This window comes from Mesoplodon bidens, assembly GCF_964165515.1.
Source record: "Mesoplodon bidens genome assembly, contig: HAP1_SCAFFOLD_289, whole genome shotgun sequence".
NCBI lineage: Eukaryota > Metazoa > Chordata > Mammalia > Artiodactyla > Ziphiidae > Mesoplodon > Mesoplodon bidens.
The window spans coordinates 272,607-416,785 of record NW_027672374.1 but is presented as its reverse complement, the minus strand read 5'-3'; the positions used below and the strand labels follow the sequence as shown (position 1 = coordinate 416,785).

The window sequence follows — 144,179 nt, the reverse complement described above, 5'->3', positions numbered from 1 at the left end:
GGAAAAAGATGCATACATAACCTACCCCACAAGGAAGCTGTTCTCAATTCCCTTAGTGGTTGTGGTGTTTATCAGAGAGTGCCTTGGGGGAAGATGAATACAATAGCAGTATGATGCTTTTCTTTTCATTTTTAGCTCATTGTTGCCACGTACACTTGGTGATCTTGGTGCCTGTGGTTTAATCCCAGGAGGTTAGACATGTGGAACAGCACATTAACCCTTTTTAGTATTTTCTCCCAAGACAAATCATCTTTATAGGTTGTCTCCATGGTCTTCTAGTTGCTTATCAAAATTAAGCATCAAGTCTTCTAAGTGAGCAATACCCCAGTCAGTGTGAGGAAATCAGCTTGGTTCTTATTGGGGCACAAATTCTTGGTCTTGGCACAAAGTGAGTTCACATAGGGAGTTAGAAGGAGGAGAATGGGGCATGCGAAAGGGGAGTTCTCTGTTCTCATTTACCTATGCATGTTGAAACTCCACTAACAGTTTTATTTCCATTAGCAATTTGTGATAAAAACTTAGGGTAAAGGGAATAATGAAGCTGTCCCATTATATGGCAGGACAAAACATAGTAGTGACATCAAAATCAGGGCCTATCCATCTCATTTGCAGTTATATACTCAGTGTTTAGCATAGCATTTGACCCCCCATCAGTATTCAATAAGAAGATGCGTGTTGAATGACTTAGGGATGAATTAATGAATGAAAAAAGTTAATATGGTAGAAAATGTGTTTTATCCTTGTATTTTCGTGTGTTGACTTCTGTATTTCAAGACCCAGCACTGTAACTGACACATAGAATATAAGCAGTAAAATTTGCTGAAAGAATGAATGAGTCCCCACAATTCTAAGAATAATTTTAAGACCAACACAGACCCCATATGTGCCAAGGTCTATGACAGAAGTATCCAGAGAAGAAAGCCTGATCTCAGCTAGTGGTAGAGCTGACAGAATTTATCTAGTTTTAATAATTTACAGCTCATCCCATTACATCTAGGCATAGTACCTTCGTGAGCCATACTGTTAAATGTTGACTGAAAAAAAATGCACAACCTAAAAGTTGAGAATTATGTTTTATTTGGAGGACATACTGAGGACTTAAATCAGGAGACAGCCTCTCAGATAGCTCTGAGGGACTGTTCTGAAGAGGTAAGGGAGGGCACAGGATATTTAGGGGTTCTTGCAAAAAAAAACCCAGGTAGTTGGAACATCAAAAGATTACTGTTAATTAAAGAAACTAGACATCTTAAGTTAATAAATTTAGCACTTTTCTATATATGGTGAGATGCAAGAATCTGGTCTCATGGAAATCATTCCCTTGATATGCACTTTAATTATCTAGGGCCAGTATCCTGTTTTCTCCATCCTGAATCCCCTCAGGGTGCAGCATTGGGGGTGGCTTCAGTGGCTGATGGCTTGATGGCTATAACATCCTTTGTTACTGATACCACAGGCTACATTCTTTGTCCACGTAAATGACTTGAATATGGATAGTAAATCTGTGGATTTGCAAAAGGTAATTCTTGGAGCATTTTTAGAGGGACAAAGTTAAGGGCAATTTCAGAATCACTAGCAGCTAAAATTGCTATTTATACTTTTCCACCGGTAGGTAGTAATCTGCTGTTGCTATCTTCAGTATTCCCAAGGGATAACAAAAGCCATTTAATTCAAGAAAGAAATGTAAACTTTAGCACAATGCAACTTCCACAAAACCAAACACACAGACACACACCCAACTCTCGCAGATATGAAGTAATAATCTAAAATAGAATCCTGGAACTAATTGCAAAAAAAGAGCAAATGTACTCATATTGGATTTTATTCTTTTATTAATGTTTGATACATATATATGTATTTATTAATAAAATTCAGAGTTGCTATATGGAGAAATAGCTTTGTACGAATATTGTCTTTGTATGTGTTTATCAATAATGTATGAGATTGCCTCCTATGCTCCTTTTCCTTTATTCTCTTGCAGGCAGTAGATGTAGTTATCAGTTGTTTTTAAAATTTCTAGGCAGCCAAAGGACTAGTATCACTTAAATAAAGAAGGCAAATTGTCCCAAAGTAGGAACAATTTTCCTTCATTATGGAACATAAAGTCCTCATATGAAGGAGGAAGAATTTCATAGCTAAAAGCTTTCAACTACAGAAGATTTATGAGTAACTATGTATGTTGTTTCAAAGTGGACTCTCTATAATTAATGTCTAGGGGTTATCTTTGGTATATAATGGATTTTGATTTTTTTTATATTATTAGATAATATACAGAAGAATATATTTAATTGTATGTAAGTTATGAGAAATAATAAAAACTCCTGCAAACACACCACCAAAACTAAGAACTAGAATCAAAACTGCTGCGTCTTCTCTCTGTTCTCTACCCTGATCCCACCTTCCTGCTTTCACCAAAGAAATCACTCTGATCTTGGCTTTATGTTCAACATCCACATAATTTTGCTTATTATTGAGATTTATAAAATTGATATCATACTTTAGTCTTCTGTGCTTGCTTTTTTACTCAACATTATGTTTCTAAGGTTCATCCACTTTGCTTTAACTAGTGTTCATTCATTTGTACTACTGTGTAATATTTTATTGTATAAATACAAGAAAATGTGTTTATTATTCTATTAATGATATTTGGGTTGTTTTGGGCCTATTACGGACAGTACTTCCATGAACATTTATTTTAATGTTTCCTGGTACACATGTGCAAGATTTAACATAAGTAAAAGAGTAGACATACTAAGAGTAGAATTGCTGACTTGTAGGGAATTCAAATATTCAACTTTAAAAAATAATGCCAAAATGTTTTCCAAGTTATGGAATCAATTTTCAGCCATTTTGCTCTATAGCTTCACCAGTTAGAATGGCCATTCTAGTCTTTTGTTCCTTGTATTAGTCTGCTCAGGTTGTCCTAGCAAAATACCTCAGATTCAGTGGCTTAAAAAACAAGAGATTTATCTTCTCACAGTTCTGGAGGCTGGAAGTCCAGGATCAAGATATTGGCAGTTTTGGGTCCTCCTGAGGCCTCTTTCCTTGACTTGCAGATGACCACTGCTTTCTAGCTATGTCCGCACATGGCCTTTTCTCTGTGTGTATACATCCCTCTTATCTCTTCCTCTTCTTACAAGGACACCAGTCATATCAGTAAGGGCCCCACCATTATGACCTCATTTAACCATAATTATGTTTTTAAAGTCCCTGTCTCCAAACAGCCACATTGGGAGATGGGGCATCAACATACAAATTTTAGGGAACACAATTCAGTCCATAACAGTTTTAATTTGTATTTCCCTAATTACTGACAGGCTGAGAATCCTTTCATTTGTTTAATAGTTGCCTCTGTTTCCTATTCTGTGAAGTCCAGAGAATATCTTTTGTCCATTTTTCTACTGTTTATCTTTTTCTTACTTATTTCTATGGTTCTTTAAATACAAGCAAATAATCCTTGGTCAGCTATATATGACACAAATAAGTTATTTCATTCCTTCTCACTTTCTTAATGTTGTCTTTTGATAAATAGGGGCTCTCAATTTTAATGAAATCAAATGTATCTTTTAGCTTAGTGTCTTTTTGTTCTACTTAAAATGTCCTTCCCTAGTTTAATGCTACCCAGATATAGTATATTTTCTTCTGAAAGTTCTAGTGTATCTTTGTTTTATATTCAAGCCATTAATGCACTTACAATCGACTTGTCTGTATTATCCAATTTCTTTGTTTTCTTATGAATAATTAAGTTTTCCAGGACCATTTTGGAATGAATGGATTTTTTAGGTGTGTCTCAGCTGTTCTTGCACATTCACATAAATTTCTGAATTGGCAATCCTGTAAAACCTCTATTAAGTATTTTTATTGTAATTGTATTGACTATATAAATTAAGTTGGGGGAAACTTACACCATTATGATGAGTCTTTTCTATCCATAAACAAGATGTACCTCTCCATTTATTTAAGACTTCTTTAATATCTTTCAGTAAGGTTTTATTTTCTCCATAAATCTCTTGCACATTTTTATTTAGATTTATTCCTAGGTAGTCTTTTTTTTTCCATTTTAGATAATTTTTAAGCTCTCTCTTTGTTCCTGGATTATAGAAATCCAATAGATATTTGCATCTTGAGCTTATATCTAGCCATCTTGCTAATATTGTTTTTTAGTAAGAGAGGATTTTCTTAGCAAAGAGGAATAAATGTAAAATTAAATAAAAAGGTTATGGGTCAGCTCTGGTCAATAGAACTTTCCATGATAATGGAAATGTTCTTAGTGCTGTCAAAAACTACAGCCATTAGTCACATGTGTTTTTAAATTTTTAAATGTAAATTCAATAAAATTAAAATTTCAGTTCCTAAGTCAAACTTGCCCACATTTCAAGTATTTAATAGCCACTTGTGACTAATGGACGCTATACTGGACATTGTATCTCTAGACTATTAGACTGTGAAGCCATGGCGTCCCGGGATTTTATCTTTGTCAATGGCATAGTGAGATCTTTCATGTGACAGTTATTCTGTTATTAAAAAGAGAAGTTACTTAACCTAGTCATCCCTAACTTTTTGAAATAATCCAACATAGCTTTCACCATCCATGAATTTCTTGAATCATATTTATGTTTCTAAACTATTTCTTGTGTCAAGTGTTCACTTTGTAGCAAGTTCACTGTCCTAAAATGGCACATACCAAAGTATCAAGAGGTTCCCTTATTCCTGATAAGCTGTGATTGGATGAAGAAGACCTTGTTACCCTGCCTATCTGATTTTTGTTATAATCAGATGTTAACCTGTATCAGTCTCCATATTCAAAATTCACCTTCAAAATTATATGTTATTCACATGATGGTTGTCTTTATTTCATTTAGCTAGTATCATGACCTTATAAATGCAGTTTTGGTCATTTTCTACTAAAACCTCATATTTATCTGTGTGGAAATACATCTCCTACTTGTTTGCCCTCTTATAAACTCTTCCTGTAATTTAATCCTCATGAGCTTTATTTCCTGTAGTTTTAATTACTTAATATTTTGTAAAACATTTAAGAGATCACTGGTATGCTCTTTTTTTCAGTCATCTACACATTTAAACAGTGTGTTGCAATAAGAAATAGTACTGGTAATCAGAAGACCAGAGTCCTAGTTTTACCCATAAAAATGAACTATATGTGCATTTAAATAAGTTTTATATAAGGTTATATAAGGTTTATTCTGATTCTAAAATTGTTATGATTATTTAGAAAATTATGTTTGAAATATGACATTATTCAAAACCAATAGAGGTTTGAAATCTATTAAAAATCTACAAAGAATTCAACTATTTCACCTTTTTCCCTGATTTGATATTAAACTGTAATCCTTCATCTTTCACTTACAGCATGCTGTAGCTGCTGTTGACACAAAGACAAAATATAATGTCTAAATATTGTGTACTTGTTTTTTAAATGAATACTTTTGTTTAAAATTGTCTTTTACATAGATTCTTGATTCCCTTTTCACAACTTTTCCATTCCCCATGCTACTGCAATCAATCACTCATGATAGAAAATTATTCTCTTTTCTGTTTGCTAAAGCTCTTTTTAAAATACCAAGTTTCAAATAATCATCAATTCAAGAAACTTTGGGAAATGAACCTCATAATTTCCAGAACGAATATTTTGTTTCACTGGCTACCAGGACACCATCCTCTCCTAGATTTCTCCCCTCTCACTCACCATTCCTTGGCATTCTCCCTTGGTGATGCCTCCCATCCCTCAACATCTGTTAGAAGGCCCTAAGGCTCATTCCTGGCCCCCTTCACTCTCCATCTACCTTAACTACTCATAGTTTTAATCTAGTCCCATTACTTTAATGGGAAGATGACTTATGACTCCCCAATTCATACTTCTAGCCAAGTACTCAACTAACCTCCAGACTCCTAATTCCAATTTCCCACTAAATATCTCCAATCTATGCATAATAGACATCTCAAACTTAGCAAATAAAACTAAATATTTTGCTTTGATCCATCCACTGCACTCCAGTTTTTCCTGGCTCCATAACTCATCCAGTTGCTCAGGCCAAAAATGTTAGATTCATCCTTAAACTCTCACTTTCCCACAATTCCTATGTCCAGTCCATCAGAAATTCTTGCCAGTCTAACTTGAAAATACATCCTGAATCCACCTACCTCTCACCTTACTCTTGCCGTCTTTACTTACTCCAAGCCATCATTGCTTGCCTCATCTAATGCAATAGGCAGCCTCTTCCACAACCTCCTTGCTTCCTCCCCTCTTGCCCCAATCCTTATAGTCTATAACCAATACAATAGCCAGAATAATAAAAAAACCCCATAAATCATATCACATGATTTCGCAAAACCCGTTCCCATCACTTTAGAATAAAAATTAAACTTTTTACCTGTCCTACATGCTTTATTCAGTATTTCTTCTGCCCTACTCTCCAAGCTCGTTTACTACTACTATTCTCTCACACACACATCCAGATTTTCTTTCTGCAGTGGCCTTCCCAACATCAGGGCCTTTGCACTTGCTATTCCCTAAAACCTGGAAGAGTTTAAAAATCTGTAAGATTTCTCCAAGAAGATCTTAGAAGGCATTTACATTTCATTTTGTAGAGACATTTGGTAGAAGACATTTTTGCAAAAGATAGATACATTTTACTTTGGCGGCTATTCACACATCTAGCAATTTCCAAGTTGGTTAAATAACAAATGTGAATTGATGAAGCTAAAATAAAAGAACTGTAGTTGGTGAGACCTATGTGTTTTAAACCGTGAACTTTGAGGAATTGTAGACATGCAAACTACACCATGGTTTCAGTGTTAATGTGTGAGAGTTAGCTAAGGTATTTTTCAAATACTCATTACTCTCTAAAGAGCTTCTGAGCAGGAAATCAGGACAGGGCCTGTGGACCTGAATTTTATCCAGTACCTCAGTTGATTCTGTTGCAAATGGTTTTCAGTCAGCCCTTTGAGAGACACCAAGCTGGGGTATTTGCCCAGATATAATTGCCAGTGGTCATACAAGACACCAATGAGATACAATCGAGAATCAACAAATGACTGAAAAGAGTGACAAAAGAAGAAGAGGATCCAGTCAGGACCAGTAGAGACGCTATCCCAAGCACTCTTGGCTAGGAGTTTTACAAATCCATTCATATACATGGACTGATAGTTAACAGCCAAATGGCACTGCATATTTTTGTAAGTTGCTGAGTATTAAAGTGTATGGCTAAGCATCATAAGTTTTGTTAAATTATATTTTGGTTGCTATAAAATTAGATGTACATTGTGTGTCATAGATGTAGGGATACAGATGTGTAAATATATGTCGTTGTTTCAGTTCTTCAGCTGGCACTTCATAATGTCTTTGCAACTTCTAAATGAAGGACCTCTTCAAATATTGTTTAGAAAAACAAGAACCTGTTCATCCCTGTCCACCTCCTTGTTTTCATCCCCTTCCTTGTCCCTTCCCTTCTTTTTTTAAATATCTTTATTGGAGTATAACTGCTTTATAGTGTTGTGATCCCTTCCCTTCTTGAACAAATTAGTCCATTAAGTGAGGTAAAATAACCCTTTGTCAGCATGGGGGAGGTGGGCATTCGAGGAACCACATGACTTGGCATTGGGTCTCAGAGTCTGAGAAAGGGGAGAGGATGTCTGCATAAGGGAGCCTGGAGTTGATTGCTGAAGTCTGATTCGTGTGAAAGGGCATCCACATGAGGAAGTGGCCTTGGCAACCACTCTGTACAGATAGTCATAACCCGTGCCAGGTGGAGAAAATGGGTGGGATGGGAAAGTGGCAGCTACAAGAATTTACTTAAATACAGGAAGACTGATCAAATAAATAAGGATATTAAGGATATGGTAATCAGTGTTATTTTAATATCTGTGGAGGGAGTTAAAATATGAAAAGGGCAAAAACTAAAATGAAAGGGCGTTGAAAGGGAATGGAGGATGTTAATGTGAACACATGATTTTTAATATAGAGACATTATAGAAATAAACATAGACAATATGTTTGCATGTGTTTATGAATGTATTTGTGAATATGTGTAAATGGTTATGAATATGTTTTCATATGTGTATATGTATATATGTACCTAAATCCCCTAGCTCTGCCTATTGAGAGTACCTGGGACCACTACTTCCCAAGAGCAATGAATACACCTAGTGTCCAGATCTTGGTTTCTAAATACAGCTCTCCAACTGAAGGAACTAAAGCTCTTTGGAGAAATGGCTAATTCTAGAACCACTACATGGAAAATATAAGATGACCCTAGAACATATTATAGTTTCAAGCACTAAGGGATCAGCCATAAAAAGAAATGAAATTGAGTTATTTGTAGTGAGGTGGATGGACCTAGAGTCTGTCATACAGAGTGAAGTAAGTCAGAAAGAGAAAGACAAATACCGTATGCTAACACATATATATGGAATCTAAAAAAAAAAAAAATGTCATGAAGAACCTAGGGTTAAGACAGGAATAAAGACACAGACCTACTAGAGAATGGACTTAAGGATATGGGGAGGGGGAAGGATAAGCTGTGACAAAGTGAGAGAGTGGCATGGACATATATACACTAGCAAACGTAAAATAGATAGCTAGTGGGAAGCAGCCGCATAGCACAGGGAGATCAGTCCGGTGCTTTGTGACCTAGAGAGGTGGGATTGGGAGGGTGGGAAGGAGAGCGATGCAAGAGGGAAGAGATATGAGGATACATGTATAACTGATTCACTTTTTTATAAAGCAGAAACTAACACACCATTGTAAAGCAATTATACTCCAATAAAGATGTTAAAAAAAAAGAAGGGAGATATCAAAGAATAGTTGGGAAACATCAAAGGATATAGAAGCCAAACTGAAGGGGTTTCCACTGGACAAATCTTGAACAATCTAAGCCTCAAAATAAATAATGGTAGAAATGTATTATAGTCAATTGAATAAAATAGGAGTCTATGAGTTCATACTGATTTTAATAATTAAATTGAGTAAATTATGTTTGATGAGGAACAGGATATTTACATAATTACAAAGTGCCTTACCACAAAAATTATTAATAATGAAGGAGAAAAAAATAACGTTACAATGGAGAAGACTGGGTGATACACCTTAATGAAATGAGTAACATGATATTCCAGTAAGGCTACAAGTTAAAAGTTTGCCGAAATTGTTTGATAGGAAGCAGTGAGAAGAACAAAGCTTCACCACTGTGTTATTCCTGCCAACTACACATATCCTGAATAATCATGAGACAAATACAAACAGCTAAATCCTACAAAATAACTGATCCATATTCTTTAAAATTTTCTAGTTCATGAAATTCAAGGGAAGCCTGAGAAAATTTTCCAGATTAAAAAACTAAAGAGACAGGACAGCTAAATGCAACATGTGACACTGGGCTGATCCTTTTATTATGAAGGACATGATGGGGATAATTGACAAAACTTGAAAGGGGTCTGAGGATTAGGAGCTCTGTGGTCATGTGTCAGTGTTAATTTCCTGATTTTCATGATTATATTTGGATATGTTTGTAGGAAATACTAGAGGATTTGGGGGAGACATTGCATTGTGTTGGCAACTACTCTCAAATGGTTTGGGAAATAAATTATTTGTATTGTCTTTCAATCTTTGTTTAATTTTCGAGATTGTTAAAAGAAGGCAAAGAAAGAGGAGAAGACCCCTGAGTCAGGTAACCCTCCTTTTCCTGGCGACTGCCATAGTTAAAAGCTCAGTTAACAATGGTGGTCAGTTTTTCAGTCTATTTGTGCTAATTTCTGTTACTAACAACATAGCATCTTATTTTCTATTTGAGGTTTTTGGATTTTTCCTAATTATGCTTTTGCTTTTTATTCTATCAAATGTCTATGAATTTGATAAAGTCCTCGGTATTAAAACAAAATCAGTAAGATTCATAAAAATAAAAATAAGTTCTTGGAGAAATTTATAAATTTCTACCTACATACAAATTGGAGTAAGTTGGCAAGAAATGTATAAGGGGAAAATACTATAAGGAGCACTCCCATTCAGAAACTCAAAATGGTTGCACGTGTTTCTCCTGTAAGAGGTCTGTGATGAAACAGCAGGATGAAGGCTATATGTCCAAACTTAAATGCAATCTTTTAAATCACCTTTCATGTCAGGCCGTGTAAGAACTGGGCAATTCAAGAAGTAAATTAGAACAATCCTTATTTTCAATAATTTCTTAGGTCAACACTTAGAATAATGAAAAACTTATCTTTAACTCCAAGAAATCTGGACAGTTATTAAAGCAAATGTGTTGTCCTACTGGCCTACACCTGGTTATAAACAGCAGTACGACTTCAGAAAACCCTTGACGCTGAGTGGACTTTCTAAATATATATTTTTCTTTCTATAAAGGTGCTTTACAAGCATGCTATCTTTTGTGAAAATGTGGCCTTTATAAAGGGTACACTAAGGTCTGTGACTTTTAGACCTAGAAAAGATTTGAAATATTTTCTTAGCCTGGGAATCCACATTTTAGAGGCATAGAAAGAGAAACCCAATGAAATTAGATATTTTGCCCACCATCAAATGGCAAACAAGTAATAACGACAGCACTCAAGCCTCTGTCTTCTGAATCCATTGAATGCAGCATAAATAGATTGCAATAACTGCTTATTTTCATTGTCCTCAACACTACATTTCTTCTGTGCCTTATCCCTCTTCTTTTAAGACGGATGACAACATTATCTGCAAACTTTATCTATAACTATTTTTTTTTTAATTTTGCTGTTTTATAACTCATTTTTGAAAAATTCTGTTTCTATGTTGAAAACGTGTAAGGACATTTACCTTCTTTCTTGAAACACCTTTGCCTGCATTTATCACATTTTATTGTTGAACTATTGTGTAGCAATAAGTACAAAAGCACATCTAGTAGAGGAGATAATGTCAGAGGCAACAAGGTGTGTGTATGGGGGGGTGGGGTTAGAGTTGACATGCCTTAAGGGAGATGAGTAGAGAGGGAAGAGAATAGAAATTTTATTTATTTGAAAAAAATATGATGGCAAGTTAGAGAATTTTGGCTAAACTTAATACAATATAGCTTTCCTTAACTTAAATTCTGGGTTAACTTCCACTGTCTACATTGCCACAGACTAGGGAATAAACAAAGCAAAAAGATTTTTGGTAACACCATTTTGTGTTAATTTCGTAAAGATCTCTACAAGACTTTTTAAAAATAAATTGAAAAACGAAAGTCTTGTCTTTAGCTTATTTTCCCTGCATGCTTGCACTTTAGTAAGTTGATAAATGACATTTAAACTCAATAGTTATGATTAATTCTGTCCCACATTTTTTAAAAGCACTGGGGATTGTGTGCGCGTGCATGCACGCACCTTTACAACCAGTAAAATAAAGTTCTTGATCAAAAAATTATTATCATTTAGACTATTGAATAAAATCAGATATGATAGAGGGGCCAGCTGTTGGTAGGTTTAAAAGTCACCGTAGGTGATTAATTCATGCAGCAGTGCTGCAGGTCTCTCTTTAGATGAAGCGCTTAGAAGTATAACCAAGCATGGCTCTAATTTCATATCTGAGACCTGTTTTTTTTTTTGCGGTACGCGGGCCTCTCACTGTTGTGGCCTCTCCCGTTGTGGAGCACAGGCTCCGGACACGCAGGCTCAGCGGCCATGGCTCACGGGCCCAGCCGCTCCGCGGCATGTGGGATCTTCCCAGACCGGGGCACGAACCCGTTTCCCCTGCATCGGCAGGCGGACTCTCAACCACTGCGCCACCAGGGAAGCCCCTGAGACCTGTTTTATTTAGAGTTCTTTGGCAAGTGCTTGCTCTATATGTTTTTATAGTCTTTGGTTGTGCTATAAAAACATCAAAATTATGAATTAACAGATATGCAAAAGTGAAATCCTAGAAGATAGGATAAACATGAAGCCCTCTAATTATCACTCAAATAAGTTTGGTTGACACAGAACTGGGAATCAGATAAAGACATTAATAATTCATAATGCTGAAATTAAAATCTTCTAGTTAGTACAAAAGAAATCCTAATTTGTACCACAAGGTAATGAATTCAGTACTTTTCATTTGTTAAATATTTGCTTATTACCCTGCACCGTGCATATAACACTGTTCCCAAATTTGGAGGGCAAACAGGAAAAACAGACACTCTCTACGCTCAAGTTGTTTATACTGCAGTCAGTGAAATTTCTCTACTTTGAGATCTTTTAATTCCTCAGTTCATTGTAACATCTTCCTCAGATGAATTGTTTTTTATTTGTTAAAACCAATGTTTAGCACTTGAAATAGTTTCTTCAATGTTCCTGATAGTGAAATAGAGTCATAATGCTAATTTCCAATACTAATTATAGAGTTGATAGGAGAAATGCTCAAGATTGATAGTAAAGTGATTTCGATAATCTACAAAATGTCTTGAGGTTTCCCAGATAACAACTTGTCTCCCAGACAAAAATGCACTTATTATTTATATTCCAAGCTTATAAAAATTTTTTATTTTAATCATATAGAGATTTTACAACATCTTTTAATTCACATTTTAAGATATTTTGTTCAGTAGATTATCTCATTTTGAAACTATTGATTTAGATATTCATACTATGTAAATATTAGTATATATTTCTCAACGGCTAGATTAGTGCTTTCTTAACTACTTAAATTTGTTTAATTCATATTGTTGTTCTTAAGCATTTTTGTTACTCACTGGAGCCTATCCTACTGACTTCAAAAAGCCTGAATTTTCATTGTATGGAAAATCTTTAAAATAACATATAATAATGGTAGAGAAGAAGAGTATTTAACATTGTGCTGAGATCATTCCATTAATAAAGAGATTAATCAATAATTCTAACATTCAGACATATAATAAAAATGAAAAACAATCATAATACTGAGCAATGACATTTTCACTAAAGGGAGATATTAAATATTGTATAGGAAACTAGTATCTGCAAAGCAGATAAGTTGGCAATGATTATACGTATATTTAAAATATGTTGAAACAGTCATAGACAGTTTTTCTTTTTGGCTGAAAACAGGCATATTGAAGTGTTTAAGCACTACTTCAACTGGAATAGATATTTAGACACTATACAGAAAACACATGATTGCAGAAGAGCAGATATTAGCAGGTGTGTGAATGTGTATGTCTTTAATTAATGCATTTTCATTCATTCAAAAAGGAGAAGAACGCCAAATTTACTTTAAAGGTGGCATTGTGATACGTTAAATTCCATTCTTAGACTTCTGCTGCTGTTGCTGTTCCTTCAGTATTCACCAAAGAGTACCGTCCTGTCATTTATCCAAGTTAGAAATCTAGAAGCTATCCTAGGATTCTCATTGTAGGGTCCCCTACCTTCATGCTCCCCACTCAATAAGTAACAAATTCTTGGCTCTCCTGTAGAGGAAAGCTCTCTCCAGTGTACGCCTGCTCTGTCGCTCTCCGGGTCCAGCATCTCTGCCTCAGCCTCCCATTGAAGTCACTTCTAGTTCATTCTGTGCCATTTTTAAACCTTCCTCAGTCCTAGGCAATTGCCCTTTTAGAAGCTTTACCCTAAATGTTATCAAATGCATTAAAATGTGCCCAAGTCACATATCCAATATAATTTATAGATAACTATATATGAAAGTTGAGTAACATTGCTGTTGTAGTAATATTAGTTGGAAATATTAATTACACAAGTTTTGATCTCAATTTTGCAGTTTTTTTTCATACTCTGGGGCCATTTTTTTCAGGTGTCAAACAATTTTCTAAGTCTTTCGCAAACTCCTAGTCCCTAGTGAGTGTGCTTTTACTGTCACAGGGTTGAACAGCCCAGACAACAAGATGTCTGACGATGAAGACCATCACATGGATGAGTAAATCAGATACGTGGAAGTTGGAATGCAAAGTGTTTGTAGGAAAAAATTACAAATCAAGGAAGAAATTGCAGTGTCAATTAATATGATGTATATCAGATGATAGTATTAAAAAGCCAGGTGAAAATAAAATAACTTAATAATGTACATATTTGTCAGATTGTTCACTAGTGATATACTGCTCAGTGTAAGGTGAGAACCACAGATATTATCTTCTGGAAAAAAACCCTTTAAGCCCTAACAGATTCAGTTTATAAATTTCCTCTCTAATAAATGAGGAATAAAATAATTTACAATAAATTAATTATTTCTTCTTCTGAAGGTACTAATACCACAAATTCAGTCAGAAGATGGATCAAGTTTTTCGTACATTTCTCTCATTTCACATTTTTTAAATAAATGAGAGTATATTTGGTCTAATGACTACCAGAACAACTATCTGGAAATTGTGACTTCATTATATGTGAGACAGTATTTTAGGAGATATAGATGTATATTTAGAGGGAGATATAAATACATAGCATATATACACAATATTTAAGAAGACACAGGAAATGTGGGATAGCTCCAGAGTGCTACACCCTATGTTCTGAGCTGCTCCGAAAGGCAGTTCCTTTTTTTTATTTAACATCTTTATTGGAGTATAATTGCTTTACAATGGTGTGTTAGTTTCTGCTTTATAACAAAGTGAATCAGTTATACATATACACATGTTCCCATATCACTTCCCTCTTGCGTCTCCCTCCCTCCCACCCTCCCTATCCCACCCCTCTAGGTGGTCACAAAGCACCCAGCTGATCTCCCTGTGCTATGTGGCTGCTTCCCACTAGGTATCTGTTCTAATGGGAGTTCTCTGGGCACAAAGGGCATTATTTTCTGTAATGAGATTAGAAGAAAGCATTTGCTAATAATTGCTTCTATAGCAACTAAAAATCTTGGAATCCCTCCTTACAGCGTTTTGAAAATCCTAAAGGGGATGTTGTCAGTAACAAAAAAATTGAAGACTGATAATGTATTTAAATTAATCATTCTTCAAATTCATCTGCCCTTTCGCCTTTTAAATTGATTCATGCTTCTCAGAAAATAAAATATGCTAATCCGCATATCATTTTTTCCACTGCGTAGAGCAACTATATCTAAAAACAAAAATACTATAATTTTAGTTTCCTTTACTATATTCCTCCACAACTTGTGTTGTACTTTCATATTTTCTTTTCATTCTGCTAGTGAGATATATATACATATATGTATATATACACATAATATTTAGATTTTAGATATTTGCATTATGCAGGGCAATCCATAAAATGGATAGATGCTGAATTTTAATACCATTGAATACAATTTTCATAATTTTATACTTTAATTATTTTTGGAAGTACAAACCAGAAAGAGTAAAGCAAATTTGAAATGGAAAAAGATGATCAAGCTGGCATTTTTCATTTCAGACTTTATATTTGGACTACTCAGTGGGACAGATTATATTATAATAACAGAATTTTTGCTTTTGCAGGGAGGTCAATCTTTGCTTCTGCATTGCCTCATCTCTTTTAATCCCATCCAGTTTATTTTTCATCTCAGAAACTATAGTTTTCATCTCTAGGAACTCAATTTGGGTTATTTTTATATCCTCTGTATGTCTATTTAAGATGTTGATGCTTTCCTTTTTGAACCTATGAAAATTAGTTATAATAACTGTTTGAATGTCTTTGTTACCTGATTGTACCATTTTTCAGTCTGTTTTTATTAATTAATTTTTCTCCTTGTTATGGGTTATATTTTCCTTTGTCTTTGCATCCCTGGTAATTCTAGATTGCATGTCAGATATTGTGAATTTTACTTTGCTGGTTGCAGGGCATTTTTGTATTTTTTTTAATATTTGTAACTTTGCTCAAAGAGGTAGTTAAGAAATAGTTTGATCATTTTGAGGCTTCCTTGTAAGCCTTATTAGGCTGCAACTGAAACAATTTAGTCTAGAGCTAATTTGGTCCCACTACTAAGGCTATACCCATTGAATAGTCTGTGTATTTAATACTCTAGTTGATGCTGCATGTATTAAATTATATCAAAACATATTTGTATAATCTTAAAGCAATAAATGCAACACATAAAAATATTAAAAAATTTTAAAAATTAACTTTTATTAAATAAAACAAAAATGTTTTCTTCTAGTAATTTTAGTATTTTAACATATTTAAATACTGCATCCCTATGAAATTCATTTCGTTAATAAATATGAAAAGAGAATCCACCTTTATTTTTTACAGGTGACCAGGGACTTGTTCAATCACCAACATTTAACTGTATTACACAAAACATTATGCCACTGGTTTTTATGGGTTATCATTATAATTAACAGCTTTATACAACCGTTCTCTTGTGCTGTTTGTTGTTCAATGTGTAAAATTATTGTTTAATATATATATATTTTTTACTTTTAGCAGTTTAAGCCAGGAGAGTAAATCCAGTTCCTATTACTCCATCCTGTCCAGAAGCACAGGTCTTAAGTGAAATTTAATACCGGAGAAACAGTTCCAAATTTTACAACGGATCTATCACTGGTTGTTAGCATATCTTCCCACACCCAAGACACCAAGATAACTTCTACTCACTGTTAAAGCTTTATGATGAGCAAAACTTCCACCACTGTGCTTCCTTCGCATGTGAGTATATTTTTAATTTACTGGCTATATATATTCTCTAATTATCCATTATTTTGTCCTTCTTTTTGATTAGATATTGATATCCACATTTTCTTTTCTAATAGCTCACAGAAATTTCTCTCATTAACAACACCAATAGAAATAACAATAAAAATCACCTTGGGGGACCAAATTAATTATCACATTACCAAGTTTTTATTTTGCTCCCATAAAACTTCTGCAAAATACAACCACTATCTATCATCAGTATTATTAGAACAAAAACAAGGCATTCTAATCTCAAAAGCAAAATATTTTATTTAACTTAATAAATTTCACATTATATAAATTTTCTCATAGCATCATCCTTAATTCCTCAGTATTCACTAATTTGGGGGGATTTTTCTTTCAGTTATTTAAGACTAAGGATGATTTTATTCATCTCTACAGCCTGGTACATATATGTACAATGTTTGTCAAAAGGTGGATATTCAAAAAAATTCTTGACTAAATTATGGTAATTCATGTGATCAGTTCTGCAGTTCTTAAAACTTTAAATTACTTATTAATTCTAAGAGAAAGTCAGGTAATTTTTAGAAGGATTTCCAAACCATGCTAAAGTGTCAGCCTTCATTTCCTTGTCTGAGGGAAACAGGATAGAAATAGATGGTTTTAAAGTTCTCCAAGCTTCTGTGTCCTTTATACATCCACAGTTTTAATCCTTATCATTTTCAAGATTTGCTAAATTATTTGAGGTGATCCAGTCTCTTATTAAAGTTACATACTTTATGTCACATACTGAGCATATTAACAAATAACTTACTGATAAATGACAATGCCCATAACATCAGGTTAATCTGATTTCCATGAAATGAGCTATAACTTCAAAAATGTTAATTCATCTAATAAGGGTGATGATTTACATAATGTTGCCTAAAATATTTCTCTTGATTATTTAAGAGAGTTTTCCTAGGGGTAAATAGCTGGGAAGTCAATAGAAAAAAAATACAACCATGATTAATTTAATTCCAGTCTAAAGGACACCATATATAATGTATTTGAGAAAACCAAGTCACTCTTATAGATTCAGATAAATGGCTGTATATATGAGATATTTTTAATGTAACCCAAATTATAAGAAATAGTCTTTTGGTATAGAAGCAACCCCTCTTTTACCTAAAGGAAAATATAAAATCTGAGTTCATTGAAAATTTGCCTCATTGCCCTCTGTTAGTTTGTGCCTGCCCCATCCATAGGGGCCCCGTTAAGAACTATTCTATCATCCATACATCAGAAGAGAATGTCTGTGTTCTATGTTGATAGTCAGTCTAAACAAATATTTATACAGTTGAGATCAGAGGTATAAAATGTCAGTTCCAAATCCACCCATGATGGCACATATACCAGAGAGATGACAAAGGTTATACAGGCCTGTGAGATACTTGAATCATATTTTGCAACCCTTGAAAGAATTCAAGTTCGAGATTAGCAGAAACCAGGCTCAGTTCTGTCCATAATCCCCTTTATCTGTCTTCTAGCCAACAAAATGAAAACCTGAAGCCAACTGACAAATAGAGTGTGAAGGGCCTTCTACTGGGTTTAAGAAAAAACTGAGACTTGCTATAGGTAGCAATTATCTTTTCTATTACTATTATTGTTGATGTTGTTGTTATTCATAGAAATAATTTTAAAAACCCTAAATAACATTATTCTGCTGGATTCTTTACTATATGTAACACAATAAATTAACTCGCTTCGTATTACACTGGGCATATAACATGAAAACATGTGCAGAGAACAGAAATCAGTATCTGTAAAGACAAATGCCCCTGTGATACAAATATCTATTATTTTAAGTCCAGAAAATTAGATCTATTAAGGTGTAAGAGTATTTCAGTACAGTCCTGCTAAAAGTAAAGCTTAAAAGTAAATCAAAAGAAAAAGGAAAACTGATGCCAGTTAGATACAAAATATAAGATTATGCTATGTATATGGATAGAACTCTGAATGAGGTCACATGTAGGAAAAGCAATAATAGTGACAAATCAACTGATGTCCTTATTGAGCATAGACATTCCAAGAAGGGTGAAGAGTACTGTATATTAGATGTAAGACTCATAATATTCAAGTTAGTTGTAAAAGAAACAAGGTAAATGCTTTCAGTCAATAGGATAGGCTGAACTGATATTGAGAATCCTTTCTTCCAATCTGAACACACAGTTTGTTATACTTGTGTTTTCTTTTATATGTTGCTTTTACATGTAGCAACACATAAAAAGCAAATCAACAAGCAATAAATGAACAAGCTTACAAAAAGGGGGGATCCACAGTCTCAGGATTTAAGGGGAAGAAACAAATTCAACATTAGAGTAGTGAGGAGGAGTTGAAACCAAGAAATTCAAGGGGGCCCTGGAAATAATAAGCCTTGTTTTTGAGGGCTGGCTTTAAATATCCGTTGTCTTATCAGAAAACAGGTAGATGCTGTTGCCTTATCAGAAAACAGGTAGATGCTGGAAAACAATAGAATAATATCTTCAAGGTACTGAGGACGTATAGCTATCCACATTAAAATTCTATACCTCATTTTAAAAAACTACTCAAGAACAAGAAGTAAAGAAATTTTCATTCATAGACAAAGAGGAATTACCACCCACAAACTGTAACAACAACAAAAAATGACTAAAGCAGTAGCAGCAGCTATTAGAATTGTCTGAAGGCATTAAAAAATATTCTGATGCCTGAAGCCAATATTTGGAGATTCTTTTTTTTTTAACCAAAGTGATCTAGGCGGTGTTTCAATAATGGGAGCTTTAAAAACTTCTCACATAATTCTCATGTATTTTAGGCAAGATTGGAGACCATTGTACAAAGAATGCTCTTCAGTAAGAAAGAAAATAAGCATAAAAAGAAGTAGGAGGGTGCACTGAGCAGTGACCAGCAAAGAAATTTGTAATGTTGGAATGAACCTGAATAACGGTTGAGTGTAAAAAATAATAGCCAATGGGGGTATGTACAAAGTAATACTAAAACACTAGATAATATACTGAAATACTGGAGATCAGATTTAAAATTTGAGGGGTCCATGAACCGCTTAGGAGGAAGATGAGATAATTAGTTTTCGACTTTTTAAAGTTAGAAATATATGTCGAATTTTTCAGAAAACACTAAAAATGAATACTTCATATATGATTCATAAAAAGGTAGACCATAAAAAGAGAATGAAAAATGTGTTTAAATGAAGTTAGTACCGGGAGGGATAAAACATGGAAAAATAAAGGAGAAATAGATCAATAATCACAATACATTTGATCACAGAGACAATAAAAATAAATTTAAAAATTGCAGTTTATGCTGCTTACAAAAGACATATATAAACTATTTTTAAGATGCAGTACCATACTTCACTGAAAATAATTAATTATATACATGATAAATGATTTTCAAGATTACATATTTGGCATGATGACATGTATACAAATTTTTAAAACTCAAAGCAATCATGTATTTTTCATGGATTCATTTGCATATAGTAAAAAATTCAAGCATGGATTCAAAGTATTTATATTCAATTCATGATACCAGTTATCTAAGAAAAGGAAAAATGGGACTGAAATGAGAATAGAGAGGAGAGAAAAGAAATGTGTGTGTATCTGTGTGTGTGTGTGTGTGTGTGTGAACACATGTACAACAGTCAAATATGTGCTTCTTTCACAGCATGATTCACTGTATTCCATCACAATATTAATAAGATTTCATACAATATGGGCATCTCTGCAGAAATTAAAATTGTCACCTGCTTATGTGTATTGGGCAATGAGCTCACCTTACTATTTCCATCCATTCTTCAATTAAAATCTAGAAATGTGAATGGGCTGTTAGAATTTAGTTAATGAGCCAATTATCTTTACAGAACATGCTAGTTATGCACAGCCTTTCCTTGGCTTAATTATGTTTTAAAATAGCAGGCATTCATTTTACGTCTTTAATTGATGGCTATCACACACAATTAGTTTGAATATTCTTATCAATATGCTTGAAATATATTTGGTTGAATCATTGGAGTAATCTTTTTTGAACTTACCCAAAAGTATGTATTTAGCCTTCCTAAACGCAGTGGCACATTTCCAAATACAAAGTAGTTGCATTAGAATTATTCCTAATATGAAGACGTTCAATATTTGTGGAAACAAATTTTCTCTTGAAAACTTAGCTTCCAGACGGAAGAAAAATAAGGGTAGAAATGTATTTAAAGGCAAATTTGAAGATGAGAAATCAAAATTCACATTCCATAGTGAAAGAAAAAGGGTTAGTAATTATATAGAGAAAGGCAAATACAATGCAAAAATTATTGGAACATATTTTGCTCAACTACAAACAAACTTACGTGGTAAGTTGTAGCTTCCATTATTGCACCAATTTTTAGCATATTTTAATATTTTCATTTTGAAATGAAAAATTTAAAAAGTCATCTATTGTTTTTTTAGAAAGTAGAGTGGTTGAAGTGAAATAACTTCCAGAAAATGTGTTAAAATGGGGCTACAAAAGACTTAGGAGGACATAAGCTTGGTTCTTATTATTGACAGTTTGCAAATCAGCCATGGGAATACACATTATTTCCAATTTAAAATGAATGATGATTCTATATACATATATATGCATCTTATCATATTGATTATAAACCAAGTAAAATCTCATGAAATCTAAGTATGTTTGAAAAACTTAAACCTATTTTTATGTTTTTCCAAACACTAGAAAATGAAAGCAATTACTGTTGTTTGTCATTTTCTTTTGGACTCTCTTGGCTTCCTGAAAATGATTATGTCAAGAAATTGGAGAAATATTCATAGGAAGCAACAGAGGCCATGACAATAGAGACCTACACTGCTTCTTCTTTAGAAAAAATAAAATAAAAATTCCTGTCTATCCATTTCAAATTACACTCAGGGATGCTTATAATATAGAATTTGAAAATTGAATACATACTAGTTGTCAAGTAGTCAGCCCGTTTGATTACTCATGCATTCCATCCTCAGTATGCTGTTCTTAGAATTCAGAGGGGTCCTTTAATCACACCCCCCATCTTGACCACTCACATCTCCAGATTTTCCTACTTCATGGCATATTGGTGTTTAACTTATTAAACAAATATTTGTTGAACAATTACTATGCATGCTAAGCAATGGGGATCAAAGATGAATGAATATTCATTTGTCTTTAAGGAGACACGGTCTACTGGAGAGAGGCAGAACTGTGAACAGATGACTGCATAAAGAGGCAAAGTCAAGTCTTATTTATTCAGAGGAAGAAGTCCCCGTGATCAAGCAACAAGTAAAATCAATTCATTGTGCAAGACATGGATTTGTGATTGAAAATGCACAAGCATATTTCTCTTATTATCCATCATAGATGATCACCTATTATAATCAGAGAGATTTCTTAATGGCACAGCATCTAGAGGAGGACGTCATGCACGAACCTGTCACATTCAGAAAGTAAGGAAGTGGCACAGTGGGAACAATTCAGGAGAGTAAATAAACATGACAGTAGATTTAAAATCGACTTTAATTGTTGTTACTATTATTAATCTATTTGGGCAAGTAGTAGTTTTCATTGATGTGAGCATTTTTTCATCCACGACTTGAAATCAGACATTAAATATTAATATTATAAAAATATTACAAATTGAATTCATTCACAAATTTATAAAAAGAGATCAGCACCAGAGACCTATTTATTGGAAACAAAGTAGGTAGAACAATCAAACTCATTTATAGTTCCTCCTCAACCAAAGTGGACAGAAGTTTTATATGTAGAGGTCAATCCTGGGCCAGAGGCTATTTAATATTTTCATCAAGACTAGGATGATAGAAAAGCATGTGGATTTAGTAATTTACAGTTCTCTTTAGTTGATAAGACTGATTAATATTTTCTCAAGATCAAAATTCAACATGACCATAATATGACCTTGACAAATTGGAGAAGTGGTTTAAAACAATGCAATTTAATAAGTCTAAGGGTCAGATATGGGCTTTAAAGGGATTGGAAAGGAAATGGAAATTATAATAATGTAGGTGATACCATGCCAGTGAGAATGCATTTGTGTGTGTAATATAATATGTAACAAATAATATTGAGTATGACTTGAGTCAAGAATATAGCAATAGCTTTCATTTTTTTCTCTCTTACCATGGCATAGTGCTTACTCACTCACGAATATTTCTAATACATTTCATCAAAATTTAGTCATTAATGGGGCTTCCCTGGTGGCGCAGTGGTTGAGAGTCCACCTGCCGATGCAGGGGATGCGGGTTCGTGCCCCGGTCTGGGAAGATCCCACATGCCGCGGAGCGGCCGGGCCCGTTAGCCATGGCCGCTGGGCCTGTGCGTCCGGAGTCTGTGCTCCGCAACCGGAGAGGCCACAACAGTGAGAGGCCCGCACACAGCAAAAAAAAAAAAAAAATTTAGTCACTAAATCCTGTATCCCTGCTGATAAAAGTAATTCTAAGATATATAAATGAAGAGAAGGGTATAAAGGTACAAATAAGTGGGTGAATATTAATGAAATTACTTTGTATTGTGCTTTACAAATACGACTTATGCATTTATCTTGTTACTAACACATTCATTCATTCATTCATTCATCAATCATTACATATTTATAGAACTTCTACTATGTCCCAGGCACTGCATTAGGTACTGGTAATACAAGGTGGGGAAAAGCAAGCATTGTCCATACTTCTTAGAGCCTGCAGTCTAAAGAATAATTACTAATTGTAGTAAATATAGACAAGATACTATGAGCCATGGAACAGGGAGCCTTTCTCACCTGGAAGGATGAGGAAAGGCATCCCTTGTGAAATGTCTTCTTAATTGATGTATGTGGTAGGTAGCCTAAGGGGACAAGGGAGTAAAGGAGTAAGTATTTCTTGCAAAGGGGAAAGCAAATATTAAGAATTTGAGCTTCAAAAAAGGAATGCTTCACGTTGATATTACAGTCTCAACAAATACAATTAAATTGCTGGCTGTTAATACATTGCATAAAAGTGGAGGAGTGGATTTCTGCCAAAATTAGGACATATACTTAGGATTAAAAATGTGCTCTGTGATATCAGTGAGATTGCTGTGAGACTGGGAGAAAAAACGTACAAAGAGGTTATCCTCTGGACCCAATGGCACTGCTGTACATCAAGGCTTTTGCTGAAGTAGAAAACCTGCTATTGATATTGAGATGCTCTTGAATGAAACAATGACTTCAAATAAGAGTTCCAAACTGAAACTCAGAAAGACCACCAATCTGACATGACTTAAATTTGAACTGCTTCTCAGATAGGCAATTTATACTTTGGGGTAAATGGAAACTGGGCTTGGTTTCACTAATGATAAAAATGACATTTTGCTATTAAATTTGGTTTAATATTTTCATTTTACAAATCCCTAACTTCAAAAACTCTCTAAGGGAAAGTAAGGGGAAAAGGATAGGACTCACTTGTTTAGTTACATTACCCTGAATTTTAATTTAAATTGAGCTGCGCTATCTCCACCAATGCTTGACTAGAAGCCTGCACAGTGAGTAGTTGTAATGGAGGAGATTGGCTCATTTTAATGGCCACATCTGATGGATCTCAAAGAAATTCAGGTAAAACAACTCTTTGCATAGTTCATAGTCAATTATTTATACTTACAGAAAAATGCCAAAGCATAGAAAACTTTAAATGGTGGATAATCAGCAACATTCACATTTTTCCTTGAGGTTTGCCAGGATTGTACAAACACATTTAGGCTTTGAAAGACATGTTTTGGAACTTTATTGGAGGTATTCTAAGAAATACCTTCATGTTAAAACAATTTCCAAATATTTTAGGAATAACTAGAATCTCTCTGTAAATAATTCATGCCTTAATTACTTATTATAATTATGAGAAATTAATACTGAAGTATTTCAGAAAAATGACATATTAAGAATGTGACACTGCTTCCATGTCATATAAGAGCATGAGGATATCTCTATTATGAAACTTACTGCATTTTGCTACAACATTTTTGTCTATCTTCTCTTCCAGATTACAAGCTTCTTAAAAAATAGACTGTGCACAGATCTAACTTTCTGGCCTACATTTGCAGCACTGGAGACTACTATTGAAATATTAATTCAAAGGATATTTTAGAAAACATTATAGACAGAACTCTACCATAAAAGAGCATATATAAATATAGCATATTTTCTGATGTTATTGAATCATCTTAAATATTGGTTAATGCAAATTTCAATCTCTAAGGCACTTCTACAACACACCTGAAAAATGATCGTCATCTTGTACTTGAATGTCCTCACTGAGAAAGAAATTGCCAACTCAAAATAAGTTTATTTCATTTTTAGGAAGCTCTAATTGTTAGAAAACTCACTCTTAAAATGAGTTAAATTCTCTATTCCTCAACTTGTATGCATTTTTTTGGTTTTTAAATTAGGGGCAACTTGATCTTTTTTTGATTTTACAGCTCTAACATAGCTAAAGCTGGCTTTCAGGTCCTTTGCCCCCTTACCTACTCTTCATAATTTTTTTTATTAAAAGAAATATATTGTGGTATAATCTAAAAATATACTGACTTGAATGTACACTTTAATGAATTTTGACAAATGTAAATATTTTGTAACTTCTGTTTCCATCAAGGTAGACAATTTTCCTATTACCCCCTTTGCAGTTTTCCCTTTCCTCTTTGCAGTCACTCTCTACTCCATATATGATACAGGCAACTGCTGATATGTTTTCTGTCGCCAGAGATTCATTTTTCCTTTTCTAGAAAGTCATATAAACAGAAACATAAAGTATATACTCTTGTGTGTCTAGCTTTTTTCTCACCATAATGTTTCTGACATTCATCCTTGTTGCATTCCTCATAATTCTATCCTTCTGCTGTATGATATGACATTGTATGGATATACCACAACTGGTTCACCCATATAAATCTTGTTGGAGATTTTCTGATGATGGCCATTCTGACCGGTGTGAGGTGATACCTCAATGTAGTTTGTTTGTTTGTTTGTTTGTTTTGCGGTATGTGGGCCTCCCAGCGCTGTGGCCTCCCCCGTTGCGGAGCACAGGCTCCGGGCGCGCAGGCTCAGTGGCCATGGCCCACGGGCCCAGCCGCTCCGCGGCATGTGGGATCCTCCCGGACCGGGACAGGAACCCGTGCTCCCCGCATCGGCAGGCGGACTCCCAACCACTGCGCCACCAGGGAAGCCCTCAATGTAGTTTTGATTTGCATTTCTCTAATGATTGGTGATGTTGAGCATCCTTTCATGTGTTTGTTGGCAATCTGTTTCTCTTCTTTGGAGAAATGTCTATTTAGGTCTTCTGCCCATTTTTGGATTGGGTTGTTTGTTTCTTTGATATTGAGCTGCATGAGCTGCTTCTAAATTTGGGAGATGAATCCTTTGTCAGTTGCTTCATTTGCAAAGATTTTCTCCCATTCTGAGGGTTGTCTTTTGGTCTTGTTTATGGTTTCCTTTGCTGTGCAAAAGCTTTGAAGTTTCATTAGGTCCCATTTGTTTATTTTTGGTTTTATTTCCTTTTCTCTAGGAAGTGGGTCAAAAAGGATCTTGCTGTGATTTATGTCATAGAGTGTTCTGCCTATGTTTTCCTCTAGGAGTTTGATAGTGTCTGGCTTTACATTTAGGTCTTTAATCCATTTCGAGTTTATTTTTGTGTATGGTGTTAGGGAGTGTTCTAATTTCATACTTTTACATGTACCTGTGCAGTTTTCCCTGCACCACTTATTGAAGAGGCTGTCTTTTCTCCACTGTATATTCTTGCCTCCTTTATCAAAGATAAGTTGACCATATGTGCGTGGGTTTATCTCTGGGCTTTCTCTCCTGTTCCATTGATCTATATTTCTGTTTCTGTGCCAGTACCATACAATAAATGCTGGAGAGGGTGTGGAGAAAAGGGAACCCTATTGCACTGTTGGTGGGAATGTAAATTGATACAGCCACTGTGGAGAACAGTATGGAGGTTCCTTGAAAAACTAAAAATAGAACTACCATATGACCCAGCAATCCCACTACTGGGCCTATAGCCTGAGAAAACCATAATTCAAAAGGAGTCATGTACCAAAATGTTCATTGCAGCTCTATTTACAATAGCCAGGACATGGAAGCAACCTAAGTGTCCATCATCGGATGAATGGATAAAGATGTGGCACATATATACAATGGAATATTACTCAGCCATAAAAAGAAACGAAACTGAGATATTTGTAGTGAGGTGGATCGACTAAGAGTCTGTCATACAGAATGAAGTAAGTCTGAAAGAGAAAGACAAATACCGTATGCTAACACATATATATGGAATCTAAGAAAAAAAATGTCATGAAGAACCCAGGGGTAAGATGGGAATAAAGACACAGACCTACTAGAGAATGGACTAGAGGATATTGGGAGGGGGAAGGGTTAGCTGTGACAAAGTGAGAGAGTGGCATGGACATATATACACTAGCAAACGTAAAATAGATAGCTAGTGGGAAGCAGCCGCATAGCACAGGGAAATCAGCTCCGTGCTTTGTGACCACCTAGAGGGGTGGGATAGGGAGGGTGGGAGGGAGGGCGACGCAAGAAGGAAGAGATATGGGAGCATATGTATATGTATAACTGATTCACTTTGTTATAAAGCAGAAACTAACACACCACTGTAAAGCAATTATACTCCAATAAAGACGTTAAAAAAATCTTGTTGGATATTTTGGTCATATCCAGTTTTACCTATTATGAATAATGGTGTTACACATTTTTTGAACAAATTTGTGTGACATGAGACTTCATATCTCTTGGATAAGTATGAACTATTAGGTAATTGCTTGGTCATCTGTAAATGTATATTTAACTTTAAAGCTTTCTTGCTACAAGCCCATTAACAATGTATTCATGTTTCTCTAGGTCCACACCAAAAGTTGATATTAACAGTTTTCTAAATTTTAGACATTATAGTGGTATGTAGTGGTATCTCATTATAATTGTAATCTGTACGTCTTTGATGGAGCAATCTCTAAATCTATACAAATTATATATACTTAATATATATGTTATATACAATATATGTCAATATTTTAATTAATTTTTTATTGGAGTATAGTTGATTTACAATGTGTTAGTTTCTGCTGTACAGCAAATTGAGTCTGTTATACATATACATACATCCACTCTTTTTTACATTCTATTCCCATATAGGTCATTACAGAGTACTGAATAGAGTTCCCTGTGCTATACAGTAGGTTCTTATTAGTTATCTATTTTATATATAATAGTGTGTATTTATATAAAAAATATAATTAGGCACTTAAAAATAAAAGGAAGATATGCAAATAGCCAATAGGCATATATTCATAGATACATATACTTTACATTTATATATATAACATATCCATAGATATATTTTTTCCATTTTCTCCCATTGGATTGTCTTTTTATTTTTGAAGTGTAAAAGTTCTTTAATCTGTATATAAGTTCTTTGCCAGATATCGATATTGCAAACCTTTTCCAAGTTTGATCTTTTCTGTTGATTTTCTTAATTTTGATTTTTATACAATAGAAATTTTTTAAAATTTTGATACATACTAAATTGTCAATATTTTATTTTATATTTCATAATTTTTGTATTATCTAAAAATTGTTTTCTTGTCTTTAGACCATGTGTTTCCCTTTGTTTTCTTCTAGATGTGTTATAATTTGGGTATTATGCTTAGATCTATGAGTTAATTAGAGTTATTTTTATGATTATTTCATATAAAGGTCATGGTTACTTTTGTCTGTATAGATATCCAATTGTTCTGTTATTCCTCAAAAGCAGTGCTATCCAACAGAAATATAATATGAGGAACATATAATTTTTTATCTCATAGTAGCCACATTGAAACTGTAAGAATAAAGACATAAAAATAATGTTACCATATAATTTATATTACCTCATATATACAAAATAGTATTATTTCAATACATAATCAATATAAAAATATTAGTGAAATGAAGAATAAAGTTCAATGAAAAACAAACTACAGTGTCTATAAAAGGTATACCACAAAGTAAAAGTGTAAATTGTCTGTTAAATCTGAGAGTGAGCAACTAAGAGAGAAGCAAAAAGGCAAAGTTACATATAAGATGTGGGATCTAAACCACTGGAGGATAACAATGATTTTAGAAAAAGAAAAAGAAAATAGTATAAAATACAGTGATAAACTTTATGAATAGGAGCATATCGACCAGAACAAGGGAGGTGGCAACCTACACAGGATTACACAGCATGTAGAATGATGTCTTTGCTGTCGGGCTTGATACGTTGCAAAGATGTGTGCAAATTCTGCTTCCCTTCTCTTAGGGATCACAGTCCTTAGATGCCTGTTGTAAATTTCTACAAACATATGATTAATGTATTTTGCAGTTTTCTAGTTGCTAAAGAAGGGCAGAAGTCTCTTATCCTTAATGGACAGGATCGGATTGTGGCATCCAAGGTTGGGAGTTTCTTTCTGGTACTTTAAAAATGCCATTTTATATTATTTTGGCTTACAAATCTTCTGACAGGTCTGCATGACTCATACCTGTATTTTCACATACATAACGTGTCATTTTTTCTCTGGTTGCTCCTAAGATATACTCTTTATGGCTGTTTTCAACAATTTAATTATGATGGTAGTGGTGTTTCATGAGATTCATTGGCATTTATCTATTGTTAAATAGTTTTCATCAAATTTGACCTTTTTTCTCACCATAGAAGATCTACAGGTGACAAGTTAGCATATGAAAAGATATTCAACATTATATGTCATTAAGGAACTGCAACTTAAAATAACAATGAGATACCACTACACATCTATCAGAATGACCAGAATCTAGAACACTTACAACACCAGATGCTGATGAGAATGTGAAGCAACAGGAACTCTTTTTTTTTTTACTGAAGTATAATTGATGTACAATATAGTGATTCACGATTTTTAAAGGTTATACTGCATTTATAGTTATAAAATATTGTCTCTATTCCCTGTGCAGTACAATATATCACTGTAGCTTATTTTATACATAATACTTTGTATCTCTTAATCCCCTATTATACTGCCTCCACGTTTCCCTCTCCCCACTGACAATCACTAGTTTATTCTCTATATCTGTGAGTCTGCTTCTTTTTGTTATATTCTCTAATGTGTTGTATTTTTTAGATTCCACATATAAGGGAATTCTTATTCCTTGCTAGTGGCAATACCGAAAGGTACAGTCACTTTGGAAGACAGTTTGACATTTTCTTACAAAACTAAACATACTATTTCCAAATGATCCAGCAATCATGTCTTTGGTGTTTACCCAAATGAATTGAGAACATATGTCCACACAAAAACCTGCACACTGTTTACAACAGCTTTTTTGATAATTAGCAAAACTTGGAAACAATCAAGATGCCCTTTGGTAGGTGAGTGGGTAAATAAAGTGTGGTACATCCAGACTGTGGAATATTATTCAATGCTATTAAGAAATGAACTATCAAGCCATGAAGACCCATGGATGAACTTTAAGTGCATCTTACTAAGAGAAAGAAACCAATCTAAAAGGCTACCAACTGTATGATTCCAACTAAATGACATTCTGGAAAAAGCAGAACTGTGGAGATAGTAAAAAGATTAGTGGTTGCCAAGGAGGAGAAAGAAATAGATGAGCAGGCAGAGCACAGAGGATTTGAGGACAGTAAAACTGCTCTGTAAGACACTACAATGGAGGACACATATCATTAAACATTTGTCAAAATCCATAGAATGTACAACAGCAAGCATGAATGTAAACTATGAACTTTGGGGGATGATGATGTATCAGTGTAGGTTCATGGATTGTAACAAATGTACCATCTAGTCTGGGATATTAATAGTGGAGGAGGTTGTGGAAACTGGGAGTATATGGGAACTCTCATTCTTTTCACTCAATTTTGCCATGAATATAAAACTTCTCTAAAAAAAAGTTCATTATTTTAAAAGTTTGACTTTTATTTTTCAAATACCTGCATGATTTACCTCTTGATATTATCCCATAAGTAAGTGAATCTCAGTTTACTGTTAGACTTTGTTTTCTCTTTATTTCAAAGATTTGGTATAAAAAAGAAATGTAAAAATGTAAAAAATTTTATTAATAATTTTTAGGAATCAGTAATTACAATGATTCTTCCAGTAGAGCAGCTTATACACCTTCGTATAGTTGCATTTAAATAGTAACTGTAAAGAAGGAAAATATTTTGTATATGCTTCTTACTCAGTCTTGCTCATTATGAAAACCAGAATCTTGACTAGAATTGTAAGTTGGAAATCCTAATTATTTTTTTCTTTTTTTAAAAAATTAGTTTCTGCTTTATAACAAAGTGAATCAGTCGGAAATCTTTATATTTGAAAGGAATTTTTAAAACACAGGACTTGATGGAAAATATAAAAATATCCATGAAGATTAACTTAATATAAAAAGTAACACTAGGGGGCTTCCCTGGTGGCGCAGTGGTTACGAGTCCGCCTGCCAATGCAGGGGACACGGGTTCGTGCCCTGGTCCGGGAAGATCCCACATGCCACGGAGCAGCTGGGCCCGTGAGCCATGGCCGCTGAGCCTGTGCGTCCGGAGCCTGTGCTCCACAACGGGAGAGGCCACAACAGTGAGAGGCCCGCATACCACAAAAAAAAAAAAAAAAAGTAACACTATAGGGCCTCCCTGGTGGCGCAGTGGTTGAGAGTCCGCCTGCCGATGCAGGGGACACGGGTTCGTGCCCTGGTCCGGGAAGATCCCACATGCTGCGGAGCAGCTGGGCCCATGAGCCATGGCCGCTGAGCCTGAGCATCTGGAGCCTGTGCTCCGTAACGGGAGAGGCCACAACAGTGAGAGGCCCGCATAATGCAGAAAAAAAAAAAAAAAGTAACACTATATTCTATATTATCATAACAGCTTTTTCTGTGTGACAGGTATATACAATATATGTAGCATTTGATAATAATTACTAATAATTCATGTAGAAGAACTAGAGCTGCATCCTTGCCATATTCATCATCTCTCTAATAGTCAACTATTTTTTTTTGCAGTACACGGGCCTCTCACTGCTGTGGCCTCTCCCGTTGCGGAGCACCGGCTCCGGACGCGCAGGCTGAGCGGCCATGGCTCACGGGCCCAGCCGCTCCGCGGCATGTGGGATCTTCCCGGACCGGGGCACGAACTTGTGTCCCCTGCATCGGCAGGTGGACTCTCAACCACTGCGCCACCAGGGAAGCCCTCTAATAGTCAACTCTTGAATTTTCTCTTCTTTATTCCCTTCCCAGATCTTTGTTAGGTTTATTCTTTGTTTCAATGGAAAAGCGAGATGTGTCTACTTTATATGTTTAAAAAAAGTTAACATCATAAATGAGAGTTCCCATAAACTGATTTCTAGAGTGTTGGTATTTTCTTCAATAACTTCACAGTGTCTACTAATATCTCCCCATTGACCTAGTTTTTGTTTGTTTGTTTTTTGCGGTACGCGGGCCTCTCATTGTTGTGGCCTCTCGCGTTGCGGAGCACAGGCTCCAGGCGCACAGGCTCAGAGGCCATGGCTCACGGGCGCAGCCGCTCCGCCGCATGTGGGATCTTCTTGTACCCGGGCACGAACACGCGTCCCCTGCACCAGCAGGCGGACTCTCAACCACTGCGCCACCAGGGAAGCCCCCTAGGTTCTTTTATTAACTTAACCTTTTTCTACCTCTCATTGAAATCTTGCTAACCACTGTTTATTAATATTCTTTCCATGTGCTTTTATTTTCACTATGATCATCCCTGAGTACTTCTGGGAAAATAGAATTTTGATGGCCCACAGATTTTTTTCAGAAAAAGCAACTTTTAGATTCTTTGCAAGCTGTAAATGGAAATATGAATACCACTCTTCTTATATGAGAGCTTTAACATTTAAATCATTGTGTGCAATATTTGTGGAGACTGTAACAGTGTAAAGTTATTCTTCCGCCAAATGCTGCCTGATAGATTCTTGAAAAAGCATTGCTGTTAATAAATAACTTCTTATCTTGATAAAACTTCAACATTTCTGTTCCCAAATGTGGGAATAATATATAGAAATACTTAAGTGACATCAAGATAAAATGCCATATATATATGTATATATATATGTGTGTGTATATATATATATATATATATATCTCATTACTGATGTAGAATCTTTGTTTAAAGACAATAACTTCAATAGCAGAGGGAACTTTACCATTGCAGGCTTCAGGTAACCTCTATATTTCTCAGATTTCATGCTAAATCATAAAATGTGCCATATTGTGTCTGAAGCTATTTTTTCAATAGTCCATTTTCTTAAATGAACTAGCAAAGCAGTAAATACTGAGGAACATTTTGGCTCCCAAATCCTAAAGCCATTCTGATTATGCCTGGATGATCATGGGGACATCACTGGAACTACCAGAGGACTGGCTGAAATACCAGTGTTCTGGCCAGCTTATAAATTAGAAATTATACAGAATCCAATTTTATTTTTTTGTTAAGTCGTTCCTATGAGGCTTTTGGGATATCAGTGTAAAGTCCTTTGATGTGTAATCTTTATCCATTAGATAGGGAACAATGCCAATCCCCGTCATAAATACTTTCACAATCTGACACTGAAAATCCAATGTAGGGCATAGGACCTGCAAATAGGATATGAATCACACACATCCATCCACTCATTCAGACAATCCACAAATATTCATTTTTAAGTCTACTATATGCCAATAATGTACCGGGCTCGAAGGTGCTAAACCATGCTAAATGCTGAAACAGACATACTCAGTTCTGGCCCTCCTGGAACTTATGACCTACAGAAGTGCCTTCATTGTAAATGGTCAGGTCTCAGCCAATGCTATTATCATCAGCAGGTGACCAGATGATAGAGCTTGCTTTCTAAACAAGCTCCACACTCTTTGCTTTCAACATTTTTGCTTTCCTTCAAGGCACAGAATCCAGTGGTCAGTTTCTCCCAGTTAGTGAGGTTTGGGGAAAATGTACCCAGTGAACAATTCCTTGCGGCCTCACTCTTTCCTCACACTCCCCTCTGTGCTCTTGAGCTAAAGAGACCCGGATTCAAGTCACTTGCTCTAACCTTATTAATTTAAAATAGGGCTGCTCCTGCTTTGAGGATTTCCACTGGACCAACACAGTAGCAAAGCAGCACTGAATCAGAAGCAGGTAAATTTCAAAATGACAGCTCTAAAAATATCCACTCTCCTTTTGTTCTCCTCCTATCCCTTTGCTCTGAACACCTCTGCCCTGAGGCTTTGCCTTTACCCTCCTCTGATTACTGCTCCAAAAGGGTTTCCAAGAGCGGGGAGTATTTATGGCTTCATTTGCTCCCAAGTCCTTGGTGGAAAAGGATGCTTGCTTCCTGATTCTTACCAATTCCACATTCACATCGTTAACACAAAAATCATCATTTAAAAGAAAAATTTCCTCAGCTTCATATATCTTCTGGGCCAACACTGAAAGAATATTTTCAAAGAAACAATATCCTTCTTTGCTTTTCTGAGTTTCACGTTCTTACCTCCAGTCTCATTTTCAACCCTTATTACGGGATGCCTCACAAAAATAGAAGAAAGTTCTTTGTGCTTTTCCTGTACCAGCCAATTACTCTAATTTCTTCAATCTCTAACGAACAGAATGCAAAATCAACACAAAGCCTGATTATGCGACCTCTTCCAAGGGAAAGATCTGAGACTTGTCTATTTACTAATGAAGCTCAGTGTGTATTAAGGGTTGACTGAAGCAATCATCAGGAATTTTCATCCCTTAAATTAGTGTTTTCCACCAGATGCACATCTTTCATTTCGGATAATATAACTTTTAAGCTCAGGAAACAACTGGACAAAAGAAAAGAAAAAAAGGTAACCAACAACATTTGCAGTAATAACACACTAACAGCTATCATCCTTCCCTCAGGAATTCAGCCTACTTTATGGACACAATTTCGTACAAACTCATTAGAAAGCTAACAAAACCCAAAACCACGTCACAATAGCGTAGAGAGGTAAAGGTCAAAACATTACTGCCAGGCCCAGCAGACCATGGCACCTACCGGAAAGAGCACAGGACAGGAAAACCTGGAAGCCTGTATTCCAGTTTCGGTTACTCCTGTAAGCATTAGTAGGATCTGAGTGAACTCAGCCTGCCCTGCTTTTTCCTTTTATAAAAGCCTACATCACCCTCTCAGTAGAGTGAAACGCCACATCTGAAAAGTTGCAGATCTCTTTAGGAAAGAAACAAAACTCACGCTTTCCAACCAACATGGAATAATTCAGTCAATGGAGACTTAATAAAAATCTGCCATAAAGCAACTGTTTACTTGAAATCTATCTTTTGTGGTATAATTTATTGGGGTAAGGAGTGTAAGGAAATCATAATTAGAGTTACCAATTATTCCAGAAATCAAGGTCATTGAGTTCAGATTCCAACTTTGACCTTGACCCAGGCTTACAGAGACGTAACATGTCCCAATACCTCATATCCACCATACATGGGAGAAACAAGGTATGCAGACAGATCCCCTTATGTAGTGGTTTTAATACAGGGTCTCAGATTCGTTGCCATTCTTCGCATCCAGATGGGGCCATTTTCCCTTGAATTTAGGCAGGCTTTCCATGGCTTCAAACAATAGAGCAGGGGTCAGTAAATTATGGCTGGCGGGCCAACTCTAGCCCTCTACCCGCTTTTACAAATGAAGCCTTATTGGAACACAGCCATGTTCCTCAGTATATGTATTGTTTCTCTCTGTTTTCACATCACAGCAGCGGAGCTAAGTCGTTGCAAAAGAGACAGTATGGCTTGTAAAGCCTAAAATATTGAGGGTCTGACACTTTATGGAAAAAGGTCCCCAATGCCTGCAATAGTATATAATGATAGTGATGCTTTGTAGCATCTAGGACTAGATCATAAAAGGTCATGCAGCTTTGGCATGATTCTCGTGGAATGCTTTGACTCTGGACACTCATTCTTGGGCTACTCTATCTTGAATCCTAACTACCACGTTATGAGAAGTCCAAGCCACATGGGCAGCCATCTATAGGCACTCCAGGCAACAGTCCTTGTTGGGCCCAGTCTTCAAGTCATCCCATCTCAAGAGTCAGACATGGGAATTAAAATTATCTAGATGATTCCAGCCCCAGCCATTTCAATCCTCATGAGCTGAGGTTTCAGATATCAGTCATGGAGTAGAGACAAGCCATCTCCTCTGTGTACTCTTTGAACTGCTGACCCACAGAATCTGAGCACATGTTAAAATGTTTGTTTGTTTCACCACTAAGTTTGGACTTCTTTATTATGTAGCAATAGACAACTAGAGCACTGTGTACACAGGAGATCTACATTTCACAGAGCACATACTTTTAGATGTGAATGTTGACTGCTCAATTTCTAAGAAGAACGTACACACACACATAGGTACAAAATGTTTATGTATATGTAAATATTAGACCTATATAAACTAATCTATATTATCCATAAAATGAGGGGCCCTTGATAATGGCTAACATTTCTTTTTGGTATTTATTGTGTTCCAAGAACTGATAAATTCTTGCATTGTATGAATTTTCTCTTTTAACCCTCATAACAACTCGCTGAGAGAAGTAATGTTATCTCTATTTTATAGATGAGAAAACTGAGGCAAAAACAGATAACATGTTCAAGAGAACTCAACAAGTAAATTTTAGAGTCAAGATTTGAACCCGAGTTCTCAAGTTTTAGATCACTTACTCATGGTCACCAAGCTATATACTGAGGAAGGGGATGAATGCTGAAGCCATCACCTCATGCTCAAGTAGTTAGACAGAAACTTAGCAGGTATGGTTGAAAGAAGACAGGACTTGGAGTCGTAAGTCCAGAGCCTGAGTGATGAAATGAATTCTCCTCTCATCTAGATACAGGTTTGTTTTTAGAAAATGAAGAAGATCACTGCATATTTTGATTATTAATTTCTGTACTTAATGATGACCAAAGAGTGGAAGTTTACCAGGGAGCTATTTTGCAATGACATAAATTATTGATTCAAAATCAAACTTTTATTATAAATTATTGAGTCAAAATCAAACCTTTATTAAGTCTCCCTTGCATCAGAAATCTTTCCCACTCTTCATTTCTTTTTTTTTTTTTTTTTGGTACGCAGGCCTCTCACTGCTGTGGCCTCTCCTGTTGCGGAGCACAGGCTCCGGACATGCAGGCTCAGTCGCCTTGGCTCACGGGCCCAGCCGCTCCGCGGCATGTGGGATCTTCCCGGACCGGGGCACGAACCCGTGTCCCCTGCATCGGCAGGCAGACTCTCAACCACTGCACCACCAGGGAAGCCCTCTTCATTTCTTTTTAAACCCTTTCCTGTCTACTCTTGGCCAAAGCTTGAAGGCTACCTTAACATTTGGAAATAAAATAATGAAATAGTCGTAACACAGCAATTCCAATGCCTATTGAAACAGAAGCTCTAAGTAATTTTTCAGATAATTTAGGAAATTAAAAATATTTACATCATAGATGCAAAGACAGAAGTTATTTGTGTACTAAATGGTGAGACAAAAAGTTTCTGGTCAAGTAGATTTGTTTAAATATGAACACTAATCTGAGTTCTAACCCTGTGCTAAAATCCAGTGACAGGTTGCATACAGCTTCTAAAAGGATAGTTCAGTGCATTGGGTCAAATTCATGCCCTAAAATGTGGTATTATTAATAGTAATAGAAGACAGAGTGTGACTGTCTTCTGTGGGACATAGATGAAGACCCCAAGATAGACAATATCAAGGACAAGTTATGTAGAATAAGGTATTATCTCAGTCCTTGGAACATGTCATCCAGGATAGAATAAGAAGTAGATTTATTATCAAGTACATGAAGCCAGAGACAGTAAGCAATGAGTGGTAGTTGGTTAAAATAGACAGGTTTTAGAAGTAGAGGCACGGATGTAGAAAACAAACTTAGGGTTACCAGGGGATTGTGGAGGGGAGGCTAAACTGGAAGATTGGGACTGAAATATACACACTACTCTACATAAAATGGATAACTAATAAGAACCTGCTCTTCTTATTAGCACAGGAAACTCCACTCAGTACTCTGTAATGGGCTATTTGGAAACGACTCTAAAAAAAAATAAAAGTGGGGCTTCCCTGGTGACGCAGTGGTTGAGAGTCCGCCTGCCGAGGCAGGGGACACGGGTTTGTGCCACAGTCCGGGAAGATTCCACATGCCTCGGAGCGGCTGGGCCCGTGAGCCAAGGCCACTGAGCCTCTGCGTCCGAAGAGTGTGCTCCACAACGGGAGAGGCCACAACAGTGAGAGGCCCACGTGATGCAAAAAAAAAAAAAAAAAAAAAAAAAGTGGGTATATGTACATGTATAACTGATTCACTTTGCTGTACACCTGAAACTAACAACACTGTAAATCAACTATACTCCAATAAAAATTTTCTAAAAAATAGGTTTTAAGAACCATAGTCAGGGAGCAGTGTGGATTGGAAAGACCTGGCAAGAAATATTTCTGCATCCTCAGACAGTGCTCCCCAAGCTGGCTATTGCAAGGGTGAGCACTTGAGAGATCTTTGACCTAAGGAGGACATGAGATTAACAATCGATCACAATGTGCATGAATTATTCTCCTCAGTGCTATCAGAAAACAGATGGCATCCTAGAGCAAGGGTCAGCAGATCTTTTCTGTAAAGGGTCAGATAGGAAATATTTTGGATTTTGTGTACCATACATCTCCGGTGCAACTGCCCATCTGCTGCTGTAGCACAGAAACCGCCATGCACAATACGTTAATGAATGGGTGCGGCTGTGTTCAAGCAAAACATTATGTACAAAACCAGGAGTCAAGCGAGATCTGATCAGTGGGCCAGAGTTTGTGGACCCCAGTTCTGGGTCAGTGTTCACAGCTGAATGAGTCATGAGGCCTTAAGTTCCAGTTCTCATTGTACTACTTTCTACCTGGGTGAACTTGGGTTCATCCTTTTATTTATATGGGAAACTATATTCATCAAGCTTCTCCAGAAAAACAGAACCAACAGCAGGTGTATACAATGTGCCCATATATATTGATAGATGTAGATCTAGATATCGATATTGATACCTATATCTATATCCATATCTATATAAAGATAGAGAAAGAGAGAGAGATTTTAAACAACTGGTTCACACAATAATAGAGGCTTGGTAAATTCAAAATCTGCAGGTTGGGCTGTCTAGAGACTCTAGGAAGAGTTGCAGTTCAATTTCTGTAAGTCTTCTGGCAGAATTCCTTTTTGCAACAGGGAAGTCAGTCTTTGTTTTATTAAGAGCTTTAACTGATTGGATGAGGCCCACCCATATTATGGAGGATAATCTGCTTTACTCAAAGTCCACCACCAATTTAAATATGAATTTCATCCAAAAACACCATCACAGGGACTACCCTGGTGGAACAGTGGTTAAGGATCCACCTGCCAAAGCAGGGGACACGGGTTTGAGCCCTGGTCTGGGAAGATCCCACATGCCGTGGAGCAAATAAGCCCATGCACCACAGCTACTGAGCCCATGCACCTAGAGCCTATGCTCTGCAACAAGAGAAGACATTGCGATGAGAAGCCCGTGTACCACAACGAAGAGTGGCCCTCGCTTGCTACAAATACAGAAAACCCACGTGCAGCAACGAAGACCCAACACAGCCAAAAATATAAATAAATAAATAATAAAAAATTTAAAAAACACAAAAACGTCATCACAGAAATATCCAGAATAATATTTGACCAAATAACTGGGCATGGTGGTCCAGACAAATTGACATGGAAAATTTACCACCTAAGCCATAGTTTTGTCATCTTTTACTGAGAAATTTGACTTATCTGAACTATTTTCATACCTAGAAGATACTTTCTACAGTATCTGTAGAAACATGATTTGGCTCCAAAAACCATAAGCTAGAGCATTTCATTCCAGGTCCCTCCTCAAATATCCATGATAGGTAGAAATTTGACATCAGTAGTTCTTGAAATCTCCCCAGGTGATTATAATGTGCAACCAGGGCTGAGAAGCTGGAGATGTAGAGAGAATTTAAATTGAACTTTAGTTAAACAGTAAAACAAGCTCTGACTCTACTGGCTGGAGCTAGACAAGGGATATGCATTTAGTGGGATGAGAAGATAAAAAACACTAGGGTGTAAATCAAATGCTTTACACCTGTGCTTAGCTAATTGTTACTCAGGTAATTCAGACAATCTTACAGCACCTGAACCCTGAAATTCCTTAGTTCTCTTTAAAAAAATGTAACTCTTCAAGTAACTGAACTCTGAGAATCATGTAAATCATAAAGAAAAAGAAGAAATCTTATTTTCTGAGTTAGTTGATTTCATATACACTGTTTCACTGTCATGATATTAACTAGTTATCTTTCTTTCCATTTTATGTTTGAGGAAAGTAAGGCTTTAAAAATCTCAGTCATTTTCTCAAGGTCACTTGTTAAGTGTGTGGTAGGCAGCATAATGGCTCCTAAAAATGCCCTCACCCTCATCCCTGGAACCTATTAATATGTTACCTTACATGGTGAAGAGGACTTTGCAGATATGACTGAAGTTATAGACCTTGAGATAGAAAGATTATCCTGAATTAATTCATGGAACAAATCTAATTGCATGAGTCCTTAAAAGCAGAAAACCATTCCCAACTTTAGAAAGCGAAAGAGAGAGATGTCCTAATAGAACCAGAATCAGAGTGATGCAACATTTTGGGTTTTGTAGGTGGAGAAAGGGGACTCTGAGTTCAGGACTACAAGTGACCGCTGGAAGCAGATAAAGTCCAGGGAACAGAAACACCCCTAAGAGCCTCCAGAAAAGAATGTAGCTCTGCCAACACTTTTTTTTCCTTTTTTAAACATCTATATTGGAGTATAATTGGTTTACAATGGTGTGTTAGTTTCTGCTTCATAACAAAATGAATCAGCTATACATATACATATATCCCCACATCCTCTCCCTCTTGCGTCTCCCTCCCACCCTCCCTTCCCTATCCCAACCCTCTAGGTGGACACAAAGCACAGAGCTGATCTCCCTGTGCTTTGTGGCTACTTCCCACTAGCTATCTATTTTACATTTGGTAGTGTATATATGTCCATGCCACTCTCTCACTTCATCACAGATTACCCTTCCCCTTCCCTGTGTCCTCAAGTCCACTCTCTATGGCTGCATCTTTATTCCTGCCCTGCCCCTAGGTTCTTCATAACCATTTTTTTTTATATTCCATATATATGTGTTAGCATATGGTATTTGTTTTTCCCTTTCTGACTTACTTCACTCTGTGTGACACTCTCTAGGTCAACCCACCTCACTACAAATAACTCAATTTCATTTCTTTTTATGGCTGAGTAATATTCCATTGTATATATGGGCCACACTTTTTTTTTTCAGTACGTGGGCTTCTCACTGTTGCGGCCTCTCCCGTTGTGGAGCACAGGCTCCGGACGTGCCGGCTCAGCAGCCATGGATTATGGGCCCAGCCACTCCGCAGCATGTGGGATCTTCCTGGAGCGGGGCAGGACCCGTGTCCCCTGCATTAGCAGTCAGACTCCCAACCACTGTGCCACCAGGGAATCCCTGTGCCACATCTTTATCCATTCGTCTGTCGATCCTGGCAACACTTTTACTTTATTCAATTGAGACCAATGTCAGACTTGTAAGGTAATAAATTTACCTTGTTTTGAGTCACTAAATTTTGGGTAATTTGTGTGAAAGCAATAAAAAACAAATACAGAGGTTCTACAAGAGCCAGGCTATATATTTATACTTAAGTATTTCTGAAATGAATTTAACATTGTGATTGACAGCAACAGCAGCAGCTTCCAAGGGATCCCACCACACACCTGAGGCAAAAGCAGCCTAATACAAAGCAGTGACGGCAGCAGGTCACTGCCCCACACTTGGAGTAGAGGGGGACTTGACCTACTGTAGCAGCAGCATAGCCTGAATGGGAACCCATCCTCCTGTGGCCCTAGTCCCATCAACATTAGTCTAGTCTGCTAGCATCTGCTGAGCCAACAGGCCCCACATATACAAACCCTCCAACTCAGCAGCATTAAGTGAGCCAGGCTCAGGGTTTCCTGAAACTCATATCCAATGGCACTGCAAAGACCAGATATCACCTACAGTTATGAAAACATAAAAAAAGCAAAAACAGAACACTGGGAACTTCAGAAAGAAAAGGGGAACAATGGAATGGGTGAAAACAAATGGGGTAAATATAAGAGACTATCATTAGTCTCATGAATTTCTTAAATACTATATGATGGTCAAAGCAAAAATTATGACATCATGTGATGTGGTTCTCAATGTAGAGAAAGGAAATACTACAGAAAATCATACTTTAAAACTGGGGAATATTAAGAGACCTAAATGGAAGTAAATTTTTTTTTTTTTTTTTTTTTTTTTTTTTTTTTTGCGGTACGCGGGCCTCTCACTGTTGTGGCCTCTCCCGTTGCGGAGCACAGGCTCTGGACGCGCAGGCTCAGCGGCCATGGCTCACGGGCCCAGCCGCTCCGCGGCATGTGGGATCTTCCCGGACTAGGGCACGAACCCGTGTCCCCTGCATCGGCAGGCGGACTCTTAACCACTGCGCCACCAGGGAAGCCTGGAAGTAAAATTTTGAAACTTCACTTGAAGTAATAAAACACTGATTGCAGTAGGCTATGATAAGTTACATATGTATACTGTAATGCCAAAAGCAACCACTAAGAAAACTATATAAATAGTATACACAAATGATTATAAATAAATTAAATTAAAATGGGCTTATTAAAAAATGTTTAAGTAACCCACAAGAAGGCAAAATAAGAGAAACACAAGATTGAGAAACTAAGGTAAAAGACAAAACAAAAAATAAAACGGTTGACCTAATCTTTAACATAGCAATAATTACATTAACTGTAAATGATCTAAATAACCAAGTCAAAGACTGAGATTGGAAGAGTAGATTAAAATATCACAAGCATGATCCAACTATATACTGTCTATAAGAAGCTTACTTTAAACATCATGATATAGGTAGTTCAGAGTAAAAGGATGAAAATGATATATCATGTGAACGTTAATCAGAAAAAGCAGGAATGGCTAAATTAATATCAGATGAAGTAGATTTCAGAGCAAAGGAAATTATTAGGGGCAAAGAGGGTCATTACGTAAAGATAACAGGAATAATCCACCTAGATGACCTAGTGATACTAAATGTGTGTGCACCAAACAACAGAACTTCAAAATACATGAAGCAAACACTGAAAAAGGTAGTAAAAGGAGAAAATTTTAAATCCACAATTATTATTTGAGACTTCAACACAGCAATTTATAGAACTACCAGACAGAAAAATCAGCAAGGATATGGAAGAACTGAAAACATCATCAATCAACAGGACATAACTGACATTTAAAGAACACACTCAATAAGAGCGGAATACATATTCAAGTGTCTGTGGAACATTCACTCATATACCATATACTGGGCGATAAAAAAACATTAGCAGATTAAAAAGAATTAAAATCATACAGAGTATGTTCTCTAGCCATGAAGGAATCAGACTAGAAATCAATAAGAGAAAGAGAACAGGAGAATCTTCAATCACATGAAAACTAAACATCACAATTCCAAATAACTCATGGGTAAAAAAGTCGGCATCAAGGAAAAATTTTTTAATGCACAGAATAAAAGAAAATGGAGATATAACAGATCAAAGTTTGTGGAATGAAGTGAAAGTTATGCTAAAAGGGAAGTTTATAGAACTAAATTGGGAAAGAAAATATTTCAAAGCAATAATCTAATGTTCTATATTACAATAGTAAAAAAGGAAGAGGAAAAAACACTAAACAAGCAGAAAGAAGGAAATAATAAAGATGAAACAGAAGTCCATGAAACTGAAAACAGGAAAATGGGGTGGGGAATCAATGAAACGAAAGGCTGGTTCTTGGAAATAAACAATTTAATCAATAAAGATCTAGCAAGACTGATAAAGGTAAAAAGAGAGATGGCACAAATCACAGCTATCAGAAATGCAACCAGGGATACCATGACATATCCTGCAGGTTAATAAGGGACAAGTTATTATGAACAAGTCTACACTATAAATTCAAAAATGTAGATGAAATGGGCCAATGCTTCTACACCCAAAACTACCAAAACTCAGCCAAGATGAAATAGATAATCTCAATTTTCCTGTAACCATTAGAAACACTGATTTTTCATTTAAAAACTCCCAAAAGAAATATTCAGGCTTAGATGTTTCACTTTTACCCAAGACTTAAAGAGTTAAAACCAATTTTACATGATTTGATAAGAAATAGAAGTAGAGGGAACAGTTCCTAATTAATTTTATGAAGCCAGTATTACCTTGATACCAAAACCACACAGGAATAGTATAGAGAGAAGAAAACTACAGACCAATATGTTTTATGAAATTGCCTGTAAAAATCCTCAGCCAGATATTAGCAAATTAAATCCAGAAATATAGAAAAAGAATAATATACCATGATAGGTGGTATTTATTCCAGTTATGCAAAGTTGATTAAATATTTGAAAATCAAACAGTGTAATCTACCATATCCAATAGATTAAGGGGGAAAAGTCATGTGATCCTATCCATTAATGCAGAGAAAGCATTTGACAAAATCCAATCCCATTCATGATTTGACACATATTACAATGAAATATTACTCAGCCATAAAAAGAAACGAAATTGAGCTATTTGTAATGAGGTGGATAGACCTAGAGTCTGTCACACAGAGTGAAGTAAGTCAGAAAGAGAAAGACAAATACCGTATGCTAACACATATATATGGAATTTAAGAAAAAACAAATGTCATGAAGAACCTAGGGGTAAAACAGGAATAAAGACACAGACCTACTTGTGAATGGACTTGAGGATATGGGGAGGGGAAAGGGTAAGCTGTGACAAAGCGAGAGAGAGGCATGGACATATATACACTACCAAACATAAGGTAGATAGCTAGTGGGAAGCAGCCACATAGCACAGGGAGATCAGATCGGTGCTTTGTGACCGCTGGAGGGATAGGAGAGGGAGGGTGGGAGGGAGGGAGACTCAAGAGGGAAGGGATATGGGAACAGATGTATATGTATAAATGATTCACTTTGTTATAAAGCAGAAACTAACACAGCATTGTGAAGCAATTATACTCCAATAAAGTTGTAAAAAAAAAATAATAAAAAATTTTAAAAAAGAAGAAAAAAAAACTCCAAGCAAACTAGGAATAGAAAAGGAACATACTGAAACTCATAAAGAGGATCTACAAACAACCTATACCGACATTATATTTCACTGTGAAAGACTGAATGCTTTCTCTGTAACATCAGAAACAAGGCACCGATATCTGCTCTCACCACTTTTATTAAATATATTAAAGGAGGTTCTACTAAGAAAATAAAGCAAAAATAAATAAATACATAAATTTAAAAGTTAAATTTTTAAAACGTTTATTTAAAAGATAAAAGGACTATTCCTACTACATTGAACAGGAAGGAATATAGCCTACTGAATGTTGAATAGTAATATATCCTATTATATTGCCTAAGGAAAAGTAAAACTGTCTGTATCTGAAGATGAGATGATAATCTAAATGGAGAAAATACCAAGGAATCCACAAAAAGCTTGAGAAATCATATTAGTTTGTAAATGTTTTAGAGTACAAGATCAACACAATTTTATCAAATTATATATTAATAACAAATGTTTAGAAGCTTAAATAAAAATATGCCATTTACAACGGACCTAAATAAATACTTAAATATAAGCCCAATAAGACATTTATAGGACCTCTATACTGAAAATTACAAAATGCTGATGAAGAAAAATTTAAAAGTCCCCAAAAAATAGGGAGACATACCTTGTTCATGGATTAGAAAACACAACATAATAAAGATGTCAATTCTCCCCAAGTTAAGAGGCTTAACATATTACTCTTAAAATGCCCTCAAGGTTTTTGTGGATATAGACAAGCTTATTCTAAGATTTATATGGTAAGAAGAGGCTGAAGAATAGCTAAAACAATTTGTAAAGGAAGATTAAAACGGGAGGAATTAATCTACCCAATTTCAAGATTTTGCAGTCATGATGGAGGGTAGATACACAGATCAATGGAAAGGAATAGAGAACCCAGAAATAGACTGACATAAATACATTTAACTTGTTTTTGACAGCAGTGCGAAAGCTATCAAGGAAGAATAGACTTTTCAAAAAATGGTACTGAAACAGTTGGACATCCCTCGACAAAAACAAACAAACAAAAAATGAACTTTAACCTAAACCTCCACACCTTACACAAAAATTAAATCAAAGTGGATCATAATCTTAAATGTAAAAGCAGGATATTTTTAGAAAAAATAATAGGAGAAAATCTTTGGCATCTAGAACTAGGTGAATAATTCTTAGACTTGAGCCGAAAGTATGATCAATAAAAGCAAAAACTGATAAATTGGATCTCATCAAAATGAGTTAAAAATGCTTCATAGAAGATCATTTTAAGTGGATGAAAACTCAAATTACACAGTGGGAAAACATATTTGAAAATCCCATATGAGACAAATGACTTGTATCTATAATATACAAAGAACTCTCCCAAAAACTTTAAAACATCCAACTAGAAAATAGGCAGAAGACAGGAACAGACACTTCATGGAGGAGAATATACACATGGCAAAGAAGCACATGAAAAGATGCTCAACATGATTAGCCATTGGGGAAATGCAAATTACAACCATAATGAGATATCAGAGAATAACTAAAATTAAAGTACAGTGACAACATCAAATGCTGGCGAGTACATAGAAAAATGATATCCCATCACTGGTGGGAAAATAAAATGGTTTAGCCACTCGGAGAAACAGCTTGACAGTCTCTTGGAATCCTCAAAGTAGATTCACCCTACAACGCAGTCATTGTACTCTTGAGCATTTATCCAAAAGAAACAAAAACTTAATTAAGTTCCCACAGAAACTTACACGTCAATGTTCATAGCAGTTTTATTTATAACAGCCAAAAACTGGCAACTACCCAAATGTCTTTCAATGGATGAATGTTGAAACAAATTGTGATAAAATCTTATGACTGAATACTACCGAGCAACAAAAGGAACAAATTATTAATATATGCAAAAATTGAAATGAACTTCAAGGGAATGATGCCGAGGGAAAAATTTTTTAAAACCAATCTCCGAAGATTAAGTAATTCATGATGATGTTTACACATTATTCTTAAAATAACAAAACTGTGGAGATGGAGAAGAGATTAGAAGTTGCCAAGGGTTAGAGATGGGGGTAGATGGTACAGCGGGGGAACGTTGTGAGGTTTGTGTGGTCCCAGTACAAATAATACAGCAATCTTGGTTTTAATCCCTAAAGATGTTTGAAAGTAATTCCTAATAAGAGGTGTCCAGATATTTAGCAATGGCAGCAGATTAGAGGTATAGCTCCCCAACATGACAACTTCAAAACAGATGGTACTAATTCAATGCATATGTCAATTTTTAAAAGACCAGTCACAATACTTAAATGGTATATATCTTAACGATACTAGTCTAAGGATCCAGCTATACCAGATGGACTAGCAGGATTTTCTGTACATCCAATCTTATTTAAGACAGTAAATCTTATAATAAGACAGTTAAAAAAAGAAAAAGAAAAAAAAAACCAACTACAGATATTCTCATAGGAAGATGAGGTGAAAATATGTAGCAGTGGTTCAAAAGCTTAAGCAGTGGCACCTAAATTTGCCTGCACATTAGAATCATCTGAAGCACTTTTTAAAACCCCTCACACCAACATTTGGGCATCCTAAACCAATAAAATCATTTTAAATCTCCTCAGACGATGCCAATGTCTAGCCAGAACTGAGAACCAGCGGACTAAGCAGAAGGGGATGTTTCTACAAAGATTTCTTAACAATAAGTCCTTTCACCCAATCAGATTTACACCCCCCCCCTCGCCGCCGCAACTGTGTAAAGAAGGCTAGATGTTGTCCATACTTGCCTAGCTTTAATTAGCACTTGTGACTTGCCCAAAACCTAGATCATGTTTCCCCTAAATTTCATGTTATTCCCTAAGTTTTTCAAATCCAGGGCTAAGGGGTTTGCCAGGATGAGATTTTAAGTGCTCACACAGGGGAAGTCCCTGGCAAACCAGGACAGAGGTCACTCTACAGTGAAATGTAAAGCATCCTAAATAACCCTGCCACTACTCCCAGATACTAGTCTGTGCCAACCAGTGGAGAAAAGGCATTCTCCATTACTACCACGGCAAATGCTGCTGTACTTGACTTGGCTACTCCCTAACTTTTCCAGGCGTCACTCCCCTTAACCTGCTGGTGGACGCTTTGGCCAGCTGACAATGCAGATATTTTCAAACTTTAAGGTGAATAAAAATCATCTGGAGGGCCTGTTATAACAGAGATCACTGAGCCCCACCAGAGTTGCTGATTCCATAGGGCTGGGACAGGGCCCTAAAACTTGAATATATGACATATTATCAGGGGAAGCTGGTAAAGCTGGTCAGGTTGTTACCGAATGCAGGTTCGTGTGTCTAAAGCACAGTGAGGTCAAACAAACCTAAAGGTTGGAGTCTGGAGCAGAGAAAGGTTTATTGCAGGATCGAGCAAGGAGAGGGGTGGCCCGTGTTCCAAAACACCCTGAAATCTCCAAAGGATTTCAGCAAAGCATTTTTAAAGGCCACGTGAGGGAGGGACGTCCCAGGGAATGTGATCATCTCATGCACAATCCTCTGATTGGTTGATGTTGAGGCCACAGGACAGGTAACATTATCCATCCTTAGGTGCCAGAAGGTCTGGGGGCTACGTGCTCATGATCATCAAGGAGTTCATTTCTTCCATTGGGTGGTGGTTTTCAGCATCTGAAAACTCAAGAAATATGCCTGAGATACTATTATCTGAGTACTTCAGAGAGGAACTACAGCAGAGGCTATGGGGGATGGGTCTGTCCTAGGAAGGCCCCATAGGGTACTGCTTGGTTACAAGGTGACCATACTTTGAGAACCACTGCTCTAGTGGCTTGGAATGTTAAGAAAGTAATGGAAGAATCCCTACCCAGATCTAGATTCTAGAATCGCCAGCTATTTTGGTGGGGGGAAGGGTACGTTTTGTCCTTGCTTGGACTTCTTGTTCACTTATATCAAAGCCTATTTGAGGCCGTGTGCTCGGCAGTCCTGCAGATCTGCCTTTTGCTTCAACGGTGTTTGGAATGAACAGACCCAGGGACGCTCCTTGCTCCAGCCCCCGACAACCGTCCAGCCTTTCTTCCTGTCGCAACCTTTGGAATCAGCCACTCAGCTATCCTCAGCCTCCAGGACAGGCCAACACCGTTTTTTTTTTTTTTTTTTTTTTTTTTTTTTTTTTTTTTTTTTTTTTTTTTTTTTTTTTTGCTGTACGCAGGCCTCTCACTGCTGTGGCCTCTCCCGCTGCGGAGCACAGGCTCCGGACACACAGGCTCCGCGGCCATGGCTCGCGGGCCCAGCCGCTCCGCGGCATGTGGGATCCTCCGGGATAGGGGCACGAACCCGTGTCCCCTGCATCGGCAGGCGGACTCCCAACCACTGCGCCACCAGGGAAGCCCTAACACCGTTTTTTGAGTTTAGCTCCTTATCACTGATCAACCACGAGTTCCCAGGTTCGTCAGAATTATTCCATCGAGGTGGCGGCCGCCGTCCACCGGCTGTTCAACATGCATCTGTGGACACTTACCTCTCTCTGAGCTTCTATTTCGACAGCAACAATGGGACTCTGGACAGTGGGGGCCACATTTTTCGCCACCTGGCTGAGGAGAAGTGTGAGGGCGCCCAACATCTCTTGAAAATGCAAAACCAGTGCTGCGGCCGCGCCCTCTTCCAGGATGCGCGGAAGCCTTCTCAAGATGAGTGGGGTAGAACCCAGGACACTGTGGAAGCCGCCATTCTTAGGGAGAAGAACCTGAACCAGGCACTATCGGATGTGCGAGCCCTGGGTCCTGCCCGCACACACTCCCACCTCTGTGACTTCCTGGAGAGCCGCTTCCTGGAGGAGCAGCTGAAACTCATCAAGAAGATGGGCGACCACCTGACCAACCTTCGCAGGCTGGCTGGTCCGCAGGCTGTGCTGGGCGAGTATCTCTTCAAAAGGCTCACCCTCGAGCCAAACAGGAGTCTCTGAAGTCCACGGCCACTGAGGAGCCACTCTGGCGTCAAAGCTTCTGCCTGAAGCACCGCTATGCAGCCACTAGGCAGCTTTGTAACCGCCCTGGAGCCCTCTCCCAAGCCTTGGACCAAATGGAAACAATAATGCTTTTTGCAGAAGAAAAATAAAAAGCCTATTTGAAACACAAACAGAATAAAGAGAAAAAAAGAAATATAATGTGTATATATATATATATATATATATATATATATATACATGTTCTTTTAACATATGAATTGCCCCACTTTATCTGTGTGAAATAAGTTTGTTCCCGTTATTGGGCTAGTCCTCAAGTTTTGCTGCTCGTATTAATTACCTAAAGAGCTTTGAAGAAGAACATTGGTGTCTGGGTCCCAGCCCCAGAGATTTTGATTCAGTAGGTCAAGGGAGGAGCCTGGGCACGTGGAGGTCTCAGAGTTCCCCAGGTGATTCTAATGTGCAGCAAATTTGTGAACCACCTCTTGGCTTCAATCCAGCTAGTGATCAGATATTAAATCTAAGACACATGGGCTAGTGCGTGAGCTCTGTTGCTAGGTGTATTCCATTTTCTTCCTCCTGGAAGATTCGTGGCAGGGAAAATGATTGATAGTTGTGTTACTTCTCTGAAGTGGATAGAAATTTCCAATTACCGTGAACAGGGGAGGGTGAATGGGTGAATGCAATAAGGTGTATCATTTACGTATGGCCCTATGTGTATGGCTAGAAGCTTTTGCAACTGACGTCTGCCCTACTTTTCATGCTAATGGTAATGCTTGTCCTCCTAATGCAGCTGTAAACTTTATAAGCCCATAGGTAGACAGCATCACAAAATATTTACCCCTCCCCACTGGCCCACGCTCAAGCTTCACGCCCCTTCCCCAATACACAAATGTACATCAATGCACTTGAGACCAATATCAACATACTGACCTTCAATTCTTCTACTTTGCAGCTTCCCTCTTATCAGGAGATGTCAGCATTTAGTGCAAGGACAAATGCTTGCCTCTTGGTGAGTAATGTAGACAATGCCTCCAAGAGACAAATAGCCCTTACGGAGGGGGAAAAAGTCTTTCAAAATGGTTGATGCCCAGAGGAGGCATTTCCAGTCATCTCAGCTTAGAGGTCAAATATCCAATATTAAAAATGTTAAAAAGAAGAAGAAGAAAGCAAGGAAGAAAAGAATGAAACAATTTTCTTATCTCATAGTAATAAGGCAGTTTTCCATAAAAAAAAAGACTTAAGCCTTAAATTCTCTTTCCTAATCAAAATGTGCTTTTCCATCTTTAGACTATTCCTCTTATATCCTGTATTATTAATGATGTTTAATTCTTGAAATAGCACATGGATGAAAACAGAAGCTAACCTCTTGTCCACTATGAATGAAATCTTCTTTTCCTAGGACCCGTCTACAATGTACAATTTGGGGTTTGCCAACATAATTATTTTCTCTGAAATAAGGTACAGCATTTTGCCTTTTCAATATACAGTTATACAATACATTGTTAACACAACATAGTTAATATAGTCAACATAGTCAACACAACTAGAACACACATGATATGATGCCACTTTGGTGATTTTCTTCATCCATGTAATTCTGAAATTTGACAGTATAGTTTTCATATTCTAATGAGCTGCGTATTACCTTTGCAAGGATAGAAAAATAAAATAAATTCATAATATTCTTGTGTGGTTTGCCCTTGGGGTGGATTACCATAATGGGGGGATATTTGAGCCTTTCCCCAAGTCATTATAAATCCTCCAGCGAACAGCCCCTTGTCCTCTCCAGGGAGTGGGGCGAAAGGATCTTTAATCATAAAAATCCTGGGGGGACAAATATCGGAAATAAGACATCTGCTTCTGTGCCTTGTTGTTTTGCAGAATAGCAATGATTGCCTTAGCAGCTTCTATTGCCATATGTGTACAATAAGTAAATGAACATAAAATTGAATGAACGCATAAAAGAAGGATAAACCCACCAGCTTAAACCCACTCTCTCACCTGCTGTGCCCCGAAACATGAAAGAAAGAATCACGGGATCATAAGGATTAATAAAATAACAGTCTCTGTTAACAATATTGACAGGAGGTATAAGGATAATTTGTCTGATGTGGGACCAACAGCTTAATTGCTTAATTCTTTTTTTTTAAGGGCAATTCTTTCATTTATTGTTTAAAGATTGCAAGACAACATCTATATTTTTTTAGCATAATTTAAATGTTTTACTTTTTTGATAAAGCAGAGTATAATAGCAAAAACAATTAGTTTCCAGTAATATCTATATCTCTATTCAGAATTAAGTCTTCCACAGACATGTAACCTGGAAACAAAAGCCTGTTACAATAAGCAAAGCTTCAACGGAGTGGCTACTTTTCGGGCCAGGGAAAGGTTCATCCCTAAAGGAGGATGATGTGTTATGTAAAATGGCTGCAAGGTCACAGCCTTGAGGGCGTTGGAAGTCTATTTTCCTATTCCACATTAAGTAGTTTGGTGAACTTCAAACGTCCGTTCATCTGCAACCAAGCTGGCAACCTTTAACTGATATTTCAAGCAGGTAAGAAATAAATTAAAAGAAATCCCTACATTGATGTTCCTTGATTTACACTGTTAAATGTTTCATTAACATGTAATACTGGCTAAGAATTACATTTGAGACTCCTTGCTCAGATTTTGGTTAACAGTACTAATCTTTAGAAATTCAAGTTCTTATTAATCAATAATTTGTCAGCTAGGATACGTTCAGGCATCAGCTGCAACTACAGAGTAGGTGCACTGCCTCAGCGCTTTGGAAAGACATAATCTACAACACTACTAGCAGACACAACTTCTGTTACTAGACAGCATATGTGCAGTACAGCAAGACAAAAACATATATTCATATGTGCTGCGGACCAGCCGGAGAAAGAGGATTTCACCGCCCAGGGTCAGAAGGGACGGGGTAAGGAACAGAAGTAGCACCGACGAATGGGGTCAGAAGGACCAAGACAACTGATGGTTGCAAGGCAAGTTTTACTATGCTACGGTTGCAGATTATATAGACTAGAAATGGAAGGTTGCCAGACGGTGGTTTACATTATCTATAGACTGTCTCGGCTCAAGGTTAACTTCCCTGAGAGAAAACCCATAAGCCCAGAATCATCCAAAATAACCTGCATGTGCAGGGAGGGGCGAGACAGCTTTGCTTGTCTCATTTTACATTCTTTCTGATTTCTGGGCCCTGGTGATTTATCTCCCATGGAATGGAACAAGGAGGGGAACAAGTAGGGACAGTCCCTTCGAGCAGCGGCGGCATGCCTGGCATGTCCGTAGCCTGACCTCAAGGCTGACTGTTTCCCTCAGTTCCCCCTTTTTTATTTTTTAATTTTTGCTGCAAAATAATTCCATGAAGCGTAGTGCCGAGAGTAGTATATTGTTGCATGAGGATACGAAACAGACATGAGAAGATTATTATCAATAATAGGCAAATTATGGCCAGGGTAATAAATCCTGACAACCCTCCAGTAATCCACGACTGAGGGTTTAACCACTTTAAATGGTCCAGTAAAGTTTTAATTACATCTTCTTGCGAAATATCATCAAGATGTGCATTTTGTATACCCTGAATTTCAGCATTTAATTTTTTAAGATCAAGACTAATATTATTATCTGACCAAACACTCAGCAGATGCATTTTTACTTTTTCCCATTCCCAAATACAGTCATTGTACTTGTAAGGAGTAACACAAATCCATGTATACTTTTCATGACAAGCTAAACGCATCCTCAATTTTAATGCTGCCATCTGATCTCCAATCCCCCAAATTGCGTTTTTAAATTCATCTAACTTGTTATTCATCTGTAAATCTATGTGACTTTGTAAAGATAAAGCAAGACTGGTATTTTGAGATAACTGATTAGCAAAGTGAGCATGATTAATACTCTGTGAAAGAGCAAGACCGGCAGTAGCCGCGATAGCAGACAGAGCAGCCAAGGCAAGTAAACTTACTGTTAGCCACCCAGTAAAGCGTCTCCTTCTCTGCAAGGCTTTAGAGAGTTCCACCCATGCCTGTACTCCAGTATCTTCATACCAAGGTTCTCTCAGATGTACAGGCACCATAACATATATAGGTTGCCTTAGTATAAGCACAGATTGTGTTCCTGCAGGAGGGAACATACAACTGTAAAAATACAATGAACAGAGCTAATATTCTATCCTCCTTTGGAAGAATTACCAATGTTAATAGAACCAATCAAAAGTGTATATGGAGGAGCAACGCAAGTTATAACAGGTGTATTGGAATAAGTTAGAGCTAGTTTCCATATATCCCAGTTCTTTTGAAATGCGATAAACCTATCTATGACGGGAATAGAAGAGATAAGAATTTACCCCTTGGTATAATCTATAGTACACCATATTTGGTTATTATTCCAAGATGCATTGCAACATTCAAAATTGGATCCAGGAAAGTTAATGGTCATAAAAGGAGGAAATTGAGTTTTTGATTTTCTCTTAAGAATAGTAACCATATGTCCAGGCATAAGTATCCCTTGTCCTCCAAGTAAACGCTTCATACACAAATAATTTCCTGAATCTTCACCTGTAACCTTGGCTATAGTAATAGCGGAATCCCTAAGTGGTGAGGCGTATGAGATTCGACCTCTAATATTAATAGGTTGCCCATTTTTATAGCAAATGATGGTATCCTTAAGATCCTCTCGTCGGCTGGTAGCCGGGCATGTAAGAGTAATGTTGGTTCCTGTAAAACGAAGGATGCCTGGAGAGCCTGACAAACTAATTGATTGATCCGTTCCCTCATCAACATCTGTATGCTCATAACTAATAGCCTTTTCACATCCAGTTTCCAGATTCAATGGGCTAAGACAGACAGGATATGTACTAAACCAGTTAGTATAATTTACACACATATTGATTTGTTTTATATTCCCAATAAGAGGCCCATAAACAGTATCATTGTAAAATACAGGAAACTCTGCTTCAGACCAAGATATGGGTTGTAACAGTGGAGGATCAGGTACATAGGCCCAGTAAGTTGCTGCATTAACAGAGGGAACACATGAAATGGTTGCCAACATAGCCAAAAATAAAGTCACAGGTGTAACAGGATTATTCTGTTGTTTCACTAACTCTTGAGCTCGTGAAACCAATTGTTTAATTTGTCCCCAAGTTGGAACATCACTCCTTTGAGTCGTCCTGGCAAGTGGTCTCCTCTTCTTCTTCTTTTTCTCAATAAATACTGTCAAATTTTCGGGAGAGATACAGAGCTTCTTCATCTTCTGAACTAGGTGTGAGCTGTGGCGAGCCATCTATTTGCCTGACTAAGTGCTCAGAAAGCCAGAGAGGTCCAGGAGCTGATCTGGGAAATATACACACGTGACTACGTCCCCAAATCAACACAGGATCAGGACCACACCAAGTGCTGGTTAGCGGATCTTTCCAGAGGACCTCCAGAGATTCAGAGGCCAATCTTGGCTCAGCCACCAACCTTTCCCCTGTCAACAGTGAGAAAATTTAAAATAAACAGAGCATGATTTATAAGGTTATGTAGTGTTGTTCTATATAATTCCCCCTTTTTTTATTTTTAATAGTTAGCTTTAAAGATCTATTTGCACATTCTATAATACCTTGTCCTTGAGGGTTATATGGAATGCCTGTAATATGGGTAATTTGTAATGAATCACAAAATGTTGCAAAAGCAACACTAGTTAAGTGGGCCCATTATCTGTTTTAATAATTTTGGGAAGGTTCATGAAAGCAAAACAGTGTAATAAATGAGTGATAACATGTTTAGTAGCTTCTCGGGTCTGTGCTGTAGCACAGAGGAAACCACAATAAGTATCAATAGTGACATGAACAAACAGTAATTTCCCAAAAGACGGGATATGAGTAACATCCATTTGCCATAAATGACTAGGTAATAATCCACGAGGATTAACACCATAATGTGGAACAGGAAGGTGAGGTAAGCATTGTGGGCATTGCTTAACAATTTGTCGGGCGGCTTCACGAGTAAGGGAAAATTGTTTGTGTAATGTAGCCGCCGACTGATGGTGTAAAGCATGCGATTGTTGTGCTGCTTGTGAAGCAGTTTGATCATAACTTACCATAATATGAGGGTGTCCAGGACATGGACCATGAGTATCAACAGTATGAAGATAATGAATGCCATACCTTAGCCATTCTTGACAGCATGACGAACGGAAAGGAGGAGGACGGTAAATTGGGATATGTCCTGCTTTAGGGAAAAGAGATTGAGGAGGAAGAGTAACTTGAACTTTATTTTTGGGAGGAAAATGCACAGGATAAATATCACGTTTAGATCGAGTTAAAGCATCTGCAGTCGCATTCATTTTAGACAATGGACCAGACAAGTTAGAATGAGCACGGATATGCAGAGCTGCAACAGGACCATCGTGGGAACGAATAAGCTGTTGAAGCAAACGAAAAGAGGATGATAATTCAGGGTCATTAGTATATCCTCTGGTCGCAGTCTCCAGAAGAAATAATAAGCGAATAAGATATTTACTATCAGAAAGCAAATTAAAAGATATAGAAGGCAAATGTATAAAAGCCATAATGACAGCATACAGTTCAACACGTTGAGCTGAAGTCAAGGAAGTTTGTTTAATGAGTTTTGTTCCGTCGTCAGTGATTACAGTAGCCACTCCTGAAGAAGAACCGTCTGTAAAAACCAAAGGTACATGAGGAATAGGCTGTTGCCTAATTATAGAAGGAAAGATATAAGAGTTAAGTTTGCTGAATTGGATCGATTTATCAGCAGGCTAATGGCATTCCAAGGTACCTGAAAATCCTGCAAGAACAAGACCCCATTCATTACTATGTTGAAAAAGCCAATTTTGTTGACTAACTGAATAAGGGATAATAATTTGAGAAGGTTCTATACCTATAAGTTGTAAGCATCTAGTTCTACCTTGTATTATTAACTTACTAATAAGTTCATAATAAGGGTTAATAACTTTAGAGGATGTAGTTTTCATATGAATCCATTCAATAATTCCAACAGCTTGCCATAAGATGGCAGTAGGCACATGAGGTGTTGGACAAACAACTAAAGAAATTGGCAGGTGAGTAGGTATTCAAGTTAATTGTGCAGAGCTGTTAGCTCTAGTAACTATTTGTAAAGCTTGAAATCCTCTGGAGTCATAGATCGTGAAGTAGAAGGATCTGAGTCACCTTTAAGAATATCAAATAAAGGCTCTAACTGAGCAGTAGGAAGTTCTAAGGGAGGCCTTAGCCAATTAATATCACCAAGTAATTTTTGAAAATCATTTAATGTTTTTAAATTATCAACTCGAATTTGCAGTTTTTGAGGCCTAATGGTAGAGTTATCAATATATTTTCCCAAATAGAAAAATGGAGATTGTCTTTGAATTTTTTCTGAGGCAATGACCAAGCCAAATGATTGTAAGGATTGTTGTAAAAATTGAGACGCAGTCTCTAATCAAGAAATATTATCAGTGGCTAAAAGTATATCATCCATATAATGTATGAGATATAACGTTGGAAACCTTTTCCTCACAGGAGTTAAGGCCTGAGCCACATATATTTGGCATAATGTAGGACTATTTGCCATGCCCTGAGGCAATACTTTCCATTGAAATCTCCTCATGGGTTCCTTAAAATTTAAGGAAGGCAAGCTAAAAGCAAAATGTTTTCTATCTTCAGGAAACAAAGGAATAGTGAAAAAACAATCTTTAAATCTATAACTAAAAGATGATAATTGTGTGGTATGGCTGTTGGAGAGGGTAGGCCTAGTTGAAGAGTTCCCATTATTAGCATAGTTTTATTAACAGCTCTTAGACCCTCTAATAACCTCTATTTTCCAGAGTTTTTTCTTGATAATAAAAATAGGAGTATTCCAAGGACTATTGGAAATTTCTAAATGCCCTAATTGTTCCAGTACTAGTTGTTCTGCAGCTTCTAATTTCTCCTTTGTGAGGGGCCATTGGTCCACCCATACAGGGTCATCACTCAGCCAAGTAATTGGATCCGCAGTGAGTGGAGGAGAATCCAAGGCCCCTAAGAAAAACCCAAACCTTGTCTATCACTTTTTATTTTCACATCAATAGGATAGACAGTTCCTTTTTGATTTGTTCCCAGCCCTTCTGTGGGAAGAAATCCTTGATCCAACACCATATTAGAGACTTGAGAATTTGGACTATAAAGTAATACTCCCATTTCTTTTAATATATCTTGGCCCAAGAGGTTTAAAGGCAGCCCAGGCAAAACATAAGGCTGGAAGTATCCTCAATGGCCCTCACTATCTTGCCATAATAATAACTGACTACTTTGCATAGGAGAAGAACTCTGTCCTATTCCTTGAAGTTCTGTAATAATAGGACTAACGGGCCAATGTTTAGGCCAGTGCATCTGCGTCATAGCAGAGACATCAGCTCCAGTGTCTAACAAACCTGAAAAAACCTTTCCATGAATGGTTCATTTCATTTCTGGACGTTCTTCCCCTATCTTCTGAATCCAGTAGGCAGCACTAGATGATCCAAAAGCCTTTGTTTCTCTCTTTTGATGTTGTAAAATTTGCCCATGAGGCACAAAGGGCAAAAGTAGCAATTGTGCAATTTTATCACCAGGAGAAATCGTTATTATATTTTTAATAGTTTGTGCCATGATTTTTATTTATCCTTCGTAGTCAGAATCTATGAGTCCTGGCATAATAGTTAAACCCTTCATGGCAACACTACTTCTTTCCAATAATAGTCCAATCAAACCCTTGGGTAAAGGTTCATAGATGCCCATAGAGAGGGCCTGAGGACCCATTTCAGGAGTTAATACATATCGGGCGGAGGTACTGAGGTCCAGTCCTGTGCTTCCTGCTGTTGCTCTGGAGAGCGAAGATATTGTATGTTTTTGTTTTTGGTCAATGTCTGATTGTTAGTTTGAGGATGATACACAGACGTTGCCCCTATTATTCGTTAGGGCCGGGGAAGGCCCCGGGAGGAGTTTCCCCACAGTGGTGACCCATCCCTGTGGGCCACTGAGCGACAATCTCGTGCCCAACGTTTTCCCCTATTGCATTTAGGGCAAAAACCAGGGATTTTCTGACCATGTGGAGGTTTTTGAGTAGGGAAGGAAGGAGCAGGGTTACAATGAAAAGATCCACATTCTCCAGCAAAATGACCTGCCTTTCCGCATTCAAAACTACTCTTTGTTCTCTTTTGATTGTTTTAAACCCCACTTTAGTTAATGCTGCAGCCATAGCAGCACCCTGTATATAAGCAGGCCCAATGTCTGCACAAAGGCGAATATAATCCTCCAGTGTTCCCCGTTTTCTCCAAGGTCGAATCGCAGCCTGACATGCATTATTAGCATTTTCAAAAGCAAGTTGCTTAACTACAATTGTACCAGTGAGTCCATCCACAATGAGTCTCCCCACCGCCTGTAACAATCTGTCTACAAAATCAGCATATGGTTCATCAGGTCCCTGTCTCATTTTTGAAAGATCCTCAGTTTTGTGTGTAGAAGGTAATTTCCTCCAGGCTTGTAATGCCAAATGATTTATTTGAGGATAAGCAACAAAGGTATAAGTTAATTGATCTTGTAAAGAAATATATGGTCCTTCCCCAATCAGCATATGATAATCAACTGGAATATCATGGGTAGCATTCTTTTCTGCTTGTTCAGCAGCCCATTCATAAAAATCAAACTTCCATATTAAATAATCTCCACCATTTAAACAAGCTCGTGCAATAGACTTCCAATCAGCGGGGGAAAGAGCTTCTCCTGCAATAGTGTCAACCATAGCAGTAGTAAAAGGAGCAGTGGGCCCATATTGAGCACAAGCAGATTTTAAATCTTTCAAAACTTTAAAAGGAAGAGCCTGATGCTCCCTAATACCCTGTTGAGGATTATTAGGATCAGGTCTTTCTAGGACAGGACAACAGAAAATAGGATCTTCTCCTCGTTTTATTGCTGCTTGTACAGCACGTTGCAAGAGACTGAGCATTTTTACAGATGTAGACTTTTGAGGAAGACAGTCCTTACTAATGTGCAGCTTTTTCACTGACTTATCTATCATAGCCATTAGAAAATCATCCTCAGGATGATTCTCTCTTTTATGTTTTTTTTTCTCTCTCTTTTATGTTTAAAAGCCTCATCGGTTAAGTCAAAATGTTCCTCTTCATCTGAAATATTTAAATTAATTAGCTCTTTCGGTTTAGGAAGTGGCGACACAGTAGCTGATAATACAGACTTTTCTTCTGTCAGAGGCTTATGTTTTTCTGACTTTACATTCAAATCAACACTATCATGAGAAGAACCTAAACATATTTTTATCAGATTCCACAAACTAAATGTAACAACGGCAGTATGAGTAGGCAGGCCCTCGAGACTCATAATAATTTTTTAAATCTTCTCCAACTTTCTGCCAGATTTCTATGTCACAGAGCCGCCATCAGGAAACCAGGGAGATACATCATGGATATGCTGCAAAAATTCAGTCAACTGTGAGGTAGAAACTTTATTACCCCGAGCTTTAAGCATCGAAAGTAAAACCGGAGCAAATAATTCACGCTCCTTTGAGCCCTTTTGCCCCATCTTATTTTACTTCTGACTGTTGCCTTATGCCTCTATTAGTCTCACTTTTACTCGTGTCCACACATATTTTGCATAAGGGTTCTCTTACCTGCACTTTCTTTTTCTTTTAATTGCCTTCACACTTCAGGTCCCTGTTCGGGCGCCACTTGCCGCGGACCAGCCTCAGAAAGAGGATTTCACCGCCCAGGGTCAGAAGGGACGGGGTAAGGAACTGAAGTAGCACCGACGAATGGGGTCAGAAGGACCAAGACAACTGATGGTTGCAAGGCTACAGTTGCAGATTATATAGACTAGAAAAGGGAAGGTTGCCAGACGGTGGTTTACATTATCTAATGACTGTCTCCACTCAAGGTTAACTTCCCTGGGAGAAAACCCATAAACCCAGAATCATCCAAAATAACCTGCACGTGCAGGGGGGAGACAGCTTTGCTTGTCTCATTTTACATTCTTTCTGATTTCTGGGCCCTGGTGATTTATCTCCCGTGGACTGGAACAAGGAGGGGAACAAGTAGGGACAGTCCCTTCGAGCAGCGGCGGCATGCCTGGCATGTCCGTAGCCTGCTCTCAAGGCTGACTGCTTCCCACACATATGTTGGCTTGTTTAAGCCTCAAGCCCTCGATCCTTTGTTGAAATACAATAATTTCATTCCTATGGTTTTCAATACCAAAAACTCAACCTCCAGGAGGGCTAAAGTCTAATTTGTACTCCAAACCAAGTAGCAGTGCAGTTCGCTACTACTGAGGCTGAATCCATAAAGACTTCAAGACCACGACCAGAAGACAAGTTATTATATATAATACCCTAGAAGGCCTGAAACATAATTATCATATACATAGCTGGTCCTTCAGAGCTTTTTACCTATAACATGTTTTTTGATGAAAGTTATTTAATGTACTGGAGATAACTGTGAATTACTGATCAAATATTTGAATACTTATACTTACCTGGAATTTCATTTCTGCTGAAAGAAAAAGGAAGAACAGGACTCACCTAAAAAAATACAAACTTGAGGAATGAAAGTAAACATCTTATCACACACTATCACTTTTGGAAGCAGCATAGAGGGGCAGTCAACAGTAAAACACTGGTGAAATAGGACAAAACTCTAGGCCAAAAATCCATTATTATTATCATCAGTGACAGTACCACAACTGTGCCCTTCATAATTAATAAGCACTCCTAAGAATCTTCATTTGGCACCAGATGATGTGTTTAAGAGAAACACTCTGGGAGGTTTTGAATCAGACTTGGTTTTGTGTTAGCCAAGTTACAGGAGAATTTTTAAAGTGGGGGGAAGAGAAGAAGGAAACGGAGCAGAAAAAGAACTGAAGCCATCATCTACAAACCAAGAAAGCACCGAGAGTTCCAAACGTTATGTCAGACACTAAAGTGACTGATACAGGCTCAAGTGGTTTATAAAACCTATAAAAAGACTACAGCAGCAAAGTCCCCATTTATCTGTAGAGTTCAGAAACTAAAACAAGGAATATTTCAGCTTAACATCTTATCTCAAGAGAATCATACACACTTCACATGTATAAAAATACCTGAAACCAAACATTTTTAAAAGCTCCAATACCCAAAATATAAAGAAAAATATTAATTCAGAAGACTCAATCAATCCATGATAATCACAAAACGGCTGGGCAATCTCTATCTCCCTCCCACACTAACCATCCATTCCCTGGAAGACCAAGGGAGATCAGACCTTCCAGACTTACCTTCCAGACCTTCCAGACACCTGGCTGTGCCAAAATTCGATGGAATCTCCTTGTGGAACAGCAGTTTCCCATCTCTTGTGTCTCTCCCTGTCATGATCATGCAGGAAGCAAGTCTGGCTGTGCTATTTCTTATCATTGTGTGTCACCCATCTGCAACATGCTATTGAAAAAGTAGTTCCCTTTCCTCCAGAAGGTTGAGGCTCAGCTACAGGGGTAATTCTCCTGGGCACACAGTCATGATTTAGGCCAACTCAGTGACTTCAACAGGCTTAATCATGTGATCGGGTTGGTTTCCAGCTGCATAATGCTCCCACATCTGTAGATAGAGCTGCTCTAGTTCCATCGTGTACTGTTTGGTGTTGAACAGAGGGCTAGATGTTCTCTGCTTCCAGACTTTGCCACGAATTTTCTTCAGGTATTCGAGATCAGTTCCCAGTTTCACAGCTATCTCTTCATATTCTTGTCTATTTTGAGCAATCAGCTCAAGACAGCCTAAACAAGTGAGCTGGGAAGCTGCAACTCGGGAAGCAAGAGTCTCTCCTGGCATAGTCACCATGGGGGTCCCTGCCCAAAGGACGTCCATCCCTGTGGTGTGTCCATTACAGAGTGGAGTGTCCAAGCAGACATCAGCCAGCTGGCCTCTCCGAACATGTTCCTCTTTAGGAGCAACAGGGGAAAAAATGATACGGTTCGGGGGAAGGCCCATATTCTGTGTGTACTGTTGAATATTAGCTTCTCCTGCTGCTGGAAAACACAACAGCCACAGTACACTATTGGGAACACGCTTCAGAATATTTGCCCACATCTGTAAAGTAGATGGGTCAATTTTGTATAACTGATTAAAGTTACAGTACACAATGGCATCTTCCGGTAACCCATACTGAGAACGTGTGGTTACAATAATGGTACGGGGAACCTCCTCTCCAGTGGCAGCCTTATTGTTGATCAGGGTAGTTGCCAGTCCATTGCTAATACTGAATCCATTAATTGTAATCTGAATTTGTCCTCTGTTAATCATTTCAATAACTGCTTCTGCAACAGTATTCATAGGAATGACAGGCATATTAAGAGCTGTATTACTGCTGTCTGCGTTGTCTTCTCCATCAGGACATTTCATCTTGACTATTTGCACATCTGATAGACTATCAAGAAATGCTTGGAGGTCGATGCCATTCAGCACAATCCGATTGTCATAAATGTGCCCATTGGACTTAACATCGATGACGGCTTTTTTCTTCAGGTGAGGGAACATATTAGCATGATCACCAATAAAGAAAGTATGGGGCATATAAGCCAGTTTCTCAGAATACTGCTCAGCAACTTCAGCAGGTGAAGTTTCCTGATCAGTGATGATATAATCCATGAAAAGCACGCCACTAGTCCCAGGGTACCCCAGCCACATTGCCTGAATAGGAGCTGGCCTGAGAGCAAAGAGTTCATTTCGAGCACCCCTGGTATAACCGTTCATGTTTACAAGGATGTGTATACCATCTTGATGGATGCGATCAGCTGCTTTCCCATTGCATGGAATCTGAGAAAGATCAATGAAATGATTGGCTTCTGCCATCACCTTCGCTCGGAAGTTTGTGCCATCATGTGGGCTCAGGGCATAACAGAATATCTCAAATTTATCAGGATTGTGCATGCCTGGAATAGACTGCATAAGATGAGAAGTAGGATGATCCCCAAAGTCAGAACTCACGTATCCTACACGCAGTCGACCATCACTGAGCTTCAAGTCTTTTGGATGTTCATACGGCGGTTTATGAAGGACACTTATGTTAGCCAAGCAGAGGTTCCCATGCCTCTCAGCAATAGCCTTCCTGAAGCCATGAGAAAGAGGATAGAGCATACTATGATGAGGCTGCACAGAAGGCAACCTATTCTTCTCCAACTGGTCAGCCACAATGCTGGCCAACTTCTTCATTCGCTCATCATAGTCTGTCCAGTCACAGACAACCTGCAGGCAATAAGCCAAATTACAGTAAGCGTCAGGAAAATCAGGTTGAAGCTTCAGAACAGTGCGATAAGAAGCAATTGCTTCTGGAATATTCCCTGAATCCTGGTGAATGGAAGCCAGATTGCTGTGGGCATCCGCAAATGCAGGGTTGATCTGAATGGCACGAGTATAACACTGCAAGGCTCCCTGAACATCCTGCATCTCCCATAGAGTGTTTCCCATATTACAGTAGGCCTCAGCAAAGGTAGGACTGATTCGAATAGCCTCCTTGTAGTGCATCAGAGCTTCGTGCAGTTTTCCCTGCTGCTTCAATACACTTGCTAAATTTGAATGGGCATCAGCACAGTCTGGGCAGAGCTCTAATGCTTTACGATACAAGCGAACTGCCTCTTCACTGTTTCCCTGTTCTCCTTTGATGTTGGCTAGGTTATTCAGAGAGTCTGCATGGGTGGGACACAGCCGGAGAGCTGTATGATAACAATCTTCTGCTTCGGCAACACTGCCCTTCTCTTTGAGAGTGTTGCCTAGGTTGCAGTAAGCATCAGGGAAATGTGGTTGCAGTTCAATAGCTCGCCTGTAGGCGTCTATTGCCAGATCCATCAGGCCTTGCTCATAGTATACACAAGCCAGGTTGCCATGTACCACTGCATGATTCGGACTCAAGCTAAGGGCACGAAGGTAAGCTGCCACAGCTCTGTCAAAAATCCGTGCCTCATTGAAGACATTTCCTAAATTGATATGAGCATCCAGGAAATTGGGGTCAAGGGTGACAGCCTTTTCAAAGTGATGAATTGCAAGCCAAATCTCCCCTTGTGCATTGAAAACACAGCCAAGATTACTCCAAGCTACTGCAAAGTTCGGTTGCGTCTCAATTGCTTTCAAATAACATGCCTTGGCTTCTTCTAAGCCACCCAGGGCTTTGAGCAGGTTCCCCAGGTCACTGCGAACACAGTACAAATCAGGATTGTACTGAAGAGCAGAGACGTAAGCTTGTGCTGCCCCTTCCATGTCGCCTGCTGCTACCAAAGCGGCTGCCAGGTTAATAGAACCATCGATGAAATCTGGTTTGAGACGCAACGCATGCCGGTAATGCTCAGTTGCTTCCTGCAACTGCCCTCTTTCCTTGTACACATTCCCCAAATTCGAATAGGCTTCTGCCAGAAGAGGGTTCTGTTTAATTGCCAGAGTACTAAAGTGGGCAGATCTGTCCAGCCTTCGACACTGGAAGTGTATAGATGAAAGTAATAAAAGTACACCAGTATTGCCTGGCTCTTGTCTCCAGAGCTGCATGCAGTGTCTCTCAGCTGCCTCAAAATCTCCTGCCTGATATTCTCGATGTGCCAACTCAGCTAACCCTTGGAAGGAAAGCATACGTTTCATTGCTTCTGTGCTGTCGGCCATGTTGCCCACGGAAGATGCCATCTGGAGCTTCTGGAGAGAGTGAAAAAAGGGGGTAATTGAGTCCCGCTGCCGCCACTACTGGCAAGAATGTTTCTAGTGGTAGCAAACACGAGCGCAGCAGCCGTACCACTGCTTTGGCAGGCTTAAGCGGCGGCAACAGTTACAGGCACCGAACCTTAGGAACTCTGGTTGGCCATCTACCTCTCATGCTCTTGAAATCTTAATTCTTAACCCTGCCCTCTTTCACCATTTTTCTCCTAACCAGGGAAGAAAAATTACCTATCCATGTGCCTTAGAAGAAATCAAAAGTCAGTAGGCCAAACACTTTTTAAAATATTGTTTTCTGTCCAGTTGGAAATGAAATACATGATTGACTTTTCCTCATCATTCATATAGTCAACGTGGAAAACATTAGGGCCATGAATTTCAATACAGTAAGATGAGAAAATTTTTACTTGGCCTTCCCAAACCACTAATAAGTATCCGATGTTGTATATAATGCTAAAATCTTAGAGACTGAGTTTGATATTTTAAAAGTTCTGAAAACATTAGCTAATTTCTCTTCATCAAATTTCTCATGACTCAAACCTGAGTATTACTTTTTAAAAGATAAATTTATTTATTTTTATTTATTTATTTTTATTTTGGCTGCGTTGGGTCTTCAGTGCTGCGTGCAGGCTTTCTCTAGTTGAGGCGAGCGGGGGCTACTCTTTGTTGTGGTGCCGGGGCTTCTCATCACAGTAGCTTCTATTGTTGTTCCACAACTCTATGGGTTCCTTTTTAGGTCCTACGAAGAACCCTAGAAATTAGTTCATGTAATTATAGGTTTTTGCAAAATTGTCAAAAGTGAGATATTTTAATTTCCATCAGGTAAGACCAGCGTCTATTTCTTTGCCAATTTTCCTTCTATCATATTCTGCTATGTTGGATCATATTGGATTGGTCACAGGCTTTTTGGAAATCTGGCTAAGGAGATATTTTATGTGAGGCTATTATGTGATTTTCAGACACCACCATATGTAATTGACTATATAATATCCCATTACAGGAGTAACTTCCAGTACTCTTACTGACTACTCTAATGACTTAACTAGCACAAGACACAGAAGCGTAAGGACAAAAACCACCTTACAATATAGCCATGTCTTGCACTTCACAGCTCTCAAAGCATGTGCATTTGAAGAAGAAAAAAAGAACTGAAAAGTATAAAACCAGAAGTTATTCTGTGGAAAATAATTTCAATCATCAGGCATGTGAAAGATAAGTCAAATATTCAGTTTTCTTCAATGCTTAGTCAAAATGGAAATTTCCTTCTGTCAAGAATATACTCCAGGGCTTCCCTGGTGGTGCAGTGGTTGAGAGTCTGCCTGCTGATGCAGGGGACACGGGTTCGTGCCCCGGTCCGGGAAGATCCCAAATGCCACGTAGCGGCTAGGCCCGTGAGCCATGGCCACTGATCCTGCATGTCGAGAGCCTGTGCCCCGCAACGGGGAGAGGCCACAACAGTGAGAGGCCAGCATACCGCAAAAACAACAACAACAACAATATACTCCAGGGGCTTCCCTGATGGCACAATGGTTAGGAAGCCACCTGCCAATGCAGGGGACACGGGTTCGAGCCCTGGTCTGGGAAGATCCCACATGCCGCAGAGCAACTAAGACCATGTGCCACAACTATGGAGCCTACGCTCTAGAGCACATGAGCCACAACTACTGAGCCTGTGAGCCACAACTACTGAAGCTTGTGTGCCTAGAGCCCGTGCTCTGCAACAAGAGAAGCCTCCGCAATAAGAATCCTGCACACTGCAACAAAAAGTATCCCCCAGTCGCTGCAACTAGAGAAAGCCTGCGCACAGCAACGAAGAGACAACACAGTCAAAAATAAATAAAGAAGTAAGTAAGTAAATAAATAAATAAAAGAATATACCCCATCAATAATGTGTGTAATGGAATGGTGTGAATGAGTATTTTATCAGAAATCCTGTAATGCACAATCCTATAGCAGTACTGAAATCAGTAATGCATGTATAATAGTAAATATTTATGAGGAAGTGATCCATAGACGTTTTCTCAAAGTTAACAATGAAAATTAATGTGACATTATCAATAATAAACTGTGACACTGAAATAAACATTTCTAAACTATTAATAACTAAAAGCAAACTCTAATCAACCATGTTAAAAGAAATCTGTCTATAAACTACAAAGTTTATTTCTTAAAATTTTATTTCTAAAACACATAAACTGTCATATGAGGAGGCAGTTAAAGAATATATAGCTACAAGAGTGGGGAAAAAGTTTTATAGAGACACATCTGGCAGGAGTTAATTTTCAAATGTCATTTTTCTAGATTTTGTGACACCTATAGTATTGATATTTGAAAGCATTTAAAAAATTGTAATTTGAAGATTTGCTACTTCCAGGTAGAGTAAAATATTTTGAAGCAAAACAACATTTCCACTGAGAAAAATTTAAAAAGCCAAATAAACTAGTCAACATTCAATCAAAAAGTTCTAAACATACCAAGAGATAGAGTCATATGACTAAAATTCTAAGAAAGGAACAGATAATACAAAAATATTTATATAAGATATTGTGTATCTTTATCAGGAAAAGTCTTTATCAAGAAAAGACTTTAAATCATCAGAATTAATATTAAATTTTATTTATTTGTACATTTTATTTATATATAAATATTTATATATTTATATAAAGGACTTAAAGATAAAGCCCTAGTTAAGGCAGTGACAAAAGCAGTAGCAGTGGGAGTGAAAAGAAATGGTTATATGCAAGGATATTTTGTCAGTAAAAGTCCAAGATCAAATGTTTGACTGCATACATGGGATGGATAGACGGAGTGGGAAAAATCAAAGTTAACTATAGAGGTTCTAGTGAAGATGGGGTTGCCATCACCCAACCCAAGGGGCTGCGATCATCCCCAAGGTCTAGGAGACTCAACGGGAAGGTCATGGTCGAGGAAAAGTTAATTGCTGGGAAAATAAGACTCCCAGTCTCTCCATCTCCTTATACTAGTTTTTTTTTTAATCTTTATTGGAGTATAATTGCTTTACAATGGTGTGTTAGTTCTTGCTTTATAACAAAGTAAATCAGTTATACATATACATATGTCCCCATATCTCTTCCCTCTTGCATCTCCCTCCCTTCTACCCTCCTTATCTCACCCCTCTAGGTGGTCACAAAGTACAGAGCTGATCTCCCTGTGCTATGCGGCTGCTTCCCACTAGCTATCTATTCCTTATACCAGTTTTGTTTTTCTGCTCATATATGTAGCAGCATTTCATTCAAGGGGAAAGTCATTGATCTGACTGGTCAAATTAAACACCATAGTTGAAGGCACATTTACAGTGGTTTCTTCCTCCACAATTTAGAAAGTAACGTTCACAATTTCCCTCTTCCTACACCGCAGAACACATTGGTCATTCCTCCAAAGTTTCCACTCCATAGAGTGGACCAGAGATGACGTTAGCCCAGAACTGAGAGCTTGGCATGAGATGGTGTCAACCCCACCTAGAGCTCTGGCATAAGTTATGACCCAACCCAGCTCTACAGAGAGCTCTGCATGGAATCTTGTCTCAGCCATAATAATGTGATTCCGGTTTTCATTTGGTTTTCTTCTTTGCTTAACTTTCCCTGGCCACTCTGACAAACAAAATTTCAGGCAATCCTGGGCCACTCACTAACTTTATTCCATCTAATGTTATCCAGATTCCCAAGAAAATTACTAACAATAAAGGGGGAAATTTGGAACATGGTGAGTTTTAGGTGCCTGAAATATACAGGTAACTGAATCCAGTTAAGTAGCAAATTATTTGGATCTCAAATATGCCAGGAGAAGAGCAGACTAAGCTCAATTTAATGTACTCTTACTGGAGACACATGTAAATTCTGGGTCAATTTTGAAAAAGTTAAAGGCACATAGCTGAGATTAAAAGAAAGAAAGGAACACCTGCATGTTTCAGAAAGTAACAGAGAAATTAAATCCAGAGAAATAAGAGCAGACTGATGTCTATGGGCTCCGTTCCTTAGTATAGGCCTTATGTAAATAGGGGGTGGAGCTAGAAATCTAACATTACCTTGAGGCCAGGAATTTAGACTCAGGATGGAACAATATTGAGAAGTTAGTACAGATATCCTACAGAAAATTCATGAGGAACTGCTTAGTCCATTAAGAGGGCCAAGGGAGGTGGTGAGGAAGATTGATATCTCTTGAAAACCTTCAGGTTCAGAAAACATCAACACCTCTGAAAAGTAGGCCTGTCCTTCCCAGAGTTGTGATGGCCAGGTTGTCACTAACCTCTAAGGCCCTGTAGGAAGCAGAAACTGCAAGGAGAGTAATTCAAAGAAAAACAGATGCAGGATGGGTGTGGCAATAAATCCTAGGACCCTACCAGAAACAAAATTAAAACCACTCTAGAGGGAAATTTTAACAAACCAGGGCAGAGAGTATCCTAACCAGAAGAGAATAATAATTCTGAGGAAGTTACTTTACTTATTTAAGTAATATTCAATGCATTTCCATGGCCAGGCCCTTTTGAAGAATTCTAAAACATATACAAACAATTCATTTACATCTTATATATCCCACCATCCAGAGCCAAATTCACTTAAGAACTGTACTGGTGGAAATTGGGCAGCACTATGGAGAAAATAAAATGTGTTTACCATCAAAAAACATGAAGGTAAGAAAGTTAATGTCTAATATTTTAATTATCCTGTGGTTTCTTGAAATATTTTGAAACCCAAAATAGAGAAACCTAGGAGGAAATGAAGATTTAAATATTTAGAGATTTATCAACTCATCTATAAAAGCTTTATTAATCTCTTCTTTTAATAACATTCCTGAGAGGTATAAATGTGTCCAGTGATAGGGTTGAATAAGCCTGAGAGAATTTCAATTGTTTACTATTCTTGGTCAGCTCTTAAGACGTTTCAGGAGCATCTTGATTTTCATGGCCTCATCCAACAAAAGCAGGATATTTTACAGAAAGTCCTGGGCCACTTTTTGGCTTGCTTTTGTGTTTATGTTTTTGGTTTTTTCACATCGGGCGGTACATTAGGCTACCTATTGCATACTCCCTCATTCATGCATGCATTCATTCAAACAATATTGACTGAGTTGAGACATTTAATTAACACTCAATAAATGACGTTTAGATGAATGAATGCGCTTTCTATCAAAGTAAGTGTAAGTACTGAGAAAAATTACAGAATGTATGATCCCAGCCCCACAAAAGCTTATAACTGTGTTGAGGATATAACATATGCTGATTAAATAACTAATATATCATACTGGACAGTTTCTAAGTTCAAAGATGAGTTTTTATAAATAATCAGAGCCTAAGGAGGACAAAGAAGGGACAGTTCATTATGGGGTGAATCTATCAATAAATGTACATTTCAGATGAGATTTGAGATTGACCTCAAACAAGAGGACTTAGATATGTGAACAGAGAACAAAAAAGGCATGGTGATAGCATGTGCATAGATAGTGTGGCCAATATTTATGTTCTTCATTAAAGATAGTCAGAGATAACCCAAATGTAACTGTTTCCATGGGTCCATTCTCAGTATCCAAAGAAAACGGCAAATCCTAACTCAGTAAAACTAATGAAAAACACAATCTTTCACAAAGAGATTGTGAAGGAAAGGGGGAGAGAAAGGCTTGCATCCCACACCACACAACAAAACTTATTGAATTAGTTGTTTAATTTTCTCCCTCTGAAAATTTCCTCTCCTTCTCTCTGTACGTGTCTCTTCTCCCACATCTGGCCACACTCTACCAGCCATCTTTCCAGATCTTTCCAGAACTCTCCATCCTAGTTTCATTAGGCCACAATTTAAACATCTCACAGGTCTCCAGGATGCATCCCCATCACTTATTCCACAAAGACAAACAAAGGACACTTCTCAGGATCACGTTTCTTTGAAGGAAGAGGTCATGAGGGTGATTATAAATAATATAAGGTGGAGAGCAGTGACTTAAAATACCATTTTTCAGTTTAGAATGTGAATACAGGGAACTTTGGGAAACTAGAAAATCTAGAAAGGATTCATTGATTATTATTTATGTTCAATGAATAAAATAAAATGTAATAATACGGCTAAACTCTGACAGATTAACTTTTTCAAAAGTTGCTTTCACACACCTTCACTATTGGGATGTTTGATAAACACACCTTTCCTTCTTTACTTTCTTCTTTCTTTGCAGATACTGGCACCAAACTTTCAAACAATAAGAACCTTCCCATAAGTCCCTTGTCAGGCAAGATTAAGGTATAACAATCCAAACAAAGTTTTGAAGAAGATAACTGGTTGAAAGCACAGGAAAACCACTGGGTTTCTCTTATTTGACAGTCACATAATGAGTAATGTGCGAATTGGTTTAAAAAGTCTCTCTGCATGAGGGGCTAAGGTTAAGATTAGAACTTCTGAGGCCAGAAGAGCAAAATGACTATAACAATCCACATATTTTCAAGAGCTGCCCTTTGGATGTGAGGGATTGATTTTTCCCACTATTTTTTCAGCAACCCAACTGGTGTCTTTATTAGACGACATAAGAGAATACAGTGTGGCCAAGAAGGCTTAGATTTCCTTAGCCCCAAGTCAGATATTCTCCAGTGACTGTCCACTCAAATGAAAAAGAGAGATTTACAAGAGGAAACTGGATACAACTGAGTGTACTTTAATTTTACCTGAATTATTTGTTTTGTTTTCAATTCTCCGCTGAAGTGCCTACATTAATATATTTTGAAGAACATTTCCTTAAGTGGAAGTATTCATTCAGTATATTTATTTACTATAATTTAGAAAAGCCAAATGATTTAGGCAAATTCATTTCTATATTGCCACAGCAGTGTATTGTGAACTAAATGACACCTGGCAGTTCATTACTCAGATACTAACTCAATTAGAAGGCAGAACAAGGATACCTACCCATTCAGGGAGGGAAAGGTCACTTAGCCTCTGAAGCTGTCTTAGGTCTCTTATCATCACAGTAACAAATTGAAGACTAAAAACCATATGATCATCTCAATAGATGAAGAAAAAGCTTTTGAAAAAAATTCAATATCCATTCATGGTAAAAACTCTCCAGAAAGTGGGCATAGAGGGAACATACCTCAACATAATAAAGGCCATATATGACAAGCTCATAGCTAACATACTCAATGGTGAAAAGCTGAAAGCATTTCCCCTAAGATCAGGAAAAAGACAAGGATGCCCACTCTCACCACTTTTATTGAAGGTAGTTTTGGAAGTCCTAGCCACAGCAATCAGACAAGAAAAGTAAATAAATAAAAGGACTCCAAAATGGAAAGGAAAAAGTAAAACTGTCACTGTTTGCAGATGGCATGATACATAGAAAATCTGAAAGACACCATCAAAAAATTATTAGAGCTCAAAAATGAACTTGGTAAATTTGCAGGATACAAAATTTATATATAGAAATCTATTGTATTTCTATACACTAACAGTGAACTATCAGAAAGAGAAATTAAGGAAACAATCCCATTTACAATCACGTAAAAAAGAATAAAATACATTAGAATAAATCTGCCTAAGGAGGTAAAAGTCCCGTACCCAGCGAACTATACAACACTGATACAAGAAATTAAAGATGACACAAACAGCTGGAAAGATATACCATGGTCACGGATTAGACGAATTAATATTGTTAAAATGACCATCATACCCAAGGAAATCTACGGATTCAATGCAGTCTGTATTAACATATCAAGGGCATTTTCCACAGATCTAGAACAAATAATTTTAAAGTTTGTATGGAAACACAAAAGATCCTGAATAGTTAAAACAGTCTTGAGAAAGAAGACCACAACTGGAGGAATCATGCTCCCTGGCTTCAGACTGTGCTACAAACCTACAGTAATCAAAACAGTATGGTACTGGCACAAAAACATCGATCACTGGAACAGAATAGAGAGCCCAGAAAGAAATCCATGCACTTATGGTCAATGAATCTATGACAAAGGAGGCAAGAATATGCAGTGGAGAAATGTCTGGGCTCCTTAGGGATGGTTTCATCAATTAATTTGTTTTCTTAAATGGACCATACTTTTCCATGTCTTTGTATACCTTGTGATTTTTTTGGTTGAAAATTTGTCTTTCAAATATTATAATGTGGTATCTATGGAAATCAGATTCTCCCACTTTCCCAGGGTTTCCTGGGCTTTTGATTGTTGAAGGCTGTAGTAGTCTGTTTAGGGACTTTTCCAAATTATTTTTGCAATGACTGTTTTCCTTATCGTATGTATGCACTGAAGTCTCTGTTCCTTTAGTTCATGTTTAGCTAATGTTTTGACAGAGATTTCCTTGAATTCCTGCACCTAAAACAAACAAAAACAAATATACACAAGAACATCCACATGCATAACCAGAACCACACACCTCTGCCCATTGTGCAGATTGCTGGATCACTCCTTCAACATTTAGCTGATGTGCATTGAGTTCAGGGCTCAGCCCATGGTAAAAGCTTAGAGACTCCTCTGGTGTTTTCAGAACATGCATCTTATCTTGAGTATGTATGTGGCTTTCTTAATTTCTCTGGACACATGTGTAGTTTCTGTAGGTTCTAATTTCCCAAAGAATCTCCCCCAACTTTGGCTCCTGCCTCTCATGGGGTCTATTGTATTTCAGTGCACAGTCTTCTGCCCCAGCCATCTGTGCTTTGTTAGTTCACCTGGCTCTTCTTTTGAGCAATGACCGCTGCTTTTCCAGACTGTGTTCCAAGTTAGCTAAGACAGAGATAAGCATCTTGTGTCAGTCCTTCAGGGAGCTCCCAGACAGGTTAGAACAGATACACAGAATAATCTGACAGTACGGTCTCTTCTGCTCCCTCCTGAAGCAGGATTGAGGGTCCCATACTAGGAATGGTCTGCTGCTACTTTAAGACTATCACTGCATTAAGACTCCACCACTTTAAGACCATCACTACACTAATAGTGGATGGGGCAAGGGCAAGTAAAAATGCCACAAAGCTTTCCTGCCATTTTCAAATTGCCTCTTCCCTGGTCCAGTATGTGTTTCGTTGCTATAAATCTTTGGCTGATTTCAGGACTAAGAGAAACTCAAAGAACCCCACAGCAAGAAACAGTACAATCAAACTCTCAGAAGACAAAAGACACAGAAAGAATCTTTTCTCACAAAGGAGAAAGAAAAAAGAAATTTGTTACAAAGCAGGGATCCTCAGAAAGATTAGAGCTAATTTCCTATATGAAACCACAGAAGCAAGAGGCCAGACATATTTAAGGTGCTGAAAGAAAAAAATTGTCCACCCAAAATTCTATATTTGGCCAAACTGGTTTCAAAACTTAGGGAGAAATTAACGCATTCCCAGATGAACAAAGGCTGAGGGCGTTTGTTTTACAACTTCCTACCACTGCCCTATGAAAAATGCTAAATTGAACTTTCAGGTTGAAATCAAAGGACACTAGACAGCAACTTGAAGCTGTAGAAAGAAATAGAAATCTCCAGTAAAGATAAATACATGGGCAAATACTAAAGCCAGTATTGTGTTATTGGCTTGTAACACTACTTTTTATTTCTTACATGATTGAAAAAACAAATGCATAAAATAATCATAAATCCATGTTATTGGGCTCACAAAGTATAAAGGTCTAATTTGTGACAACAATAATGTAAAGAGGAGGAACGGAACTGTAGAGGAACAGAGTTTCTGTGTGCTACTGATGTTGATTTCAATTGAAATTATATTGTTTTAACTTTAGAATGGTAAATGTAACCTTCTTGATAACCACAAAGAAAATATCAATAGACTATATGCAAAAAGAAATGAAAAGGGAATCAAGAGTTCACCACAAGAAAATCGGCTAAGCACAGAAGTCACTAATGGAGTAAATGAGGGGCAAAAAATGCATAAGACATACAGAAAACAAGCAGGAAACAGACAGAATTAAGTTCTTCCTCATCAGTAATTTTTGAAAAAGTAAGTGGATTAAGCTCTCCAATAAAAAGATGAACATTGGCAGAAGGGACTTTAAAAACAACCATAATCCAAGTATATGCTGTCTGCAAAAAACTCACTTGATTTCAAAAGACACAAGTTGCTTGAAAGCTAAAGCACAGAATAAAATATCCCAAGCAAATAGTAACAAAAAAGAAAGAGAGAGAGAAAAAGAAAGGAAGGAAAGAGGGAAGGAAGGAAGGAAGGAAGAAAGGAAGGAAGGAAGGAAGGAAGGAAGATAGATCTGGAATGGCTATGTTAATATCACACAAAATAAACTTTAAATCAAAAACTATCACAAGAGGAAAAGGAGGCCACTATATGTTGATAACAAGTTCAATCTATCAAGAAGATACAACAACTATAAACATATATGTACCAAACAACGCCCCAATATGTGAAGCAAACATTGACAGAATTGAAGGAAGAAATAGATAGTTTTAAAATAATAGTTGGAGATCAATATCTTGCTTTCAATAATGGAAAACACATCTAGACAGAAGATCAGTCGAGAGGCACGGGGACTGAATAACACATTTAACCAACTAAACCTAACAGCCATATATAGATCACTCCACTCAACAACAGCAGAATACACATTTTTCTCAAGTACACATGGAACATTCTCAGGGAAAGACCATATGTTAGGCCACAATACAAGTACCAATACATTTTTAAGAAATTGAAATCATACAAAGTATCTTCTTTAGCCACAGTGAAATGAAGGTAGAAATCAATAACAGAACCATTGATAGCCATTTCCCATCATGCCTGCCACACATGATATAAAGCAATGAAGGGAAAAACATAATTTACCATTTAGGAAAGTGGGAAAGAGGACATACCATTGACACAGGGTGTGTGCTGTTTCCCGTTGTCAGGGATAGAAATAAATTACCATCATTTATTCATTAGTGTGTTAATTTCTTGGTCAATCATTGGGCAGCCAGTGTTTCTGCCTGATGGGAAGAGTTCCTATACTCAGTGTTGAGTGGAGCCAACCTTGAAAGGGACATTTTAAAGGATTATACTGTGATGGGCTTCGCAGTACCCTTCCTCCTATGCCAGTATTTAGGCTGGGGTATTTCCATGGAGTGTGTACAATTGTAGGCCCCAGTTCACCAGAATTTAGTTTGACTCGTTTTGTTAATACATTCCCTCAAGTTCTAAGGGGGAAGTTTATAGCAATACAATCCCACCTTAAGAAACAGGAAACATTTCGAGTAAACAACCTGACCCTGCACCTAAAGCAATTAGAGAAAGAAGAACAAAAAACCCCCAAAGTTAGCAGAAGGAAAGAAATCATAAAGATCAGATCAGAAATAAATGAAAAAGAAATGAAGGAAACGATAGCAAAGATCAACCAAACTAAAAGCTGGTTCTTTGAGAAGATAAACAAAATTGACAAACCACTGGCCAGACTCATCAAGAAAAGAAGGGAGAAGACTCAAATCAATAGAATTAGAAATGAAAAAGGAGAAGTAACAACTGACACTGCAGAAATACAAAAGATTATGAGAGATTACTATAAGCAACTCTATGCCAATAAAATGGACAACCTGGAAGAAATGGACAGATTCTTAGAAATGCACAATCTGCCAAGACTGACTCAGGAAGAAATAGAAAATATGAATAGACCAATCACAAGCACTGAAATTGAAACTGTGATTAAAAATCTTCCATCAAACAAAAGCCCAGGACCAGATGGCTTCACAGGTGAATTCTATCAAACATTTAGAGAAGAGCTAACACCCATCCTTCTCAAACTCTTCCAAACAATATCAGAGGAAGGAACACCCCCAAACTCATTCTACGAGGCCACCATCACCTTGATACCAAAACCAGGCAAGGATGTCACAAAGAAAGAAAACTACAGGCCAATATCACTGATGAACATAGATGCAAAAATCCTCAACAAAATACTAGCAAACAGAATCCAACAGCACATTAAAAGGATCATACACCATGATCAAGTGGGGTTTATTCCAGGAATGCAAGGATTCTTCAATATACGCAAATCAATCAATGTGATACACCATATTAACAAGTTGAAGGAGAAAAACCATATGATCATCTCAATAGATGCAGAGAAAGCTTTCGACAAAATTCAACACCCATTTATGATAAAAACCCTGAAGAAAGTAGGCATAGAGGGAACTTTCCTCAACATAATAAAGGCCATATATGAGAAACCCACAGCCAACATTGTCCTTAATGGTGAAAAACTGAAACCATTTCCACTAAGATCAGGAACAAGACAAGGCTGCCCACTCTCACCACTCTTATTCAACCTAGTTTTGGAAGTTTTAGCCACAGCAATCAGAGAAGAAAAGGAAATAAAAGGAATCCAAATTGGAAAAGAAGAAGTAAAGCTGTCACTGTTTGCAGATGACATGATACTATACATAGAAAATCCTAAAGATGCTACCGAAAAACTACTAGAGCTAATCAATGAATTTGGTAAAGTAGCAGGATACAAAATTAATGCACAGAAATCTCTGGCATTCCTATACACTAATGATGAAAAATCTGAAAATGAAATCAAGAAAACACTCCCATTTACCATTGCAACAAAAAGAATAAAATATCTAGGAATAAACCTACCTAAGGAGACAAAAGACCTGTATGCAGAAAATTATAAGACACTGATGAAAGAAATTAAAGATGATACAAATAGATGGAGAGATATACCATGCTCCTGGATTGGAAGAATCAATATTGTGAAAATGACTCTACTACCCAAAGCAATCTACAGATTCAATGCAATCCCTATCAAACGACCACTGGCATTTTTCACAGAACTAGAACAAAAAATTTCAAAATTTGTTTGGAAAAACAAAAGACCCAGAATAGCCAAAGCAATCTTGAGGACGAAAAACGGAGCTGGAGGAATCAGGCTCCCTGACTTCAGACTATACTACAAAGCTACAGTAATTAAGACAGTCTGGTACTGGCATAAAAACAGAAAGATAGATCAGTGGATCAGGATAGAAAGCCCAGAGATAAACCCACGCACATATGGCCAACTTATCTTTGATAAAGGAGTTAGGAATGTACAGTGGAGAAAGGACAGCCTCTTCAATAAGTGGTGCTGGGAAAACTGGACAGGGACATGTAAAAGTTTGAGATTAGATCATTCCCTAACACCATACACAAAAATAAGCTCAAAATGGATTAAAGACTTAAATGTAAGACCAGAAACTATCAAACTCTTAGAGGAAAACATAGGTAGAACACTCTATGACATAAATCACAGCAAGATCCTTTTGGACCCACCTCCTAGAGAAATGGAAATAAAAACAAAGATAAACACATGGGACCTAATGAAACTTCAAAGCTTTTGCACAGCAAAGGAAACCATAAACAAGACCAAAAGACAACCCTCAGAATGGGAGAAAATATTTGCAAATGAAGCAACTGACAAAGGATTAATCTCCAAAATTTATAAAGAGCTCATGCAGCTCAATAGCAAAAAAACAAACAACCCAATCCAAAAATGGGCAGAAGACTTAAATAGGCATTTCTCCAAAGAAGATATACAGACTGCCAACAAACACATGAAAGAATGCTCAACATCATTAATCATTAGAGAAATGCAAATCAAAACTACAATGAGATATCATCTCACACCAGTCAGAATGGCCATCATCAAGAAATCTAAAAGCAATAAATGCTGGAGAGGGTGTGGAGAAAAGGGAACACTCTTGCACTGCTGGTGGGAATGTGAATTGGTACAGCCACTATGGAGAACAATATGGAGGTTTCTTAAAAAACTAAAAATAGAACTACCATATGACCCAGCAATCCCACTACTAGGCATATACCCTGAGAAAACCATAATTCAAAAAGAGGCATGTACCAAAATGTTCATTGAAGCTCTATTCACAATAGCCTGGAGATGGAAACAACCTAAGTGTCCATCACCGGATGAATGGATAAAGAAGATGTGGCACATATATACAATGGAATATTACTCAGCCATAAAAAGAAACGAAACTGAGCTATTTGTAATGAGGTGGATAGACCTAGAGTCTGTCATACAGAGTGAAGTAAGTCAGAAAGAGAAAGACAAATACCGTTTGCTAACATATATATACGGAATTTAAAAACAAAATGTCATGAAGAACCTAGGGGTAAAACGGGAATAAAGACACAGACCTACTTGAGAATGGACTTGAGGATATGGGGAGGGGGAAGGGTAAGCTGTGACAAAGCGAAAGAGAGGCATGGACATATATACACTACCAAACGTAAGGTAGATAGATAGTGGGAAGCAGCCGCAGGGCACAGGGAGATCAGCTCGGTGCTTTGTGACCGCCTGGAGGGGTGGGATGGGGAGGGTAGGAGGGAGGGAGATGCATGAGGGAAGGGATGTGGGAACAGATGTATATGTATGACTGATTCACTTTGTTATAAAGCAGAAACTAATTAAAAAATTAAAAAAAATAAAAATAATAAAATCTGAGGGCAAAAACTTCTCTGAGTGAAGACATCAATGAGCAAACCAAGAAACTAGGAATGATTTCATTTCTCCTGAGAATTGGGACAACTGACCTTGAAGAATTAATAACTGAATCCTTTCTTTGACAACTCTGCATGAGGCATCAATTGTGATGATGTACCTGCCTAAAGGATATTTTTGCCATAATTTTTTATCACATCTATATCTCTAATTGGACTCGAGTAAAAAGAATTTAGAAGTAGAATTTCCTAAGAACGTCTTCTATCTATTAAGAGAAATAGAAACCCATCATTATAGGCAATGCTTGCTCTTTCCAGGACATTTACAAAACAACGGAATTTGTAAGAAAGAAAAATATGAGATGAGGCTAATTTTATAAACTGCTATTTTGTGCTGTGATCATGTGTTTTATGTTTTAGCATGCTTTGCTCTGTGTGTACTTGATTTTTGCTTCAAACAAAACAAAACATTATGGAAAAGCATGAATACTCTATCTGACCAGAACTGTTCTTGGGAATTACAATGTTCTAAAGTTCTAAAATAAAGGCAAGTCTGATGTGGCCACTTGTTCTATTCATTTTTACTTAACTGTAGTCCAACTCAGACCCATTAGAACAGCAATACAGGAGTAAGCATATTTGGAAAAAATACATAAAATGTAAAATAAGCCAATAGTGAGTTGGTTTTAAAAATTATTCAGTTTGGTTAAGGCAACAAGTAATTACCAAGTCAATGAATATATGTTGTATATTTTTTTAAGTGACTGTGTTAAGGGGGTAATACTAAAGGATTTTTCTATAATTCTCCTTAACATTACTCTTGTGTTTGAATGTTTTTAAAATAATCCAATCAACTAATTCTAGGTTGTCAAAATTTTTACAGTAGCCATTTATTGCTCTCTGGGAAGTTCTAAAGCAAACTCTACTCATTTAATAAAGTTTTGTTTTACCCTAAAAAAAATACATTCCCTCAGTACTTTGTCTTTTGTATCCTTTTGCATTTACTTCATTCTTTTTTTTATATAAAGAAGTCAAGTATCTGATACTTTTTTATTTTTTTTTTAATTTATTTTTGCTGTGTTGGGTCTTCGTTTCTGTGCGAGGGCTTTCTCTAGCTGTGGCAAGCGGGGGCCACTCTTCATCGCAGTGCGCGGGCCAACCACTATCGCGGCCTCTCTCGTTGCGGAGCACAGGCTCCAGACGCGCAGGCTCAATAGTTGTGGCTCACGGGCCCAGTTGCTCCACGGCATGTGGGATCCTCCCAGCCCAGGGCTCGAACCCATGTCCCCTCCATTAGCAGGCAGACTCTCAACCACTGCGCCACCAGGGAAGCCCTACTTCATTCTTTATTATCACTGCGAAACAACTTTGTTTCCTGTTCAGATGCCAAAAAGTGGATATCAATACCTCCTGAGTTTTACTCATCACAGATCAGTTTTGGATATCAGGGACAGAGACAACAGCTATTTCCAATGACTTTGAGACATACTTTGAACATGTGATTAACATGTTGAGTGTTGAAATGTGTGTCGAGCTCATTATACTTGCTCTACAAGGTTTCAAACTGCAAAGATTTAAAAATCTTTATCTTTGAATAGTTTTCCTGTGCTGTCCCTTTGTGTCAGACTGTTAATGTGCAGTCTGGCACCTTCAACTAATGTGGCTTTGTAACCAATTATTTACATGTTGTTTTATCCACAGAGAATCTTTTTTTAAAATAACTTTACTTATTATTTATATTTGGCTATGTTGGGTCTTTGTTGCTGCATACGGACTTTTTCTAGTTGGGGCGAGCAGGGGCTACTCTTCGTTGTGGTGTGCGGGCTCCTCATTGCTGTGGCTTCTCTTGTTGTGGAGCACGCGCGCTAGGCACTGGGGCTTCAGTAGTTGTGGCATGCGGGCTTCAGTAGTTGTGGCTCATGGGCCCTAGAGCACAGGCTCAGTAGTTGTGGCGCACGGGCTTAGTTGCTCGGTGGCATGTGGGATCTTCCTGGACCAGGGCTCGAACCCATGTCCCCTGCACTGGCAGGCGGATTCCCAACCACTGTGCCACCAGGGAAGTCCGCACACAGAGAATCTTAAGGTCAAAACATACAACCTGATTAACTACACTTCCTCCTGTTCACATTTCCCTCATCTTTTCTTCATCTTCTGTCTATGTATCCTTGGCCCTGTTTATATTAAGTGCTTTTACCATTTTATTGGATTGTCTGTATTCCGGTGAGTTACCACAATGCTTTATGAGACACGCTAGGATATAAATGCATTTAAGTAATATATATATATATATATATGTACTCTGCTTGAGTGCAGTGAATTCATTATCATGGGTCGGGATAAAATTTAGCATAGGTCGATATGTAATTTGTAAACTAATAAAGTCTTAAAAGTGAGGAAATAAGTCTTTTAAATTTAATTATTTATTGTAAAGAGCAGAATAGCATACATAAACACGTGCCTAATGAAAACTTGTATTTTAATTTGGAACTCTCATGAACACCTATTTTTTTGTTCTTCTAATGGTATGATAGTAGGCCATTTGATTATTTTTCTTTTTATGGCTTTAACTTTAGAACAATGAAATATTCATAAATTTTAAAAGGTATTTTTCTTTATTTGATGGGGGTGGGATACTGGAGAAATGAAAGGTCAAACACATACTTGTCTATATAGTGTGTACTTTTATTTCAATAACTGATTTAAAATTCCTAAAAGGATGCTATAATAAGTTATTATGCCATTTTACAGACTGAATTAAGTGAATTTCAGGGAGGTTTGAAACTTGTCTAAGGCTATCCAGCTGCTAAGTGGTAGAAGTGAGAATTAAATCCAGGTACACCTATCGCCAAAGTTTCTGCTCATCTCTTTACATCATCCACTTTTAATAGCCAATGCTTTTCTGCTTACAAATATGACTGAGGTTTCCAGACAGTCAACATTGCTTTTCAATCAGATAGAAAAATTACTGTTGCTTCCCTATAGACAGATTCCTTTTCCATTAAGTGACTTTAGTCGTTCAGATAATACTTCCAGACAATAGTCATCATACAGTTGGAGACTAAGAACAGAACTCAGGGATGTGTCTAGCAGTCAGTAAAGACCAACTGGGCTCACTGATGATCCTTACGGTCATTTCCTCTAGACTAACATAATGTTATTAAGAAGACCCTAATAATTCACAGTACTGCCCTTGCCTGATTGTTTGTTCTTCTCCCTCTTTCACTCTCTCTTTCCCCATATTATTATTATTATTCTTGACAATTTTTGGTGAATTAAATTCAGGGATTAGTATTCAGGAGCACTAGTCACAAAAGCAGAGAATTTTAGCTCACACCAAAGGAAGAAAATAGAGAAAAAGTATAAATTATATGAATACACACATATATCACACATGTACCAACTATATGTTGCACTTCTCCAAAATCTATTCGGTATCTGCACATTTATTGTATGTTAGCAGTAAGACTAGAAATGAGCATAACGCTCTGTTTACAAGATACAGAAAACAGACCCAAATATGAAAATTACTAGCAATGAGAATGGCGAAGAAAGACTACAACAAGGAATGTAGATGATATTTTTGTTTCTTAGCTATGATGCCAAATATTGAACTTTCAACTTGAGACAAGGAGGCCATAAAAAGTTGTATTAGTTTCCTAGAGCTGCCATGACAAAGTACCAGAGACTGAGGAGGTTAAACAACAGAAATTTACTCACTCACGGGTGTAGAGGCTAGAAATCTGAGATAAGGTGTCAACAGGATTGATTTCTTCTGAGGTATCTCTTCTTGGTCTGTAGATGCCATGTTCCCCTTTTGTCTTCACATGGTCTTCTCTCTGTGCATGTCTGTGTCCTAATATTTCCTTTTTATAAGGACACCAGTCATATTGAATTACAGCCCACCCATTTGACCTCATTTGACCACAGTTACCTATTTCAGGGCCTTATCTCCAACACAGTCATATTACGAGGTATTGGGGGTGAAGACTTCCACGTATTAACTTGAGCAGGACACAGTTCAGGTGATAATAGAAGATAAGAGTAATTTAAGCAAGTAAGTAACTATTGTTTACAGTGAGTTGCTTAAGGATATGAATTTACTCAAGAAAAACAAGAAGAAATTACATAACACTGTGTGTTATACAAAGATATTAAATTAATCATCATAACATCCTGTGAGATGGGCATTAAATTAGACTAAGCAAGAGTAAGCAACTTATCCAGAATTGTATAGTTGGTACTTTCCAGAATTTAAACCAGGTATTTCCCAGTTCCATTCTACGTTATATATTCATTTCATTATTTGAAATGCACTTTGAGTCTTCATTTTGCTTAGTTTCTGAAGTTATATGGGGATAGAATGGAGTTGGATATTTTCAGTGACATTCACACATGGGGAAGGAAATTGAGTCCAGAAGCTTCAGCAATGTTTCCATGGAGAACGCTAACAACAGAACCAGAAACACCGTTATCCTTCTGGTTCAGAATCAATTTTAAGAAGCCCAATGTTTTCCAAACTTTCACTAATGGGCTCTGTAGGGTCCTCTAACAATTTCTAAGAGACTAACTAGCTTCACATTCCAAGCCACTTAAGACAAGGAGGTCTGGTTGTTCTCTGTGAGGAAATCAAGTGACAATCATAGCTGGTAATTTAGGGTAATTTCTTCAGGGCCCAGGAAAAACCTAATACACAAGTAATAATCATTGTTCAGTGCATCTTTGACAAGGATTCATCAAGTATCAAAGAGGTCTATAAATTGGGAGAAATTATGATCAAAGACAAACATAGACCACAGATATTTAATTAATGCTCAATTATTTACGAGTTTAACTTTGGTTAACCTCGTTTTCCTTCTTCTAGACAATTTCCAATTCATCTCCACAAAGAGACCAGAATACTTACCTTCCAAAACAAGATTTATTGTGTTCCTTTAATTCAAAGCAGACAGTGACTTCTACATTCACTCCACCAAGTTTTGCTAGGAGAGAAAAGGAGACATTATATTTTGTCTTGAATTACATAAGCCACCATACTTGACTTAGCCCATCCTACTGGAAGCACTTTGACGTAGATTCTACAGTCTTGTCTTACACCTTCTATGGAATCAAGCCAAGGGAATCACACATAGTTACAGCTGGAAAAACGTTTGTTCTGGGTTGATACTTTTAGCCTTTACCACCAAGACTTTATCACCAAGATCTATCTTTACAGTCTCTAAACAGGAAACCTTCTTGCCTTCCATTTTCATATTGACAAGGAACGTAACGGGAAGAACTGAGAAGTACCCAAAGTCAGCTAGCAGCCAGCACAGATAAATCATCTGTCGACATATTGTTTCTTTCAAATGATATAAACATAAGAGGAAGTCCTAGTGTTTGAAACAATTGTGCATGATAAAATTCCATGAAAACCTAGAAATCCAGATGCAGATCAGTAACATATTGGCTAAATAAGCTGTTATGTTCATGCAATGGACAAGTGTACAGACATTAAGAAGAACGAGATACTCTTTTCTATGAGATTCTCTTTTCACTGAACTCATCAGTGCTGCAAAAACAATGTTACATAATACTTTTTCTTTAACATTATATCAGGCATCCTCATCTTGTCCTGCATATTGCCAGTGTTACTAAAGTTTATCATTTACCTCTTTCTCTTTTAGACATATAATTTCTTCTTATTTTGGAAGCATTCATCAATCCCTATTTTACTGTCTCTTTTAAATTACAAATGAATATTGAATTTTATAAACTATCTTTTGCGGGATATTTCAAGTGATTGTATAGTTTTGCTCTCCTTGGACCTTGTTACATGGTAAATTATATTTTGTTATTTTATATATTCTATTTATTATATATTGTATTACATTTACTAATTACATTTATTACATTATAATTACATTATAATTAAGGTAGCATTTTGTTTTAGATAGACAGAACAACCAGAGGAATAGGAAGCATCTTAAAATTAAATGCAAGAGCATAAGGGAATTGAGATTAAAATAAAATTCACATATTGGATCAGTAGCAAAAATTATTCAACAAAAGTGGGAAAATATGGCTATCATTACTAAATTCTAGATACAGCAACTAGTTAAAAGTTAAAAAATAAGGAAACTGTAAAGGCATCAGAAACCTGGGAGACATGAAATAAAGTATTCATGAGGAATACCTTTCTAAGATACAAAGAAAAAAGGATACATTTAATTATATAAGAATTAAAATTTGCCTCATGGCAAAATGCACTACAAAGGTCAGAAAACAAGCAAAAGAAATTGGGAAATATATTAAGAAATGGATATGCTCTCTTTACAACTCTTGAGAGAAGCACTTGTTTCTTTTTCCTTTAACCTGTTATGGGGGTATTAATCTATAATGTAAGTGCATGGTTCCTTTCCTTTAACCTCTAATGTGAGATTTAATCTATATGGTAAGTGCATGGTTCCTTTCCTTTCATCTGTAATGTGAGTGTCAACATGCGGCACTGTTCCCAAGCACAGACTTTGGATGTTCCTGTACTGGTCCCATCACTGACCATCCACAAAAACTTACAAATGTTGCTTCACTTTCCTGGGGGTTAGAGTCCTGGCTACGAAATGGAAGCAAAATAGAACTTTCCCGCAGGGATGATAGAAGGTTTAAAGGAGTAAATATGTAAGTGACTTAGCACAGTGCCTAGTACAAGAGAGATCAATAGAAGTACTTATCAATTTTTAAAGAGACAGATGAAAGAAATCAAATGTGGTGATTTCAATCTATTGATATATATTCTTGACTTTAAACTACCTTTTCATTCATTGGATGACCTAACTTGCTCATGCTTTTTCTTACTCTGGTGAACTTGGGTAGCTAACATCATAGTTTAAAATTTTTGCTTTTATATTTACAAGTAAATTTGACCTGTAAATTTCTTTTTCCTTATAGTCCTCATCTATTTTCAATATTAGGATTATATAGACTTCATAAGATGAATAAAGGAGCATTCTTACTTTGCTACTCTCTAGGAGTTTTTCTTTGTTAATATTGATGTTATCTGTTTAATAGAAGTTCGATAGAATTCACCTCCCAAATGATCTGGCTGGGCCTGGTATTTTCTTGGTGAAAGATTGTAAACTATTGACAGAATTCCTTTACTGGTGAAAGAACTCCAGCTATAAATTTCCTCTTGTGTCAGTTTTGGTAAACTTTAGGAGCTAGGAAATTGTCCACTTTACAGAAATGTTCAAATTTACTGGCATTTCATATATTCTCTGTTTGTACTCTCTGCTGTAACATTGTCCTGATTCTTTCTGTATATTATTTACTTGTGTTTTTGTTTTGCTTAATCAAAGTGTGTTTTTTAAATCTTTTCAAAGAATATTCTTTTGACTTACTGCATCACCTCAATTTTATACTTTTTTCTGTTTTATTAAGTTCGGCTCATATCTTTATTATCTATTTTTCTATGTTCTCAGGGTTTATTGTTTTACTCTTCTGATGTCAATTAAAACACTTGGTTATTAATTTTAAGAAATCTTTTTAGTTATAAATAGTTGAACTTTTTGAAGATTCCAGCTTAGTTGTAAGTATCTAAGGGTCAGCTCGTCCACATTGTTGCTAGCCTAAGGCTTAGTTCACCCTATCGCAATGTATATATTGACATTTTTTCCCCTCGACTTTCTGTGTTTTGCTACTTCTCACTTTTCTTTGGAGAGAAGCCCTTTGAAATACCCTTAACTTATTTTACAGCCAACAAGTCTTTAAAATAATGTGTATTTTTAAAAGATAAATCTACTTATATAATTAGGCAGAAAATCTGATCTGCCATATTTTTAAAAACAGCATAAATTCACTCTTCTCCATGATTAATCTGCTGTATTACATGACCTTCGAGTTTTTAGCTTTATCAATGACATGTACTTGAAAAATGTTTTAAAGATCCTGCCCAGTCTTTTAGAACATCCTTGTTCCTTGTTTCAGTTCTAGTTTTATGTATATTTTCTGCCTTGCACCTGATTCTTCCAACATCTGATGGATGGCCTTGGGAATCTAATTGTGGTATTGATTGTTTTTTGCTGATTCTCTCCACTTCTAGCTGATTTCTTCATTATTGTGTAAATTTAGATCATGAGCTCATGTTTAGCTAAACTTTATCTGTGGGAATGCTATAGGCCTGTGTTGAAGGTCTACCTCTCCAGAAAGGGTTTAGTTTTGTGTTTGGAATACCACCGATTTGGGAGCATTTTAAGTTAATTTCTTAGCTTCTGTTTGCAAGACCGCACATAAATTTGCAACCCAAACACTGTGAACACAGATATGAGGTTCAGAATTCTCAAGATTTCCTGTTTCCTACCCAGAGCAGAGGCCAAGAGAATTTGGTCTTAGTCTCCCTTTGCCAGCAGATATTTTTCCTCCTGGCACACCCTTTCATTGAAGGTGAAGCTAGGGATAGATAGGTTTAGTTCTAACTTCCCATCTAGTAGGGATGGAGTCTTACCTCCTGCCTCTCATGTGGTCATGGCCATTTAAAAACAAGTCTCTATGTCAGGTGTGTCATTAAACTAAGGCATCCAGACAGATGCCTATTTTTATGGCCTATGAGCTATGAATAATTTTCACATTTTAACTGGTAACATTTTAAATGGTTACCTAAGTACCTAAATAATATCCTCAATTTTGCCACTTTGGTCTACAAAGCCTAGAATATTTGCCACTTGGCTCCATAAAAACAGCATTTCCAGCTTCTGTTCTAAGCTATCAAGATCTTCAATCCACTCCTAATATAGCTATAACTCTCACACATGTACCACCCTTCTTTCATGGGTCCTGGAAATTTCTACTGCATACTTCAAAAATCAACCACGCACTGAAAAATAAGTTGTGTACATTTAACCTAGCATACCTAACCCTTTTCCTTTAGGAGAGTTTTTCAAGTAATCTTGCCCACCGTATTCTTTAGAGCTTCATTAATAATGGCAAAAAATTAAAACAACTTAACATTCAACAAATGGGAATTGTTCATAACAATTATAGAAGCACATACAGTAGAAAACTATAAACTGTTATTGAAACAGTGAGACATAACTAGTTTTATTCTTAGAGAACTATGTTTATTTAGGTCCCTTTTGTTTAAATAAGTATATTTGTGTGAATGTATGTATATAGTCATGTATTTATATACACATACATTATTTGTATGATATAGTTATGTAAACATATGAAATACATACCTATACACATACCTTTGATTTATATTTGTATACATACACAGGAATATAATTATAGATATTATATAGTTATATACATTGAACTGAAAACTGGTAGTATACATATATATCGTATATAAATGTGTGTCTATGTGCATGTGTAGAACAGCAGGTTGAGAGATATGGAAGCATGAGTTAGACAGGGTTCACGATTGTAAAAGTAGTTATGTGTAGGTAGTGAGGTTAAGGCCCATTTGAATGAAAATATTGCATATTTTTACATCAACTGTTATGATGAACAGATTCCTATGTAAATAAAATTATAAATAGCTATACATACTTGTATGTGTAATGTAGAATTAACATATATATAGTTTTATAGATGTATTATATTTATATTATATAATATAATTGTCATACTAATGCATTATGTATTGTGTTATATAGAATATATTAACTATAGTGTATTATATCAGATAATAATAATTATATATTTATAATATATATATAAATACATATATTTATAATTTATATATTATGATATAATTGTTTTATAATCAATATTACAGGATATATCATATTAATATTATGAACATATTAACCATATAAATACATTTCATTACTCATATATTTTGTATATAATATATGCTAGGCAAAAATATATATTAATATAATACATAATTGTTATACATTAATATAAATATTAGTATATTACATTTATATATCAATATAATATCTAATACTGGTATATTTATATTATATTTAATATGTACATAGCTAATGCTCTTTAAACCCATCTGCTACAAGTAGAAGAAGACCAGGAGTATGGGCAAAGCAAATTCTAAAAGTATTAGATTACTCATATTCATTTATATGTCATTTTCCTGGAATCTGCATCTGGCTATTAGAGAGGACACACAGCAAAATCAACACGAAGTGCCCAGGAGGACGTAGGATCCTTTACTTATCGGAACCTCAAAGGAAACACAGTGCTATCCGGTTCCCCATCAAAGAGCCAAGAGCAAACCTTGAAGCACCCAGTAAAAGCCCATCAAACAAAAAAGCTTTCCCACTTAAACTGGAAAAACTTAAGTTCCCAAGAGACCCCCTACATCAACCACCGAAGCTCATTTGGCAGTAAAAACTATAACGTTCACCGAACAACAAGAAACCCAAAACAATAGTTGTTTTAGCACAAACAAAAAAAAGCAGCTAATGAGTGTCTCTCCTGTTTGAAAGAAGGGGGTGGGAAGTGGGCAGAAGACTTGATAGGAAAGATAAAAAGAAAAGGAAAAGGAAAATAAAAGTTTCCAGTTTGACACTCAAGCTGTCTTCTGCATCCATTTCATCAAGACCACCAAGTCAATGTGGAGGCTTTTTCCTCCTTCCCTTTTCTTTTCATGACACTGATCACAACCAGCACTGCAGATTCCATCGAATTAAGGAATGCTGTTACCTACATGTGTGAACGAGCTGTGAGTAAAGTACTCAAGTAGAGGAAACCTAAAGTGAAACGTCCTCATGAATGTCCATGTGGCTGAGCAGGAAGTTAGCCTCTCATAGATGTGCTAAAGAAGAAGAGTTGGCTTTTATTTTATTTACTTTTTCCCGGACTGTGTTGAATGACTATCATCTACAAGTTCAGGCTACTTTTTGCTGAGGATTAATGCACTGGGAGAGCTGAGAGAAAACTGAAGAGTAGAGCTGTCTTTTTCTTGACCAGTTCACCTTACTTTCCCAAACTCTAAGTCTTTCCCTAATGCTTTCTCCTTTTTATTGTAGTAAAATGAACAGAACACAAAGTTCACCATTTTGATCATTTTACAATTCACTGTACCATTCAGTGGAATTTAGTTCGGTCACAATGTCGTGCAACTATCACCACTGTCCAGCGGCAAAACATTTGCATCACCCCAAGAGGAAACCTACACCCATTTGAAGGAGCCATTCCCTATTTCCCTCTGTTCCAAACCCCTGGCCACCACTAATGTATAATATTTGCCATGTGTATGGATATGCCACTGCTGGACGTTTCATATAAATGGAACCATACCATATGTAGCCTTTCGTGCCTGACGATAAGTTGTGCAGTGGTAGGAACAACTAAAATGCGATGTACTGTATGATGTATGTTTTACTGAAGTGGCTTGGTCAGATTATAATGATTTATGATAGAAATCACGTAAAGCAAGCATCACAATTCTCCAGGAATATTCTGTAGAATGCTAATGTTAATTACGAATATGTGAATCCCCAATCTTTCATTTGCATTGACCTTATCTCCTTAATTCTTCTCCCAACACTGCCATAATTAGAGTTGAGTTCTAAAACGTACCTTCCTCTTTCCCCATAGAAATTGTCCCACAATTTCAAAAAGTTCTCAAAGGTGAAAAAGTGCACACGACGTTTATCACGTTTCCAAATGCCGATGGAAAGGCTAAGCTAACACTGTCCAAAATGCAATCTTCTTCTGTGAGAGCACCCAGCTTTAAACAAATACACATATTCTAAATAGAGCTTAGATCTGTGACATGTTTTGGCCACTGAAGTATGAGCAGACATGATGGCCTTAAATGAGCAGAAGAGGCCTTAAATGGGCTTGTGCGGTTGGGCTCACCTCTTATGTTTCCGTGAACTTTTAGAGAAGACAGGGCCTGGGGGCTGCGGCCTCACAGTTGGGCTCCAGACGAAGAGGTGTGTGACAGACCTCAAACTGACCCAAAACACGGAACAAAACTAGCCATCTAGAGGTCTAAAAGAGAGCCACTGCAGCTGGCCCAGAGGTCCAAGAAAAATAAATTCTTGTTTATGTAACTGACTTTGGTGTGATTTGTTCCAAAGCATTATCACAGCAAGAGCTGACGAACACAACATCCTCCAAATCATTGTGATGTACATGGATGCCACCATGCCTACATTTAAGGCAACTGTGTACTCAAATTGTGAGAATTCTTGAACTCTTGGTGCCTCTCCAACACAGTGTACATGGCTAAATTTCCACAAATAAGTTCACTCATATGCCACAAAGATCTCCCTCAACTTTTATTAAATGTAAAGCAAAGTTCTTTCTTTTCATTTTCTGCTTCTACATAGTTAAAATGCTGTTTATCAATGTAAAACGGTTCTTGCCGTTTGGCTTCTGTCGTTAGAGTCCTTTGAACTCTTTGGCTTTTCAGCTCCTAGGCTGTAAGATTTGAATCAGCAAATGCCCCAAGGAGAAAAGCTGCGCCCAATGTCAAGCTTGCGTCTGTGTTTCCTTCTCTCCAGAACGTGGCCCACATGTCTTGGTGTCTCTCTCACATTCAGACGCCAGCGAACAGACGTTTTCCTACTCCATCCAGCTGTTCTACGATTCCTTTAGACTTCGCCCGATCTTACGTTATTATCCGACCATCATCTCAGTTACCCCGAGGAAGAAAATGTACAATTTTCAGAGAAAACGGAACCCTGGCACACTGTTGGTGGGAATGTAAACTGGTGCAGCCTCTGTGGACAACAGTATGGAGGGTCCTCAAAAACTAAAACTAGAACTACCATATAACCTCGCAACTCCACTCCTGGGTTTAAATCCAAAAAGAACAAAAACACGTGTTTTTAAAAACACGTATTTGAAAAGATACATGCACCCCAATGTTCGGAGCATCAGTGTTTACAATTACCAAGATATGGAAGCAACCTAAGTGTCATCAAGTGATGAATGGATAAAGAAGATGCGGTACATATAACCAATGGCAGACTACTCAGCCTTAAAAAAGAAAGAAATGTTGCCATTTGCAGCAACATAGATGGACTTGGAGGGTATTGTGGTCAGTGAAAAAAGTCAAACAAAAACAAACACTGTAGGACATCACCTATATATGGAATCTAAAAAATCCAGCAATCTACCGAATGTAACAAAAAGAAGGGGAGTCAGAGATATAGAGAACAAACTAATGGTTGCCAGTGCAGAGGGGGAGGAGGGGGCAATACGGGGTGGGGAAGGGAGAGATGTAAACTACTGGGTGTACGATAGGCTCAAAGACGTATTGTACAACACGGGGAATATAGCCAATACTTTGTAATAACTGTAAATGTAAAGTAACCTTTAGAAAGTATATAAAATTTTTTTGAAACAGAAATCATACTGAAAAGTGGAAACAATTTAAATGTCCATCAACAGGAAAATGCACATACAAATTATTGTATTTCCCAACATGGGAATCCTACATAGTGAGGAAAGTACATGAACTAGACAGATCTTTACGTGTCAGCATGGATGAACCTAGCAAAGATAACACTAAAAAAAGCAAGTAAGAAGAGAAAACATAGTAGAATACTATATGAGGTTTAAGAGTACTTAAAAATAGAAAGACATGCATGCAGTGATGGGGACCAAGTTCAGAAGAGTGGTTACCCAGGGTCAGCTGGGGAGTGGCTGTGTTGGGGAAAGTGGTCACAGCAGGCTCTTGCACAGGAATGGTAATGTTTCAGTTCACACGCTGGCTGGAGGACGGAGGAGTGTCTGCGATGTTATAATGTGAGCACGCTGCGTGTGAAAGCCATTGCTGACCACATGTAGGGGATCTGGTACGCGGGAGCTGGTAGTGGGTGGAGGCATCCAGAAGGTGGTGGTAGAAGAGGAACGCTGTATGCATAACGCCTAAGGCCTGACCAGAGGACGACCACTGTTCTAGAAACTGGACACAAATCCAACTTCTACGGCCAATGTTAAAAGACAGACTGAGGCATGTTTAAAATAAGACTTTCCGTGAGCAAAAATAGATTCAATTCAGGCACCACCAAAGCGGAAGTGGTGAGGAGCGCTCCAGCCACAGGAGCTGCAGAGATGTTTATTTTAAAAGGGCAGAAGCCAAGCAAGGAAATGACTGACTTGCTATCGCTTTAAAGCCTAGTTGGTGGTTTCTGACTGGTTGTCCTCAGTGGTGTGCGTCACCCTGAGCCGTTGACAGGCTTAGATTTTGGTTGGTTTACGTAGGCGGCCGCATCGCTAGAGCCACCGCAGGCTAACGGCCCCCTGCAGGGTTCATTTACTAACACCAATTGTCTGAGTCCTTCCTCTTACTCCGTCACTTCAGTTCCTACGCCTCAGTTTCCCTTCTGTAAAGTGGATATTCAGTAGTAAATTCTCGGTGGAGTTGTCAGTACAAAACAAAGTGATTATTAGTAACCACGATCATGTCCTGAATGCATGGAACACGTCACCATTTGCCATCTACCGTGTCAAGTTAGCAGAAACTCCAGAAATTAAGAGCTCTCCGCATAAATTCACACACCCGTGCACCAGGTAAGGGACCACAGGCAGACGTTCACTCCGCCTTTCGTGTGTCCCTCACGGAATACACGCTCTCTCCTGGGCGGGGGGAGCCCAGACACTTACGGGAGTTTACGTTTAAAATGCGTTGATACAACCAGGTCTCACGTTTGTTAGGATGAGTCAGCAAACGCTGTTTGGAAACCCCGAAGTCTCCACACCTCGCACGTTTCGCGCTGCCTTAGTCTCAGAGCTCAAGCCCCTTCTCTTCAGGCCGCGTCACCATGGGAGACAGGGCTGCGGGGGGACGCGACGCACGGCGAGCGTGCTGACGTCCTCGAGCCCCGCCCCCGCGGCACCGCCCGCCGACGTAAACCGCCGCCCCGCGGCGTGGAGGGCGTCGATGCCTGCGCCAACACCAGGCCACGCGGGGTCTCCGGAGCGCGGCATGCGGGGGTTGGTCTAGCTGGGGCCCGTGGCCCTATGTCTTCTGGCTGCGACGCCGGTCCTGCGCACGTTGCGGGGCCGCAGCCGCCGGGCGGTGGGCGCCCGAGGGGCCGGGAGGCGAGCCGTGTCCCCCAGGCGGGTGTGGGCATCGTGTCCGCAGCCAGCGTCGCCGAGGCCGCGCTCGGGCCATGATCACTTGGTGAAGCTGCGCCGGGACAGCGCGGCCGACATCTTTCCGCGCTCTGAGGACCTGTGCGCGCTGCAGGACTCGGTGCCTCTGCCCTCCGTGCGCGCTTCCCTACAGGAGGGCCTGCTGGACTTAAGGCCGACCGCCTCCGCGGGGTGCACTGGGCGCCACTCCTGAGCACCCGCTGCCCCTGATCTGTATCCAGAGCTTCTTCCAGCCACGGCTTGTCGAGACAGGTTTGTACTTCCCGCTTCCAGGGCTCCTCGTGTGGGCGCTGAGAAGCGGGGTTTTAAATGGTGCAAGGTGGAGGGTGGGCACTAGAACCAGTGCCCAATGCCCGGGTGTGCGTGCACTAGACGGGGCGTGCGGCCTAGGACTCCTGCCAGCTCGGTGACCCCGGCCGGGTGCCTTAAGGCTTTAAGGTCTCAGTGTTCCCATCTGTAGCGTGGGCTGAACAGGACCCAGTCTCTGTGGCGGATACAAGGATGCACTGAGTTAATGCTTCTAGACTCTACAAAGTAGAACACTTAGCACAGTTCGGAGCATCGTTAATTGTTGCACAAATGTTACCTGGTCTGTTGAATGACTTTGCCTGGTACACACCAAAGCGATTAGGAAATGGATATATCCCGGCTTCATTTCCTTTCCATTAAAACAGGGCTCAAGAAAATAAAAAATTTTTTTCAATAGTCGTATCATATAGTGCAAAGAGCACCGGTGTGAAGGCAGCTTAGGGTGTGAATTCCAGGGCTTATGCTCTCTGTGGCCTGGGCAGGTTTCTTTTGCACTACAATCCCCACACTTGTAAAATGACGTTAATAACCACTCTTTCTGTGGGTTCTTAGAATTAATTAAGCAGGTTATGTGTGTAAAGTAGCCTGGCACTTGAATGAGTTGCCAGAACCAAGGGCTGCTGGAGAGGATGCTTCTGCCGTATGTAATCTTCCCTTCTACTGGGCAGCAAGTAAACACAAGCACAGTAGTCAGTGCTCTGGAAGAAGTGAGTTCTGGTGCTACAGAGCCCAGAATCTCTTTTTTCTTTAATTTAATTTTTATTTTATATTGGAGGATAGTTGATTTACAATATTGTGTTAGTTTCAGGTGTACAGTAAAGTGATTCCGTTATACAGATATCCATTCCTTTTCAGAGTCTTTTCCCATCTAGGTTGTTACAAGATATGCAGTAGAGTTCCCTGTGCTATGCAGTAGGTCCTTGTTGATTATCTAGTTTATATACAGTCGTGTGTATGTGTTAATGCCAAACTCCTAATTTATCCCTCCCCCCGATCTTTCCCCTTTGCAGAGCACAGAACCTTGGAAGGGAAAGTTCAGGGTAGGATTCTTGGAGGAGGTGCCATCCTTTCTAAGGATATGTGGAAGCTCCTGGGGTGGCAGGAGAGAGCAGTGTGTGTTGACGTTTGAGAAATATAAGAAAATATGGCAAAACTAATGTACAGGACTGGAACTCAGGGTTTGGGAAAGAAATGAGAGTGGATACTGGAAACTTAGTGAGGCCCAAGAGAATGGGGCCTTGTTTGTCCTGTCAGAAGTTTGGATGTTTATCCTGAAGTCTGTGGGAAACACCAAAGAACAGTGAGATGAACTTGTGGTTTAGAGGCTCACTCGGACCTCCATGTGGAAGGCAGTTGATTTGGTGCAGGGTGAATTGTAATCTGAGGGTCCCACTTAAGTTATAAAAAGTGGGACTGGGTTTTGCAGATCTGAGAGAGAATGGGTAGGGCCTGGTGACCAGTTAGAAAAGGGAGGGCAACAAGCGTGGGTGACACTTTACAGCTGCATCTTTTTGAGAGATACAGAGCAGAGTAGGAAGGGATTGGGGGTGGCGAGAGGATCTTACTTCATCTTCAGTGCTTTAGAGGGGCCTGGTAGACGGGTCTGGACCCAAGGTACATATCTGGGCTTTTGGGGAGGACAGGTATTTGGAGGCATGGGAGAGACTTAGGTCATCCACAAGAAGATCCAAAGAATCGTAGGTCTGAGACATTTTTAAGTGGGTATATTTGAGGATGTTTATAAGCTGTGAGAAATTAGCCAGCAGAGGAAGGGTGTAAGGATCTAGGACAGGAAATGATTGTTCATTTGATTTTGAAAAGCTGAATACTCATCGTGTGCCTGGCCTTTTTCCAGGATCTGGGGTTCACACCATCTGTTACCTCTTCTGCAAGGACAGTTCAACTCATCCCCTGGTGAAGAGAAGTCAGATTATTCTTTGCATCCCATTCAGGTATAAGAACTGTTCTGTACCTCTGAAGGGACTTTACTTAACCAGAGTAATAAGTTAGAAACCAAAAGAAATTAGAGCTGGAAGGGACCTTAAAGGCCACTGTACTTAATTTTGCCTAATATTTTACACTGAATGTAAGAAAAGTTTATTGTAGAGCCCATTCTCTTCAGAGTTCCTTCACTGAACTTCCTTTATGTCTTGCATCCAGTGGGTCTATCTTGTATATTCTGGCCTCCTCCTCAATTTGCTTTTTTTTTTTTTTTTTTGCGGTACGCGGGCCTCTCACTGCTGCGGCCTCTCCCGTTGCGGAGCACAGGCTCTGGACGCGCAGGCTCAGCGGCCACGGCTCACGGGCCCAGCCGCTCCGCGGCACGTGGGATCCTCCTGGACAGAGGCACGAACCCGCGCCCCACGCATTGGCAGGCGACCCTCAACCACTGCGCCACCAGGGAAGCCCTAAATTTGCTTCTTCATCCATATTGCATTTTGCCCAGACTATGGCCGAAACTCCTGGGTGGTTTCACGGCCCCTGGGTTCAGTTCCTCTAAGTTCATGTGCCTACTCGGGTTAAGTGATCTTCTAACATAAAAAGATGTGCTTAAAATAATGCTGCTGATGGCTTGCCCACACAGAGTTAGTGCACACTAGCCGCCCAGCGTGTGCTCTGCACGGAGGCGTGTAGTCTGAACTATGTTCGGCCAAGCCTCCTGGGGCTCTTTGCCCTGAGGAAGGGGAGCTTTTTGTGATCACTCCCTTTATCTAGTCGGTCCTTCAGCAGCGGGGAGCCTTTTTCTAATCAGCGGAGGCACCCTTACTCAGCCAGTGGTAGCCCCAGGTCTCACCACCTGTGGGATACAAGCCACGCTCTCTCCCAGGCTTGCTTGGGCCAACATCTCTATTTTCATTTCTGTCTCTTCTCACACTTGGACCCCTGGCCTTTAGTCATCCCCACCTGCAGTATTTACAGTGCCCAGCAGGAGTCAGGCTTGAGTGTCTTTTCACAGATGTTCCCTCTGCTGTTAATGCACCTCCTACTCCAACTCTGCGTAGCCTCATCTTTCTAGACTGTACTTCAGGGTTATCATGAAGCCGTCACTTAGATATAACTTTTTGCCTCCATAGGAACCTCTATGCATAAAGGTTATGTTTATTTATCTCACGTGATTGAAATTTTGAGTTTATACATCTTCCTCCTTAATGAAGGCTTTAAGGGCAGGAGTCGTTCCTAATCCTTAGCACAGAGCAGATGCTTTTGTTTTTATTTAGATACTTTTTAATGATGATAAAATGTATGGTTTAAATCACTCATTTTACAACAATTTTGCTTTAGGTTGTGACAGAAATAAAGTTTACAAAAGTCGTGTTCCTGAGATAAGAAATAAAGATGTGACCTTCCAGTTGTGTAAAGCTCATAAATGCTGTGTAAGTGCATCGGGTGTGCTAAGGAATGTGGAGCTAAGTGGGCTAGTTGTGAGAGAGAGAGACTTAACTATGTTAACAAAGGTAAGCCTTCATTGTGTCCTGCCAACATTTGATAGTTGCTTTTTGGAGCGAACTAAACCAATAAAAGTTTCAACTGTTCCTCCCCATTAAAGGGATTGAATAATTGGCTTCTTTGGTGCACCTGTGTCTTGTGAATTGTCCAGTTGGGGATGGAGGTTTAGAAAGTGAGTTTCAGTCTTGTTTAAGTCTCTTCCCATCAGACTGGTCTCGTGATTTCCTACACACCACGTCTGTCTACATTTTCTTGTATACCTTTTGTTGGTGTTGTTCAGGCCTGGATTGTCTCCTGTACCTGCTCAAACCTTGGTCCATTCTCATTTGTACCATGGAAGTTTGTCATGCTGGATACTGTCAGAATTAATCTTACTTAAGTTTGTGTTAAGCCACAAACCACATGTTTTGTATATTTTCTGTTTGTTTATATTTTTATGGTTTCTCTTCAAGAAATAGGAAGGGAAATAGCAAGATGAAGAGCAAAAAAGTCATCATTCTCTTTCAATTGTTAGAACATCTATCTGCAATCATAATTATGATGCACTGTGGTATGTGTTAAAATAGTAAATACATGTAACGTCCCGTAGGAGCAGCAAACTCCGTGGTGTTGGTGAGGGTGTGTCATGGAAGTAATCACAAAGCAGGTGACTCTTGATTAGGGTCCTGAAAGATTAGTGTGCCTTCCTTGTGTCCAGTAGTGGTCTGGAGGGGTCAGGAAGCCTGCCTTTCACTTTGAGGGAACAGAGGGTTTGAGGTCCTCTCTCTTCTATTGCTCTAGTACACTGCAGAGCAGCTAATAAAATACCGGGATTATAGTTGACATTTAAATCGCTGATTGATCATCAAGATTGGCATGTATCATTGGAAATGAAAATCGGAGGAGTCTTATGTTTTTAGGTTTTTCTTTTTTTCCCTTTGTCTCAAAAGTATGTAGTACTTTACTGAGTGGTTGGGAATAAAGTTTGCAGTATTCAGTGTATTCAGTTTTAGTACCTAAATAGAATTAAACTGTTGCTGTAAACTGGAATAACACTTTGTTACTGACGAGTTTTAGAATGCATCAGTTCATCAATTACCTGTTTGGGAAGATTGTAATTAATGGTTTTAAGAATGTGGCTATAAACCTCCAATTGACTCAAGAAAAGCAAATAAGTCAAGATTGACAAATGTATAGGCTCTTGATCTTATTGTGTGTGTGTGTGTGTGTGTGTGTGTGTGTTTCCTTTTAGTTACTTGTCAAGGTATAAAGAACTCTATCACTGTTAAAACAGTAAACTTCATGGGGTATAATCTGACCTGGCAGGGAACAGATCACATGGTCAAGATCTTAAAGGTGATTTTATGTTTAAACTTTCATGAAAACATATGTGATTGAAGCACACTAACATATTGATACAGATGGCAGTTAATTTTTGTCTTTTCATACATGTGAGTGCAGCTTTTGTTTTGTAGAAAGAAAATGACCAAATGGTGATGTGAATTGCTGTTGCATAAACCATAGTGTTGAATCCCCAGTGTTTGCACTTGAGTTTAACAACTCTGTGGTTTCCTGTCTTCTTCCTGAGACACTTAATCTTAGGTCCATCCTGGTTACACAGGGTGTAAATTAGAGAACGATTAATATCACCATTTAAAGAAGTGAGACTGAAATCTCAACCATCCTGAGCATAGGAACTGAAGGGGCCTCTCAGCAGTTCAGAGAGTTATTACCAAGCCAGTCGGCTGAATGCTGTTGAGTTTTCTCCATGGCAGAGCCTTCCAGGTCCTTCTTTTGAGCTTATTTATTTTTATACACAATTCTGTATGGATACTGTACATAATTCTAAATAGTTGTATTAAGTGGGTTTAACTGGTGATGTATTTACATGAAGATCTAACTTCGTTTTGTTGATATCTTTTTAGGGGCTTTCCATTCATCAAAGCTTGTGATGTAGGTAATCAGTTGCTGGTGTGTAGCTATCATATTTATGATATATAGGGCTTGAACTGGGAAAGGTGGATGGTCATTCTTCTTGCTTTTTAAACTGACAGAGCCTTACATGAAGCATTTCCCTCTCTGAAATAAATCCATGTAAAACATGTTTGGTCGCTCTCCCAATGCAACTGTGTAGTTGTGTGGATTTGGCACACAACGGGCAGCCTTGTGGCTATGTCTGTAAACAAGGAAGCCTGTTTTCCAGTCCGCAAATCAGCTGTTACCCAGTGAAGTGAACTTGACTGCCATTTCTGACCCCTCACACGGAGCTGTTATACTCAAGAATGTTCACATGTTTTCAAGAAACGTTGTTTGCGGGCTATATGTACAAAGTCCTGATCTGAAAGCCAGTATAAAGCAGCATCTCCCAAACCTCTGCTCTCTCACCAAGGCCACACACATTCCCTCGCTTATGGCCTCATGGCAAGCTAATACTGTCAGTATCAGATTCTCCTTCCCAGTGGTCTTGGGAGACTGCGTAGTTGGTCTGTGAAAGGCACCACTGCTGAGGTTGAGAGAAGAGCATCTTGGGTGTCAGTCCTGGCCTTGCATTCCCAGAGAGAGGGGTGTGCACCTCGTTCTCCTGTTAGGGTTTTCCTATGCTGCAGGGTTTGCTGCTTGTTGTCAAAATGATGTCCTAGTGACTTGTCTTCTGCGTGGTTATATAATCCCAGCACAGTTCTTTATTATCTGTAGACTTTTATGGGGTTGTTGCCAGGTCATTTTTTTTTTTTTTTTTTTTTGCGGTACGCGGGCCTCTCACTGTTGTGGCCTCTCCCGTTGAGGAGCACAGGCTCTGGACACGCAGGCTGAGTGGCCATGGCTCACGGGCCCAGCCGCTGTGCGGCATGTGGGTTCTTCCCAGACCGGGGCACAAACCCGTGTCCCCTGCATCGGCAGGCGGACTCTCAACCACTGCGCCACCTGGGAAGCCCAGGTCAGTTTTTAAATGTTTGGAAATGTCCTATTGAACAACATTGCAGTGGCAGTGAAGCTTGATGGGAGAATTGTATTACTGTTGCCCTAGTTTTGGCTTAAGGGTGGTGAGAAGATGAAATTTTTGATGGGTCAGTTTTAGTTGTGTATGTGTATGTGATTTAGTGTTTAAAATTCTAATGTCTGTTATTCACAGCTTAGATATGTTGACTTTCTGATTATTCATCAGTCCCTTTGCTGATGTATTTTCCTCTGAAAAACTACATTTTCTTCCAGACTGTTTTTGTCTGATGGTGAAGAATAAATTTTTCATTTGCAGTATAAAGTTGATCTGAGAAAAAATGTTTACCTTGGATCTTCACTTGGCTTCTGTGAAAGAAACTTAATAAAATAATATGGACAATTCCCATTACTAATCCTAAGCATGTACAACAGAGGTCTGTACAGTAACATAGCAAAAATAAGTTCCTGTAAGTTTACTTAGTCATTACCTGTCTTAGACTAAGGAGCAGTGAGAGACATTTATAAAGAATGATACCTCAGATCACTTTTGTTAAATGTCCTCTAATATTTGGATACTTGGTATCTGACTTGTGTTGTCTTTTATACAATCTTGTCTTCTTTCTTTGCACTTTAGTTTAACAACTCTGTGATTTCTTATCTTCTTCCTCAGACACTCAGGTCCATCAGAATTTCCTGTGACTGGGACTGTAGAGAGTCCTTCCTCCTCAGAAGTGGAAGAGGTCGATGATTCCTCAGAACGTGTTCAGGAAGAGCCAGAGAAAATCCGTTTGAAACAAGGAGCAGTGCAGGTACAAAGTTATCACTTTAAAGCTATAGAGAAGATTATTTTTCAAATGGAAGCCTGATTGCAACACTGCACAGCTTGTGTGAGGGTTCTGTTTTCTCCTCCCATCTGCATTGTATCCCCTTGAATGATTCCTTAAGCTTAGACCAAGGTGAATGGTGGACATTTGAACTCTAAGACACTAAAATCAAAACATGTTGTTAGTAATATATTTTCCTTTCCTTAGAACCTTAGCATATTAGATTTAGGGAGAACCTCAGTGATCATAAGATAAGGAAATTGAGTTCTGAATGAATACAGTCAGCTGATTCAGTGATCTTGTTTTACAGATGAGAAAATTGACAGTTCTAGTTGAACTCTCTTTTTATAAGAGGAAAATATGGCCCCATTTTAAATAAAAGTAAAGTTGAAAAAAGTTTTGATGTTGATATTCTCCTTTCCTAAAATCAAAAATATCAAGAAGCTACATTCTATTACCAAATAAACCTGACCTCTAATGTCATTGCATACTTTTGTTTGTATGGACAGAAAAGAAAAATTGATTTTTATAAGAAATTTTTGCACCTCAAAAATAATATATTTATTCTATTTCAACTTCAATGCAGAGCTGAACACTTCTAGTAAATAAAGGAACACCATTTGGGGGGACTTTGTCTTTGTGCTACAAAGTCCATGTTTAATTTTTAAAAATTATTTAAACTTAATTATTTAAATTTAAAAATTATTTAATGTGATTTTCTTTTCATATGAAACATGAAACTTGACAGGTTTCAGAACTAATTATCCCATTATTGTAGGACTATGGTAATTACTCTTTGATTTTCAAAAGAGAAAGTTAGATTTTTACTTTTTATTATTTTATTTTATTTTATTTTTTTGTGGTACGCGGGCCTCTCATTGTTGTGGCCTTTCCCGTTGCGGAGAACAGGCTCCGGACACACAGGCTCATCAGCCATTGCTCACGGGCCCAGCCACTCCACCGCATGTGGGATCCTCCCAGACCGGGGCACGAATCCGTGTCCCCTGCATCGGCAGGCGGACTCTCAACCACTGTGCCACCAGGGAAGCCCGAATTTTATTTTTAATGAAAATTAATGATAATATAGATAAATTTTAAGAAAAGAACTTAGAAAATTATGAGTTAGAGCAGGAGAAATCTTTAGTTCATGTAAAGTTACCCCCTTTCGTTTTATAAATGAGCACCTACAATTTGTAGCACTTAAGTGGTTTATTAGTAAATGGCAGAGTACAACAAGACCCTAGAGCATCTAACACTCATTCCTTGTCATTTTAGATGTGGTGTATTCATTTCCTTCACGAGTAGACCAGGAGATTGTATTTCTAAAAGCAGTAATAGACACTGGGGAAGTCCAAGAAGTTTAAACACTGGGACCACAGAATAGCAGATTCAGATGCATGAGATCCCTTTTAGCTCTTCTCCATTTTGACAAGACACTACAATGATGGTATCAAAGTGTTTCAGTATATAAGCCCACAACAATAAGGAGATTTCAACATAGTTTAGAAAGAAGACAGGTGGAAGAGTGTGAAACCGAAGCAGTAGAACAGAGGAAAAGCATCACCTAGAATATGTACAGGGACCACCTGCAAGTGAGGAGGATTCTGACCCCACCTGCAGAAGTAGCTCCGTGCTTTCATGCGCATGTAAGAGAGAGGGTGGAGTTAGTTAAAAGTGTGACTGAAATAGGGGAGCTCATTGAAGGGTTGTGTTTGGAGGAGTGGACTCCCAGCCCCGCCCTCACGCTCCTGAAATGAGATGATTTCATTTTGAAAACAGTGAAACTGGCGAGAGCTAGGGCAGCTAGTGTGAGTTTTTACACCCGAGAAAATTGTGTTTGGGGGAGATCCTGTTACAGTTACTGCCCGCTTCTTCCTGCATAAGAAGCCAATCAGTCGTTGACTTCAGGGAGCTTTCTGCACTCATTCTTAAATAGAAAATAACTGTCATTTGCCTGATAGTTGAGTAAAGCTTACAACATCAGAGAGGGAGAAAAAGAGTGAAAACATATCCTAGTAGGACCAGGGACAATTTAGAGAACAAAATAATTTAAGGAAAAACCTTAATTAATATCCTGAGAGAGGTTTAAAAAGAGTTGGCAACTATAAAATAAGACTAGGGTGTTAATTATAAAGAGAATGGTCAGAAAGCAAGAGAGGTCTCCTGGAAATGAAAATATGGTTGCTGAAATAAATTCAGTAGGAATTTAAAAACTTTCTCAGTATATAAAAAAGAAAGACACAATGGAAAATGTGATAGACATATGTTAGAGGGTGCATCTGGGAGATCCCACATGTTACTATTAGCAACTCCAGACCCAGAAAAAAAATGGAGGGAAGCTGTCAAAGGGCAACAAAATTCTCCACAGCTCAAAGTAGACATCAGGCCTCAGATTGAAAATAGTTATGCAAGACGAGCAAGAATAGCCTCATACCTAGGCACCCTTCATTGTGAAACTTTAAAATACTGAAAAAATAAATTAAAATAGAATAAAATACTGAGAAGATACATCCGTTCCAGAGAGAAAACTACTCGTCACCTAAAAAAAATTTTTTAAATCTGACTTTATCATACTTGTCATGAGCACCATGGATCCTGGAAGGCATTAGAAAGATACCTCCAAAGTTTTTCAGGCACATAATTTTCACCCTAGGGGTTTGTATCCAGCCAAACTATCAGTCATAAGTGGAGGCTGAAGAAGATATTTTGTACACAAAGAAATTTGAAAAATTGACCTCCTGTGCTACACCTTAAGCTATTTATAGAAATAATCCAGCAAAATGAGGCAATAAACCAAGAAGGAAGGTAATAGGGGATTCAGTGCAGATTGCAGCTAGTCTAGAGTGGAGAGGCTTCTATTGATTGTGTGATTGAGAGCTTAGAAACACCTTGAGGCATATTGTACTTACTAGGTATTAGGCACTGTTGGAAGGGAGGAGGGAGACGAAGAGGAGAAGGAACTTGAACTCCAGAGGAGAAAGGGCTATACGGACATAAACCTGAAGCCAACTAAACTATGGTTGATTTTTAACCTACTATTGGTGAGGAAGGGAAGAATCCACTTAAACTGGACACTATAGATGTGCCCCTTTTCAGTGACACACAGGGGTAATGACCATCTATCTAGTTTGTTGTCCAAACCAGAACTTGTCCAAACTCCTTACACTTCAATAGTGTAAGGAGGCGCTCTAATGCTATAACATCAGGACAACAGGTATAAACTGGAACAGACCAAGGTGGTTTGGGGTATGTGGTCACCCTACACAAGGGCAGTGACACTGGCACGGTATGGAAAGAGGTGTAGTCTATACACAAAGACACAGTACATCTGCAGTGGGCAATATTAATTTCATTGTAATAATGGCAATGTTGTCTTGGTTTGCAGCTTTTATTGTCAACTTGCAAGTAATCACAAATAACTAACGTAAACTATACTTAGTATGTATTAGTATTAACTTAGTATGTACTGAAATGTATTGTGTACTAGTATGTACTTAGTATATATTAGGCTCTCAGTGTTTTTGCATATATTAACTCATTTAATCCTCTGAATAGCCTTATGAGGTTGGTGCTAATATCATTCCCACTTTTGAGAACAGGAAGCTAAGACAGGGAAGGAGCTTGCCCAGGCTGTACCTAATTTAAGGTTGGATCGAGGCTTTGAGTTTAGGCTGTCTGCCTGTTCTCTTAAACCTTACTCCATACTGACTCTCAAATAACAGAAGACTTAACTGCACATAGAACAGAATATAAATTTCAACTTTGACAACGTAGAAGCTAGGTTTGGAAGGTAGACAGGAAGTAGGAAAAAGGGAAGATGGTATGAATGTCCTCATTTTACAAAGCGTGACATTGAGAGAGTTTATAGTTGATCAACAATGTAGGTTTTTAAGTATATCACTACAAGTCAAAGAGATCATGAGCAGTGGAATAACTCATGATGACATAACTTTACTGAGCAGTGTGGACATAGGAAAGAGTGTAAAGGAACTAAACCCTTACTTATTAGTAAGTTAGAAAGTGAACAGATAATGCCTCCAATTTAGTGAGATAATAGTCATGTAAGAGTATTACTTGGAAATGGAGAAGAATTCAAAATAACAACAGTTGGACCTCCCTGGTGGCGCAGTGGTTAAGAAACTGCCTGCCAAGGCAGGGTACATGGGTTCGAGCCCTGGTCTGGAGAGATCCCACATGCCACGGAGCAGCGAAGCCCATGCGCCACAACTATGGAGCCTACTCTCTAGAGCCTGCGACCACAACTACTGAGTCCACGTGCCACAACTAGTGAAGCCCGCGAGCCTAGATCCTGTGCTCCATAACAAGAGAAGCCACCGCAATGAAGAGTAGCACCTGCTCACCGCAACTAGAGAAAGCCTGCACGCAGCAGTGAAGACCCAACATAGCCAGAAATAAAAAAATAAAATAATAATAATAATAAAAATAACAATAGTTGATGTAAACCTCATAAAAAAGGAAATCCAAACAGTCAGTAAACACAGAAAAGTGTACGACTTCATTAAGTAATAAGAGAAAAGTGAGTCAAAACCAAGGAAACTACATGCCAATGAGCTGGACAAATACACAAAATCTGGTAGTATCAGGTATTGTAGACCTGGAGTACTATGGGAATCTTCTACCCTGCTTACACTGGAGTACAAATCGACACAACTACTTTGGAAAGCATTTAGCCTCTCCATCAACTGAAGGTATATAAATAGCCTGTGAGCCTGCAGCCCTCACCCCTGCCCTGTGTAAATGCACCAGAATAACCGGTACAGCAGGATTCCTGTCCATGATTTGCATTAGCACAAACTGAAAACAAACCAAATGTCCTTAAGAGTCAAAAATTAAAGATGATACCAATAGATGGAGAGATATACCCTGTTCTTGGATTGGAAGAATCAACATTGTGAAAATGTCTGTAGTACCCAAAGCAATCTACAGATGCAATGCAATCCCTATCAAACTGCCACTGGCATTTTTCACAGACCTAGAACAAAAAATTTCACAATTTGTATGGAAACACAAGAGACCCCAAATAGCCAAGTCAATCTTGAGAACGAAAAACAGAGCTGGAGGAATCAGGCTCCCTGACTTCAGACTATACTACAAAGCTACAGTAATCAAGACAGTATTGTACTGGTACCAGAACAGAAAGATAGATCAATGGTACAGGATAGAAAGCCCAGAGATAAACCCACACACATATGGTCACCTTATCTTTGATAAAGGAGGCAGGAATGTACAGTGGAGAAAGGACAGCCTCTTCAATAAGTCGTGCTGGGAAAACTGGACAGGGACATGCATGTGAAAGTATGAGATTAGATCACTCCCTAACACCATACACAAAAATAAGCTCAAAATGGATTAAAGACCTAAATGTAAGGCCAGAAACTATCAAACTCTTAGAGGAAAACATAGGCAGAACACTCTGTGACACAAATCACAGCAAGATCCTTTTGGACCCACCTCCTAGAGAAATGGAAATCAAAACAAAGATAAACAAATGGGACCTACTGAAACTTCAAAGCTTTTGTACAGCAAAGGAAACCATAAATAAGACAAAAAGACAACCCTCAGAATGGGAGAAAATATTTGCAAATGAAGCAACTGACAAAGGATTAATCTCCAAAATTTACAAGCAGCTCATGCAGCTCAATAACAGAAAACAAACAACCCAATCAAAAAATGGGCAGAAGACCTAAATAGACATTTCTCCAAAGAAGATATACAGATTGCCTACAAACGCATGAAAGAATGCACAACCTCATTAATCATTAGAGAAATGCAAATCAAAACTACAATGAGATATCATCTCACACTGGTCAGAATGGCCATCATCAAAAAATCTAGAAAGAATAAATGCTGGAGAGGGTGTGGAGAAAAGGGAACACTCTTGCACTGCTGGTGGGAATGTGAATTGGTACAGCCACTATGGAGAACAGTATGGAGGTTCCTTAAAAAACTACAAATAGAACTACCATAAGACCCAGCAATCCCACTACTGGGCATATACCATAAACCATAATTCAAAAAACATAAGTTCAGAACGAGTCATGTACCAAAATGTTCATTGCAGCTGTATTTACAATAGCCAGCAGATGGAAACACCCTAAGTGTCCATCATCGGATGAATGGATAAAGAAGATGTGGCACATATATACAATGGAATATTACTCAGCCATAAAAAGAAACGAAATTGAGTTATTTGTAGTGAGGTGGATGGACCTAGAGTCTGTCATACAGAGTGAAGTAAGTCAGAAAGAGAAAGACAAATACCATATGCTAACACATATATATGGAATCTAAGAAAAAAAATGTCATGAAGAACCTAGGGGTAAGATAGGAATAAATACACAGACCTACTAGAGAATGGACTTGAGGATATGGGGAGGGGGAAGGGTAAGCCATGACAAAGTGAGAGAGTGGCATGGACATATATACATTACCAAACGTAAAATAGATAGCTAGTGGGAAACAGCCGCATAGCACAGGGAGATCAGCTCAGTGCTTTGTGACCACCTAGAGGGGTGGGATAGGGAGGGTGGGAGGGAGGGAGACGCAAGAAGGAAGAGATATGGGAACGTATGTATATGTATAACTGATGCACTTTGTTATAAAGCAGAAACTAACACCACATTGTAAAGCAATTATATTCCAATAAAGATGTAAAAAAAAAAGTGTAGGCTGTTTTTATTAGTGGATGCAAGCTAGTGATGCTGTAAAAGCTTTCAGCAATTATGTATTTCTTTCTTATATAAAGAACTGCCATTAAGGCTGCCTTAATGTTTTTTTAGGTTACATTTACCTATAGATTACTTACAGGTTCCAATCTACAGTGGAAATAACTTTTTTTTTTTTTTTTACTAGTTTTGGAAAGATGTTTTTTTTTTTTTTTTTTTTTCGGTACGTGGGCCTCTCACTGTTGTGGCCTCTCCCATTGCGGAGCACAGGCTCCAGATGCGCAGGCTCAGCGGCCATGGCTCACGGGCCTAGCCGCTCCGCGGCATGTGGGATCTTCCCGGACTGGGGCACGAACCCGTGTCCCCTGCATTGGCAGGCGGACTCGCAACCACTGCGCCACCAGGGAAGCCCTGGAAAGATGTTTTTATACCAGTTCCGTAGAAGACTGCTGTGTGACCCACACTAGTAAAATATACCTTCAGGTGCCTCCTCTGTCTCTAGGCAACAGCAGTGTAAAATATGTAAACAAGTGAGTGTCCTTGTTTGCTAAAATGTCATCTGTTGATCATGTTGTATTATTGCTCTTCCCCAAATTCTCTCTCCCCATCAGGTAACATTCCTTTTTATTAGGAAGAGGAAGTTCCTTAACATATTATTTCGACAGCATAATTTACCCAGATGATGGTCATTATGATGATGCTTCGTTTTTTTTTGATTTATTGTATTTTTTTGATGATGCTTTAGATTTATTTAGAGTCCACCATTCAGAGAGGAAGAATAGCTGGCCTACATTATTTCTCATACTTATTAAAAATTGCTGCATTCCCATTTGTGAGTTTGTTGAATGACAGGGTAGCATACCTCTTTATAAAGATAAAATGGAGAGTAATAAATGAAAACACTCCCTAGCTATACTATTGATTTAATTGTTTGTGAAAATAACCTCATATTGGACTTGTATTTTCCTCTTAGAAAATTGGCAAAGTGCTAATATATTTAGTTTAACTGGACCAAGTACATGCCTTATTTAACTTTGATTCCCCAGCACAGACTCATTTATTAAGAATAAATGATTGGGACTTCCCTGGTGGTGCTGTGGTTAAGAATCCACCTGCCAACGCAGGGACACGGGTTTGAGCCCTGGTCTGGCAAGATCCCACATGCCGCGGAGCAGCTAAGCCTGGCCGCCACACTACTGAGCCTGCGCTCCAGAGCTCGTGAGTCACAATTACTGAAGCTCACACACCTTAGAGCCCGTGCACCGCAACTACTGAGCCCACATGCCGCAACTACTGAAACCCATGCTCTCTAGGGCCCACGTGCTGCAACTACTGAAGCCCACATGCATAGAGCCCCTGCTCTGCAACGAGAAGCCACCACAATGAGAAGCCTGCACACCGCAATGAAGAGTAGCCCCCGCTCGCCACCACTAGAGAAAGCCCATGCGCAACAATGAAGACCCAACGCAGCCAATAAATAAATAAAATAAAATAAAATAAAATTAGAATGAACAGTCGAGAATATTGGACTTTATTTTTAAAAAAAGAGTAAATGCCTGTTGAATCGAATTAATCAGCCAAACAGTAGACAAATGAAAGTTGTGGTTAATAAGATAACAGAAACTACAACTTTCTAGGAGTCAGGACATAGAATATAGCATGCAAAGAGTTTTGTTCCGTATTCCCAGCCTATTGCCTAGGATAAACAGTGTATGTGGAATTGAGCTCTTTCAGGAGGTAGAGAGGGGGAGAGATGATGGATGTTTGGAAAGGAAAGGATGTTTTCCTCTTTCTCTGTAATAGGAGAAGGTAGAATCAGACTGGCCCCCAAAGTCTTCTGTGTACCTTGAGGTTTTGTATCAAATGGCTCAGGGTATCATAGCAGGGGCCCATTTGAAGGAAAGCTTCTAAGCTCTCCTTTTCTTCTTCTTCTTCTTTTTTTTTTTTTTTTTGTTTTTGTGGTACGCGGGCCTCTTACTGTTGTGGCCTCTCCCGTTGCGGAGCCCAGGCTCCGGACGCGCAGGCTCAGCGGCCGTGGCTCACGGGCTTAGCCACTCCGCGGCATGTGGGATCTTCCCAGACCTGGGGCACGAACCCGTGTCCCCTGCATCGGCAGGCGGACTCTCAACCACTGCGCCACCAGGGAGGCCCTATCCTGTGGTTTTTAAGTATCCCTGCACACTCTGCCTGTCTCTAGAGTATTAAGTCCAGTTGCGCTGTTTTTACCTCTTTGTTTATTGAGATTATTATTTATTATTATTATTTACTTGCATTAAAATCTACCAATTTCAAAGGTACAGTTTGATTAATTTTGGTAATTGTATACCAGGTGTAACCACCACCACGATCCAGATACAGAAAAGTTACTTACCCTTTAAAAGTTTTCCATCCCAATTTGCTGGTGAGATGAATACATAGGTAGAGGGAGGTGAAGAATATAAACTACTTAGCAGCCTTAAACTTTGTCTTGACTTTGATACAAGTGCTGGAGAAACATCAGTGTTATCATTCCCAGAAGCCAGTCATTTAGAAATGGAAATTAGAATAGATGGAAAAACACAGTGTTGGGAGTTACCTATCAGGAAACCAAATGGATGTGTGTGGTATCTCCCCACTGTCACGGTGAGGGCCCTGCATTACACTTACTGTCTAAAGCTTACTGTGCTGAAACCTTCACAGCAAAGGTTCCAGTTTCTCATAATGACCTCTAAGTGAAAGTGAAGGAGGTTTAGCTACCAGGTATGTGCTTCTGGAACAACACACGAAGGGCCCCCTTTTTTTTTTTTACTTTATTTTTATATTACTTTATTTTTTGGCTGCGTTGGGACTTTGTTGCCGCATGCGGGCTTTCTCTAGTTGCGGCAAGTGGGGGCTATTCTTCATTGTGGTGCATGGGCTTTTCATTTCGGTGGCTTCTCTTGTTGCGGAGCACGGGCTCTAGGTGCACAGGCTTCAGTAGTTGTGGCTTGCGGGCTCTAGAGCACAGGCTCAGTAGTGTGGCACATGGGCTTAGTTGCTCCGCGGCATGTGGGATCTTCCCAGACCAAGGTACAAACCCGTGTCCCCTGCATTGGCAGACGGATTTTTAACCGCTGCGCCACCAGAGGAGGCCACGGTGGGACCTTTTAACGTTGTTTCCAAAGCTATTTTCTTTGGAATACTGTTCTGTGAGATTTGGTAGAAAAAGAATCCCATGATCAGAATGTTTGGGAAACACTGAATATTTTATCCCCATGGTATACATTCAAAATGTATATTTTTTACATCAGACATAAAATTCCTAGAATAAAAACTGAAAAAACAAAACAAAAAATCCTGCTAATTCGATTAATACAAGTTTTCCACTGAACACTTGTGAATGTTTTTGAGGCACTGGCTGATACTGAACACAGTCTTGGGAAGGCTGATCTAAGGAATTAAAATTCTGTAAATTATGAGGAAAACACTTTTAGGTGAGAAGAGATGCATATGGTAGCAGGCTTCAGTATTCTGTATTTCCATTCGGGAAATTGTTCTTATTTGATCCCTTCCACCCTTGATCCTTTTTCCGTGCAGTGGACTCTGTAGTAGGGATAAAGGGGAAAATGTCATTTAGTACCCTAGAAGAGCTATTTACTCTACTGTAAATACAGTGGAGGCTGGTAAAAGTGTGTTGATAATAAGACATATTAGCTTAGGTTCTCTTGGTAGCAAATAACAAAAAGTAAATCAAAGTTGGATATATGAAACCCAAGGGCAGAAATAGAGCCAGGCTCAGGAAAGGTCTAGGAAGCAGCTATATCATTTCCAGTAATGTGATCGCTGAACTGCTTTTGAACAAAGGGCGTCTTCCTAATGAACTTCAAAATGAACTCTGCTGCTGGTTGGAATTAAAAAAATATATATATATATGTATATACATATATATATACACACACACACAAGCATGCATATATACATAAGATACAAAGAAAGAAAACATATATAAGTGGATGTTTTGTTATTACAACATGCATTCCAGGCATTGGTGACCATGGGAAGTCACCCCCGTGTTTCTGAGCAAGACAGCCTAACACTCATTTTTCCATTATCAGTGTTGCCCAGAGTGAACTTGTCAAAGAGATACTCCACCATTCAGACTTCCAAACCCCTCCACCCCCCATCTTGCTACTCATACTTAACCATTAGTATTTGCATAATTAATGCACATAAACATTTCAGGTGAAACTGAAGACACCCTTTGTTTTAATCCCTGCCCAATCCCATTCCCTCCACTTGTTCCCCAGAGGCAACTGCAGTCATGATTTTCAGGCTATGGTTCTATACTTTCACTATGCACATGCACCCACATTCACCAGCGACCCCTACCTCACCCCACCCCACCCCAGTCTACCCCGCATATACCTACATTATTTATAAGGGGAAGACTGATTTTGTGTTTTCCAGGGCCCCATGGAACACCTTCTCCCTCCCACTGTGGAGATCCTGAGCTGCATATGGTTGGGGTATGGCGGTGTTCAGAAACTCCTGGATACCTGTTTTAAAACTTAAAAATGAGAGATTTGCCCACATGAATCAACCAGAGACCTTTATTTATTTATGAACCAATAACTTTATTGGAAGAAACGGAAAAACTGGAAGAACAAAACTTAAGTGATAAAGTCCAGGAAAAGAGTCCTGCACTTGTTGCAAAAAAAACAACAAAACCAAACCAAAACTTAAGTGAACTTCTTCTGCAAGGGCACTATTGCCGTCTGCATGGCAGGCACGGTGACCAGGGCTCTGGTCTCCCCGTGGCTCTGGGGAGGTCCAGTCCAGGCTCAGTTCTTCTTGTCGCTGTCGCCCAGGGTGAGCTTGTCAAAGAGGTACCCTGCCAGGTCGACGTCCTGGGCCCCCATCGTGCTCAGGGTGGTGACATGACCCTCCAGCTCTCTGATGAACGCCACCTACTGGCTGAGGTAGTGAGTTGCCAGGAAGTGGCGCAGGTGGGGGTCGCACTTGTCGGTGGCCAGCTGGTGCAGTGGAGCAGGCTCCGGGTCACTTGCTTCTCCAGGAACAAGGCGCACTTCATGTCCCTGAGGCCGCTCTTGCACTCGTCACTGAGTGGCTTCCTGATGTCTTGGAAGTTGAGGCGGCCCCCGCGCTGGTTCTGCAGGCGCTTCAGGCCCTGGGCCCGCCGGCTGTGCTCGTGGGAGCGGCGCAGGAAGAACCGGCTGAAGTGCTTCAAGGCCACGTCGTCGTGGTCGAGGTAAAAGGCCGCAGCCAGTCACACGAAAGAGACGTGGAGCTCCAGGGTGAAATGGCTGTTGACGGCGGCCTCGCACCTGCGAGGGCCGCATGCTTAGCGTGGCGGGCGTGAAGGCCAAGGTGAAGGCGAAGCCGCGGGGCCTGTGGTGGCTGCCTCGGACGGAGCCCCTTTCAGGTTATTTACCAATTTCCTTCCTCTTGGGTAAGTGCAGACTTTTCTTTTCTTTGTCAGAAAACAAAAGGCTTAGATGCATTCTTAGAGCAAATAACTTAACTGTGGGGATGTATTTATCCCCTCCAACCTCATTTGTTCTTTCACTGCCACTCAGCAAGCATTTTTTTAACCCCTCAATTATGTTGTATGGAATGAGCCACAGTGGTAGGAAATACCATTGATCTCAAATTATCTTTCATTCATTCATTCAATAAATATTTATTGATTACTTAATATGGCCCAGGCACTGGTATGGGATTTGGGCATATATTAGTAACAAAGAGAGACAAAGTCTATTCCCATGAGGTTTGTATTCTAGTGGAGAAGCAGACCAAAACAAACCAAAACAGAAAACTACTGTTTTTCTCCCTTTATTGTCTCAAGTAAATACGTATAAGTTATTACACATGTATATGATATTAAAAAGTCAATATTTTCTTAGAAGTTAAGGATGTTATAGTGGAAGACATAAGACCAATCTAGGTATTTATAATTAATTAATTCAACATTAATTCAACAGCCATTTATATACAGTACTCCAAATATGTGTCACTGTTTGACTCTGGAGATACACAGAAGAATCAAACATGGTCTCTGTTCTCAAGGTACAAGAAAGAGTGATGGACTGTTTTAAGTGCTCTCAATGGTTTTAAAGCTTTTGGATAAAATAGCTGTTTTCACTTAAAGTTTTATTACCATGGCTTTGACTAATGTACTTTTTTCTCTTTGAAAGCTCATGCTATGCTATAATCATTGTTTATGAAGGAAGCAAAGGATCAAATATCAACTGTCACATTGTAAACTTATCTAAGCAATTTTAGAGGCATTTAATTGTTGAGTCTGTAAAGAAATAGAATAATAAGAATGTCTATTTGGGGGCCTCCCTGGTGGCGCAGTGGTTGAGAGTCCGCCTGCCGATGCAGGGGATACGGGTTCGTGCCCCGGTCTGGGAGGATCCCATATGCCGCGGAGCGGCTGGGCCCGTGAGCCATGGCCGCTAAGCCTGTGCGTCCAGAGCCTGTGCTCCGCAACGGGAGAGGCCACAACAGTGAGAGGCCCGCGTACCACAAAAAAAAAAAAAAAAAAAAAGAAAAAAAAAAAAAAGAATGTCTATTTGATAAGTTGATTTTAATGATAGGATCATACATTAGAGATGGAAAAGAACTACATCATCAGTTTCTCAGTGAGATAAAATTGTATTCTATGTTTGCTTAACACCAGTGTTTAGTCTTAATATAATTGCAGTCTTTCAAAAATTTCCTTGGAAGAATCCATTGTAGACTTCACTGGAAGAATCTATTTAAATAGAAGAAATCTTGATTTTGTAGAACATTTTCTCATTATGTTCCAAGATTATTTAATAATTAATTTATCTGGACAACTTTACTCTTCAAATATTAAAATAATACTATTGAATGGTTATATGTGTACTAAGGGGTGATAATGGTGTTTCTCAGATGTTTTATCCCTCATCATTACTTCCTAGGTTAGAAGATAATGTTAAAATACATGTTATAACTAAGAGAAACCTAAGATTTAAAATCTAACTTTTTTAAGGAAAATGAATAAACTAGCATGAACTGGAACCTCAAATTTCCATGAAGGAAATATACATATATATAAACAAAAACATTGCATCCAGTTTTTCTTTAATGAGGAATGTAAAGCTAAATACAAACACAGAATGAGAAAACTTCAGAGCAGATCATGTTTTTAGAAAAATTTTAAATTTTATTTTTTAAATTTATTTATTTTATTTTTAATTTTTGGCTGCATTGGGTCTTTGTTGGATGCGGGCTTTCTCTAGCTGCAGCAAGTGGGGGCTACTCTTTGTTGCAGTGCATGGGTGTCTCATTGCGGTGGCCTCTCTTGTTACGGAGCACGGGCTCTAGGTGCTCGGGCTTCAGTCGTTGTGGCATGCCGGCTCAGTAGTTGTGGCATGTGGGCTTAGTTGCTCTGCGGCATGTGGGATCTTCCAGGACCAGGGCTGGAACTCATGTTCCCTGCATTGGCAGGCGTTTTCTTAACCATTGTGCCACCAGGGAAGCCCCCAAATTTTAAAAATTTTGACAATCAAATTTTATAGTTTATAACTTGGTATGTGCTAAGATAATGTCTTTTAAAATATCAGTATAGGACTATAAGATGAAGGTTTCTTTGAAATATTTGTGGTCAGTGTTGGTATTATGTTAGGATTCTCCAGAAAAACAGAACCAATAGAAGATATATTTGTATATTATATAAAATAAGGAATTAGCTCACGTGATTATGGAGGCTGACAAGTCTCAAAATCTGCAGTTGCCATACTTGAGACCCAGGAGAGTCCATGGTGTAGGTCCAGTCCAAAGGCCAGGAGGCTCAAGACCCAGGAAATTCAAGTTGAAGGCAGGAAAAAACCATGTTCCTGCTCCAAGGCAGTCAGACAAGAGGAGTTCCCGCTTACTCAGAGGAAGGTCAGCATTTTTATTTTGTTCAGGCCTTCAAATGATTGGATGAGGCTCATCGACTTTAAGGAAAGCAATCTGCTTTACTTAGTCTAGTATTTCAAATGTTAATCTCATGGAAAAACACCCTTTCAGGCACAAACAATAATATTTGACTAAATATCTGGGTACCCACTGGCCCTTTGAAGTTGACATATAAAAATTAGCTATCACAGTATTATTCATGATAAATGCAGAGTCAACTAAGAAAAATTCTCATGCTATAATCTGCAAAAACTGTTTTGACTTTCAGTTCCCTTCATTAATTTAAAAATGTTACAGAACTAATAGTTACACAACTGATATTAGACAATAAGTTCTGACTCCATGTCAATGATTAGCTCTCATTCATTCATTCAGCATATTTCTATTGAGCACCTATTATATGACAGGTATTTTATAGGTACTAACATAAAACTTGTTCTATAAGCTCTTCATATTTGTATTTCTTTTGTAGCTAAGTGCTAGTAAATGTTACATATAATTCCTTCTTTGAAAATTAATACATGAAGTAGGATCAATGGTATAATCTTAAGGAAGTAGACCATATGTAGCAGCAGTTGGTGGCTTATCTCGCTCTCTGTGGTGTGTGTGTGTGCGTGTGTGTGTGTATACATATGTATAAATAAATCATTTAATGAGAGGTAGTGAAAAGTGATACATCAATATTATATATCTCTGGGCTGTTCAATCTGCATTACCTCATTATTACAGATACTGGATTAAATTTGATTATTATTACCCATATTTTACAGATAAAGAAATTGTGAATTAAAGTATGTAACATGATCAAACACAGAGCTTGTAAATAGCAGAGAGTGACAGTCTGAATTGGATTCCTCTCTAGGTAGTTTGGGAAGTTTGGCTGGACCATGAGCTCCTTTAGAACAAAGACTGTTCAACTTGTGATGCTAAATTTCACATAGTAGGGGCTCAAAAATATAAATTAAAATATTGAGTGGCCTATTAAAAGCTTTAGTCTCATTATTTCTCCAAATTAAACAAATGAGTGGGAGTAGATGTTGAATATATATTTAAACTCTATTTCCTTTAGAAGGAAAAAAATCAAAGACACGCAATGGTGATAAATTACTATTATAATTTTACTTTAATATGCATAAACATAAAACCAGGCATAGAAATTGGTATGCTTTTATAACTGTAAACCAAACAATTTGTAAATATATGCAAATACAACTATAAAACTATTAAAATCAAAATTAAGAAATTCCAATTATGCATCAGATTATGCTTTTTGTCTTAAACACAGTCCCTTCTCACTGGGAACATACTAGTTGACCAGATGCAAGTTTCCTTTTGAGTGTGCCATGCCTGTGCCCCGATATCCATGAAACATCTCAGTTCTCTACCACCCTTTTTTACTGAAGACATGACATACTTTAGCTCATAAGATGATTCATAATGTACTTTTGCTTTCAGGTAGTGAAGGCATCATTCAAATATTGTCTGTCCATGTTCTTTTTTATTAGTTTGTGAAAAGTAATTCTGATGCAGTTTGTTGATTTCATGAAATACCATTAAAAGTCTCAGTAACGTCAATAACTGAAGAGGCTGTTCAAACTGGGAATTGAGGGGGAAGAGAACTACTGACAGAATTTTATGGGATGATACTCTTGCCTTTGAGTTTCATTCTATTAAACTATTTTTCACCTCCCAGTCATCACTTTAAAAGGAAATTTTAGTGTTTGCAGCTGGTAAAATGTGACTATAAGGGTGGACATGCGACAGTTGTCCTTTTTACACTAGAACATGCCAGCCTAGCAGCAGTCACACTCAGTGTGATTCAAAACACACACGCAGGCATGGACAGTGAGTTTGTGCTGCTGCATTGAGCTATAGACAGATCAAGATAATTCTGAAAATGCCTCCAGGAATTTTTCATTTGGATGTAAACACAAGAACAGATCCATGGAATTCACCAATACAGGTAGAGAACACTGAGTTAGAATGACATGGACACACCATATATCTAGTCAATAACTATTTAGGACCTAATATATTCCAGCTTTGTGTTAAATGCTGAATGATTGCAACAGGCGTTGACTTTAATCTCATGGGCCCTAGAGTCGGTTTCAGTTCACTATGTTCACTGACAGAATGTATATGTGATGAATGTAGAATTAGGTGCTAATGAGTTGATAATAGAATATGTACATATATTGAAATATTCATATATATTCAAGAATATTTTGTTTGATATCTTTACTACTATTGTCACAGATACAGAAATTGCTACAGACGTTCTCATACCTTTTCCTACATAGCAATTAGGTTTAGGGAAAATAATTTTGGTGGAATGGTGTTAGTCAACCTACAAATCCAGAATGTCTTGGTTGAAGGTGTAGATACTTTGTTTCACTAAAATCAAGTGTAAGTTTTTCCAAACAAGTTAGGAAAAAAATTCAAAATCCTTATAAAATGTTCCTTATGATTCCATACCTTATATACTATTAACCCAATGTGTTAATAAGCTTGTATTTAATGTAATCATTATTCTTCATAATTTGACATGAGTAATGTGCTCTCACATTTAAATTTTCTAAACTTTTTTTTGTTTGTTTTTGCGGTACGCAGGCCTCTCACTGTTGTGGCCTCTCCCGCTGCAGAGCAGAGGCTCCGGACGCGCAGGCTCAGCAGCCATGGCTCAGGGCTCAGCCGCTCCGTGGCATGCGGGATCCTCCCGGACTGGGGCACGAACCCGTGTCCCCCGCAACGGCAGGCGGACTCTCAACCACTGCCCCACCAGGGAAGCCCTAATTTTCTAAACTTTTATACCATATTCTCAATGACTTATTTGCTGAATTCCTTTTTTATAAAAATATGATACCTCAACCAACCACTGTTAAACTCAGCAAAAAGCACGGTTTCCAAAGTAAATGTTTTGTAAAGTGTTTCCTGTGTATTATTCACATTTATTACTTTTCCTCTGAGCTTTTTATATTTCAGTTCATACATGAAAAATAAACAATGTCCTTTTGACTTATTTTCTTGAAGTCTTTTGCCATTTTCCAAATATATCTGAATAGTTAAGGTCAGTTAAACCTATTTAAAGTTTAAAATTTCTAGGAAATATCTGATATTTAGTAACTTTCTGCCCAAATGATTTTAAATCTCATTTATTATAAAGTGAATTAAAAGATTGGCATATATTCTTTAAGTAGAAAGATTATCAACCTGCTTTTGCTAATGTAGATGGTGCTCTTAAATTCCGATTTCATACACGACAAAGAACCCAGGATTAAAGGCTCGTTAATAATCTGCCAAATACCGTCAGCTGTATGACTCAATGCGCCATTAGTAATGAAATCCCTTGATTTTCTTCTGCCAGAAAAGTGATTCTTTGAAACCATTGGCAGTAATATGAATTTATACCTTGTGTGTGTGTGTGTGTGTGTGTGTGTGTGTGTGTGTATCTCTTGGAAGAGAGACTGAACACCAAGACAAAACCTTGCATTCCTTTACAGGACGTGCAATGCAGATCTATTGTGGAGTAACTGCTGGATCTGGGAAGGAAGGTGAGGCTAAAGGCAGCCCATTAGAAAGGGAAGTGGCTGTTGGAACTGGGAGTTGAGGGGAAGAGAACTACTGACAATTTTAAGGGATAACACTCTTGCCTTTGAGTGTCTGTCCGTGGCCTGGAGTGGAAGGGGGAAGCTGTATTAGAGCAGCTTCCGGTGGCGGGAATATTATTTTCTTATACATGCAGCTCTTGAAACATTGCTTAACATTCCTCAGATCTTAAGTGTCAAGGACAAAAAACAGTAATGATAACTGGAAATGTCAGTTCCACATCCACAATAATCTATTTACAATTGCTTCCCTCTTTCATGAGTTCTCTATCAATTATCCACGCTTTTATCCCCCCCCAAATCATCACTTTTTCCTTAATCACATGTATTCCTCAGTTATGCTGTAGAGAACTGCAATTTTCCCTACGTGGCCCTTCCCCCTTAATCCTTTTTTTTATTTTCCATATTAACAATCCCTAATTTTTAGAAAAAAGACAATAGCATATAAATGAATCAAGGTGCAGAATTCCTCAAATTATAAAAATCAATTCCTGGAGCGTTATTGATTGGTAACTATATTGATCACATCAATGTAAGTATTTTAATCAGTCTGTCTACAGAGATTGCAGCTATAAGATAAAAAAACATAATCAGTTTATTCAGTTGTTACAAATGTAGGAGGGGGAAATGGAAATAGGATTAACAAGATTTTATGCAGAACCAAGAGTCCACTTCCTTTTCTTTCCAGAGACACTATTCTATAAACCATGGTATTGCTTCTCCTAGCCAGACTATTAAGCATGTTTAGTTAGATTACATTTTGAATTATACCAGTTCATTGGAGTAAATGTCTCTATGGGACACTTGGGTTTATAAAACTCTGTTTCATAGCTGGATGATGTAGAGCATCCCTCAGACTGTCTTCTTGCAAAAGAATGCTGTTGCGTCAAATGAACAAGCGAAAACAGGTAATAATATATTAGAACCCTCTACAAAATAACACCTCAATTCACATTTTGTGATACGTTCAGTGACACCTTAGAAAACCATGTTGTGTGTATGTATGTATGGAGTGCACACATTTGTACGTAATACTGGGCTTTGATCACTAATGTTAATGTTCGCTAAAATTTGTACCTTAATGTGGATTGTAGTATGAATCTATATGTAGTAAATTATTATAAAGATAAATGATTATTAATATGGAATAGTATTCTGTATTTTATAATTAGGGTTAGAATGGTATAATTTAAAAATATTAATAATATTGAATATTTTTTCCTACCCTTCCAATATTGGACGTTAGTTAGGTAAAGCAGACACTATTGGAAACATGCATCTTAGCTGATTGTGTATGTATATACTCTGTCAATTTTTAATTTTTTAAAAACCACAAATATTGTATTAGAAGCCATGGAGTGTTAGAAGTCAGCGGTAGTGGAAAACTGAGGTTATTCATTATTTTGTGTTTTCATATCCACAATATGAAGTGATTTTGGAAGTTTTTTGCTAGCTACTAGAAACTAAGCTAAGATTTATGTTAGCTCTTTGAATGCATCTACCAAAGTTCCATCACTAGGAAAGTGAGGTCACCCTTCTTTGATTAAATCATCAAACATAACATAGTACCATTTACATGTCCTCAAAGTTTTATTACAACACAATAGCCAAGATTTTAGCTATTTACGAGGTCTTCTAACTATATACCAGGCAGTTTCATGTGTACATGGCATGAACTACCTTATAAAATAGAGCTGCCTCTTTTTATTTCCTAAATATTATAATCTATCTATATTAGTGAACTGGAGCTGTGGATCAGATGATACGATATGCATAACTGTGTGCACTGAGTGATTGGAATGCCACTTGTTATCTTTTTTCTGGAAATGTCTATATAAGAAAATAAAAGGTACTTTATAGAAATATGAAAAACATGGCAGCCTGATACTGTTCATTCTTACCCTTTTTGGGAATTTGAATAAGTAATTTATTCTCCCTTAACCTCAAGTTCTCTATTTAAAAAAGTGACCTTGGACTAGATGCTGTTGCGGATACTGTGGTCAAATGATTTTATGCCCAGGGATTTCAGCCGTTGGCTGTGAATCAAAATCAGTTGAGGAAATTCTGATTCAGCAAGTTCGGGGTTGAACTCTGGCATATGTACAGTTGACCCTTGAACAACTTTGGGGTTAAGGGTGTGGACCCTCACACAGTCGAAAATACAGGAATTACTTTACAATCGGCCTTCCGTATCTATGGTTGAACATCTTCATATTCAATCAACCCCAGACTGAGTAGTACTGTAGATTAAGTGAACCCACCCAGTTCAAGTCCGTGTGGTTCAAGGATCAACTGTACTTTTAAGAAGTGCCACAAGTGATTCTGATACTCAGCCCGGATATGGAGTATTGATTCTATGCTATTTGGTGCAAAGAACAAAATGGGACTCTCTCAGTCTATATATTGATTATAACTTATCTAAATATCATACCTTACTAAGAAAAAATATCATTGGGTGTAGCAATGGTAAAATAGCTGCAGTGTATTTCATTATAAGAGAAGATGGTTACAGTGTTACTGGTAGAAAAATGATCAGAATAGTGTATTAGTTAGGGTTCTCCAGAGAAACAGACCTAATAGGATATTTATATTATATTGTAATGCATTGGATATATAATAGGTTATTGTATTTTATATAATAGGGTAAAATATCCTATTGTGGTTGAACCTTGGACAATATGGGTTTGAACTGTGTGGGTCCACTTATACACGGATTTTTTCAGTAAATACTGCAGTGCTACATGATTCATGGTTGGTTGAATCTGCGGACGCAGAACTGGATTATGCAGTTTTTAACTGTACCCTAACCCCCATGTTGTCCAAGGATCAAATGTATATATGTGGGGAGGGGTGATTTCTTTTAAGGAATTGGCTATTGGCTTTGGTTTATGTGATTGTGGGGCTTGGCAAGTCAGAAATCTGCAGGGTAGGTCAGCAGGTTGGAAATTAAGGTAAACGTTCATGTTGCAGTCTTGAGTCCAAAAGCTAGAAACTCAGACAGAATTTCTCTATTGCAGTCTGGAGGCATAGTTCTTTATTCGTGGGAGGACTTCAGTCTTCATTCTTAAGGCCTTCAACTGATTGGATGATGTCCAGCACACTATGGAGGGATCATCTGCTTTTCTCAAAGTCTACTGATTTACAAGTTAATCACATCTAAAATATACCTTCACAGCAGCTTCTAGACCAAAGAACCAGACACCATAGCCTAAGTTTACATGTAAAATTAACCATCATAAATGGTAAACATGAGTGAGGGCTGGCTGATGCAGGCAGAAGAATGCCGAAGTGGGTTCATTCAGAGGGAATGTGATTGGGTATCAGAGGAGGGCTGGCATATGCTGTGTGGGTGGAGGAGGCAGCAAGGTTGTGGACTACTTGAATCTGTTGGGGCTCAAAAATGGTGCCCTGAGCCACCATGAAGTCTACCACAGTAAACGTGGTAGGCAACTGAGGGTAGGCAGAGGTACATAGGATGTCATACTCAAGACCAATTAGGCTTCATTTAACCAGTGAGTTTCATCACGTTGATTTTCATAGTTTATTCTCATTCCCTTGTTCATCTGTTCATTCTATGATACTCCAGTCAGAGCCTTTCAACTTGCTTGAGCATTTGTGTATTAGCTTGGTGGTGTTGGTTTTGGTTGTCAGTACTGCATTATTCATTTTTGAAGTAATATCACTTCATACTAAGGCAGTTGTTGCCTGTTGATTGAACAGGCCCGTTGTAATTTCTCTGCACTCCATAGCAATATCACTTTTCTTCAACCCAGGAAGGGTTGATTGAATAAGCAAGTTGCTTCCACTTTTAGTCTTTCAGCTGCCACTTGGATACTTACCATACTTTGAATCCACTTGCCAAACTATCATGACCCTGTTATCCTGTGTGCCCACCAGTTATATACGTATTATCTTTCCTTACCTATCTTGCATATGCTGAATTTTGACTTTCTTCAAATTTGGTTACCTTGGATAATACCATTACTACTTTGGTTTTTAAAGCCTTTAAAAGTCTTTTGGGACTATAAAAGGTGCGGGGCTCTAGAAATGGATCCTCAGATTTTGGTGTGCATAAGATTCACCTATAGCTATAGATTCTTGGCTCCATTTCTAGAAAATTCTGATACAATTTATATGGAGAGAGGGGGGTCTGCAAATCTGCATTTTACAGGAGCTACACTTTCTACTATGCTTAATATCTATTCTGTGTTGATTCATCATAATGCAATGCAACTACGCACTTAAAAAAAGCTAAACCTTTTTTTGAGAATATTAGATTTATCAAACAGTTGCAGAAATAGTACAGAGAGTTCTCATGTACTCTTCACCCATCTTACTCTAATGTTACTATTTTACATAGTACATATGCTAAAACTAAAAAGACAGCGGTGCATTACTTTTAGCTAAACTCCAGACTTTATTCAGGTTTATCGATCTTTTTTTTTTTTACAATTATGTCTTTTTGCTGTTCTAGGATCTAATCAAGTATATCACATTGAATTTAGTTATAATCTCTCTTCTATGGTCTCTGACAGGTTCCCAGCCTTTCCTTGTTTCCCGTGACCTTTATAGTTTTCAGAAGTACTGGCCAGGCTTTTGTAGAATGGCCCTGAATTTGGGTTTGTTTTTTCTCATGATTAGACAGACCAGGGTTTTGGGGGTTTTGGGGAAGATTACCATAAAGGTGAAATGTCTTTCTCATCACCTTGTGTCAGTAATGACTTATTACTGGTGATGTTAACCTTGATCACTTGGTTAAGGTGAGGTCTGCCAGATTTCTTCACTGTGAAGTTACTATTGTTCCCTTTCCATAATCTATCTTTTGGAATCCAGCCAGTTCTCCTAAGAGGGAGTTTAAGCCCCATCTCCTGGAGGGAAGAGTATTTACATATGTTATTTGAAATTCTTTGTAAGAAAGATTTGTACCTTCTTCCCCGTTTATCTATGTATTCAGTTATTTATGTCAGTATGGACTCATGAATATTTATTTCATATTTCTCTATAACTTTAAAGTTTAATTAATTTTATGACTCAAATTGTTCCAGCTTAGGCCATCAGGTGCTCCTTCAGTTGGGTTCTTGTGTCCCTTTGATCTGCCTCTATCCTTTTGATTTTTGAGTGCCGCCTTATATCCTGGCACTACATAATGCTCCAGGCTCATCTTGTGTTTTCATTGCCCCAGGCCTAGAATTAGTCATTTCTCCAGGGATGTCTGTTTTTTGTTATTTTGGAGAACCATGTTTAGAAACTAAGGCCTGGATGCTAGATGTGTTTGTTGCTACTTGGTGTCATTGTTTCTAGTCTCTCCGCAGAGTTATGAAATATGCATGTATATTAACCAATATATACACACATATCTATAATCATTTCTATAGGTGTCTATCTCTATACCTATTAAACTAAACGTGAGTTCATACTAATGTCTAAGACTCTAATCCAGTATCACATGGTTCATTCTAGCTTTTGCCCCTTGCTTATTTGTAACATCTTTTACTGACAATGAGAAACCTAACTCAAATTATTTCCCATTTATTTACTTATTTGTTCTACACTTGTGTAAATGTGTTTTCAGATTTCTTAACTGTATTCCTGTGAGAAACAAACTTACCAACTAAAATTGTGTTTATGTACAGTTATTTTTGCGCCTAGCCTTATATTTACCAATCAAAACATCATTTTCCAAAGTCACTTATGTCAGTTCCTTTTTCTCCACCCCCTTCAGTGCCATTTCATCATATATTGAGAATACAGTTAAATTTATTTGTCACAGTATGCATTACACCCAGGATACTCTGATTAAAAATTGCATACATTAAAGTTCACCCTGTGATGTACTATTCTATGTGTTTTGACAGATGCGTAGTCATGTATCTTATGCCTACTACCGTACAGTACAGTTTCATCAACCTAAAATATTCTCTGTGAGTGGCCTTTGTAGTCATTCACTCCCAACCTCTGACAAATGCTGATTTGTCTTCCATCCCTATAATTTGTCTTTTCCAGAATGTTGAATAAACGGCATCATACAATATGTAGACTTTTGAATTTGGCATCTTTGACTTAGCAACATGCATTTAGGATTCATTCATGTTGTTGTCTGAATCTATAGTTTCTTCCCTTTTGTCACCTGAAGTATCCATCATCTCGAATACCAAGTTTGTTTATCCATTCATCTGTTGAAGGATAATATGATATGATTATTTCCAGTTTGGGACAATTATAAAAAAAAGCTGTTATAACCATTTGGGTATAGGCCTTTGTGTGAACATAGGTTTTCAATTAGCTGGGGAGTATGATTGCTGGATCCTATTGTAAAACTATGCTTAGCTCTGTAGGAAACTGTCAAACTGTCTTCCCAAATAACTATCATTTTATATTCTCACTAGCAATGAATGTATGTTCCTGTTGCACTTCGTCAGCATTTGGTATCGTCAGTTATCGGATTTTAGCTATTCTAATAGGTGTGGTGATATCTCATTGTGGTTTTGTTTGTATCTCCCTAATGACATACGATGTTGAGCATCCTTTCATATGCTTATTTGCCATCTGTTTATCTTCTTTGGTAAAAATATGTATATATGTATTTTTCTTTCTTTTGTTCTTATAGATTGTGTGTGTGTGTGTTTGTATACACACATATATAAAGTTAGGTTGCTTGCTTTCTCATTGTTGAGTTTTAAGAGTTCTTTATGTATCCTAGATATGAGTCCTTTATACAATATATTGTTTTGGAAAGTAAAAAAACTGAAATGGATGCAAGGTACAAATAAAAGTTTTAATCAACAGTCATATGAAAAATTTTGAAGCTGCCCAGTTGAACTTTAGGATATTTTAGATAAGTAAATACTCATTAGCTTGCTAGTTACAGTATTATTAAAGGGAATGGTTGAAACATTGGCTCTTATACAAGTTCCTCAGAATTTTTCTAGGTAAGGAAGCTAAAATTATACCCTTATGAAAATTCTCTTACTATATAAATAAACACCATGAAATCTAAATATCTTGAGCCTTTAAAGCATATTCCTATAAATAAATGAAAATATTTGTGAGATATAAGAAGATCTCTATGACTTTTGCTTCCCCTTTATGCATTGAATATAGTTTACTTTTATTTTCTGATTATAATTATACTGTATGAAATAGCAATATTATACTGGATGCTTATTCTGAGATAACATGCAAACCCGTGTTACATAAATTATATTGATTTACAAATAACCCATTTGATTTCATACGAAATTTAGAAAGAATTATTTAGAAAGAATATTTAGAAATTTAGAAAGAATTTAGAAAGAATTTATATTCTTTATTTCGAAATTTAGAAAGAATTTATATTTAGAAATTTAGAAAGAATATTTACTGTGTCCAGTTTACAGAGGAAGAGCCAGAGGCAAAGGAGGCCTTTATCATTCCACATTCAAACATCGTTCAGCTACATCTAACAAAGGAAATGATAAATATTCCCTTGACAAGTTAATAAACATGTTTAGAACAATTAATTCTGTCATGAAAAATACTGTGATAAAAGAAAAATCCAAGATGAATTTGCCTATTTCAAATCTTTAGAAAACAGCTTGTTCACGGGCATTGTTGTAAGCACCATAAAAGAGACAAAAATCTAACTGTTTTAAACAGTGGTGATACCATATGATCTGTAAGAAGAAAATAAATCTCCAAAGAAATAAAAATAAATACATTATTGCTGCAACTGGAGAAAACCCGCGTGCAGCAACAAAGACCCGACGTAGCCAAAAATAAATTAATAAATAAATTTTTAAAAATAAAGAAATTTAATAAATAAATAAATATATACATTAGACTTTGAAAACTGACACATTTACCTCTTAAGCAGTAGGTCATTAACATCACAAATTTACATTTGTTACTCTATAGATCCAATTGCAATCCTTGATTTTTCCATGAATAATAACAGTTAGATTTTTATATCTTTTATGGTGCTTACAACAATGCCTGTGAAACAGCTGTTTTCTAAAGATTTGAAAAACAGACAAATTCATCTTGGATTTTCCTTTTATCACAGTATTTTTCATGACAGAATTAATTAATTTTCTCTTATTACTTAATGAAGTCGTACGCTTTTCTGTGTTTACTGGCTATTTGGATTTCCTTTTTTATGAGGTTTACATCAACTATTGTTATTTATTATTATTTTTTTAATTATTTTTTTATTTTTGGCTGTGTTGGGTCTTCACTGTTGCGTGCAGGCTTTCTCTAGTTGGGGCGAGCGGAGGCTACTGTTCATTGCGGTGGCTTCTCTTGTTATGGAGCACAGGATCTAGGCGTGCAGCCTTCAGTAGTTGTGGCACGTGGACTCAGTAGTTGTGGTTCACAGGCTCTAGAGCGCAGGCTCCGTAGTTGTGGCGCACGGGCTTCATTGCTCCGTGGCATGTGGGATCTTTCCAGACCAGGGCTCGAACCCGTGTCCCCTGCCTTGGCAGGCAGTTTCTTAACCACTGCGCCACCAGGGAGGTCCAACTGTTGTTATTTTGAATTCTTCTCCATTTCCAAGTAATACTCTTACATGACTATTATCTCACTAAATTGGAGGCATTATCTGTTCACTTTGTAACTTACTAATAAGTAGGGGTTTAGTTCCTTTACACTCTTTCCTATGTCCGCACTGCTCAGTAAAGTTATGCCATCATGAGTTATTCCACTGCTCATGATCTCTTTGACTTGTAGTGATATACTTAAAAACCTACATTGTTGATCAACTAGAAACTCTCTCAACGTCACACTTTGTAAAATGAGACCATTCATACCATCTTCCCTTTTTCCTACTTCCTGTCTACCTTCCAAACCTAGCTTTTACGTTGTCAACGTTGAAATTTATATTCTGTTCTATGTGCAGTTAAGTCTTCTGTTATTTGAGAGTCAGTATGGAGTAAGGTTTAAGGGAACAGGCAGACAGCCTAAACTCAAAACTTCGATCCAACATTAAATTAGGTACAGCCTGGGCAAGCTTCCTTCCCTGTCTTAGCTTCCTGTTCTCAAAAGTGGGAATGATATTAGCACCAACCTCATAAGGCTATTCAGAGGATTAAATGAGTTAATATATGCAAAAACACTGAGAGCCTAATATATATTAAGTACATACTAGTACACAATACATTTCAGTACATACCAAGTTAATACTAATACATACTAAGTATAGTTTATGTTAGTTATTTGTGATTACATTCAAGTTGACAATAAAAGCTGCAAACCAAGGCAGCATTGCCATTATTACAATGAAATTAATATTGCCCCCTGCAGATGTACTGTGTCTCTGTGTATAGACTACACCTCGTTCTGTACTGTGCCAGTGTCACTGCCCTTGTGCAGGGTGACCACATACCCCAAACCACCTTGGGCTGTTCCAGTTTATACCTGTTGTCCTGATGTTATAGCATTAGAGCGCCTCCTTACACTATTGAAGTGTAAGGAGTTTGGACAAGTTCTGCTTTGGAAAACAAACTAGATAGGTGGTCATTACCCCTGTGTGTCACTGAAAAGGGGCACATCTATAGTGTCAAGTTTAAGTGGATTCTTCCCTTCCTCACCAATAGTAGGTTAAAAATCAACCAGAGTTTAGTTTGCTTCAGGTTTATGTCCGTATAGCCCTTTCTCCTCTGGAGTTCAAGTTCCTTCTCCTCTTCGTCTCCCTCCTCCCTTCCAACAGTGCCTAATACCTAGTAAGTACAATATGCCTCAAGGTGTTTCTAAGCTCTCAATCACACAATCAATAGAAGCTTCTCCACTCTAGACTAGCTGCAATCTGCACTGAATCCCCTATTACCTTCCTTCTTGGTTTATTGCCTCATTTTGCTGGATTATTTCTATAAATAGCTTACGATGTAGCATAGGAGGTCAATTTTTCAAATTACTTTGTGTACAAAATATCTTCTTCAGCCTCCACTTATGACTCAGAGTTTGGCGGGATACAAACCCCTAGGGTGACAATTATGTGCCTGAAAAACTTTGGAGGTATCTTTCTAATGCCTTCCAGGATCCATGGAGCTGATGACAAGTATGATAAAGTCAGATTTAAAAATTTTTTTTTAGGTGACCAGTAGTTTTCTCTCTGGAATGGTTGTGTCCTCTCAGTATTTTATTCTATTTTAATTTATTTTTTCAGTATTTTAAAGTTTCACAATGAAGGGTGCCTAGGTATGAGTCTATTCTTGCTCGTCTTGCATAACTATTTTCAATCTGAGGCCTGATGTCTACTTTCAGCTGTGGAGAATTTTGTTGCCCTTTGACAGCTTCCCTCCATTTTTTTTCTGGGTCTGGAGTTGCTAATAGTAACATGTGGGATCTCCCAGATGCACCCCTCTAACATATGTCTATCACATTTTCCATTGTGTCTTTTTTATATACTGAGAAATTTTTTAAATTCCTACTGAATTTATTTCAGCAACCATATTTTCATTTCCAGGAGACCTCTCTTGCTTTCTGACCATTCTCTTTTTAATTAACACCCTAGTCTTATTTTATAGTTGCTAGCTCTTTTTAATCCTCTCTCAGGATATTAATTAAGGTTTTTCCTTAAATTATTTTGTTCTCTAAATTGTCCCTGGTCCTACTAGGATATGTTTTCACTCTTTTCCCCCCTCTCTCATGTTGTAAGCTTTACTCAACTATCAGGCAAATGACAGTTATTTTCTATTTAAGAATGAGTGCAGAAAGCTCCCTGAAGTCAACGACTGATTGGCGTCTTATGCAGGAAGAAGCGGGCAGTAACTGTAACAGGATCTCCCCCAAACACAATTTTCTAGGGTGTAAAAACTCACACTAGCTGCCCTAGCTCTCGCAAGTTTCACTGTTTTCAAAATGAAATCATCTCATTTCAGGAGCATGAGGGTGGGGCTGGCAGTCCCCTCCTCCAAACACAGCCCTTCAATGAGCTCCCCTATTTCAGTCACACTTTTAACTAACTCCACCCTCTCTCCTACATGCGCATCAAAGCACGGAGCTACTTCTGCAGGTGGGGTCAGAATCCTCCTCACTTGCAGGTGGTCCCTGTGCATATTCTAGGTGATGCTTTTCCTCTGTTCTACTGCTTCGGTTTCACACTCTTCCACCTGTCATCCGTCTTTCCATACTATGTTGAAATCTCTTGATTGTTGTGGGCTTATATACTGAAACACTTTGATACCATCATTGTAGTGTCTTGTCAAAATGGAGAAGGGCTAAAAGGGATCTCATGCATTCTGAATCTGCTATTCTGTGGTCCCAGTGTTTAAACTTCTTGGTCTTCCCCAGTGTCTATCATTGCTTTTAGAAATACAATCTCCTGGTCTACTCGTGAAGGAAATGAATACACCACATCTAAAATGACAAGGAATGCGGGTTAGATGCTCTAGGGTCTTGTTGTACTCTGCCATTTACTAATACACCACTTATGTGCTACAAATTGTAGGTGCTCATTTATAAAACGAAAGGGGGTAACTTTACATGAACTAAAGATTTCTCCTGCTCTAACTCATAATTTTCTAAGTTCTTTTCTTAAAATTTCTCTATATTATCATTAATTTTCATTAAAAATAAAAATTGGGCTTCCCTGGTGGCACAGTGGTTGAGAGTCCGCCTGCTGATGCAGGGGACATGGGTTCGGGCCCCGGTTTGGGTGGATCCCACATGCGGTGGAGCGGCTGGGCCCGTGAGCCATGACTGCTGAGCCTGCGCGTCCGGAGCTTGTGCTCCGCAACAGGAGGGGCCACAACAATGAGAGGCCTGCGTACCACAAAAAAATAAAATAAAATAAAATAATAAAAAATAAAAATCTAACTTTCTCTTTTGAAAATCAAAGAGTAATTCCCATAGTCCTACAATAATGGGATAATTAACTCTGAAACCTGTCAAGTTTTGGGTTTCATATGAAAAGAAAATCACATTAACTAATTTTTAAATTTAAATAATTAAGTTTAAATAATTAAAAATTAAATATGGACTTTGTAGCACAAAGACAAGGTCTCCACAAATGGTGTTCCTTTATTTACTAGAAGTGTTCAGCTCTGCATTGAAGTTGAAATAAAATAAATATATTATTTTTGAGGTGCAAAAATTTCTTATAAAAATCAATTTTTCTTTTCTGTCCATACAAACAAAAGTATGGAATGACATTAGAGGTCAGTTTTATTTGGTAATAGAATGTAGCTTCTTGATATTTTTGATTTTAGGAATGGAGAATATCAACATCAAAACTTTTTTCAACTTTACTTTTATTTAAAATGAGGCCATATTTTCCTCTTATAAAAAGAGAGTTCAGGGCTTCCCTGGTGGCGCAGTGGTTGAGAGTCCGCCTGCCGATGCAGGGGACACGGGTTCGTGCCCCGGTCTGGGAAGATCCCACATGCCGCAGAGCGGCTGGGCCCGTGAGCCATGGCCGCTGAGCCTGCGCATCCGGAGCCTGTGCTCTGCAAGGGGAGAGGCCACTACAGTGAGAGGCCCGCCTACCACAAAAAAAAAAAAAAAAAAAAAGAGAGTTCAACTAGAACTGTCAATTTTCTCATCTTTAAACAAGATCACTGAATCAGCTGACTGTATTCATTCAGAACTCAATTTCCTTATCTTATGATCACTAAGGTTCTCCCTACATCTAATATACTAAGGTTCTAAGGAAAGGAAAATATATTACTAACGACATGTTTTGGTTTTTATTTCTTAGAGTTCAAATGTCCACCATTCACCTTGGTCTAAGCTTAAGGAACCATTCAAGGGGATACAATGCAGATGGGAGGAGAAAACAGAACCCTCACACAAGCTGTGCCGTGTTGCAATGAGGCTTCCATTTGAAAAATAATCTTCTCTATAGCTTTAAAGTGATAGCTTTGTACCTGCACTGCTTCTTGTTTCAAACGGATTTTGTCTGGCTCTTCCTGACCACGTTCTGAGGAATCATCAGCCTCTTCCACTTCTGAGGAGGAAGGACTCTCTACAGTCACAGTCACAGGAAATTCTGATGAACCTGAGTGTCTCAGGAAGAAGATAAGAAATCACAGAGTTGTTAAACTAAAGTGCAAAGAAAGAAGACAAGATTGTATAAAAGACAACACAAGCCAGATACCAAGTATCCAAATATTAGAGGACATTTAACAAAAGTGAACTGAGGTATCATTCTTTATAAATGTCTCTCACTGCTCCTTAGTCTAAAACAGGCAATGACTGAGTAAAATTACAGGAACTTATTTTTGCTATGTTACTGTACAGACCTCTGTTGTACGTGCTTAGGATTAATAATGGGAATTGCCCATATTATTTTTTTAAGTTTCTTTCACAGAAGCCAAGTGAAGATCCAAGGTAAACATTTTTTCTCAGATCAACTTTATACTGCAAATGAAAAATTTATTCTTCACCATCAGACAAAAACAATCTGGAAGAAAATGTAGTTTTTCAGAAGAAAATACATCAGCAAAGGGACTGATGAATAATCAGAAAGTCAACATATCTAAGCTGTGAATAATAGACATTAGAATTTAAAAAAATAAATCACATACACATACACAACTAAAACTGACCCATCAAAAATTTCATCTTCTCACCACCCTTAAGCCAAAACTAGGGCAACAGTAATACAATTCTCCCATCAAGCTTCACTGCCACTGCAAAGTTGTTCAATAGGACATTTCCAAACATTTAAAAACTGACCTGGCCACAACCCCATAGAAGTCTACAGATCATAAAGTATGCTGGGATTATACAGCCACGCAGAAAACAGTTCACTAGGACATCCTTTTGACAACAAGCAGCAAACCCTGCAGCACAGGAAAACCTTAACAGGAGAACGAGGTGCACACCCCTCTCTCTGGGAATGCAAGGCCAGGACTGACACCCGAGATGCTCTTCTCTCAACCTCAGCAGTGGTGCCTTTCACAGAGCAACTATGCAGTCTCCCAAGACCACTGGGAAGGAGAATCTGATACTGACAGTATTAGCTTGCCATGAGGCCATAAGCGAGGGAATGTGTGTGGCCTTGGTGAGAGAGCAGAGGTTTGGGAGATGCTGCTTTATACTGGCTTTCAGATCAGGACTTTGTACATATAGCCCGCAAACAACGTTTCTTGAAAACGTGTGAACATTCTTGAGTATAACAGCTCCGTGTGAGGGGTCAGAAATGGCAGTCAAGTTCGCTTCACTGGGTAACAGCTGATTTGCGGACTGGAAAACAGGCTTCCTTGTTTACAGACATAACCACAGGCTGCGTGCTGTGTGCCAAATCCACACAACTACACAGTTGCATTGGGAGAGCGACCAAACATGTTTTACATGGATTTATTTCAGAGAGGGAAATGCTTCTTGTAAGGCTCTGTCAGTTTCAAAAGCAAGAAGAATGACCATCCACCTTTCCCAGTTCAAGCCCTATATATCATAAATATGATAGCTACACACCAGCAACTGATTACCTACATCACAAGCTTTGATGAATGGAAAGCTCCTAAAAAGATATCAACAAAACGAAGTTAGATCTTCATGTAAATACATCACCAGTTAAACCCAGTTAATACAACTATTTAGTATTATGTACAGTATCCATACAGAATTGTGTATAAAAATAAATAAGCTCAAAAGAAGGACCTGGAAGGCTCTGCTTTGGAGAAAACTCAACAGCATTCAGCCGACTGGCTTGGTAATAACTCTCTGAACTGCTGAGAGGCCCCTTCAGTTCCTATGTTCAGGATGGTTGAGATTTCAGTCTCACTTCTTTAAATGGTGATATTAATCGTTCTCTAATTTACCACTCTGTGTAACGAGGATGGACCTGAGATTAAGTGTCTCAGGAAGAAGATAGGAAACCACAGAGTTGTTAAACTCAAGTGCAAACACTGGGGATTCAACACTATGGTTTATGCAACAGCAATTCACATCACCATTTGGTCATATTCTTTCTACAAAACAAAAGCTGCACTCACATGTATGAAAAGACAAAAATTAACTGCCATCTGTATCAATATGTTAGTGTGCTTCAATCACATATGTTTCCATGAAAGTTTAAACATAAAATCACCTTTAAGATCTTGACCATGTGATCTGTTCCCTGCCAGGTCAGATTATACCCCGTGAAGTTTACTGTCTTAACAGTGATAGAGTTCTTTATACCTTGACAAGTAACTAAAAGGAAAAAAAAAACCACACACACACAATAAGATGAAGAGCCTGTACATTTGTCAATCTTGACTTATTTGCTTTTCTTGAGTCAATTGGAGGTTTATAGCCACATTCTTAAAACCATTAATTACAATCTTCCCAAACAGGTAATTGATGAACTGATGCATCCTAAAACTCGTCAGTAACAAAGTGTTATTCCAGTTTACAGCAACAGTTTAATTCTATTTAGGTACTAAAACTGAATACACTGAATACTGCAAACTTTATTCCCAACCACTCAGTAAAGTACTACATACTTTTGAGACAAAGGGAAAAAAAGAAAAACCTAAAAAGCATAAGACTCCTCCGATTTTCATTTCCAGTGATACATGCCAATCTTGATGATCAATCAGCAATTTAAACGTCAACTATAAACCCAGTATTTTATTACCTGCTCTGCAGTGTACTAGAACAATAGAAGAGAGAGGACCTCAAACCCTCTGTTCCCTCAAAGTGAAAGGCAGGCTTCCTGACCCCTCCAGACCACTACTGGACACAAGGAAGGCACACTAATCTTTCAGGACCCTAATCAAGAGTCACCTGCTTTGTGATTACTTCCATGACACACCCTCACCAACACCACTGAGTTTGCTGCTCCTACAGGACGTTACATGTATTTACTATTTTAACACATACCACACTGCAGCATAATTATGATTGCAGATAGATGTTCTAACAATTGAAAGAGAATGATGACTTTTTTGCTCTTCATCTTGCTATTTCCCTTCCTATTTCTTGAAGAGAAACCATAAAAATATAAACAAACAGAAAATATACAAAACATGTGGTTTGTGGCTTAACACAAACTTAAGTAAGATTAATTCTGACAGTATCCAGCATGACAAACTTCCATGGTACAAATGAGAATGGACCGAGGTTTGAGCAGGTACAGGAGACAATCCAGGCCTGAACAACACCAACAAAAGGTAGACAGGAAAATGTAGACAGACGTGGTGTGTAGGAAATCACGAGACCAGTCTGATGGGAAGAGACTTAAACAAGACTGAAACTCACTTTCTAAACCTCCATCCCCAACTGGACAATTCACAAGACACAGGTGCACCAAAGAAGCCAATTATTCAATCCCTTTAATGGGGAGGAACAGTTTAAACTTTTATTGGTTTAGTTCGCTCCAAAAAGCAACTATCAAATGTTGGCAGGACACAATGAAGGCTTACCTTTGTTAACATAGTTAAGTCTCTCTCTCTCACAACTAGCCCACTTAGCTCCACATTCCTTAGCACACCCGATGCACTTACACAGCATTTATGAGCTTTACACAACTGGAAGGTCACATCTTTATTTCTTATCTCAGGAACACGACTTTTGTAAACTTTATTTCTGTCACAACCTAAAGCAAAATTGTTGTAAAATGAGTGATTTAAACCATACATTTTATCATCATTAAAAAGTATCTAAATAAAAACAAAAGCATCTGCTCTGTGCTAAGGATTAGGAACGACTCCTGCCCTTAAAGCCTTCATTAAGGAGGAAGATGTATAAACTCAAAATTTCAATCACGTGAGATAAATAAACATAACCTTTATGCATAGAGGTTCCTATGGAGGCAAAAAGTTATATCTAAGTGACGGCTTCATGATAACCCTGAAGTACAGTCTAGAAAGATGAGGCTACGCAGAGTTGGAGTAGGAGGTGCATTAACAGCAGAGGGAACATCTGTGAAAAGACACTCAAGCCTGACTCCTGCTGGGCACTGTAAATACTGCAGGTGGGGATGACTAAAGGCCAGGGGTCCAAGTGTGAGAAGAGACAGAAATGAAAATAGAGATGTTGGCCCAAGCAAGCCTGGGAGAGAGCATGGCTTGTATCCCACAGGTGGTGAGACCTGGGGCTACCACTGGCTGAGTAAGGGTGCCTCCGCTGATTAGAAAAAGGCTCCCCGCTGCTGAAGGACCGACTAGATAAAGGGAGTGATCACAAAAAGCTCTCCTTCCTCAGGGCAAAGAGCCCCAGGAGGCTTGGCCGAACATAGTTCAGACTACACGCCTCCGTGCAGAGCACACGCTGGGCGGCTAGTGTGCACTAACTCTGTGTGGGCAAGCCATCAGCAGCATTATTTTAAGCACATCTTTTTATGTTAGAAGATCACTTAACCCGAGTAGGCACATGAACTTAGAGGAACTGAACCCAGGGGCCGTGAAACCACCCAGGAGTTTCTGCCATAGTCTGGGCAAAATGCAATATGGATGAAGAAGCAAATTTAGGAGGAGGCCAAAATTTACAGGATAGACCCACTGGGTGCAAGACGTAAAGAAGGTTCAGTGAAGGAACTCTGAAGAGAATGGGCTCTGCAATAAACTTTTCTTACATTCAGTGTAAAATATTAGGCAAAATTAAGTACAGTGGCCTTTAAGGTCCCTTCCAGCTCTAATTCCTTTTGATTTCTAACTTATTACTCTGGTTGAGTAAAGTCCCTTCAGAGGTACAGAACAGTTCTTATACCTGAATGGGATGCAAAGAATAATCTGACTTCTCTTCACCAGGGGATGAGTTGAACTGTCCTTGCAGAAGAGGTAACAGATGGTGTGAACCCCAGATCCTAGAAAAGGGCCAGGCACACGATGAGTATTCAGCTTTTCAAAATCAAATGAACAATCATTTCCTCTCCTAGATCCTCACACCCTTCCTCTGCTGGCTACTTTCTCACAGCTTATAAACATCCTCAAATATACCCACTTAAAAATCTCTCAGACCTAGGATTCTTTGGATCTTCTTGTGGATAACCTAAGTCTCACCCATGCCTTCAAATACCTGTCCTCCCAAAAAGCCCAGATCTGTACCTTGGGTCCAGACCCGTCTACCAGGCCCCTCTAAAGCACTGAAGATGAAGTAAGATCCTCTCGCCACCCCCAATCCCTTCCTACTGTGCTCTGTATCTCTCAAAAAGATGCAGCTGTCTACTGTCACCCATGCTTGCTGCCCTCCCTTTTCTAACTGGTCACCAGGCCTCACCCATTCTCTCTCAGATCTGCAAAACCCAGTCCCACCTTTCATAACTTAAGTGGGACCCTCAGATTACAAATCACCCTGCACCACATCAACTGCCTTCCACATGGAGGTCCGAGTGAGCCTCTAAACCACAAGTCCATCTCACTGTTCTTTGGTGGAAATTTCCCACAGCCTTCAGGATAAACATCCAAACTTCTGACAGGACAAACAAGGCCCCCTTCTCTTGGGCCTCACTAAGTTTCCAGTATCCACTCTCATTTCTTTCCCAAACCCTGAGTTCCACTCCTGTACATTAGTTTTGCCATATTTTCTTATATTTCTCAAACTTCAACACACACTGCTCTCTCCTGCCACCCCAGGACCTTCTACATATCCTTAGAAAGGATGGCACCTCCTCCAAGAATCCTATCCTGAACTTTCCCTTCCAAGATTCTGTGCTCTGCAAAGGGGAAAGATCGGGGGGAGGGTTAAATTAGGAGTTTGGCATTAACATATACACACGACTATATATAAAATAGATAATCAACAAGGACCTACTGCATAGCACAGGGAACTCTACTGCATATCCTGTAACAAACTAGACGGGAAAAGACTCTGAAAAGGAATGGATATCTGTATAACGGAATCACTTTACTGTACACCTGAAACTAACACAATATTGTAAATCAACTATCCTCCAATATAAAATAAAAATTAAATTAAAGAAAAAAGAGATTCTGGGCTCTGTAGCACCAGAACTCACTTCTTCCAGAGCACTGACTACTGTGCTTGTGTTTACTTGCTGCCCAGTAGAAGGGAAGATTACATACAGCAGAAGCATCCTCCCCAGCAGCCCTTGGTTCTGACAACTCATTCAAGTGCCAGGCTACTTTACACACATAACCTGCTTAACTAATTCTAAGAACCCACAGAAAGAGTGGTTATTAACGTCATTTTACAAGTGTGGGGATTGTAGTGCAAAAGAAACCTGCCCAGGCCACAGAGAGCATAAGCCCTGGAATTCACACCCTAAGCTGCCTTCACACCGGTGCTCTTTGCACTATATGATACGACTATTGAAAAAAATTTATTTTCCTGAGCCCTGTTTTAATGGAAAGGAAATGAAGCTGGGATATATCCATTTCCTAATCGCTTTGGTGTGTACCAGGCAAAGTCATTCAACGGACCAGGTAACATCTGTGCAACAATTAACGATGCTCCAAACTGTGCTAAGTGTTCTACTTTGTAGAGTCTAGAAGCATTAACACAGTGCATCCTTGTATCCGCCACAGAGACTGGGTCCTGTTCAGCCCACGCTACAGATGGGAACACTGAGACCTTGAATCCTTAAGGCACCCGGCCGGGGTCACCGAGCTGGCAGGAGTCCTAGGCCGCACACCCCGTCTAGTGCACGCACACCCGGGCACTGCGCACTGGTTCTAGTGCCCACCCTCCACCTTGCACCATTTAACACCCCGCTTCTCAGCGCCTACATGAGGGGCCCTGGAAGCGGGAAGTACAAACCTGTCTCGACAAGCCGTGGCTGGAAGAAGCTCTGGATACAGATCAGGGGCAGCGGGTGCTCAGGAGTGGCGCCCAGTGCACCCCGCGGAGGCGGTCGGCCTTAAGTCCAGCAGGCCCTCCTGTAGGGAAGCGCGCACGGAGGGCAGAGGCACCGAGTCCTGCAGCGCGCACAGGTCCTCAGAGCGCGGAAAGATGTCGGCCGCGCTGTCCCGGCGCAGCTTCACCGAGTGATCATGGCCCGAGCGCGGCCTCGGCGACGCTGGCTGCGGACACGATGCCCACACCCGCCTGGGGGACACGGCTCGCCTCCCGGCCCCTCGGGCGCCCACCGCCCGGCAGCTGCGGCCCCGCAGCGTGCGCAGGACTGGCGTCGCAGCCAGAAGACATAGGACCACGGGCCCCAGCTAGACCAACCCCCGCATGCCGCGCTCCGGAGACCCCGCGTGGCCTGGTGTTGGCGCAGGGATCGACGCCCTCCACGCCGCGGGGCTGCGGTTTACGTCGGCGGGCGGTGCCGCGGGGGCGGGGCTCGAGGACGTCAGCACGCTCGCCGTGCGTCGCGTCCCCCCGCAGCCCTGTCTCCCATGGTGACGCGGCCTGAAGAGAAGGGGCTTGAGCTCTGAGACTAAGGCAGCGCGAAACGTGCGAGGTGTGGAGACTTCGGGGTTTCCAAACAGCGTTTGCTGACTCATCCTAACAAACGTGAGACGTGGTTGTATCAACGCATTTTAAACGTAAACTCCCGTAAGTGTCTGGGCTCCCCCCGCCCAGGAGAGAGCGTGTATTCCGTGAGGGACACACGAAAGGCGGAGTGAACGTCTGCCTGTGGTCCCTTACCTGGTGCACGGGTGTGTGAATTTATGCGGAGAGCTCTTAATTTCTGGAGTTTCTGCTAACTTGACACGGTAGATGGCAAATGGTGACGTGTTCCATGCATTCAGGACATGATCGTGGTTACTAATAATCACTTTGTTTTGTACTGACAACTCCACCGAGAATTTACTACTGAATATCCATTTTACAGAAGGGAAACTGAGGCGTAGGAACTGAAGTGACGGAGTAAGAGGAAGGACTCAGACAATTGGTGTTAGTAAATGAACCCTGCAGGGGGCCGTTAGCCTGCGGTGGCTCTAGCGATGCGGCCGCCTACGTAAACCAACCAAAATCTAAGCCTGTCAACGGCTCAGGGTGACGCACACCACTGAGGACAACCAGTCACAAACCACCAACTAGGCTTTAAAGCGATAGCAAGTCAGTCATTTCCTTGCTTGGCTTCTGCCCTTTTAAAATAAACATCTCTGCAGCTCCTGTGGCTGGAGCGCTCCTCACCACTTCCGCTTTGGTGGTGCCTGAATTGAATCTATTTTTGCTCACGGAAAGTCTTATTTTAAACATGCCTCAGTCTGTCTTTTAACATTGGCCGTAGAAGTTGGATTTGTGTCCAGTTTCTAGAACAGTGGTCGTCCTCTGGTCAGGCCTTAGGCGTTATGCATACAGCGTTCCTCTTCTACCACCACCTTCTGGATGCCTCCACCCACTACCAGCTCCCGCGTATCAGATCCCCTAGATGTGGTCAGCAATGGCTTTCACACGCAGCGTGCTCACATTATAACATCGCAGACACTCCTCCGTCCTCCAGCCAGCGTGTGAACGGAAACATTACCATTCCTGTGCAAGAGCCTGCTGTGACCACTTTCCCCAACACAGCCACTCCCCAGCTGACCCTGGGTAACCACTCTTCTGAACTTGGTCCCCATCACTGCATGCATGTCTTTCTATTTTTAAGTACTCTTAAACCTCATATAGTATTCTACTATGTTTTCTCTTCTTACTTGCTTTTTTTAGTGTTATCTTTGCTAGGTTCATCCATGCTGACACGTAAAGATCTGTCTAGTTCATGTACTTTCCTCACTATGTAGGATTCCCATGTAAGGAAATACAATAATTTATATGTGCATTTTCCTGTTGATGGACATTTAAATTGTTTCCAATTTTCAGTATGATTTCTGTTTTAAAAATTTTATATACTTTCTAAAGGTTACTTTACATTTACAGTTACTACAAAATCTTGGCTATATTCCCTGTGTTGTACAATACGTCTCTGAGCCTATCGTACACCCAGTAGTTTATGTCTCTCACTTCCCCACCCCGTATTGCCCCCTCCTCCCCCTCTGCACTGACAACGATTAGTTTGTTCTCTATATCTGTGACTCCCCTTCTTTTTTGTTATATTTGGTAGATTGCTGGATTTTTTAGATTCCATATATAGGTGATATTCTACAGTGTTTGTTTTTGTTTGACTTATTTCACTGACCACAATGCCCTCCAAGTCCATCTATGTTGCTGCAAATGGCAACATTTCTTTCTTTTTTAAGGCTGAGTAGTCTGCCATTGGTTATATGTACCGCATCTTCTTTATCCATTCATCACTTGATGACACTTAGGTTGCTTCCATATCTTGGTAACTGTAAACACTGATGCTCCGAACATTGGCGTGCATGTATCTTTTCAAATACGTGTTTTTGAAAACACGTGTTTTTGTTCTTTTTGGATTTACACGCAGCAGTGGAGTTGCGAGGTCATATGGTAGTTCTATTTTTAGTTTTTGAGAACCCTCCATACTGTTGTCCACAGTGGCTGCACCAGTTTACATTCCCACCAACAGTGTACCAGGGTTCCGTTTTCTCTGAAAATTGTACATTTTCTTCCTCGGGGTAACTGAGATGATGGTCGGATAATAACGTAAGATCGGGCGAAGTCTAAAGGAATCGTAGAACAGCTGGATGGAGTAGGAAAACGTCTGTTCGCTGGCGTCTGAATGTGAGAGAGACACCAAGACATGTGGGCCACATTCTGGAGAGAAGGGAAACACAGACGCAAGCTTGACATTGGGCACAGCTTTTCTCCTTGGGGCATTTGCTAGTTCAAATCTTACAGCCTAGGAGCTGAAAAGCCAAAGAGTTCAAAAGACTCTAACAACAGAAGCCAAACGGCAAGAACCGTTTTCCATTGATAAACAGCATTTTAACTATGTAGAAGCAGAAAATGAAAAGAAAGAACTTTCCTTTACATTTAATAAAAGTTGAGGGAGATCTTTGTGGCATATGAGTGAACTTATTTGTGGAAATTTAGCCATGTACATTGTGTTGGAGAGGCACCAAGAGTTCACGAATTCTCACAATTTGAGTACACAGTTGCCTTAAATGTAGGCATGGTGGCATCCATGTACATCACAATGATTTGGAGGATGTTGTGTTAGTCAGCTCTTGCTGTGATAATGCTTTGGAACAAATCACACCAAAGTCAGTTACATAAACAAGAATTTATTTTTCTTGGACCTCTGGGCCAGCTGCAGTGGCTCTCTTTTAGACCTCTAGATGGCTAGTTTTGCTCCATGTTTTCGGTCAGTTTGAGGTCTGTCACACACCTCTTCGTCTGGAGCCCAACTGTGAGGCCGCAGCCCCCAGGCCCTGTCTTCTCTAAAAGTTCACGGAAACATAAGAGGTGAGCCCAACCGCACAAGCCCATTTAAGGCCTCTTCTGCTCATTTAAGGCCATCATGTCTGCTCATACTTCAGTGGCCAAAACATGTCACAGATCTAAGCTGTATTTAGAATATGTGTATTTGTTTAAAGCTGGGTGCTCTCACAGAAGAAGATTGCATTTTGGACAGTGTTAGCTTAGCCTTTCCATCGGCATTTGGAAACGTGATAAACGTCGTGTGCACTTTTTCACCTTTGAGAACTTTTTGAAATTGTGGGACAATTTCTATGGGGAAAGAGGAAGGTACGTTTTAGAACTCAACTCTAATTATGGCAGTGTTGGGCGAAGAATTAATGAAATAAGGTCAATACAAATGAAAGATTTGGGATTCACATATTCATAATTATCATTAGCATTCTACAGAACATTCCTGGAGAATTGTGATGCTTCCTTTACGTGATTTCTATCATAAATCATTATAATCTGACCAAGCCACTTCAGTAAAA

At 38.5% G+C, this 144,179-nt stretch overlaps 2 protein-coding genes, 2 long non-coding RNA genes and 2 pseudogenes across 9 annotated transcripts; 2 read left to right on the top strand and 4 right to left on the bottom strand.

The window, feature by feature from the left end:
• Nucleotides 1-7,060: 7,060 nt before the first annotated feature.
• Nucleotides 7,061-22,002, top strand: LOC308610302. The gene is made up of 4 exons (XR_014014504.1): nucleotides 7,061-7,194; nucleotides 16,291-16,512; nucleotides 18,030-18,117; nucleotides 21,711-22,002. It is a non-coding gene; the product is annotated as an uncharacterized lncRNA (long non-coding RNA).
• Nucleotides 22,003-38,294: 16,292 nt separating this feature from the next.
• LOC308610303 (ferritin light chain-like) lies at nucleotides 38,295-49,705 on the top strand (annotated as a pseudogene). Its single transcript has 2 exons — nucleotides 38,295-38,317; nucleotides 49,181-49,705. The product of its transcript is annotated as a ferritin light chain-like (transcript).
• Nucleotides 49,706-62,241: 12,536 nt separating this feature from the next.
• LOC308610295 (UDP-N-acetylglucosamine--peptide N-acetylglucosaminyltransferase 110 kDa subunit-like) lies at nucleotides 62,242-65,382 on the bottom strand (the record flags this gene model as incomplete). The annotated part of the gene is made up of 1 exon (XM_081259484.1): nucleotides 62,242-65,382. The coding sequence occupies one exon, from the start codon at nucleotides 65,380-65,382 to the stop codon at nucleotides 62,242-62,244; it is 3,141 nt and encodes a 1,046-aa protein (XP_081115610.1).
• An 18,813-nt stretch (nucleotides 65,383-84,195) lies between these two features.
• LOC308610298 (uncharacterized protein) lies at nucleotides 84,196-95,124 on the bottom strand. The gene is made up of 3 exons (XM_081259487.1): nucleotides 94,384-95,124; nucleotides 84,725-84,800; nucleotides 84,196-84,265 (listed from the first exon to the last, which is right to left on the bottom strand). Exon 1 carries the CDS (start codon nucleotides 94,851-94,853, stop codon nucleotides 94,527-94,529), a length of 327 nt encoding a protein of 108 aa, XP_081115613.1. The 5' UTR covers nucleotides 94,854-95,124; the 3' UTR covers nucleotides 84,196-84,265; nucleotides 84,725-84,800; nucleotides 94,384-94,526.
• Nucleotides 95,125-113,403: 18,279 nt separating this feature from the next.
• Nucleotides 113,404-125,435, bottom strand: LOC308610294 (ferritin heavy chain-like; annotated as a pseudogene). Its single transcript has 2 exons — nucleotides 125,248-125,435; nucleotides 113,404-114,360 (listed from the first exon to the last, which is right to left on the bottom strand). The product of its transcript is annotated as a ferritin heavy chain-like (transcript).
• A 933-nt stretch (nucleotides 125,436-126,368) lies between these two features.
• On the bottom strand, nucleotides 126,369-137,046 carry LOC308610301. 4 transcript variants are annotated; one of them, XR_014014501.1, is made up of 4 exons: nucleotides 136,977-137,025; nucleotides 135,578-135,681; nucleotides 133,410-133,548; nucleotides 126,369-126,743 (listed from the first exon to the last, which is right to left on the bottom strand). It is a non-coding gene; the product is annotated as an uncharacterized lncRNA (long non-coding RNA). The 4 variants fall into 4 exon arrangements; XR_014014502.1 differs by lacking the exon at nucleotides 136,977-137,025 and adding an exon at nucleotides 136,896-136,966; XR_014014500.1 differs by lacking the exon at nucleotides 135,578-135,681 and having other exon boundaries at nucleotides 136,977-137,046.
• Nucleotides 137,047-144,179: the final 7,133 nt, after the last annotated feature.

Excerpts from the sequence above, each read along its gene's own strand:
- LOC308610298 (XM_081259487.1), bottom strand. The coding sequence starts at position 94,853 with ATGCCCACACCCGCCTGGGGGACACGGCTCGCCTCCCGGCCCCTCGGG.